Genomic DNA, 107523 nt, shown 5'->3' with positions numbered 1-107523 from the left:
AGTCTAATCATAATTTTTGTCAGTTGTGCTTTTTTAAAGAAAGTGTTCCAGCTACCATCTCCAATAATCACACAAATGCTTTTCCTTGAGACAATACTCCTCAGTATTCAGTAGAAATGCTTTATGCATACTTCCCATTTCATCACACAGAATATCTGAAAGAAATGTATTCAAATTGAGACTTAAAATTAACAACTTTTACTGCTTCACAACAGACATATTTATGTAGTTTTGTTTCCTGCCAATATGTGGCATGAAGAATGCAGTAACTATTGAAGCCACTGCTTTGATTCATGTTTAAGCACCAACCGTACTTAACCACCATTGCTTTTGAACCATCAGTGCAAATGTCAACACAGTGCAAAAGGCAGATAACATCTTAGTGTAATGAAAAGAGTTTCAAAATCACAGACCCCCTGACTAGGCCTCAGGGACCTGCAGACTACTAGTGGCCTATAATGACCCAAGGTCTGACTGACAGCTAATATTCCCTGATCCTTTGATCATTTCTCCCTTAATGTACAGTGTTGTGACTAAAGAAATACTAAATATAGATGAGAAAGATTCAGCCTCTTTCCTGATTTCTTTGGTTTACTAGGAGAGAGTTCACAAATGATTGAGAAACAAGAATTGAAACCCTGAGAAGGGGGTACTTCTTAGGAAGAATAATTATTTCCAGCAAGGGACGTGAGAAGGTTTTGTCTAGATACCAGAATGTTCTAGACAATTCTTTTTCTGAGGCTAAATAACTCCACATTAAAATAGACAGCAGGGCCTGGAGATGGATTAGCTATGTAGCAATTTGCGAAAAACACATACCAATTTAGACTCAACAAAAATACAGATACATTTCAGAAGTAAATTGAAAAATAAAGCCATAGGGGAGACAGGAGAACACAGAGTTGTACAGAATTTTACAGAATTTAGGGAGTTGGAAGGTGGAATACTTAGGGGCCCAATAATAAATGACCACAAACTGAGTGACTTTATACAACAGAAATTTATTTTCTCACAGGTCTCACAGGCTAGAAATATAAGATCAAAGAGTGAGCAGGAAACCAAACCAATCTTCTAAGGCTTCTCACCTTGGCTTGTGATGCCCATCTTCTCCTCCTGGATTCACAAGGTCTTCACTCTTTGCAAGTCTGTATCCTAATCTCTTCTGATAAGGAAACCAGTCAAATTGGATGGATCAAGGCCCATCCTAATGATCTCATTTTACAGTAATTACCTCTTTAGAGGTCCTACTTCCAAATACAGTTACATTCTGAGGTACTTGGAGTTAGGACTTCAACATATGAATTTAAGTGGGACACAATTCAGCCTATATCAGAAGGGAACTTGTCTGATCTTAACAGGAATAAAAGAAATCAAAAAGAAAAAAACAGATATTAAGAATAAAGATGAAACATTTCAATATGTGACAAAATTTTTTAAATATAAACAAAAATTTGGGATATATATGCAAACTTACTATCTTTATAAACAGTTCATACAAGTTAATAAAGAAATAGTATTATTCCAATAAGTAAACAGGTAAAAATATTAACAGACATTTCACGAAGAAAGTGGCTACTGAACAAACTTATAGAAATCTATTACCTTCATTTGTAATTGATAATATTAAAGCAAGATACCCTTTTATTTTACCTTTCAAATTAGAAAAAGATGTAAGTGGTAACACTGCATATTGTAGAGAGGGCATGTGCTCATCAACTGTGAGTGGCAATAAAACCCTTTCAAAAGCAATGTAGAAATATGCATCCGAACCTATAAATGTGGGATATTTTTAACCCATAACCCCAATTTTGGATATTTAGTTTTACAGAAACAAAGCAAAGTAACAGGTCGTCGTTGAGGAACCACTTAAAATGCAGATATAACTATCCAATAAAGAAATGGTGCCTCCACTTTATCAACTACTGTGCAGCCACTGAAAGTGGAAATAATGAAGGCTGGAAAGCAATGTGGGAAGTGTTCAGGATCATACTAAAAGCATAATATAAAATAGTATATATACTATGATTACAATTATAGGAAGGGACTTGTTATGAAATAAATCCAAAAAAATTTTTGTTGGTTATAAAGGATTATAAACTTTCCTCCTCTTGTTTTGTGTTTTCCATAAGATGTTTGCACTGTTTTTTGGTTTTTTTTTTAATTTTTTTTCAACGTTTTTTATTTATTTTTGGGACAGAGAGAGACAGAGCATGAACGGGGGAGGCGCAGAGAGAGAGGGAGACACAGAATCGGAAGCAGGCTCCAGGCTCTGAGCCATCAGCCCAGAGCCCGACGCGGGGCTAGAACTCACGGACCGCAAGATCGTGACCTGGCTGAAGTCGGACGCTTAACCGACTGCGCCACCCAGGCGCCCCTGCACTGTTTTTAATAAAATTTTTCAATTTGAAAATAAAATTGTTAAAAAATAAAATTAAAAATTAAGCAATCCTCAAAATCTGTGTTTAACTGCAGTTTCCAAGGTAGGCATTCTATTGTCCCTGTGATTGCAAGGTTCTGATAAAGGGTTATCCAAGACAGTGGGTACCAAATCTTCCCAGTCTGTTTTGTTTCCCTTCTTAAGTCCTGGCAATGCATGTTAACAACTTCAGGAAAATGGTACTGATATTTATTATTGCTACGTTTTTGCATTATAACAAAGAAATCAAAATCCTGAAAACCTGATGAATGGGCAGGAATTATCTTTTTTTTTTTTTTTCCAACGTTTATTTATTTTTGGGACAGAGAGAGACAGAGCATGAACGGGGGAGGGGCAGAGAGAGAGGGAGACACAGAATCGGAAACAGGATCCAGGCTCTGAGCCATCAGCCCAGAGCCTGACGCGGGGCTCGAACTCACGGACCGCGAGATCGGGACCTGGCTGAAGTCGGAGGCTTAACCGACTGCGCCACCCAGGCGCCCCAGGAATTATCTTTTTAAAAATTACTCTCGTAAATTTGACAAGTATTCCAGGGCTGAGCAAAATCTTAGAAACCATTAATCCAATGTTTTCTCTTTCATATCCACAAACCACTTTCATAGTAATGTATAACCTTTCAAATCCCATAGGATTTTTAATAATTATCTCATTTTTTCATTGTGAAATTTTGTAATTAATTTGGGCATCTACAAGCCAAGGTGAGAAAAGAAAATGTTTCTGTAGAAATGTAGCTTTAAAGATAAGGCATTTTATTTTAGATTGCTATATTATTTAAGGTATCATAAAATTCATCTTCTTGCAATCTTTTTTAAAAGCTGTTTTAAGTTTATGTATTTTTTGGAGAGAGAGAGTGGGAGAGGGGCAGAGAGAGAGAGAGAGAGAGAGAGAGAGAGAGAGAGAGAGAAGGAGAAACAGAGAATCCTAAGCAGGCTCTGCACTGTCAGCATGGAGCCTGATACAGGGCTCAAACTCACGAACCCATGAAATCACGACCTGAGCTGAAGCCAAGAGTCGCATGCTTAGCCAAGTGAACCACCTGGCTCTTCCTATAATCTTTATAATATTTGTAATCAAAATATATACTGGCAATGCTTATTTCCCATTTAATAAGTGATGCCCACTGTTTATTTACTTTAATTGTGTAAATGAAGAGAGTTTATTTTGAAGATCAAATTTATTTTAAAACATTAAAATGAGGCTATGATATAGCATCAAAAATACACAAAAGAGCTTTATGATACTTAGAATTCTTTCATTTTGCATCTAGAAAAGGCAAGTGATTTTTTTTAAGTACTGTGTTTTGTTTCTAAATGGCAAAATTTTCAAAGTACTAATTTTAAATACTTCTTATATAATTAGCAGGGTGGGGAGTTTTTCTTCACAAAAATGAAAAGCCAAGTTAGAGAAAACTGCCACTATAATTCATCTTTTTAAACATATTTTAAGGTACTAGAGACATCTTGGTGGATTACATTAAAAAAAATAAAATGATTATATCTTAAATGTGATAAAAATCACCTTCAGACAAATTTACAGAAGTATCATGCACTTCAGTAACTTATAAACCTTATGCTGCAGTCTCAAAGCAACCCTTATGAGTATAAATTAAACAACTTATGACTAAGAATAAGAGCAATTTAAATTGCATTATAGTTAAAACCATAACACAGCTAAAGGTGGTTGAGTGATTGACTCATGAGTATATACATTGGTCTCCACTAACATGTGGTGCCAACTGGGAAACCCTCAAACTCATATTTTAAAAAATTAATAACCTTTTAGATTGATTTTAAAAAAGAAACATGGAAAGAAAGATCATTACCTCCTTGGGTGATGATACCAATCCCCTGAAAGAACTCTGAGACACCCAAAGACTGAGAATCTGCTTGTGGCAAAGCCCTGTTTGATGGAACATGGTAGAAGACCAGGTTTGTCCCCGGGCACACAATAAACAATTAATGTGACTTCAGTTCTTTTTAGACATCATTCATAAGACACTTTACCTTCCCATTTCTAACAGCTTCTTTCATTTGGCTTAACGCATTTGAAATAAAAATATATTGGACACGATTGAGTAAGACAGTTGTCTTAAGTGGTAGTAAATTTGCTTTTAACAATCACAAAATACATGTCATTTTTAAGTTTTTAAAGTACACAGAACTCTGAAGACACCAGATACTATTTTGCTTATTTCCCTGTTTTATTTCAAGTCTATAAATCTAAGCTTCTCAAGGTATTGTGAATTCCATTAAGTCAAGGGTCTTCAGCAAATTTAATACAGAAACACTTACAGTACCAAAATTTTTAAAGAGTAAGCCTAAGAAGCAATTTGAGAGTTGCTTCCTTTCCTTTATCTGTAACTGAGGAAAAAACTAAGAATAGCAAAGAAGTTAAAAAAAAGATATAGGACTTGGATAATTTTCTAATTAATCATAATCACCTAAATGTCTTTCACTAAACAAAATTGTTTTTGGTTCTGTTAAAATGTTCCCTTCTCCAAGTTGCCCCACCTAATTCTTTGAGCATTGCTTCTAAGCCCAATGTTCCTGTTAAAACAGTGAGACAAGGTGTTGCTGGCCCAGAGCTATTATTAACCTCAAAGAAGTATTAATTTTGATAACAATCACCTAGAATAATCCTTACCTTGCCTCTATATTATCACAGTAATACCTATGTCTTAGGATGAGTTCACTAGGGACAAAGCCTAATAAGATTTGGATATGATATATTGAAGGAATGTTCTCAGCAGAAAGGGAGGAAGGGAGACAGGATAATAGAGGGAAAAGCTAAACACAGATTTGGTCTCAACTGGAGTCTGGCCAAGCCTAATCCCTTCTGCAGCTCTTGAGCATGAACTACACCAAAAAATGTGGCCCACCTTAAGACAAGGGCCCAGCCTTTTTATTTCCACCCCAGTTGGTCACTGGTATGGGGAAGGGGAGACATAACATCCAGGGCTTCCTTTCAGTTGAGGGCAATTCCCTGGGGAAGTGGATTGTTGGGAACTGCTATTCTGGGAACACTCACAGAATCTGGGAGATGCCTGCACTGGCCCATTAAAAAGGATCTGGGTAGGATATCAATAGTATCCACCACATCTTGGCATCACATCTTCTTTCTTGGCTACCACCTAGAAACTATGAAGAAGGAAAAAAATGAAATAACAGAAATGTACCAGTTTTACATAAGCATAGTAAATAAAGGAAAAACCACCTATGTTTGGAGGTTTGCAGTTGTGAAAGGCATAGACGACAAAAAAAAATGTATTTTCTTACAGGATATAGTTGCCATGAGCTTTATTTTCATTCAACACTCCAAGGGTCCTAGGAAGAATGTCCTCAGCTAAATCTGACACTTTTCCATTCAACATTTTTTCAATCCCAATTAGGAAGATTACTAAATATGCTGTCCCATAGGTACAGGAAAAACCTTTTACTCTTGGAACCCTAGACAATACTAGAAGACTGTAAGTATTTTCTATTATGGAAATTTCATATCTTTACTGTTTTAATATAAACTATAGTAACATATAACAGAAAAAAATCAATATTTTATTTAGCTCTGAGGTATAACATAAAATATATAAAGTTTGAAAAATGTTTAACACAAAATACCATTTGCAAAGCACAAAAGTTAATGAAATATTCTAAAATGGTAGCAAAAATGTATAAAGTTCTTTTCTTTTCTTTTTTAATTTTTTTAATGTTTATTTATTTTTGCGACAGAGAGAAACAAAGCATGAGCAGGGAAGGGGCAGAGAGAGAGGGAGACACACAATGTGAAGCAGGCTCCAGGCTCTGAGCTGTCAGCACAGAGCCTGACGCGGGGCTCGAACTCACGAACTGTGAGATCATGACCTGAGCCGAAGTCGGACGCTTAACCGACTAAGCCACCCAGGCGCCCCTATAAAGTTCTTTTCTTACATTAACTGTTTTAAATCCCCAAAAGTAGAAATTAAGAAATAATCTTTAAAGAGCTACCATTTAATGGTCATTTTGTTTTCATGTCTAGAAAACAAAAAATGTGTGATATTAATGAGTTTTAGCGTATAATGTATTTAATTGTTTTTTAGAACCTATGAAACTACCCTTAAGCTATGACAATTTGTATTCCTGTATGACTTGACAAAAACAGAGTGAAGAGAATCCAGATAGGCATAACTCCATGAGACAAAACCTAGCTGGTAAAAAAAAAAATACTTTGTTTTATGGTCTGTGAAGAGATGAGGGAAATTACTGGCCTGTACCCCCATTCTTATTAAGGGGATGCATGAGGTGTTGTGGATATTACCAGTATTTAACTCACTTATAAAATAAAAATCAAATACAGATTCATCACCACCTATTTTGTATAGAAAGTGTAATTGAAATGCTTTGATAAGAAAAAGGATGTCAATCATTGTAAGCAATGATGGCAAGAGATGCCTCGAAGGGAAACGAAACATACCTGGTGAGGCTTGGATATGTGTTTCCAGGTAGACAGCCATTGCTTTTTCCTGGTTCTTCCCATAGACATACCCTCTAAAACTCAGAATGAAGCTAATGGGCAAGATATAAGTCAGTCATTGATATCTTATTTAGCATTAAAGCATCAGAGGCAGAAATTAGAAGGTTATAACAAAATAGCAACCTTGCATATCCTCTAACTAAAAAACTCACCTTCCCACTAAATAAATTCACGTTATTGAAAAACAACAAATGAAAATTTAAGACAGAAAGCAAAGAGTATATACTTTAGAAAAATCTTTAATGTGTTGTTTGGAACAATTCTATGAAACTTAAATATGTAATTATATTTTCTATTAACCCATTTCATTGTTAAATTCTTCATTTGGGGCTCAAAGATTCTAGGATTATGAGTGATGCCAAAAATTCTAAGAAAATCTTACCAAGTCATAGCCAGTTATAAAATTTCATGTTTCTATTTTTTTTTAAAAATGTCTTCAGCATTTGGACAACGGAAGGAATGCTACAGTGTGATGACCTTTTAATTTTTATTTGTATTTTGTTGGCAGTTCAGTTCAGTTGGGTTCAACATTTATTGAGCACCTACTATGTACCAGGCACTGTACTAGATGCTGGAGACACAAAGATGAATAAGACATGGTCCCTGTCCCCAAGGAGCTTATGGTCTCTTGGAGGCAAACAGGTAGTGCAAAGACATAGAGTTTATTCTAAAGTGGACGAAAATGTCAGTAATGTAATAATACTGGGCCTTTAAATACAGTGGCATGTCATTGTTTATAATGTCAAGGCAGACAATCAAGATGAAGACCATTTTCATGTGATAAAACAGTAAAATCATTAAGACATAACTTTTAAAGATTCACATGATAAAGGCAGTTAAAACTAAAAATTTACACCAGTTTTTCAAGTATTTCATACTTAGAAATATTATTGCCCACATTTGTGCTATAGTCAAAGCCATTATTCCAGGTTACTGAATCATTCACATCTCAGCATGCTAGGATTCAGTTTCTCACTGAGTTTATGAATCAGAACGGCTAATTCCTCAGTTGCTTGGCTCTTGTCCTCTAAAAGTTCATAACGAAGGCTGGAGATATCTTGTTTGATTTCTTTTAATTCACCTATAGTATTTGTATTAAAAAAAAACATATCATGGGTAATTTGCTCTTTGGATTTAGAAAAGAACAAAGAATGAATTCATACAATATGAACACATTTGCTTCATAAAGTCCAAGGTACTTTTTTCAATTTTTTTTCCTTCAAGATATTTAAGAAATATTAATCTTTAAAAATATACTGATCTTTGACAAAAGCTATAAAAATAGTCCAGCTATGTTTTCAGTAGTAGAACTCAAAGTGTTGTTCTGGGGCTCAATCACCTCTTAACACAGGGTGATTTTTCTGTTAACTGGTCTGCAATCGGGGTATCTCCATCCTGTCTATAGAGGGTCCCTTTGGTTCCCTCAGACCCATAAAGGTTGAAACCTATGTGGATTATCCCCCTTTGCTAGGATGGAAGAGAACCCTAGCAAAATGCAACTTAATTAAAGCTTAGTCAATCTATTTAACAGGCAAATACTCATATGAAACAACTAAATTTTATTTCAAGTTTGTGGAGTTGGGAAGAACATAAAGTGATTATTAAGGAAGGCAGTGGTAATGAACTTGGAGCCAAGGAAGGGTTTGTAAGACACAGAGAACCAATGTATAAGGAAGTAACAAGCAACGGTGAAATTAAGTTTAGATGTGAAACCACTAGCAATGTGTACATACATAAGAAACTCCATAGGAGACTTTTGGCTATTAAAACACAACTATACCCATAATTAAGCTTGGCAGTATTTTGATCATATGTGGACTGCAATTAAAAACTGGATTCTCTTGCAAATGATTATCATGTAGATAAGCCATTGACGTAGAAAGGTGAACTTTGGGGCAGAAATTTATCTTGAATCTATAAGAAGTGATTCTTCAAATCATTGGTATTTCAACAGCTTTTTATAATAGAATCACATGTAAAACATACCTTTAATGATATTCCCTGCTACCTTTATCATGGATTAAAGTATAATTTCTATGTTCTTATATATATGAAAGTCAGAACCTCTTTATCTTAAGGAATTCTATTTTTTAGGGCTACACATAAAACATTTTCAGATTCATTTTGTTTAGACCAAAAAAAAAAGTGCTTCTTCCTTTCCCATTTGGCAATATGATCTAATTTGAAATCACAAGGCCAGTCTTTGGTGAAATAAGTAGATTTTCACTCCATTAAGTATTACATTTGGACTATAAACCCAGTGGATCCCCTTTTGCATGCCTACTGCCATATCTTCCTTCCTTGTTTTTGACTTATGGGGAAACTATACTTTTATTTTATTTTATTTTATTTTATTTTATTTTATTTTATTTTATTTTATTTTATTTTATTTTATTTTTTTGAGAGAGAGCGAGAGAGAGAGAAAGAACGAGAGACAGCAGGGGAGGGACAGAAGAAGAGGATGAGAGAGAACCTTAAGCAGATCTCATTCCCAGCACAGAGCCCAAAGCAGGGCTCAATCTCACAACTATGGGACCATGACCAGAGCCAACATCAAGAGTTGGATGCTTGGGGCGCCTGGGTGGCGCAGTCGGTTAAGTGTCCGACTTCAACCAGGTCATGATCTCGCAGTCCGTGAGTTCGAGCCCCGCGTCGGGCTCTGGGCTGATGGCTCAGAGCCTGGAGCCTGTTTCCGATTCTGTGTCTCCCTCTCTCTCTGCCCCTCCCCCGTTCATGCTCTGTCTCTCTCTGTCCCAAAAAATAAATAAAAAAACGTTGAAAAAAAAATTAAAAAAAAAAAAAAAAGAGTTGGATGCTTAACCAGCTGAGCCACTCAGGTGCCCCAGAAGACTATACATTAAGTGTTACATGTAGTCTGCCAATACAGCAAACACAAATTACTCAGCCTCTTCAGAGTTCAGTCCCTTCATTTATTAATGACGCTGTTAAACTGCATGATACTTTAATTTGAACTTTGTTCAAAACTCCAAATTCTCACCAACTCATTTTCCTCTTCGGTGCAAGGACTTGGAAGATGCTCCTTGGTTTTAATGCTTTCAGCCATCCAATTCCCCAGATCACTTTGTTTTTGTACCCCTTCCCCCCAGGGAGGTTATTGCACAAATGATCAGATTTCCACTTTCTAGACTACAACCCCTTTCCAATCCTATCTCCCTGAGACAATTTCTAGGGCATCATGATTGGATTTTTGCTGATCCTCAATCACACATTCATAGACTTCTTTTCTACATACATGTATCATTGGACTGACTCAGATTTTCAAGGGATTCCTTGTGCTCATCAAGTAATGGCTTCAAAACCCATCACCAGTTTTATTTAGTTTAGCCCTTTCTCTCTTATCAGCACAGATAGAGATCATCTGGTGGCATCTCACTGGTGTTGTAAGCTACAGTTTCCATTTTTAAGGCAACTTATTTCTCCAAGTTTGATTTTTTTTTTTTTCCAACTCTGGGCCTGTGCTTTGACCCACCTAGCCTTTGGTGAAACATTTTTATAATCCAGACAGATGCCCTGCCTAGGATATATGTGGAAAAATAGGCACCATTAAGGAAGGAGCCAAGAAGAAAAGTGAAAGGCAAAAGAGAAACACTAGATGAGAGCAAGTTTTGTGTATAACAAAGCAAAGATTTTCCTGAAGAAATGTGGATTCTATTTGAGCCAAGCAGTCAATTATTTTATTGGAAAATAAATATTATTTTATTGGAAAAAGGTTAACACTCATGTGCACTCACTGAAAACAGAACTAAAACTACTGACTACCTTATATAATAGGGATTTAAAAGCTTCCAGAAAGAAGGCAGGTTTTACATTCTAAGAATCAGGGCATTCCGAGAAGAGATAAATGGTCTCTGAATGACATTTTAAATAACCATTCCTTTAAAAAGATAATTTTAGAAATTAACATAAGATTCTCCTGTCAATCTTGGCACTATTACCTGAGATTGGATTTTTAAAGTATCCTTCAATAACAAGTTTCCCAAGTTCATCAAGTTAGTTGCAAAAGAATGTTTCTCAAGTTGGAGATGCTTACCTTCATTAACTTCATCATTTTCCTTGTCCACTTGTGCTTTCAGAACATATCGCTTTATAAGTCTTTTCATTATCTGCTGTTGATCAAAAAGAAATGATTATATCACCAATGATACATATAAGTAACCCAGATCCTATTCTCCAAAGAGTCGCACAGTACCTGTAAAGCAAACACAACTTAGGAGAGAGAGATTTTATATAACTATTTACAGAAGATTCACCCAGATTCCACAACTTAATGGTTTTTCACCTTCTACTGAGACTTACTTCATAATCCACAAACATTCTCCCATATCCCTAGGAATGGAAGATGCTATATAAAAAAAAAAGTTAAGTTGGAAGATTTCAATTCATGGTTTCTCTTTCAACTGATGATTTCTCTTTAAGATGTGCTGATACTATATTATCACCTATACTACCTTATTTTCTCACTGTCAAATATATGTTCGACAGAGAAAAATTGGAAAATACAGAAAAGAACAAAAGAAATAAACAAAAATCATCAATTGTTCTACTATCCAAAGATAATCATTGTTGTTATTTTGGTGTATGTCTCTTTAAATTCTGTATACATACTAATTACCACATGTATATTTTATATTTTCTAAATACCATATATTCTGTTATATTGTGTGCTTTCCTCTCATAGAAATATATATTTTGAGTATATTTCAATCTAAATAAATTCTCTTATAGGATAATTGTTTACCCATAATAAGAAAATAAAATTGGAGCCCTACTTCATACCATGTACACAAAAATTAATTCCAGATGCATCTTAAATGTGAAAGACAAAGCTTTTAAATCCTTTAAAATAAAGCATAAGAAAATATATTTATAAATTCAGTGTAGATCTGGGTGTTTTTAAAACAAGATTTAAAAATTCCAAGTATAATAGAAGAGACTGATAAATTCAACTTTATTAAAATTAAAACTTCATTAAAAGTTCTGTTTATAAAGATACTATAAAAAAGTAAAAAAGAAAGTCACAAGTTGAAAGAAAATATTGGCAATACCTATAACTGATAAAGAATTAAATTTGGATCTAAAATATGTGACTTTGAGTAAGAAAAACTCAAATAACCCAATAGAAAAAAGAGCAAAGACAAACAGACATTGCACAGAAATGGAAACAAGAATGGTCAGTAGGCCTATAAAACAATTTCAAATTCTTTTCTTGGGGAAATACAAATTACAATTAAAAGGAGACACAATTACACATCTGCACAGGGAAAAGATTAATACATCTCATAATGCCAAATGTTGGAAAGAATATGCATCAATGGGGACTTTTACACTTTACTGGCATGAGTATAGATAGACCATTTGGAAAAGCAATTTGGCATTATCTTTTAAAGCTGAATACTCACATACCCTTTCACCCAGAAAGTCCACTCTTTGATACAGAGCCTGGAAAAACTTTACACATGTGGACCAAGAGACATAAACAAAAATGTTTAAAGCAACCTTGTCCAAAATAGCAAATAAAAGTCTGGAAACAGTCTAAACAAACATCAACAGGAGAATAGACAAATGGTGGTATGTTACACAATGTAATGTCATTGTGTTCACTAACGAAATTAAATAATGAAATTAGCCATAGCCACACACAGCAGTATGGATGAATCTTAGAAGCATAAATGTTGAATGAAAAATTCAATTTGCAGACTTCACAAAATATGAAACTATTCTTAAAAAGCTCAAGAACAAGTATATCTATATAATGCTTGGTAGGAATATTTGCATTATGTAGCAAGTCTATATTTGAAAAGAAAACAAAAGCAAGAGGCTGAGAAACCCAAACTTCAAGTTAGCGATTACCTCTTAGGTGGAGGCAAAGGGCGGGCCAGAGAGAAGCAACGAAGTAGAGGCCATGGATAGATAATGTTATCATTCTTAGGCAGGTGGTAGTTTCCATAGGTGTACATGTAATTTTAACTTATGTGTTATACACATTCTTGTGCATATATCAAATATCACATTAAAAAATAAAGAAAAGAGGGGGAAGGCCTGAACTGAAATGAAAATATAGTAGGAATAGAAAATCTGTCTTAATTTTTAGGAAGTGGAAATTATGAACCTAAGTGACCCATTAGATGCCAAGCTCAAGAAAAGGATAAATCTAGGAATATTCACAATGTCTGTCTCAAAGAACAACAGATCAAGAGAGAACCTATGTTATTGAAAAGGAAAAATCCATTTTACCAATCACAGTAAAATATAAAACCTATTGAAATCTGTGAATGTAGACTTTAGGGCAGACTCACAGCCACGTGGATCTTGGCCTGGATTTGCTCATTCCTTCACCAAACATTTATTGAGAGCCAACTCTGTGCCAGGTACTGTACTAAATGCTAGGCATGCAATAGTGAACACAACTCCTACTAATAAAGTTTCAATGGAACAATTCACTATGATGGGTGAACATATCAGGGATCTAATTTAGTTTAGGGGACAGCAGAGTTGATTCCTATAAAAAGAAAATACAAAGAAATGTGTATCAGTTAAAAGCAGCTTGAAAGGTGGTAATACAAATCAGCAGGAAAGAAAAGACTATTCAACAAATAGTATTGATACAAGAACTATCCTTATGGGAAAATTAAAATTAGATCTCTATACCTCATACACCATAAACAAAAAAGTTTTTAAAGAGTCAAATAGACAAAAGATCTAAATGTGAAAAGCAAAATTTTGAAAAGAATAGGGAAATAGTTATTGAAAAAGCTAAAGGAAGGGCATCTGGGTGTCTCAGTTGGTTGAGTATCTGACTCTTGATTTCAGCTCAGGACATGATCTCATGGTTCATGGGTTCAAGCCCCATGTAGGGTTCTGCACTGACAGTGCAGTGCCTGCTTGGGATTCTCTCTATCCCTCTCTCTCTGCCCTTCCCCCCTTATGCTCTCTCTCTTGAAATAAGTAAATAAACTTAAAATAAAAAGGAAAAAGCTAAAAGAAAGGATGAGCTATAAGGAAAAGATTAATAAATCTGACTATATTAAGACATTTAAAAACTTTTATGCAAGAAAATACCAATGAAATGCAACCTTATGTCAAATGGTATTTTTCCGGTTGTCCTGGAATTGTTGATAAATCCAAAACTGATGAGAAGGGATACTAAGTACTCCATGGTCTAAGACCAAGCTGTCACTAGCAATTGGTACCAGCCACCTCTCATTAAGACTTACTGAGAATTGCTAGACCAGTACTTACCACCAACTTCCTTCTCACCCCACATAAGTAAGAGGACAGAGACATGGGAGGGATCATGGACTTCTGGAGAGGTTATTCTTTTTCCTGGGTGGAAGGGAGGTGGTACACCTCCACTTCCCAGAAGCTAAGGAGGGTGGAAAGCCAAGGCAATCACTCATAAAGATTAGAGTTGCCTAAACAAAAGGCCTGGTATCTTGCTTTCAATTAAATGTCTATTCTGGCAAACTTGCTGACCTGCTCCTGGCAATTAAGTCAGGGGGAAAAAAGAACTGAGATGAGAGAGGAACAGCCTTTGGGTCAACCTGTATTCTCATTATTTGGCAAAAGGATAAATTTCCACTATATTGGGTGGAAGGCAAGAAGACATCTCAGTGGGAAAGGATTCAATAAATGGGGCTGGGATGATGCGCTATCCTTTTGGAAAAGGTGAAAATTAGATGTGAACCTTAAATCAGAGTCAGATCTCTGCTTCAGGAGCTGTGCAAAAGGAAAGTAGCTTACATGGCCTTTTCAAACCCTCTAAACATGCCCCCAACCCAGTTAGAGAGAGGCAGCACATGGGTGTCTGCCACAGTCAGGATGTTAAAACTTGGTCAACATTAGAGCAGTAGTGACCAACAAGAAAGAAACTTCACCACAGTGAGCTCAAATGAAAAGATGCCTGCCCTCTGGCTTCTTCTTCCCATTCCAAATAGCAGAGGATTAGCACCTTGATGAGCTAGCAGGGGGAGATATGTACAAAGTAGACCACAGCCTTTCTCCGCTAGAGACATGGAAACGTTTATGCTAAAAAAAATAAGAAGAGCTTTAGATTTGATTTGAAGATTTATACATCAAAATAAACTTAACTGTCTCTTTAATTACAAAAATGAGACTTTCTAATAACCAAGTCACTGGAATGTTCTGGAATCTTGACCAGATGTTGTAAAGGGATCCTCCATTCAATGGAAAAGAAGAGTTCAAAATAGGACAGTTAGTGGAAAATTATTGAAAACAAAGTCATTTTATGTGGGTTAAGACTCCTTAATGAACCCATTACACAAAGTTAAAAGACAAACCAAAAAGTGAGAGAAGTTGTTGGCAAAACACATCAACAAAGAATCAGTAAGGAGAATATTACAGAATTTTGACAAGTCAGTAAGACAAATGGCAAAGTAGAATTAGGCAAAGGAATTCAAATTCACAAAAAAGGAAATCTGAATGACCAACAAACATAGGAAAAGATGTTCAATCTCACTAGCACTCAGAGAAGAGTGAATTAATAAATTCACACCTATGAGTTTAGCAAACAGTTTTTCTCTTGAAAAAAATTCAAATCTAAAGAAAAGTTGAAAGTAAAATGAATTCACATATACCCTTCACCTAGATTCACCAATGTTAGAAATTTGCTACATTGCTTAATCTCACTCTCTGTATTATTATTTTGCTAAAGCATTTGAAAATAATTCTGAGACATCGTGTCCCTTTATCCCTAAATACATCGACGAGTATTCCCAAAGAACAAGAATATTCTCTTATATAACCATGCTACAATGATCAAACTTCAAAAAAATTAACAAGGGAGCAAAAACCATTTAATACATAATCCAGACTTTGTTTCATTTTCCAGGAACAACACTGCTTTTAGATGTTACGTATCTTTAGTCTTCTTTAATCTGGAATAGTTCCTTGTCCTTTGTTTTTCATGATGCTAACATTTTTGAAGATGTACAGGGCAGCTATTTTTAGTAGGCAAAATTTTGAAAATCTGTTAATATCAAGTCGTTCTGAGAACAATGAGAAACTCTCATACCCTGTTGCTGGAAATATAAACTGATAGAACTATTCTCAGGTATATAATCCATAAAAAACACAAATGCATAAAAGGAGACATTTACTAAGATGTTCACTACAGCATTATTTATAATACTCAAAAATGGAAAATAAGCTAAATATTCATACAATGGATTATACTGTAGCAGTGAGAATAGAAAACAAGATACACACATATTAACATAGATCATTCTCAAAAGCATAAAGTGGAAAAAAAGCAGAATATGTAGTATATTATTAATTTATGTATATTTCAAAAACACATAAAACCAGTCCATAAAGGTATGAGTGTACTCACGTAAGTAATAAATATATAGAAGAAAACATGGCAAGAACTTGCATGAACTTCAGTATAGTGAAGATAGCTGGGGAGAGATAAAGGCTATTGTAATAGAGTAGGTAGGGGAATTTTGTTGTATCAAAAAATCCTTACAAAAAAGGTCCAAAAAGAATACTGTAAAATGTTAACATTTATTAAATCAAGATGGTAGTGGCATAGATGTCTAACAGGATATTTGTGGTACCATTCTGTGTTAGAAATAGTTCATAATTAAAATTCAAAATCTAATAAAATCAAAACTACTAAAGGGGATTCTGGTTGGCTCAGCTGGTTGAGCATCCTACTATTGATTTCATCTCAGGCCATGATCTCATGCTTGTGGATTGAGCACTGCGGCAGGCTCTCCATGCTGGGCATGGAGTCTGCTTGGGATTCTCTCTCTCTCTCTTTCTCTGTCCCTCCCCTGTTCTATCAAAACAAAACAAAACAAAACAAAAACAAAAACAAAACCCCAAGAAACAAAAAACCAAAAACAACCAAAAAAAAAAACAAAACAAAACCCAACAACATACAACTACTAAAATATTCTTCTGAGTAGGTTTTTTGTGTTTGTGGTTTTTTTTCTTTTAGAGAGAGAGAGGGCACAAGTGAGTGAGGGTAGAGAGAGAGTGGGAGAGAGAGAGAATCCCACAAGGGAAGACAGAGAGAGAGAGAGAGAGAGAGAGAGAGAGAGAGAGAGAGAGAAAGTAGGACTCGTGCTCACCAGAAGTGGGGCTCAAGCTAAACCGGTGGGGGACTCAAACTCATGAGCTATGAGATCATGACCTGAGCCGAAGTCAGATGTTTAACTACCTGAGCCACCCAGGCATCCCCTAAGTAGAGGTGCCTATCAAATTGATGTGCCTCACCAGCCTGGGCATTCATTCCATCTTCAGCAGCAACAGCCCTTAATTATAATAAATAAACAAATATTTTTCACTTCTACAAAGCTGTAAAAACTTTAGTTAATATAAATAGAGAATAATTCAGAGCTTATAAGGGTCTTGTTTAGAACCATTCAGGAATATGTTATTTAGAAATCTTACCTCCACAAAAAAATAAGATTGCTTAAAGGGAGACAGAATGGGTTCAGAATTTAAAAAAATCTCTTAATATGAACACATGTCTTTAATAGCTGAGTGAACTTAAGGTACTTAACAACCTCTCTAAGCTTCCAGTTACTCATATAAAATATGGGAGGGGGTAATAAAAACTTATAGGTTGTACAGATTAAACAATAAAATGCATCTGAAAGTAGAATTTCCGCTTAGAAGACGTTAGTTCTTGCTAGTATTATTTATAAAGATAAAATTTGAAGACTAAAATATTGCTACCCACATTCTCTAGTATAATAACCTATAAAATATTTAACGTTATCCAAAACTATGCTTAGAAAAAGTCTATGACTTCAGCTCAGGCCATGATCTCAAGGTTCCTGAGTTCAGGTCCTGCATTGGGCTCTGTGCTGACAGCTTGGAGCCTAGAGCCTGCTTCAGATTCTTTGTCTGCCTCCCCCACTTGTGCGCACTCTCTCTCTCTCTCTCTCTCTCTCTCAAAAACAAACATTTAAAAAAAAGAAAAGAAAAACAATCTATGAAAATTTATATTTATTTCCAGAAAGGAAGAGGAAAGTACAATATTTTAAAAATTAAAATGAGTTCAGCTTCCCTAGAAACACCGTGTACAAAGTTACTCAGATTACACTCCCCATTGAAGGGAAAATAGGTACATATATTACTAGGGAAAATTGTGGTTATAGGCTTAAATTTTTCCCCTCCAAAATCTGGTGTGTTTAAAGCTTTCCATTTATCCCACAAAAAAATTCATTTTTTAAAAATTTGCATCTTAATATTAATAGCTTAAATATATTTATATCTACCACTGTACTAAATTTGAGCTTCTCTATAAGGCAAGAAGATACCTGATGTTGGATTGAAATTAGTTTCTCCACACATGACACTACCTGGTAATAGTTCATCCTTTAGTTCATATTGGAAAGATAATTCATGAATTCCAAAATGATGTGTAGTTCAGACAAGGGACAAAGGTTAGCTATTTCCATTCTATTAGGTAGCTTGTCCAGTGAACCCAAGGCAGTACTGTGTAGCAGTTAAAAAAGTGGGTTGCAAGGGCAAATTGCCTGGATTTGAGTTGCTAACTACATTATTTACAAGCTGTGGAACCTTGGTGACTTAGTCTGCATAATGGAAATGTTAGAATCTACATGGTAAAAGAGATAATACAGGTAAATTACATAGTAGGTGCTCAATTAGTATAACTATTACGCTCTCATTATCATGTATATTTCTATAAGCAAATCTTGATTAACCAATATTAATAATGCTTAATAATACTTTGGCAAGGATCATAAAACTCATATGTGGCAAGTAAAATTACCATTGTAAATATTACCTTTAAATTTTCAACTGATTCCTTAATCAAAGCCAGTACCCAAAACAAAGTTGACCATTAACAAACTCATTATTTTTCCCTCTTGGTCAAGTTACTAACTAATGGAATAGAAGTCCACAGTCCACAAACCTCCAGGAATTATCCAAATTTCTTGGTATGATCCTGTGAATTACTCCTTAAGGTAGACATTGTGACTTTTGTAGAGTAGATCACAGATTTTCTCTATCCAGGGTGTTGAAAGCCTAGATGGTAGTTACCTTAAAAATTATCTCTTGCAAACAAACCTCAGTTCATTTTTTAAACCTTCATTAAGACTGGGAGAAGGACTGAAATGTGGGTAGTTGGATATATGGGTATGTCCCTCACTCCCAAAAGGCATCAAACCTTTTCTTTTCAGTTGCTTATTTTTCACTAATTCAAATTCAACTAACACCTGTGAAGAACTCCTTCAGGTACTTTTACATTCATTTTCTCATTTAATCCTACAGAGAAGCCAAATTTGACTGTCCATGAGTATTCCATAATATGAATATTAGAAATCTATAAAGTATGACTGTAAGGTAAGACTAATATGAACAAATACAAAGAACTCAGAAGTAGAGAGTAGAATTTGAGAGAGGAAAGGGACCTTGGAAGTCATGTGTTTTTCATATTTTCATACCACTCATTGTGAGACATCCTGATCCATCACCATTGCACAGCCTCTGAATAAACATCTGTGATTCAGAGCCTGTTACTCTTTCCAGACAGCTGGTTTAATCTATTTTTAGACAACTGTAGCAGTTAAAAAACAATTCTGTTGTATTGCATCAAATCTGCTTCCTTATACCTTCTAACCACTAGTCAAAGTTCTGTTCTTTAGAGAAATAGAGACTAGAATTGCTTCTACTTGATGGGTTTTTAAATATCCCCCTTCTATGGGTTTCCCAAGGTTCTTATACCATTTTATTTACATTTCACCTATGCCACATTTCACAGGGTTGTGTGAATGTTCATCTATTTTTCTTTCCTTCCCACCTCAATCTTGAAATTTCACTCGAGGGGAGAGATCCTTGAAGGCATGGACTGTATCTTTGTATCCTTATTACCAAGGACCATGCATAATAGTGGGAGTCTGTAATGTGCCATCAACCTCATTATGAATGAAGCTTAATGTGAATGTCTCATATTGCCTCCTTTAGAGAAAAATGCCATGTGCCTCCAGTAAAACCAAGCCACCTATGGTAGCCTTAGTGGTTCGGACTAGGGACAATCATGTGGGCCAAAGACAGTATAACACTACATTGGTGAAAGGAGTTCCCAAGCTAAAGAAGGTAGTTAAAGCAGAGCTGCTACAAGAGACACCAGAGAGAATAGGACCCAAGCACCTACAACCTTGTGTCTGTGGAGTCTTAGAAAAAATTCCCATTTCTTAAAGTCACTTTAGCATATCCATGTACCTTTAACTTGAACTTTTCATGAGCAGAATTCAATCACAGCTATCCCTCCAAGTCCTTATGTTCTCCAGAAAAAATCATCTCTAGTTTTGTAACATAACAAAAAAATATCTACACACATAACAAAAATGACCTCAGCACACTATTAATAATTAATGTTAATATAAATAACACTGTAATTGATCAAAGTATTTTTGAAACTCTTCCTCTGTTATACTTTGAGGCAAACTTGAGTCTCTCTACTTTTGAAGTAATTGTTTTGGAGAGGAAACACTCCTTTGGATGTAAAACACATAAGGTGCAGCTGGCAACAGCCATGTGTTTTTTTGAAGATGGATACGACTATTTTTGAAAAAAAAGTAGTCACGTGGCACTAAGTCTTATTAATAAGGTGAATAATTATCTGAGTTTAATAATGAAAATGAAGCAATTTTTGTATCTTATAAACTTATTATAAAAGTAATTCTTTAGTGATATTCCAAAAATGTTCTGAATTGTGGTAGCACCATTAGATTTAGAGTATCCCAAAAGGTCACCACTTTGAAGAAAATAATCCCCATTTAGCAGATTAAGATCTGGGATTTCTTTAAGTAAGTCATATATTATAATTACACTGCATGAAACAAGAATTCATTAAACTAAAACCAATTGTTATCACTCATGGAATCCATAGTAAAGAGATTTTATCTAAATATAATCAAGGCATTTATATGAAATTTGATTCATCTGTGAAGTTTGATAGCTGATTTAAATCTTTTTTCTCAGAGTTTGTTTTTATACTATCAATTTTGGAGCACCACAGAGTATCATGCTACAGACAGGGAATTCTTCTCCTTATAAAATATGAAATGTACGGCATTCTGGAGCCTCTAGGCAGCATAGCAAAGATCACCTCATATAGAAGCAGAACAGTTTTCAGACACAAGAAGATTGAATTTGACAATAAATTTGGGAATTTCCCCCACTTCTTCTAAATCATTCAAAAGCAACAAGGAGAACAAGAAACAGAAACACAAACTCCTGTGATACATCCATACTCTTCTTTAGAAATGTCATATGAAAAATCAAATGAGGGTGTGAGGAAATGCCAAAGGCAGACATTCATGGCTGAGAACTTCCCTTGACCTTTTGACACAAAATCGAGAGAAGTTTGGAATAGAAGAGTGAAGGAGAAATTATAAAGGAAATCCATATTTGCTAGATGTATTTCGTGAGGTGGAGAGGAAGAATATGCCTTGCAACTGACTAGTCTTGTATTGCTATTTTCTGTTAGGGAAACATAAAGAAAAAATGAACTCACAAATACAATCCTGTGCCCATAGGAAAATTCTATTAGCTGCGAAGGAGGATCTGGAATTCTCTAATACCACTCCAACCTCCTGAAAGCTGCTGATTCAAGAACTTACTTCATTTAAAGCTGAGTACAGATTGGGAGTTAAGACGGCAGATACTAGGAGGACTCTATGCTAGCCTCATCCCTTGAACACAGCTAGATAATATATGTCCAATTATTCGGACACCTAGGAAATCAATCTGAGGACTGAGAGAACAAACTCACAGCTAGAAGGAGAAAAGAGGCCACATCGTGGAAGGTGGGAAGTGCAGAGACATGATTGGGGTAGAAAAGAATTGCTGGTGCTGTGGAGGGGAAGGAACCTGGATCAGGGAGACAGGAGAGAAAGAGAGAAAAAGAATAGGACACAGGGCACTGCACAAGAAAAAATACTTCCCCAAAACCATTGGGGAAATGGGAACGGGGAAAATGAAAAGAGCTGATTATCGCAAGTTTTTACAAAGAGTGGAGCTCAAAGTCTGAAGTTTCAGAAATCTGCACCATAGCTGGGTGGAGCCTGGTGGGCATAGAGGGGTTCCTGTGCAGGAGAGAAGAGGACCGAGAGTGGACAGCATGGTCTGAGGATCCCCTGCATCACACTGGGAGAGACAGTTCCCTTCTTGGAATGCATTTGGGAGAGGTGGCACTGCCTCTCAGAGGACAAAAGAGCGGTCAGGCACCAGTGAGCTGCCCCGTTCACTAGCATACAAGCAAAGACTCCTGCTGAGGACAGCTAACATGGACACCAGCTTTTTGCTGCACTTTACCATAAACTCCAAGCCCCTGTGCCTTCGTGTAACAGCCCTCTGGGGACAAACTGTCGCCAGCCCCAGCGTGGCAAGACCCTCCTCGAGAGGATCAGCGGCATTTGGTCCCCAAAATTTGGAGTTTTGAAACCCAGCCAGCTGAGATAAAATACAGGAGTGGGAAGATGGCTCAGACACAGACAGGGTGAAGGCAAGGGATCTGAGGGATGCCTGGTACACACAAAAGGAAATTGTTCACTCTTCTGTGAGGGTTTCCTGAGAAGTGGCAGGCACAAACTCCCCTCTCTGGTGTCAAGAGAGCAGGTTGGTGCCATTTTTCTCCCCCACATCAGCCCAGACAGGCTACAGTGATCAGCACAGCACCCACAGTGGAGGTTTCAGCTGCTTACACCAATGCCCTCCCTCTTGCACTCTGTAGGTTCTTTTTTTTTACTAGAGCAAGTGTCCCTGAGATTCAGAGCAGTAGGGAGCCCCTCTCCCAGAAGATGAGCACAAATCTCCTGCATGCACCAAGTCTACTGACCATACAGTGCTGCAATTTCAGCCCTAGGGCAAAGAGGATCTAGCCTCTTTTAACAAGAGGAGTAAAACACACCTAGTTAAAACGCACGACACAGTAGACAAGGTCCAAACAAGTCCCCACTACAGGCAAGGACAAACTCTACAGAGGACTGACCTGAGGGAAACAGCAGCCAAAACACAACAGCAGCATGCACACAGAATATATCAGAAATACTTCCTGAAGCACCAGGCCCTAGACAGCATATGACCTCTTCTTAATATAGCCATTACTTTCAGGAGTAGGAAACATAACAGGCTTTCCTAACGCACAGAAGACAGAGACCTAGAAAAAATGCCAAGACAGAGGAGTTCATCCCAAAAGAAAGAACAAGAAGAGATCACAGCCAGGGATCTATGCCTGTACCTGAATTTAAAACAACAATCATAAAGATACTAGGTTGGTTTGAGAAAAGCATAGAAGACACCAAGGAGTCCCTTACCACAGAAATCAAAGACTTAAAACTGATCAGGCTGAAATTAAAAATGCTAACTGAAATGCAAAACTGACTAGATATGATGACCACAAGGATGGAAGAATCAGAAGAACAAATAGGCTATACAGAAGATAAAATTATGGAAAATAATGACGCTGATAAGAAGAAGGAAAAAAATATTAGGTTACAAATGTAGACTTAGGGAATTCATCAATTCCATAAAGTTTAGTAACATCCATATCATAGGAGTCCCAGAAAAAGAGAGGGAAAAAGGAGAAGGTTTATTTGTGCAAATTAAACCTGAAAACTTCCCTAATCTGGGGAAGCAAATGGGCATCCAAATCCAGGAGGCACAGAGAACTCCCATCAAAATCAACAAAAGCAGGCCAATACCAAGACATATCATAGTAAAATGTGCCAAATAGATATAAGGAAAGAATCCTGAAAGCAGAGAGGGAAAAGAAATCCCTAGCCTAGAAGGGATGACAAATAAGGTTAGCAGAAGGTCTCTTCACAAAAACTTGGTAGGCCAGAAAGGAGTGGCATGATATATTCAATGTGCTGAATGGGGAAAATATACAGCCAAGAATACTTTATCCAGCAAGGTTGTCATTCAGAATAGGGAGATCAAGAGTTTCCCAGACAAACAATAACAAAAGAAGTTAGTGACCACTAAACCAGCCCTGCAAGAAATATTAAAGGGGGACTCTTTGAGTGGGAAAGAAAGGCCAAAAGCAACAAAGACTGGAAAGGAACAAGAAAATCTCCAGAAACACCAACTTTACAGGTAATACAGTGGCACTAAATTCATATCTATCAATAATCATTCTGAATGTAAATGGACTAAATGCTCCAATCAAGAGACACAAGTTATTAGGATGATTAAAAGAAAAAAACCCAAGACCCCTCTATATGCCACCTACAAGAGACTTATTTCAGACCTAAAGATATCTGCAGATTGAAAGTGAGGGGATAGAGAAACATTTATCATGCTAATGGATGTCAAACAAAAGCTGGAATAGCCATATTTATTTCAGACAGGCTAGATTTTAGACCAAAGACTGTAACACGAAATGAAGAAGGGCCCTAGGTCTAAATAAAGGGGTCCATCCAACAAGAAGATCTAACAATTATAAATATTTATGCCCTCAACTTGAAAGCACCCAAATATATAAATACACAAACATAAAGAAACTCATTAATAACAATACAATAACAGCAGGGGACTTAACACCCCACTTACAACAATGGACAGATCATCTTAAGTAGAAAATCAACAAGGAAACAATGGCTTTGAATGACACACTGGACTGGATGGACTTAGCAGATATGTTCAGACATTTCATCCTAAAGCACAGAACACACATTCAAGTGTACATGGGACATTCTCCAGAAAAGATCACGTACTGGGTCACAAATCAGCCCTCAACAAGTGCAAAAAGACCGAGATCCTACCATGCATGATTTTCAGACACAACACTATGAAACCTGAAGTCAACCACAAGAAAAAATTGGGGAAGACCACAAATACCTGGAGGTTAAAGAACATCCTACTAAAGAATGAATGGGTTAATCAGGAAATTAAAGAAGAAATAAAGAAATACATGGAAGCAAATGAAAATGAAAACACGATAGTTCAAACCTTTGGGATGTAGCAAAGGCAGTCATAAGAGGGAAGTGCATAGTAATACAGGGCTACATCAAGAAGCAAGAAAAGTCTCAAATACACAATGAAACCTTACATCTAAAGGAACAAGATACGAAACAGCAAATAAAGCCTAAAGTCAGCAGAAGAAGGGAAATTATAAAAATGAGAACAGAAAAAAATGATATAAAAACAACAACAACAACAACAACAACACCCAGTAAAACAGGAGCTGGTTCTTTGAAAGCATTAACAAAATCAATAAACCCTTAGCCAGACCTATCAAAATGAAGAGAAAGGACCCAAATAAATAAAATCACGAATGAAAGAGGCATGATCACAACCAATACCACAAAAATACAATTATAAAAGAATATTATGAACAATTATATGCCAATAAATTGGGCAATCTGGAAGAAATGGATAAATTCCTATAAACATATAAACTACCAAAACTGAAACAGGAAGAAATATAAAGTTTGAACAAATCCATAACCAATAAAGAAATTGAGTCAGTAATCAAAAATCTTACAAAAAACAAAATACCAGGACCAGATGGTTTCCCAGGGGAATTCTACCAACCATTTAAAGAGGAATTAATATATTTTCTTCTCGAACTGTTCCAAAAAGTAGAAATGGAAGGAAAACTTCCAAACTCATTCTACGAGGTCAGCATTATCTTGATTTTAAAGCCAAAGACCCCACTAAAAGGGGAACTACAGGCCAATATCCCTGATGAATATGAATGCAAAAATTCTCAACAAGATCCTAGCAAATTAAATCCAAGAGTACATTAAAAGAATTATTTACCATGATCAAGTGGGATTTATTCCTGGGCTGCAAGGGTGGTTCAATAATCGCAAATCAATCAACATGATACACCACATTAATAAAAGAAAGGATAAGAACCATATGATCTTAATAGATGCAGAAAAAACATTAATAAAAACCCCAATAAAGTAGGGATAGAGGGAACACACCTCAACATCATAAAGGCCACCTACCAAAGACCCACAGCTAATATCATCCTCAATGGGGAAAAACTGAGAGCTTTTCCTCTAAGGTCAGGAACAAGAGAGGGATGTCCACTCTCACCATTATTATTTAACATAGTACTGGAAGTCCTAGCTTCAGCAACCAGAAAAAAAAAAAAAAGCAATAAAAATAATCCAAATTGGCAAGGAAGAAAGGCAAACTTTCACTCTTCACAGATGTCATGATATTCTATGTAGGACTCCACCAAAAAATTGCTAGAACTGATACATGAAATCAGTAACATCACAGAATATAAAATCAATGTACAGAAATCTGTTGCATTTCTATACACCAAAAATGAAGCAGCAGAAAGAGAAATCAATGAATCTGTCCCATTCACAATTGCACCAAAACCCATAAGATACCTACAAATAAATCTAACCAAAGAGGTAAAAGATCTGTACTCAGAAAAGTATAGAATACTTAGGAAAGAAATTGAAGATGATAAAAAGAAAAACATTCTAAGCTCACGGATTGAAAGAACAATGTTAAAATGTCTATACTACCCAAAGCAATCTACACACTTTATACAATTCCTATCAAAACACCACCAGCATTCTTCACAGTGCTAGAACAAACAATCCTAAAATTTGTATGGAACCACAAAAAACCCCAAAAGCTAAAGTAATCCTGGGAAAGAAAAGCAAAGCTGGTGGCATCACAATTCCAGACTTTGAGCTCTATTATAAACTTGTAGTCATCTAGACAGTATGGAACTGGCACAAAAACAGACACACAGACCAATGGAATAGAATAGAAAACCCAGAAATGGATTCATCAACTATATGGTCAACTAATCTTTAGCAAAGCAGGAATGAATACCCAATGAGCCAATCATGTCTTTAAAATAAGAGCACCAAAGGCCGAGGAAAATATTGTGAGTCAAAAAAGGAAATGATATATAAGCTTGAAAGTCTCAAAAAGAGGAAGAAGAAAATTGTCACAGAAATGAAAGGTAAATTTGAAATAGCACATATGAAGACAAAGAACAATACAGTATGAGAGAAAAGGAGCCAAAGGAGAAATGGATAAAAAATTCAACTGGAATAGAGTAAAAGTGGTTGCTACAGAGGACAGGCAAAGAAGATTCAGCAGGCATCTAATTGGATTCTTTAAAGAAGAGACCCAAATAAAGGAACAGAAAAAAATATTTCAAGATATGATATAAGGATATTATTCAGAAATAAAAGAAGACTGGAATGTATAGATTGAAGAGCCATACTTTGTGCAGGAAGATTCACCTTCAGAAAAACCATACACCATATCTGTGCACCAAAACCATATCTGTGCACATACAGATTCACCTTCAGAAAAACCAACAGCAAGTTATTGGACTTAGAAAATGAATGAAGAAAATGTGGGCATTCAAATCAAAATCTCAGGTCAATAGTATAAGAAAAACAATCCGGCCTCAAACTTTTCCACATCAGCATTTCATTCTAGGAGCAGTGGAGCAATGTTTACATTAAGAAAATAAAGTCATATCTAAGAATTTTGTAGCAAGTCAATATAAATATATAGAAAATAGAAAACAGTTTAGAATATAAAATAACTCAGAACATAGTTCCCATGAACTCTTTCTGAAGAAACTAAAGACAAACTTTAGTCCACAAAGGAAAATGATGGCAAAAAGATCCGTGGCATGTGCCAACTCTGTGGGACTAAAATGAAAACAAATGTGGGTTAAAATCCTGACCAGCACTTTGGCATAAGGATTACTCTGAAGTCGATTAAGAAGCAGAAAACACAGAAAGAGCTCACTCCCCCTCTCCTATCTGCCTAAAAGCAAGACATAAATTTCCCTTTGTGAAGGTCTTCCCTCTCCTTGTTCCAAACCAGAAGGAATTAAAACAACCATCATCACTGGAGACAAAAAGTTGGCACAGGGTCTGCACAGGAAAACCTTAATAAAGCAACCCTAATCTTTCATTGGTTTTCTTGTATACTTACCTTCCCACAATTTAGAACCCTTTAGAGCCCAAACCTGTTTCCTTTGTCTTGTCACTTCTACCCAAATTTACCCTTTGTTAAGGTGGTATGTAAGCTCCCAATTCTAACTACCCCCTTGCGTTACTCATCAGGGAGTTCTCCTGTGTGTATGCATTTTGCTTTTTATAAATACACATGTGTTTTTTTTTTCCCTCATATTAATCTGTCTTTTGTCAGTTTAATTGACAAAACCTAATGGGTAAAGTTTTTTTGCTCCATCACAGTTGTAATGATTTAACTAATAAATGTTAAGAGAAAGGGGGAAGTGATAAAAGATAAAATAAACACATTGATTCTCTCATATTTTAGAGCTGGAGGATCAAAAGATAAAACTTGAAACTTATAAATCAAGTAACAGAGACAGAAATATATGTAAAGACATAAAGATAAGCACCAAGACAAATAACATAATCATCTCAGCAGAGACTGACAATTCTCTTCCCTTTTTTTTTTTTTTTTTTTTTAGCTTGGCAAATGGCCCCTAGGAATTAAGATATTTCCCAACCTCCCCTGCAGATAAACTGTGCAACTTTAAATAAGTTCCTTATAGGAAAGAGGCATATCTTTCTTTCCTATCACCTTCTAAATGTATTTTGGAATGCACAAATAATAGCCAGATTTCCAATAACTTTCTTGGACCATGAAGCATGTTAGACTGAAAGCCAGTCATGACACAATTATATGCTATAAAAGCCTTGGTCCCTGAACATTGGTAGGTAGCATACCAGTCCTGGGATGACCACCTCTTGACTTCTTGAATAGGTGAGAGGAATACATTTCTATATATATGCTTTACATAGTGGTTGGTATTTGGTGGTTTTGTGAGGTTTGCGCCAAACTTAATATCCTAATCAATACAAACAACAGGAGGACGACTTTATAATGATACTGAATACACAAATGAAGATCTGAACAGTTGGAAAGGTATATCATGTTGTTGAAAAGGAAGCCAGACATTATACAGAACTCAATTTTACTTAACACAATCACAAAAAGAACAGAATATTTTATTGCCTACACAAGCTGACTCTAAAGTTCAAACAGAAATAGAAACAAGAAAGAATAGCCAGGATATTATGTAAAATAAGAGTCCTGAAGTAAGGACATATGTATGTGTGTGTCTGTGTCTGTATATTTTATTTAACTTTTGTTATAAACTATAATAATTAAAACAATGTGGTTCTACAACATATGGAAATCCTAGAAACAAATCTAAGTAGATAAAGAAATTTAGTAAGTGATAAAGGTGACATTTCAAGTCAATAAAAAGATATTTATTCAACACATCCAACTATATAATCATCTGGAAAACGAATAAATTTGGATCTCCACCCCACACATTGCATCAAAATATATTCTATATGGATCATATATTTTCATCTGAAAAGTAAAACCATAAAAGTACTAAAGAAAATATGTGTAAAAAATTTCTCAAGTATTCTTACGTGGGGGAAGATCTTCCTAAACAGGTCACAAAATCTAAAAGCGATAGAAAGTTTGTAGAGTTGATGATACAAAAATCATAAAGTTGGGTGAAAATATTAAAAATATATACAACAAACAGAAAAAAATTCTCAACTTGTATCACAGGCAAAGGACTAATTTGAAAAGAATTCTTAATTCTTCAAATATTTCATAAATGAATTCCTCTTTATAACAAAAAACCCATCAAGAAAAGTAAACATGTGGAATACTAAATATAAAAAGATGGTCAAGTTCATTCATTACAAAGAATGCCAAGTAAGACTACACTGTGATACCATATTCACCCATCTATTTGACAAAGATAAAAAACCTTTGGTAACACGCTGTTAGTGCATGAAGGAGGAAATGGGCTCTTTCACACATTTATCGTTAAGACTATAAATTGGTACAAGTTCCATCAAAATCAGTTTGATAATAGCTAAAATATTAAAATGCCTATATACACTTTAACCAGACAATTCTATACGGTTGTGCATGTTTCAAATGTCATATATACGAGGTTACTTACTGCAGTGTTGCTTATAATAGCTAAATATTGGTAATATCCTCTATTTCTATTGATAGAAGACTGATATATTAAATGTAAATATAACCATATAAATGGAATATAATGTAGCCATTAAAAAGTAAGACTTTTGGCACAAAAACAGACACATAGACCAATGGAATAGAATAGAAACCCCAGAACTAGACCCACAAACGTATGGCCAACTCATCTTTGACAAAGCAGGAAAGAACATCCAATGGAAAAAAGACAGCCTCTTTAACAAATGGTGCTGGGAGAACTGGACAGCAACATGCAGAAGGTTGAAACTAGACCACTTTCTCACACCATTCACAAAAATAAACTCAAAATGGATAAAGGACCTAAATGTGAGACAGGAAACCATCAAAACCTTAGAGGAGAAAGCAGGAAAAGACCTCTCTGACCTCAGCCGTAGCAATCTCTTACTCGACACATCCCCAAAGGCAAGGGAATTAAAAGCAAAAGTGAATTACTGGGACCTTCTGAAGATAAAAAGCTTCTGCACAGCCAAGGAAACAACCAACAAAACTAAAAGGCAACCAACGGAATGGGAAAAGATATTCGCAAATGACATATCGGACAAAGGGCTAGTATCCAAAATGTATAAAGAGCTCACCAAACTCCACACCCGAAAAACAAATAACCCAGTGAAGAAATGGGCAGAAAACATGAATAGACACTTCTCTAAAGAAGACATCCGGATGGCCAACAGGCACATGAAAAGATGTTCAGCGTCGCTCCTTATCAGGGAAATACAAATCAAAACCACACTCAGGTATCACCTCACGCCAGTCAGAGTGGCCAAAATGAACAAATCAGGAGACTACAGATGCTGGAGAGGATGTGGAGAAACGGGAACCCTCTTGCACTGTTGGTGGGAATGCAAATTGGTGCAGCCGCTCTGGAAAGCAGTGTGGAGGTTCCTCAGAAAATTAAAAATAGACCTACCCTATGACCCAACAATAGCACTGCTAGGAATTTATCCAAGGGATACAGGAGTACTGATGCATAGGGCCACTTGTACCCCAATGTTCATAGCAGCACTCTCAACAATAGCCAAATTATGGAAAGAGCCTAAATGTCCATCAACTGATGAATGGATAAAGAAATTGTGGTTTATATACACAATGGAATATTACGTGGCAATGAGAAAAAATGAAATATGGCCTTTTGTAGCAACGTGGATGGAACTGGAGAGTGTGATGCTAAGTGAAATAAGCCATACAGAGAAAGACAGATACCATATGGTTTCACTCTTATGTGGATCCTGAGAAACTTAACAGGAACCCATGGGGGAGGGGAAGGAAAAAAAAAAAAAAAGAGGTTAGAATGGGAGAGAGCCAAAGTATAAGAGACTGTTAAAAACTGAGAACAAACTGAGGGTTGATGGGGGGTGGGAGGGAGGAGAGGGTGGGTGATGGGTATTGAGGAGGGCACCTTTTGGGATGAGTACTGGGTGTTGTATGGAAACCAATTTGTCAATAAATTTCATAAAAAAAAAAAGTAAGACTTTGACAATCAGTGTGCCAAGCAATTTGCAGGATTTGCTGCTTCCAAGACGAGTGTACAAAGAGCAGTGTACCCATTAAGTGACATAACCATACATTATAAATTCCTGGATCTTCATTCTTGTGATCTTGTGATCTCTAGATTTCATCAGAAATCTACAGATTTGATAGTCAAAATGATCAACCAGATGGAAAAGAAAAGCTACAACCTCATCTAAGTTGGAAAATAGTGTTCAAATGTCACATCTAATGTCAAAATGCAGAAGATATTTTAAAGTAGCACTAATGGAACAGTATAGACTAAGAATACATTGGAAAAATGGATTACCTAGAGAAATGTCTCAGGTTTCCATACTGTGAAAGCATAATCTTCCTAATATACCATATCTCCCACTGCTTCTCCAGCTCAAGGTATTTGAGGATGTTCTTTGGAAGGTGTGGCAACACTTTGCTTTTAATATCACTCTTCTTCCTCAACCAAAAAAATGAAGGATGTGGAACTCTGATTTCTAAAGTCCCCTCCTACTAACATACTATTTTTTCTGTTCTGTTCTATCCTCATAGTATATCCGAAGAATATAATTCTACTCACCACACACACACACACACACACACACACACACACACACACACACACGGAATTACATACGGATAAAAAGATATGTCTACTGAATGCTTACCTGATAACGTGTTGGCTGGTTGAGAATGCTGTTAAAACTGTGTGATTCAAAAACTCTTGAGTTAGACTGAGTGAAGAGGTTTAACTAGGAAAAAATACAATTAACCTAGTAAATTAGAATACATTCATTTGTAAGTCAAAAATATAATCTACTATATTCTCATTGATAACATTTCTGGAGTCAACATTTCCAAGGAAAACTTTGTGGAAGTGGAGTTTTATCAGTGATTTAATAGATTTTCAAAGGTAAAAATGAATGCAACAACGTAACTCACATTTATCAAAATGTTTATAATGTGCACTGCAACAGAACTGCTTAACTGAAAACATTTTTAAAAGTTGGCTCATACTAAATGTAATTGCCCCTGAGGACTTGTGTGCTTAATCAAAATGTATTCACAGCATCTAGAAGGTAAGGATGCATAGAAGGAACTGTCTGCTCCTGAGCCTGTATTCCTCGCCTACACTCGGACAGGAACACACTACAAGTTCGAATGGTATCATTTGTTATTTTGTAACCCTGAAATATGAGCCAAAATAACATGTCTTTCTAGGTATCTTGGCCTTATACTGAGCAAGATTCATAACTTTCAAGATAATTGGGCTTAAAGAAAATTTTTTTCTTGCTCTCTCTTTAGAGTTTAACTTTAGAGTGGGTAGAAAGAGACAGTAAGAGAAGCACACTGTTACTAGCTACTTTTTATGTATGTCAGCAGGGCCTGCCTCTTACTTTTTGGCAAGCTGCTACCAATGCAGTATGATTCAAAGGCAGGACCACCTATGCGAAAATATGTCTTCACCCCACCACCTGACTTCCATGATCATTACTCAGGATCCTATGTGTGGGATGCTAAGAGGATGTGGCACAATCTTGCCAACAGAAAACCTTAGCTAATAAAATTAATTCTTCTATTTGCCACTAGAGGTCAGTATCTGATTGTTGACTGAGGTTAGTTTTAGGGGTTAGCGCGAAAGATTTCTTGAGGCTCCTTCCTCTCTTCTAAAAAGAGAAAAACAGAGACATATAATTTCTCCAAATTTTTACCAAATTCAGTATGCAGAGAGTATTTATTAATATTTATAATAAAAAATAATATTAAAGAGATTTAAACATCTCCATGCACAATTTAAAAAATAAAATTAAAATGGCAGTTTTTAACTAGATATGGGGAGATTGGGAAGCCATGGCTCATGGCTTCTGAGAGATCAGTGCTCAACTTTTTTTCTATTTCCAGCCACCTCTCTGAAAAAAGCTGTTCTTCCTGCCAATGGTGTAATACAGGCAGAAGAGGACACCATAAATAGAGCACTTCTGCTCCCCTCACATGCATTTGAGCAAGCTGCATTTCCTTTACAGAGGTATAGGTAGCCACAAGACAGACATCTGAATGTGCTCTTCTTTCCCTGACAGTATTTCTCCCCTTCATTATGATACTCTTAAGAATGGAGTCCGTGAAATCAGTTGCCTACAGAAAGAAAACTTTAAGGTGTGAGTGCAAGAGCTGTGAGTTCCCACGCTCTCCAGAGGCTTCCGGTTTTGAATAATAAAGCTTCAGTTAATAAATCCCCAGACAAACAAAGCACCTTCAAAACAAAGTCAATTTCAATAGTGGTGGGAGTTGCCCAGGATGGCAATTAGAGCCTGGCCCATTTAAGAGACTAGCCACCCTGTCTCTGAAGGAGCAGCCCATGGGGAGGAAATGGGCCAGTAACCAAGCCAGAGCAGTAGGTGCTGGGTATAAGGCAGCCATGTGCAGTAGAAAGAGCGAGGCACCTGATGCTGGAAAACTTGGATTTCACACCTACTCCACACAGGCCAGCTAGCTCCCCTGACCTTGTGTAAATACACTACTTTAATGGTTTCAGTTGTCTTATCTATAAAATGGGAATAATAATAATACCTACCTCACAGTGTTGCATGAGGTTCAAATGTACAGCAAAGCACTTTGTAAACTGTGAATGAGGAAGGGCACTGATATTTGTTGAGGCTGGAACTTGTACATCTCATATCATCCTTACATTAATCCTACCAAGTTTTCTCTCTTTCAGATGAGACAACTAAGGCTCAGAGTGATGAAATGACTTATCCATGTTACTTGAAAATAAGCCATAAGCACCAGAATACAAATCCTGGTCTGACATGGAGGCTCTATTCTTTACATTGTACTCCTTCTCGCTGTGTACATATGAGGTACTATTTGAAATCATAGGATGACACAGCCAAATCAATGCCTTGGAACATAATAGCCTTAAGAGCCCATGTCCAAGTCAAATTTAAAAAGGTTTAAAAGGCCACCTTCCTAAGGAATAAGATGCCAGGGTACTAAAAATCTTGGAAATACACATTTTTTTTAAAGAAAGAAATTAAATTGCAATAATCTAGTCTTTTTTCTCAACTTCAACTGACAAAACTTATCCACCTCTGCTCAGAAAGGTCTGTACTTTACGGAGTAACATTGCTATCTTGTGGGCTCCCAAGGTATGACAAGAACAGATCATTTTCACAACTTTAGGCAAAAATTAGTTACTAGTATAAGCAACTCCACACATTTATTCCTGTTATGTCTTGCTCCCTTATTATCTGAGGTCTGCTCATCTCCTCCTGTGTCCTATACCAATTCTATCTCTGCAAATTAAATTCATGATAATAAAGTATTGTCATAAAACTCATCTTTGTTAAAATCAAAGTATGACTCAAACTAAAATCAAAGTATGACTTACCCAGGAAAACTTTGGGACAAACCATTCTTGATTATTTATAAAAATGGTATTTATGAAATATCAAATGGAATATTTGAGGATGCTCTTAGGCCTGTGTTGATTTTATGATATTAAAGAAAAAGGTTACTTAGCTTGATAAAGAGTTTCTACAAATAAGAAGAATGTGGTGGTGGTAAACTATATATGCAGCCAAGAGGAAAATGTGAAATTAAAATTCTTTAACTTCAAAATAACAATTGAGAAGGATGGAACACAAAAATACAAAGTGTTTTCTAACAAGAACTTTCATGTTTACTTTTAACAAGTTAAAAAAGTGTTTTTGTTTGTTTTTAATCTGGCACTTTGCACGAAATTCTGACCAGAAGTAACGCATAGACTAAGTGACTTCTTGAAACATTGTGAAGATATTAAGTGTTAGTCTATGAAAGACTATGGAATGGATAGTAACTTTCAACATCTTCTAAGTTCATACATAAAAATTACTGAACAAACATCAAAAGACAAGGAGAAAGACAAAACATTCATTGCAATGTCTTGGTAAGTTTTTGATACGTACCCTGGACTTGGAGTTACCCATTCCCATTTCTATATCCTTCTGTAGCCGGCTCCTTCTGCATTTGGAGAAGTTAATGATCCTCATGACAAAATAAACAAATGACTTTGGACTAGGAACTAGACTGAAGGGTGGAGGTAATGTTTTTCCATCATCAAAATAAGATAACCAAAGTTTTGAACGGGCAAACTTCCATTCTACGTCACTGTCATCCTGTATCACAAAAATAGAAAAGAAACAATGTCTCATTTTAAAAACTAAATATTCTAGTAATTGATTCCAGTAGGATCATACAATGAACCTAAATTACGCTTTTGAAATAGAGAAGTCACTTATATACATTTATCTGTATATAACTTCTATTGGCCTATATAATATTCTTAGTATTGTTTTCATGATACTCATCTTTTTAATTTTTCTCTTCCATATGGCTGTAACACCTGAAATTTAACCAGAGTGTCCCACCCCCCAGCCAAAAACAAAGCAAAAATGCAAGAAAAATTCAGGGTCAAGGAAGGATGAAAACATTAACTCCTCCCTTCTTCCCCACCTCTGCCAATTCCTCATAATCAATGGTACTTCATCAGTCTTTACCCACCCTCCCTCCCTCCTCATCTAGACCCATCCAAGGCAGGCTATAGATACACCATATTATACTTTAGAGCAAAGGGAAAAGAATAGCACTCAGACGAATTGCACTTTGGATGTCGTGTCTGCCATCTGTCCTCAAATGTCACATAAGGCCCTGGGTGGACTATTCTTGTCTTGTATCTCATTTTATCTTCAGTAACGGCCCAGAGTGATGGAGAGAAAAATGAAGAGAAGGAAGTTCAAAGGTGGAAGAAGTTGGCTTGTTCATTTCACCCTGCCATTACCACACTCAAACAGTTATTCAGAGTGCCACAGTTTTCATTTCTGGGGGACCTAACTTCTGTTTTGAGAATCTATGTGTTTTCTAAAACACACACAGAGACTCGGAGGTTTAACAAATAGCAAAATACTAAAGAGATACTGAATACGAACTGGAAGGACGTAGGAAAACATACATACAATGATGAAGGAAGGCACCAAAGCAAGAGCAATCCAAAATATGAAGTAAAATGACTTCTAGAATACTAAAAATTCTGGCTGGATACAGGACATCACTGATGTTTGCCAGACATCTAGTAATTCCTCTACTAGGATCTTTCAGATGGTTGGCCAGCTAACCTAGGAAAGAATAATTTCCCTATAGTCAGTACTTCTTCTAGCCATTAACTTCAAAACTTCTGAAATATACTCTAAGAGGAGGCAGCATGATGGCAAATTCATGGGGACCCCTGCTGTGCTCCTAGAAGACACTAGAGCCTGTGAGACTATCTATCCAGGAGGGAAACACAGGGAAATGTCCAGGCTCCTTCTGCTTAGGTATAAGCCTCTTTACTGACATGAACTGGACATCTACCAAAGGGCACAAAAACAGATGGAGGATATTATTAGAGTGAGATGGCAAGAATAGATACCATGGACAGAAAGCAGGTTTACCTCAATTTCTTGATATGAGCTATTAATCATAGCAATTAACATGTTGAGTAAAACGACCACCATAGTTACATTGTATATTCCATACAGAACGTAGCCAATATTCTCTATGAATTTGTGATCGTATTTGAGCACAACAGAAGTGACTTCAGACAACCCAAATATTGACCAAAACAGTGTCTTGAAACTTTCTTCTACACTGTTGAAAGAATAAGGTACACAGTAAATAAATTAACAGTTTTCAGTATTAAAATCAAAAGAAAAACAAGTTAGGGTTTGAATACTGTAAAGATGTAAAATGCCATCATTAAATATCATCACAACAAACTCTGAGTATAATTATTTTATTATAGTATTTAACAGAAATTGTTCCTTCAGGGGTTTATGATTAGATGTTGCCAATGCCTACCTTTTCTGTAAATTATCTTCAAGTGAAAAATCCCTGAACTCAGCAGGGGAAAGGCAAAGTCATGCCACAATACCCATTCCTTTCTCCTAAAGGATGGAAATTGGGGGTTTGATTTTATAGGTCATTTAGACCTTTAAATCAAGTTTTCTGGAGTAGAACAAGGTCAGGATTAAGATGATACACTCACTTCAAAAAAAAATATGTACAAACATATTCCCTGCACTGTAGTAGTAGGGAAGAATGAAAACAACCTAAATATCTATCAGTAGGGGAGTTGGTAAATAATTCCATCTATATAATGGATTCCTATGTAGCCACTGGGAAAATGAGACACATCTATCTTCATGTGTTTATATAAAATGGTATCTAAGAAGTACTGAAAAATAAGATACAGCAAGTATGAAATAGTCTACAATTTGACTAAAAAGGAGGGGTTTACAAATACTTATATTCTTGTTTATATATAAAATATCTCTGAAAGTATCCAAAAGAAACCATTGCCTCTGTGAACTAAGGAGATATGAGAGATTGGGGCCCAAGGGTAAAGGAGGGGACATGATTTTCACTGTAGATACCACTCTATGAATTTTTTTGCCACAAGAATATATTACCTAAAAGTTACATTTAACTGGAAATGAATAGGAGGGAACAGATTGCAAGATTCCTGTTCTTTTCATTTATATAATCTACTCCCTGATTCTTCCATAACAGCATGTAACACTTAGGCCCTCACCTGACTAATCACCTACTTTTATCCTTTAAATGAATTTTGCCAACCGAATTTGGCTGCTTTTGGCATATAACCAAGTTGTATTCACTGATACGTGAACCACAAAAATAATCCTTAAACGATTACACATGTAGAATTCCATTACAAAGGAAGGTTCAAAAGTAAGTCCTTTTTCCAAAAAAAGATTTATGGAAACAGTGCTGGTTTTGATTTGTTGTAACAGATTCTAAACAACAATTCCATAGATTTATAGGTTTTAGCACTAGTTTATTTACTCATGCCATCATTCAACAAATATTGATGGAACACCTATCATGTTCTAGAAATTGTGCTACACCCTTATGAGGCTGAATAGAAAGATTCCTATTTCTCTATAGTTGGTGTCTATTACAAAACAGTTCATTGTGTGATTTTATAGCATAGATGGTAGCAGGAGACTGAGAAAACCTATAACCTCTTTGTTCCCACCATTACTTTAACAGTGTCCCCAAATTCTGACTCCTTCCTCTTGCTCTTTTTGCAAACCTTCTCTCCTCTAACTTCAAGAATATCGATTCCTGTGAATACGTATGTGTGGGAGGAGGCAGACAGTAAAACAGGAGAGGACACTGGCAGTGCCTGAGCTCTTACCTTGGGCAAGAGGCTTCAAATAAATGACCTTACATAATCCTCACAATAACCCGGTTCAAACCTTATTGTGTTTATTTTAAAAATAAGGGAACTAACGCAGAGGAGTGCTGAGTAACTTAACCAAAGGCCGCAGCTAGAAAATAGCAGAGATAATGCATCCATATCCAGGTCTGCCTGATTGCTAGCCTAGAATCCTTCCACTATATCAAGTTGCCATGTGTTCACACAAAACAGTGAAGACAATGTGTTGTAGAAGTGAGTTCTTAAAGGCTCACAGGGGTGGCACTATGTGTAGGATATCTCCATCCCTCCCCTACTGGGTTCAAACAGAATTTTTTTTTTCATTACAATAAAGTGAGTTTCCGTTCTCTTCTACCCCCAAGACTTGCTCTGTATTAACTATGTGAAAAAATCATTTCCAAACAATTTAGATGTCTGGAAGGGCTTGATGTTCTATTTTAGTCTACAGGGAACTTATTGAAGGTCTAGATTATTTCTAGCTGTGGCATTACAGGATACAAAGGGAGACAGGGAGGGCTAATGATCTCCCTACCTTGAAGGACTACAGTACAAAGGGAGGACCCACATGCAGGGTTAGGGGATCTCACAACTGGATGTCTCTCTGCTGAGGGAACTTAAAGGGACAATGACTAAGGAAGTTTAATCAAGGAAGACTTCACAGGCAAGGTGAGTCTCCGATGTAGAAACAAGTGTGACCACAGGAAGGAAGTGATACTAGTGTTATAGTGAGTTGTACAACATTTAGCTGTAATTTCTTCTTACTCAACTCCTTTGTACTGATTAATGATACATTAAAATAAAGGCCAGTGCTTTCTTTTTTGAATAGTAATGACTACAAATTACTGAAACTAAATTTAATGTCATACATAATGCAATAGATGTCCAGTATTAAAAATCTGCTGTCCAATTCTCTTAAAATAGTCAGCTTCATCTAGGATTTTTCCAAATTTTGATTCTGTTCTGTGGTCCCTTACTAAACTCAAAGAAATGAGCCTTTAGGGCAATGTAATCATGCATAAGCATTGTTTTTCAATGGATAGTTTTGCTCTTAAAAACAGCTTTATTATGATTATTGAATTTGTGGTGTGTTTGATTCATCTGGATTTGTTAGAAATTTTCCTCATCAAACCTTTTTTCGAAGATGTTTTACTTACGTGGTAAAAGCAGCATTTACTTTAGCCCCAAGGTAGTAAGAATAAAGTATGAACATGCCAATCATAAAGGCAAGAAACACCATAATAAAGAGGACCATGAACTTGAATATATCCTTCACAGTCCTTCCAAGAGAGATCTGTAAGGGGCCAAAGCTCTCATTTGCAGGGAGGATATATGCGATCCGAGAGAAACTGAGCACAACAGCAATGGCGTAGAGGCCTTCAGATATGATCTGAGGGTCAGAAGGGAGCCATTTATCTCTGGCTAGAAAGAGAGAGAGAGAGAGATATCAGAAATGGGACTTTGTTTCATTGCAATCTACAAAATAAATACCTTAAATAGGATCTATTTTGTAGGAAGGTGGTTTTTATCTCAGTTGAAACTACTCTAGATTCAATTAACTGTCTGGGCATTATTTTTATGTTTAAACCAGAAGCATATGAATTCTATACCCACATGGAGTCTTTTAATCTAATAAACATGATTATAAAGATACTAAACCTGCTCCACATTGAGTAGAAACAGAGTCAAGTGCAAAAGATAAAGAAAGAGGTTAAAACCCTTCATTAGACACAGACTGTGTCCAGAATGACAAAACAATGGACTTGACTAATCTGTCTTCTCACATATGGACCAGCTATTTTGTCACCCTATAGGCTCAGTTGGCACAAAACTTATTTTCCATATTTCATGGAGAAATTAGTTCATCTAACAGTTTATGCAAATAAAATGTTGTATTACAACAAGTGAGAATATCACTGAATCACAGTGGTGCTGTCAGTGTGATATCTGAGCAATATTACTTGTTCCTGTAAAATGTAAGATGCTATTGAGGTGCAAAAATTTTGGATATAGATTCTAAATGAAGATCCCACCACTTTCAAGGTCGTTTAGTAGGTTCACAGCAGACTGTTGGATACTCATTTCCCTGGAAGTTCAATGAAATAATATGTCGCTAATTTTGTGCAGAGTTACTCCCAGAAGAATGGATACATTGTAGATATTTCCAACAACAAAAATTAATGTTTATTGAATGTTTAATGTGTACTAGACACTGTGCTTTCCAATGACTCTACGGATTTGATGTTATCATTATCGTTTTTTTAGAGATGCAGAAACCAAGACTTAAGGCTAAATCCTTGATCAAAATCATACACATAGTAAGGAGCGAATCCTGAATTCACTAATTTCCCTCCAGATTATAGTCATTAGATACACATGAATCAACCTAAATAAAGAGGTTATTGAAATAGTCAAGATATATATTACACAAGATACAATTTAAGCTAATTCTTTGATTATAAATGGTAATCATTTGCTCATTTGATCTGGTCTCCTTGGAATTAAAAAATCTTTGCTTGTTGACAACAAGACAATGTGTTTAAATTTCACAATGTGTGAAACATCCATCTTACATTTTGGAGCAGGCGCCCAGCCTTCTTCAGTTATGTTAACATGCCACTAGTACTTATCACAATATAAGCCTTAATTACACTTATAAAAAGTGATTCTCACAATCAGAACTCACTTAAACTCTGTGCCTGAGTTTCCTTATCATTAAAATAAGCGTTAAGCAATACATTTTTAAAAATATTTATTTATTTTGGGGGAGAGCACAAGCAGGAGAGGGGCAGATAGAGGGCAACAGAGGATCTGAAGCAGGCTCTGTGCTGATAGGCTGATAGTGGCAAGCCTAATGTGGAGCTTGAACTCACAAACTGTGAGATCATGACCTGAGCTGAAGTCAGATGTTCAACTGACTGAGCGACCCAGGTGCCCCTAGGCAATACATTTCTAAGGTTCCTTTCAGATTTAATATTGTGCAACTACATGGAAATATGCTAATCACACCTTTCCAGCCTGGCCTCAATGGAGGGAAGGCTAACATTGCTTACCATCGGTTTGTGCTGGGCAAGGAAGGCATCAGTATCCTTGCACCCTGAATATCAGCTGGGAGCTCCCTGCTCTTCATGATACACAGAAGTTAGGCATGAATTCCCTTCCATATTGTGTTGAGGGGCAGGGTGTCCCCCCCAGTATTTGTCTGTTCCCCAGAGCTTACATTCTCATGCCACTTTAGCTCCTACTTCCCGCCTCTGCCAAATTTCCTTCACTCCACCTGTACAGCAGTTTAGTGCCTTTTGTTATTTTATCTCCTCCAAACCATGCACTCAGGTACTCATCTTTCACCTCGAGCAGTTTATCAATCTATTTTTTTCCCCTAACGAAGACAGTTTCATATCCTAAGAATATGTAAGAGTACTTATGTTGTTAGGCTTGAAGATAATTTTCTCTCACTTTGCAACACCTTCATTTTATAGGTTTTAAAACTGAGGCACAGAGAAGTAAGTTACCTTGAACAAAGTTATACACAGCAAGGGAGCTCTATAGCCTTGACATGAATCCAATTTTGTATAGTTCTAAAGCTCATGCTTTCTCCTCTGTTCATACACATTTAACACACATCTCACATTAAACATACTCTTATTGACATTTCCTTCCAAAATGTGGTTCCAGTACCCTTCCTGATGCATAAGAGGACCCTTCAGTTAATAACTTACCATAAGTGAAATACTGTATCTCTGGTGGAAGTGTAACTTCACTGAGGTCACTCTCTTGGACATAACTGTCCACATACTGTTGTGCTTTTGTTGCCTGAAGGAAAGCTAGAAATCTGGCTGTGAAAGCAGCAATGAAGATGGAAAGCATCCCAAAGTCCAGCACATTCCACAACTGCAAAATATATTCTCTAGGTCCTTCCAGCCAGAGCTCCTTACACTCAGACCACATCATTCCTGTCACACACGGAAGGTACAGGTTACATTTTATAGCTTAGACTAGCTTAGAGAAGCTGTTATTTTGTCCACTATCAGTTCCCACCTATAAAAAGCTCCATATATAAAGTACCATATCAGGCACCCTGAGGCCCTGGGCAAAGTTAAATGGAGGAAAAATGTTCAAGTAAATAAGAATTAGAATTCGGAGAAACATAATTCTACACGTAGCATCAGAAATGGTGCACGCGCGGCGCACACACACACACACACACACACACACACAGGAATATTACTCGGCCATAATAACGAATGAGATGTTGGATTTGTAACAACATAGACTTAGAAAGTGTACACTAAGTGAAATAAGTGAGACAGAGAAATACCATATGATTTCACTTACATGTGGAATCTAAAAATCAAATGAACAGCAACAATGAAAAGGCTCTTGAATACAGAGAACAAAGTGGTGGCTGCCAGAGGAGAAGTGAAGGGATAGAAGAAATAAAGAGCATTAAGAGGTACAAATTTTTAGTTATAAAATAAATAAGCCATGGAGATGAAAAATACAGCACAGGGGATATACTGTAATAACATTGTATGGTGACTACGTTTATTGCGATGAGCATAGAGTAATATGTAGACTTGTTAATTCACTATGTTGTACATATGAAACTAATACAACAGTGTATGCCAACTACACTTTACCAATAAAAATTTTTTAAAAAGAACTTTTGTGAGGTGAGGTAACCAGCATTCTGAAAATGGAAACTCTCCTAAAAAAGACCTCTGAAATGAAAGCCAAAAAAAATTTTTTTTTTGCAAAAAAATTTTTATTCATCAGCTAATGGCTACTAGATTATCTCACAAGTATTTCAATTAAATATTTGATCATCACAGTAGGTCAGATTTTTAAAATTTACATTTATTCAATAACTGAAGTTAAAAATGTGATATATTTATAATTGGGTTCATGTTAGTCATAAAAATTTTTATTTAGTGGTAAGAGATAACTTTTAGTATTCAAATTATTCAATTATTTTGTTCTACTGCTTATCTTACAATGAGAATGTTGTCACCACATAATGCACAATAACATTTTAAATAAAAAAGGCAATCGGGGCACCTGGGTGGCTCAGTTGGTTAAGCTCCCGACTTCAGCTCAGGTCATGATCTCATAGTTTGTGAGTTTGAGCCCCGTGTCGGGCTCTGTGCTGACAGCTCAGAGCCTGAAGCCTGCTTCAGATTCTGTGTCTCCCTGCCCCTGCCCCTCCCCTGCTTGTACTCTCTCTCTCTCAAAAATAAACAAACATTTAAAAAAAAAAAGGCAATTGTTATATAGACACAATGTTTGGTAGAAATTAAAATACTTAACACAGAAAGCTTACCAAGAACCCAGACCATAATTAGCATCTCAGTCCAAGTGAACTGGGTGGTTTTCACCCTGAAGATCTGCTTGGGATAGTCAATAACAGTGATGTTTGGCAGCGTGGTGATGCCTTCGAACCTGTCTGAGGCATTGAACACGAGCAGGCCCAGGAAGATGATGAAAGAAGCAGCATGTGCCACAAACTTCATGAAAGGGCTTCGCAGAATTTTCCCCAGCTGTAGTACAACAAACAAACAGAAAGAAGATGAAGACGAGACTTTTATTTTGGAAATGTCAGCTTCTACTTATGAAAATTATTATACAGGGTAAAAGAAAAACAGATGAAATGAGAATAACTTCAAAATTCTGCCTCTGTTTGTGAAGAGCTATACATTATGAAAATCACTCCTTTTAGGGAATGCTGCTTCCAAGAATTATTTAAGAAGTCTTTAAACTTCATTGTTTCTAAATATCCAATTTATCTTGGGGGGGTAACACTGCATTCACAGATGCATTTCTGAAAATCACAAGGCATATGCTGGTTATTCTTATTTTTCCACGAAAGACCACACAATCCATGTCTAGGTTTTGAGAGTCTAGGAAAAGAAACTCCAAATTGTAATGCATATGCTTTATTGCTTTACAATTGAAATGTTATGAATTTAGAGACTCATTCATTGTAGTTGAAACATTATGTGTTTGTAGCACATAACAAGGCCTTTGAATATTAAAAACCTTACTAGTACAGAAGTAAATTTTAGTTCTCACTTGTAAGTCTTTTGAAATCGACTTGTACTTTGCATGATATGAAAAAGGCAGATAATATTAGAATCAAGTAAATATTTTATGTACTATTACCTCAATAAGAAGGAGTTATACAATAATTAAAATCTCTAAGTAGGTTAACTTAATTAAGTCAGCCCTGAGTTTGGAAAATCATATAAATAGTACAAAAGCATGTCTGAAGTTCAGAGCATAATTATTTTAAGGTAACTCCTTTAAAGTCCCATGTGATATAATGTCCTTACAAGCCCCATGTTCTAGTAGAAATGAAAAACAATTCTGCCTGTCCCAAGGGCTTCTGTAGCCCAAGAAAAAGGTACATTTGGTTGATTTATCAAATAAGTTCTCTAGTCTACATACTCAGAACCAACTTTCAAACTCAGTCTGTGACCTTAAAAAGTACCAAGGCTCACATTTAAGAGACGGCAACTTCAAACAAATGTTTTTGCATGTCCAGAGCCTTAATTTGATGTCAACAAATAACCGAAGAATGTTAAGCATTTCTGGAGTTGAACATGAATGCAGACAGACAAATGTCATATTTTCCATATTAGACATAGACAAATAAACACCACATTTGCATATTGCTGTGCTGTTCTGCAGCTGCAAAGAGGCACATTTGGGGTAGCTCATCCATAGCACACAGTGATTTCTTGAGAGTTTCCAAATCTGTTTCTCATAAAGGCTGATCTTTTAAAACTTTAAAGAACACGAAAATAAAGCAGCATGCCTATCGTGAAACTAGGATATACGTGGGGGATTCTTGCTATGTTGTCTTCGGTGGTACGTGGCAGGTATAAATGTGGGCTCCAGAAACAACTCAATTCTGTCCTTTCCCCTCTCTGGGGGACACAGAGTTCACTATACTATTAGCTGCACTTTTGTAAGTGAAGAGAAAAAAGGAATGGACTTCCATGTTTTCACTGATTAAGCTGTCCTAAGAGGCAAACACTTAGAAACATCAACTTTCCTATTCGTTTCCCTCAGAAAGGGAAATTATTTGTGTGGGAAACGATTTTTGCTTTGATGCATGCCTTCTTATCACTTATAGATTTTAGTCTTTAGTGCTTATGTATTTGAGGAATCATAAGGTACTTTTCCATGATACAGAACAAAGGAACTTAGTCAACTCATCAAACCTGATCAAAATGACAAACTTTCTGCCTTAAATTGCATGGGCAGCTCAACAATGAAATGAGATGGATGAATACGCTCACACGTGTATGGTGCCTACAGAGCAGGACTCACTCTGCCAGGAAGACTATGCAGCCAGAGAGGTGACGGATTTCCAGGATCATTGTAAGTGGCCTTGACTCATTTTTCCTGAAACTGCCTCTGATTTAAACAAAACCAGATCTCAGAATATAAAAGCAGGATTAAAGGACCTCAAAACGGCTTATTCTCCCTGGCGGTGCCCTTTATTAACCTAATACAGATCCTGTTAGCATGACTAGTATGCCTTCCCATATCCTGTTCAGAGGATCTCTTAGGCACAATTAAACTGAGTCTATACTAGCAAGTTGAGAGAGGGATGAAGATAGTGAACAAAGTGATTCAAGCAAACTAAACATAAACAATCTAAAAAATCCAAAGACCCCAAACCCAAATTCTACTTTTTTTTTTTTTTTTTTTTTTTTTAAGAATCTTCTGAAGGAACAAAGGGCAGGGGGTTGGGGGAACCTGGCATGCACTTTCTTGAATTCTTTAAATTAACACCACTGTTCGTGACTGCTTGATACACTGAGCCTCAGATCTCTTGACAGGTTCCAATGAGTTGCCCTTCCAGTTCTCAGGTTAACTTCCTTGGCACCACTGCAACAGGACTGTTCTAAACGCAGGCCAACTCAGTTGACGCTCTTGATTTATTAAGCTGTCCACAGAATCAGCAAAAGTGCTACTTCACTCAAGCCACTTTCCCTCTTGACCACCATGCAGATTTTACCTTAAAAGCCTAAGTATTACATGCCTTCAAATGTGATCTATTCCACTAGTACCAAATCCTTTTTCATCTCTTATTTGAATTGATCCAGTCATTAAAAAGCAGGATTTGTGTCCCTGAGTCCATTAACATTCAGGGTAAAACTGATAAGAGCCTTAAGTAGGAAGCTTTTTCCTTCTTCATCCCCAAAACACACGGCACACCAACCACAGAGGAAATGGATGTAGAAAAACATGTACCCTGCTGCAAGGTGCAATCCAGTAGCCGATGGCAAGAAATGGAAGGCCCAAGGCCACCACCAGCACAACCAGACACTTGATAGCTATGGTCTGTTCCCGCAGGCCTGAGAGGTTCTCATACCAGATTGTCAAGAGCTGCTGCTGGCAGTTGGGGTGAGCCACAAACTGTTGGCAGAAAGAGATGGAGAGAAAGAGGTAGGTTACTATAATTAGGGATACCTCAACTACTGAATGCATAATCCTAAAGATATTAATGTACACTTTTCCAGAATATAGGCACTAGAAGGTTCTGGTAATATTTTCCTTTACCTTCCCTCCATTTTCCAAAACTGCTTCAGAACTAATAGTACTTAAGTGGAAACAAGAGCACAAAATTGATATCATCCTTAATCACATTTCTTTCTGATTGAAATTCTCCATTATACACAGATTCCTGTCCATAATCTGGGTGACATATGCTTTCCTTTGTGAAAATGTGTCCCATCTTGTTGTCTGCTAGCTTACTTATGTTCAGTTCAAAATGGAAAAGAATTGGCTTATATTAGACTATAGCTAAAAAAAAGAAATGTGTTAAGTTTCATAAGTAATTCCTAAAGTGCTACATGTATGAAAAATATACATACATATATGTATGTACTATCACTGCAAACTGCAAAGATCTGCAAAAAGCCAATGAATCTGCAAGAATTCTGCTTGGTTCGCACTTACACTGCCTCCAGGCACTGGCAGCAAATGTCCCTTCCTATTTCAGTAATCTGTCCTCTTTTTATTGCTGCCTCTATCACAGGTTAAAAAAAAATTATCTCCAACAGTTCTTTTGTAACTACAATTGTAACCAGGAAAACTGAGCACATTATACTTACTTCAGCCCTGCCATTTTATTCTATTTTGCCATCTCACTTTGCTAAGTCATCTGCCAGCATCTATTCTGATGGACTGGGATTTCACTAAAGTCCTGTCCTTGTTCAGGTAGCAAAATGTATTTGTAGTCAGGCTCATGTAAAAAGGTCCCTACCCTAACAGGTGCCCATTTGTGGCTGGATATGCCTGTCTTTCAATGGCCAGGTGCACTTTGCCCAAGCATGGAGATTATTCAGGGAGGGTCATTCACAAATCAACTATGAGTGCCAGCTTACATACATTTTTAAAGAGTGTTTAGCAACGCAAAAATCAAGGTATCATTATTTTCTGAAAAACAGAATAACAATGAACCTGTTAAGAAGTACTCATGAAATGTTTTTTTACAAACTCTTAGAGGCAAGGAAGGCAGCTCCAGTTCCTACTATGTGAAGGGCTCATCTTTGATCAAGTTCTAGTTAATGATCTTAATGATTCTTAGCAACTCCAGGCAATTCCTCAAGTTATTCGGCTAATTACCAATAAATACCACACCTATAAGGAAATTAATGGGTTTCCACTTACTGGTGTATTGCTTCCCATTAGCTCTTGTAATTAAAAAAAAATTAATAAAATTTAAAAAAATAAAACCTCATCCCCCAGCGTAGACAGTAGAGATGCAATTTCCCCTAACCCCCCACTTTTGTCCCTATGTGCATCGCCCTCTGGGAAGTCCACTGATGATCACTCTGGTGACTGCTGTGCCACAGGGCACAAGGGGCTCTTGACACCTGCTGGCAGAAGTGGTAAGATGAATTTACAAATATTATATTTGAAGTACTTCACTGAACTTATTTCAACAATACAAACTGGTAGGATTTGGGAGATTTAAAGTACTATAAAGAGGATGCTATCTTTTCTAGCTTAATGAGTTCAATGTGAAAAAACAGATTTTACCTTAGAAGTTTCTTTCAATTCAATTATAAAAGTCCCAGGTCCTAAAGCTCACTGGTCATTGCTGGCTGATAAGTCTGTATTAGAACTCCTTTCCAGACTCAAGATTCTGTTACTCTTTCAAAGTTCTGATTTTTGATCGATACAGTCATTATTTGAACCCATGATAAAATATGATCAAGGTTGAAAGCCCTGGAATCTTTGTGACAACTTTCTAGGATTCTTGTTGAGAACTTTGCCAAACTTCCACTTCTGCCCCTGTACTCTACTGAATCATTTCCTTCCTGCTTTACCCCTCCTTCTGTGTTAAATCCTTATCCCCTCTGAGTTCCTAAATGTACCATTCATTCATTCATTCATTCACTCTTCAAAATGTTGTAAGCTCTTCCTATGAATCAGGCACTCTGTTAGGCATTTGGTAGAAGAAGGTGAAAATGGAAGCATCAGTGCACATTAAGTGATTAGGGATTCCTGTTCTACAGCACACAGTAAGCTCTCCATAAATGTGGGGAAAAAATGGAGACAGACTTCTTATGCTTGCCAAGATAAATAATCAACATTTAAAATATTACTAATTTGAGGGGCACCTGGGTGGCTCAGTCGGTTAAGCCTCCAACTTCATCTCAGGTCATGATCTCACGGTTTGTGGGTTCGAGCCCTGCATCAGGCTCTGTGCTGAAAGCTCGGAGCCTGGAGCCTGCTTCCAATTCTGTGTCTCCTTCTCTGCTCCTACCCCACTTGTGCTCTCTGTCTCTCAAAAATAAATAAACATTAAAAAACTAAAAAAAACTAAAATAATACTAATTTGAAAGTTGGAGGGTTTACATTTGGACAGATGCAAATAAAAAGCAGTCCTATGACTCCAGCTAGGCTCAGCTTAGGATGGGGAACAGTGCATTCAGAGAAATCTACAGTGGAGATGATGTCATCAAATCATATTGTCGCTTAGGAAGTCAACATGCACTTTTTTATAGGCCAAGGCTTTCTGCAGGACAGAAAATCCCTATGAAGTTGAGAGACAGGTGGACGTGTACCCATGTAAAATTGATGGACAAATTTCCCTTTTGAGTGTCCGGGCTTTCTTAGGTTTTAATCTCTTAAGGACAAAAATATTAATGTTGCAATATGGCTTCCTCTCCTTGCTCCTCCTCCTCCAGTTAATCTTCAACTTTGAAGATGTGCTTTATGGCATGAATTACATTGTATAAGGGTTATACAGACCTTAAAGACTTGGTGGAAATCAATCATTCCCATATGGTATTATATAATGATCAATATTTGACCCATTGTGACTTGTACAATATAGTACAAAACCCTAATATATGTTAAATATTAGCCAAAACTGTGGTGTTTGCAGTTTACTTGTCACACTTTAAAATTCAGCTTAAAGGTATATTTCCTATATTATTAATTCTACTCTCTTCTTGAGATAGTAATACACCAGCCTAGGGTATCTGTTCATTCCTTTCAATTCACAAGAAAACACAAATGGATATTTTCCTCTAATAATTTAAAATCCTAATACAAGTACACAAGGAACATTTTTTAAAAATAATAAAATCAATACAACAGTAACAAGTGAGGGCAAAAGAGTTAATCCCTCTAGGAGATGAGTTTTTCTCTTTTCAATGACTTCAAAATAGGGCAGTGACCTTTATCTCTTAAAATTGTTTACCTTCTAAAAAAACCTCTTGTGCTGTCACTCCAGTCATAGCCAGTTGGATAAAATTTGTATGCTATTTCCCAACTTCAGTGGACCAGCAAATTGAAATCATTACAAAAATAATGCCTTTATTTGAGGTGTTCTGATTTAAAGGGAGAATGCTTGACACATAAGAAAATCTCAATCTTTCAATGGAACAAAACTATTGTAGCATTGAGAACAAACATTTTTTTCCCGTGCCAAATGACTAACAGATTGTAAACTGAACCAGTAATCAGGGCAGGTTAATGGAAAACCATGAGATAATTTTCAACTTAAAAAAACTTTCATGTTACATTGTCTTATTATCAAGTCAGCCTTTAAAAGAACTATCTTCATGGAAATACTGTTGTACAAAAACATGTTAGGAACACTCTGTTTTTGTTTTTAATGACATTGTTGAAGGCACAGTTCATACAATTTAAAATGCTGCTGTGAATAAAAGCTACATCAGTCAATTTCTTTTTAAAGTTTTTTGAGTTGTGAAATATAAACTGAAAACTTACAGTGTGTAAGTTTTCTGGATTTTGAACCCACTGAGTGCACAATGTTCTGTTCTTTCTCAGTGCTGGGCACAAACCTGGCCAAGAGGCTATACAGTGTGGGATTCAGGACAGGCTGGCCAGCACCTGCACCGCACCCAAGGTCTCTGCAGGATATTTAGCATTCTCATTGCATTGCTCAATGTTTGGAATTAAGGAAACCACACTTTCTTCATTCATAGTGGATAATTTTATGTGTATATGTTGCTGCAAGTCTCTCTTTTTTAATGTTTTGAGAGAGAGAGCGAGCGCACACACGCATGTGCAAGTAGGGGAGGAGCAGAGAGACAGGGGGATAGGGGATCTAAAGAGGGCTCCATGCTGACAGCAGAGTCCAACGTGGGGCTCAAATTCATGAACTGGAAGACCATGACCTGAGCCGAAGTCAGACACTCAACTGACTGAGCCACCGAGGCACCACCATGTGTCTCTTTTCTAGGTGATATTTCTATAGTTAAATCTAATCCCACCATGGGGAAAATAAGAGAGCAAAGAAGAAGTCAGGAAATTCTCTTTCTCAACAGCATGGTTTTCCAGATCGATAGTCTATCAACTTCTAGTATCCTTTATCTTTGTCAAGGACTTTCTTAGAATAGCTTAGTAAAGCTCTCATTATTTCTATTGAGGGAAGGGATTGATGTTCATCCTCAGGTTGCAGAGAAGACAGAGGTAAAGACAGAATTAAAACACAGAGCTTTTAGGGGTGGCTGGGTGGCTCAGGTCATGAACTCATGGCCCGTGGGTTCGAGCCCCACATCAGGGTCTGTGCTGACAACTCAGAGCCTGGAGCCTGCTTCAGATTCTGTACATCCCTCCCTCTTTGCCTCTCCCCCGCTCATGCTCATGCTGTTTCTCTATCTCAAAAATAAATTAGAACATAAAAAAAAAAAAAAACCTCAGAGCTTTTTGGGAAAGGTAAATAATCCATTATTCAAACGGGAAAATAACATTTTTGTCTAAAAGTTAATTTTCTTGTACTCATTTCAAAAAATTTCATCTTTTGATCTATTCCATTCTCTTTTGTAGAATAACATGGGTAGCTCTACAAACAGTAATAAAACTTACTATCTTTTCAGTTTTATTATTTACCTTAGAAACTCCTCAGAAATGATTCTTAAATGAATGATCTGTAACATCCATTCCCTGATAGAGAACAGATTATTATTTGTTCCCCACTACTCGCATAAGATTGCCCATTTCACCAACAGAATTGAGAATATGAATTTTCTATTCTTTAATAATTTGAGAGAGGGGAAATGGTATTTGTATATTAGGATGCATTTATTACTAGAGGGCTTAAAATTTTTAAATAGGCTTGCTATCCATTTAAATTTTCTGTGAATTGCCTATTCATGCCCTTTGCTTATTTTTCTATAGGGCTCTAGAAATTTTTCTTAAAAATTTGTTTGAGCTCTTTGTAGATTATCAATCCTTGATAAGTCAGAATTGAGAAATTATACCTTTCTCACTTTGCTCTTTTTTATGATCTTTCTGTGTACAGAGGTTTTAAGTTGTATGTGGTTAAATTGTTTACACTTTTGCTTTGTTATTTCTTCAACTGCTTTCATATTAGAAAGTTCTTTCTCCCATAAATATTAAATTCATGTTCAGATCTCTCCCATTCAGGTCTTCTATATTTTCATTTTCTTGACTAACTGCCATCAAGCTCTCTAAGGCCTGGGTAGACCTCATGGTGTGATTCCCAGGGAAGACTGAGCTCTGGGAACTATGAGGCCAGAAAGAAGCCAGTAACCCAGACCCAGAGCTGGGAGGGGATCTTGAACACATAGCAAAAGAGACTTTGAGTCTCTTATGGGAAACAGCTGTTACAAAAAACTAGTTTCCTTGGTGGAATTATGAGTTGATTTGAATATAAATTTATTATGTTATCAAGAGGGAAAAATTCCATAACATATATTTTGAAATCCCAATGCCTTGCATGTAGCTGTAGACTACCTCAGTGTCACAGTGGGTAGGGTTCACACATCATTGTAACCCAAGAAGTGGTTTTACTTAGGAACCAGAAATGAGATAAAGGAAAAAGGAAGCACCAGCAGGGATGGGGCATCTTTTCTCTTTGCTAAATGGAGACATGTAAATGTTGAGTGAAGAATGAAGGACATCTTGGAGAGAGAAAAAGAAAGGGGGAAGTGGGGCTTTGGGGGGCATTCTAGAATAAATTTTTATATACATTAATTGAGTGAAGCTTCTAAGTCAAAAACTTGAATCAATACTCCCTTTATATCACAAAACAAACGAACCCAGAAATAAATGCAAAGCCCTAAACATCCTTTCAGTTTCAAATGCACTTTTTGTTGTTTCCTGGCAGTAGCTGACTGATAGAAATTTATTATTAATGACACCTCATACATAATAAGCTATACATCAATTTATTTAAAATTAACATGCCAGGAAGACATTCACTGTCTCAAGACAGTTTGGTTCACAGAAGCCCATCTACAGATGAGCTGTCTCTGCTAATATGACACTTTCAAAGCAATGATAAAGAGCCAGTGACAACTGAAATCAATTTTCTCCTCTCAGCTGCTAAAGAAAAGAGATGTGTATTGTAAGATTTGTGAATAAATGTCCAGACAGTTTTCTAAAAATGGTTTAATATTAATCTTATTCAGTATTATCTTTTTTCCTTCAATATAGCAAAACCTCAACTAGCAAGAATTCTCTAGAGAAAGACAAAAGCAAATGATTTCATTCATATGTGGAGTTTAAGAGACAAAACAAACAAGCAAAGGGAAAAAAGAGAGAGAGGAAAACCAAAAAACAAACTCTTAACTATAGAGAACTGATGTTCACCAGAGGGGAGGGTGGGGGGGGGTGGTTAAAATAGGTGATGGGGATTAAAGAGGGCACTCCTCATAAGCAGTGGGTGTTGTACGTAAGTGTTGAATCCCTAAATTATACACTGAAGCTAATATAACACTGTGTGTTAACTGGAATTAAAAATAAAAACTAAAAAAAAAAAAAAAAGAAAGAAAGAAATGCTCTAGGAGGAAGGCAGTCGAGCCAATTTACTTTTCACTGATAATTCCTTGAAAAGTTATTTTACATCAGTATTAACTAAGAATCTTCACATTTCCCTGTCTTTTTAAGTTGAGGAGAGATATGTGATTAATAGCTGGCTAAAACCTTGTGAACACTAGATGTGGAAGTTCTCCACTTTGTGGAGTGTGCACACACACAAAGAGAGAAAAGGAAAGAGAGAAAGATCTCCTCATGCTCACTTACTGCTAGGGGTGCCAGTACATGCCTAGGTTCCACAGGTCAGAGGCACATGTGCAGACCTCAGTTCTGGGCCTGGTTCTGAGTAAGGCTTCTGGAAGCACAGCTTAGATAAGCTTGTTCTTCCACCTCCCCTCGTGAATCTGTGAGTCTCCTCATATCCCTTACTTTCTGCCTAAATTGGCTATAGTCTGCTACAATGGACTGGAACAAACACAGTGAACATGAAATTTGTGTTTGATGACTAAAGCTAAACTTGCTTAAGAGTCATCATCCTGAGAATGAATTTTCATAATGTAGAAATGTTACTAGCTCATACATGTTGAATAATCATCATGTACTATACCCATGCTAATTACATGCATTAGCTCTTATAATCATCAAACAACTGAAAACGTAGTTGCTATTGTGGTCCCTACTTCACTAATAAGAAGACCGAGGCTTGGCCTGGTTGGGTGACTATCCCATGGTCACACAGGGAACATGTGGTTAACTCAGGACTTGAACCCCTGCAAACTGGCTCCAGGGCCTGCCCTCTTAAGCACCATGTACGGAGGACAGAACATTCAGTGATACATGATTAACCAGTTCATAAAACCAGATCTATTCCTGTTAACAGCTTACTTTTGGTGATTTATCAGTTTCTCTTAAAATACAACATATATATGTGTGTGTGTGTGTGTGTGTGTATAATTAGTTATCTAATATATAAAAGCTGTTAGATTCTAGATAACTGAGATTTTTATTACAGTAAAACATCATAGCTACAATTTTCATGGATTATTTAAAAGCCCCATACAAGCAGAAAATACATACACTTAAGTTTATTTGAAATACCAGAGTAAAAAAGTAATCATAAATCTTATTTCTGGTATTCACAGCTGTATGACCTTAGACATAACATTTAAGTTTGGCAAACCTCAGTTTCCTTGTAGAAAAGAAATCTCATCATCTATTTTACCTATTTTATAGGTGAAATGGATAACATAGGCTTGTCACAAGGATTAGCATGACAGTGTAACAGTGCCTTACAAAAATGTATACAAATAACATTTTATTATTTTTAATTGCATTACGAGTGGTTCACAAAGTTCTTTTGCATGTCTTAATCCACTGAAATTGCATCAAAACCCTGAGACAGGTAAGAGGTATGATCCTCCTTTTATAGGAGAAAATTGAAGTTTAGAGAAGGTTTATGACTTATTCAAGGTCTTGCAGCAGACAAAAAGTGGAAAGGATCACAGAAGCTAGATATTTGACTCACAACTTTACCACATTTCACTCAATCTTTCATGAAGAAAAAAAATCTATTATCAGTAACATTTATTTTTATTGTTTAAAAAATTTTCCTGGGATTATTGCATAGTTGATATGGTGCTGGATAAAAGTAGGCCACTTACCTTTTTGACTTCATACTTAATAGCAAGTTTGACACGACTCAGTGAAGCTTTATGCCTGTGTACCTCTAGGGGCTCTGCTGATTCCAGATCTCCATTCAGAATGGCTTCTACCTCTTCTGAGTCTCGGCAAAGATCCAGCACACCCACTACAAAGTCTTTACATTGCATGGAGAGCTTCCGGTAGTCATTCTAAGAATGAGAGGTTTAAATTCAAGGAGTTTGTTTTAATTCAATGAAAGGTATTTAGAGTTTTTGTGAATTACAAAAAAAGGTCCCTTCTTCTGGGTAGAATTGCCGGTTAGATACAGGCCGGATTTGCCCCCATACACCCTCTTAGCCGATACCTTCCGCAACCCAACCATATCAGACAGCTCTGTGAATGGTATGTACGTTGGTCCCTGGCTTGTATTAAGAGATGTTGGCTAAATGCTAATGCTGACAGAGCAAAGGATCAAAAAGACTTCAGGCTCTCTTATGCAGATAAACAATAGTTTCCTTAAAGCCGAAACAAAACAATTCCTGTTATGAAAATTGGTTTAAATGGTAAATTTTCTAAGGAGGCAATCTGATATACAAGATGGACTATATGTGAAAATCATTTGTTCAGTTTATACCATCCCTTGCCTTGCTGGGGACCCAGCTTCTCAAAGCGTAATCCTCAAACCAGCGGCGGCAAGAGCACCTGGACATGTGTGAGCAATGTCAATTCTCTGACCCCATCTCAGATGTTCCTATTTAGAAACTGAAGAAAGAGCTCAGAAATCTGTGTAAACACGCTCTCCAGGTGTTTCTGATACACATTTACATCTGAGGACGACTGGTTTATAGTGACTGTAAAGAGATGGACAGGAGCCAACCTGGAGAGGAGGTATTTTTCCTTGTTTGTCTGAAGGGCACATTATCATGTCCTGCAGAACTGGAAGGAGAGAAATGTCTGATTATATGTAATTGAATTCTCAAGGGTTGCAGAATACCAATACCTGAGAGAAAATTTCCAGGCCACTGGAACTAACACCTTGCTAAAAATAATCTGTGAATCTTTAATTTCATTAGCATATTTATATAGTGCCATGGACTGGTATAAGGAAGTCACTTGGCAGCATTTCCTGTTACCTTCTGAATGGAATTCTATTTCTGGCCCCTTGGTTCCAGTCAAGGTATCAATGACCATCTCTTGGGAAAGCATCTTACTTTCAGAAACCCCAGTTCCACCTCTCTGGCTTTCACTAAGTTTTAGCCCATTAAGAAAGTTAACCAGATGATAATTTAATTCGGCACACTTGAGGAAAATAGAATTTTTTGATATGTTCTGAGATACTGTAAATGTCTAATAACTAAGTAATCTTAGGATAGCAGTGTTTCTGGGCTTCCCAAAATCCTACTGAAAAAAAAAAAGACATGAAGAATTTGAATTTTTTCCCTCAAATACACAATTGATTTCATGGGCAAAAATCACATCACCAACTAAAAGAAGAAAGACTATTTAAAGGCTACATAGACTATAATAGTTTCCATTTCAGATATCAGAAATTCAGATAAGGAACAGTTACAGTTAATCCTTTTCCCCTAATAAGAGAATAAAATGAATAAAACTTCAATCTTTGGTTTCCATTCAAGTTGGTACCATGCAACTGATAAAATTAATAAAACGTTCAGTCTCTGGTTTCTATGCAGAAAGTCAGTTAAATATCCATCTGACTTTCATTCCTGAAAGACTAATGAAATATTTTATTATAGCACCCAAAAGTATTAAATCCATGTCTGTTTCCATATAAAGCTTCCCTTTTAACACATTTTTTTTTTTTTAGATGAAATTTCCTCATGTTACTCTTCAGTTCAGACTGTTCTATAAGATTTGGAGCAACATTGGATGACCATTTCTTCACTGATCAGAAAAAAGAGAGACTATTTCAATGCTTGAAGAAACTTAATAACTGCTTCTGTAGTAATACATAAATCATAATTCATTGTTTTTAAAAATCATAATCTGGGCTGGGTGGCTCAGTCAGTTAAGTATCTGACTTTGGCTCAGGTCACGATCTCAGTTCTAATTCATACTTTCTGGGTCGGAGCCCTGCGTGTCTCTCTGTCAGCACAGAGCCCACTTGGGATCCTCTGTCTCCCGCTTTCTGTCAAAAATAAACATTAATTTTTTTGTAAATCATAATCTATAAACTGTCTCATCTTAAAGTCGTGTGGTTTGTTCACATCCACTGAAACATCAGTCAAGAAACAAAAACTGGTAATCATACAAGTTGCAAAAACAACACTTTGTCTTCCTAACAATGTCAACATTTCCTGCTCGAAGAAGTGTATTGCCCAAGTGCGGAAAATAATCACAGCTGGAGATAATGAGAATTTCTTTTATTGTGGTCATGGGATACCACTTCATCAATGTATGTGGGGATCCCAGGGAAAGATGGAGGGCTCCAGCTAAAGACAGCTTTTCTCAGTTGCAAAGGAAACTAGCAACAGTCTGCACTGCACCACAAGGTGACTATTTTAGTTCTACCACGAGGGTCTGTCTCATGTTCCTTCACAACTCAGACCATTTGTCTGACTGCATTTTCTAGTAATTTTCTCTTAGTTCTGCTTAATCATGCTCATCATGCCACTCTTCCAATACCATGGCTCTCCACAAAGTTACCAGATGGCCCTGCTACTTTCTTTACAGAGCGGGAACTCAAAACCCTGAGGACCTGCTCAAGCCAGGGGAAAAACAATGATGCTTGGTCCCTGTGGCAGCCTGTCTACAGATTTCAGCACACTTATTTTAATGTTTGTAGTTATCATCTCAATCCCTTTTTATCCTTAAAAGAACAATTGAGGGGCGCCTGGGTAGATCAGTCAGTTAAGTGTCTCACTTCAGCTCAGGTCATGATCTTGCAGTTCATGAGTTTGAGCCTCATGTCAGTCTCTGTGCTGACAGCTCAGAGTCTGCAGCCTGCTTCAGATTCTGGGTCTCCCTCTCTCTCTGCCCCTCCCCACCTCACATTCTGTCTCTGTCTCTGGAAAAAAATGGATAAACTTTAAAATTTTTTTTGAAATAAAACAAAAATTGAAATTCAACTCTAAGCAGGCTTTGTTCTATCAGATCCTTTCCCTAATAACAAAAGGAGCAGGCTAGTGTAGTGCTTAAAAGCAGAAATCTGAAGCCAGATTTACTGGGTTCAAATACTTCTTCCACCACTTATTAGCTGTAGGATCCTGTGGGATTTACTTAGCTTCTCTGATGAGAATAAGCCAACCTAATATTGCTGCTAGGAGGATTAATTGCTTAGAGCATGCTACACATGAGGTACTATAAAAATACATCCATGTTATCAGGTACAGCATGTTAGATAGAATATCTAGGTCTGGGACCCAAGGCACCTAAATCTAGGCTTAGCAGATGGGTCCTTGGCTATAGCTTTTGTTTTCTCATTTGTAAAATAAGACGTCTATACAACCAGCTGACTCCTAGAGTATCATCCTGCTTTTTGCTGTAGTGATTTTGGTTATATTTATTTACCTCTTCCTCACAGCCCTACTATGATGTAAATTAAAATTGCTTTTCTAATTTAAAGAGAAGAAAACTGAGGCATAAGGAAGGCAAATGCCCTCTTTTTAAAAAAAAAAATAAAGTGCATTATTGACTCAGAATTAAGAAATTTCACTTTGCATTCTCACAGCTTAATAAATGACTAGCTTCCTTGCCACTGACATTTGGAGGATTAGACCTAGAGTCCATTCTGTCCAATATTGTTTCTCAGAATAGCTTCAGACATCATTTACACATCCAAACTATTTCCTTAATAACCTGTCACCAAGCCGTCCTCCATTAATTTATCTAAATCTATATCCTAGAATTTTCAACCTCTTGGGGGTAATGACCTTCATATGTTTTCGGCACCATGCCTCCTGCATTCTTCAAAGAACTTTGGAAACTGCACACTGGCTAAGAACCTTCTCGGATGCACCTAAGTGATGGTGATTTGAGGGGTGAGATGCTAGATCTTACAGGCCATTGATAAGATAAAATAGATACAGGTGTCTAAAAAGGAAAAAAAATCACCTCTTTTTCACTAGGGAACATATTTTTTAATCTCAAGGCTAGTATTTGATCTCATATTTTGAACTCTTTCTCTATGGAAAGAATACAGTGAACATAGGGCAAATCAGGTTATCTGTTTGCCTCAGAAATGAGCTTCACTTCCACTGCCCTTTCCAAGCTGAGTCTCTGGGTCAGCACCGTGAAAGCACTATTTTCTCTGTCTAAAGCCCTGACTGATGGACAGGAGCGTGGGATGAGAGGGCACAGAGATGAAAGGAAGGCAGGTACTAAAGGAATAACAAGGACAGGCAGGAACAGGAAAGAAAAGCAACCTTTAGTCTGGAGGAAGACTTGTCGTCCTTAGAAACTGTAACTTCTGAGGAACCATCTATATTCAGGGTCAGAGAGGGTTATGCTACACGAGTACTTTCTGTACAGATCAGAAAAAGGAACTGTGAGATTCAGATGATCTTTGCAGATCCTTAGACACTTGGCAGCTTCATGGACGCCCTCTTTAACTCAGTAGTATTTTCTTCTGTTTTTGCCTCTGTAACATTTTCCCACATTTGAAAGGTTATCAGAGGTGACTCTTTAAGTGAGGGTAAAGGAGATTCAAAGTATCATCAATACAGACCTAGCCAGCTTCAGGAAAAAATATGAACAACAAATTTTTTAACTATCACTTCACGAAGATGACTTCTCTACACAGAATTGCAAACACTAGCCTCTTTTATAAATTATTAAAGCATAATATTAGAAAAAATTCCCTTTTGCAGAATCTCTTTTACAGATCTTCAATATATATCAAGCAAAATGAAAAAAAAAAAAAGAACAAAAACAAAAACAAAAACCCCCACAAGGTTTTGATGAGATTTGAAATAGTGGCTAATTTAGAATTACATTTTTTATTACTTTGTCAAAATAGTGATATTTACAACTATTTAACCTTGATGCTTTTCTATTTTCTCTAAACAGAATTTGAAATTTTCCATTTTCTCTGAGTCCTGTCTAAAAGAATAACTCATCTTGACTCCAAGGAAATTCATCTTTTCAAATATCACATAATGAATCTCTTCAAAGAGAGTAAATATAAGGTGATATTTATTTTTCCACATTTTCCAAAATTTTTATAATAAACGTGTAGCTTTTATATCAGAAAAATATTTAATGGAATAACAAAATTATACTTAAGGTCAGAGATCCACCAGGACAAGATGAGGGTTTATGATTAGGTAATTTGGTATGTATGGAAAAGGAAACATACAAACAAAAAAAACATGCAAAACTTTCCTACCATTTTTTAACATCTTTTTTTAAAAAAACATTTTTTTTTTAGAGCAGGTTTAGGTTCACAATAAAATTAGGAGGAAGGTACAGAGGCCTCCCACATTATCAAATCTCTCACCAAAGTGGTACATGTCTTATAATTGATAGATCTTCATGGACACATTGTAATCATACAAGTCCATAGTTCATATTAGCGTTCTGTCTTGGAATTGTACATGCTATCAGTTTGGATAAATGTATAATGACATGTATCCATCACCACGGTATCATACAGATTATTTTCACTGCCCTAAAAATCCTCTGTACTCCACTTATTTATTCCTCCTCTCCACTAACCCCTAGCAACACCGATCTTGTTACTGTCTCCACAGTTTTGCCTTTACCAGAATGTCATATAGTTGGAATCATATACTATGTAGCCTTTTCAGATTGGCTCCTTTCACTTAATGATATGCATTTAAATTTCCCCCATGTCCTTTCATGGCTTAATAGCTCATTTCTTTGTCCTAAACCATTTTCTTGCAACCCCTTAACTTGAATTATATTGCTAGTTGCATTTGTGTAAACCTCACGTAAGTATGAAAAACTGTAATAAGATCTGAAAGACAGAATAATCACTTTCTGTGATCTGAAACCACGCTACAAAGAAGATTAACTCAGCATCCAGAAAATAATTTAAGGAATTGATGTCTACAATAATCTTCTTAGGTGGACAACGGGAGACAAGAACCTGCTGAAAAACACACTGACTTTCACCAGAACCATGAAATCTCCTTGTGCCCCAGATTTAATACGTAGAACCGTCCAAAACCCATAGGAGGATGTAGTAATTGAATAAAAGATTAAAATATTCTATCATTAATTTTTTTATAAAAAATAATACCACTTAACTGGAAACAATGTTCAGAAAAAAGGCTCATTCATTAAAAAAAAAAAAAATCCGTTAATGCAAAACACTTTGCTATCCTTGTATTTCTGGGTTGACCTGAGGTCTATGGCTCACCACTCTGAATATACAGTTGTGGATTTCAGGAGAGACATTTTTGTCATATTAATAAAATTATTTTAATCATATTCCACATTAGTCTTCTTTCTACCTAAAGGCATATACAGATGTTTGGGCCAATAAACAGTACATGCAAAACCAATATCACTTCAGTGTCGTGTGGCACCATACCACTAACTATAAAAGAGGAAGGATACGGGAGGAAAAAAGTCACACCAAATTCCTCCTCTAATCAAAGGGGAGAAGTCTTGCGTTCCACTTAATGCTCACCCACACAGAGCAGCACCATAACTATAGCTCTCAGATCCAGTATATACCCATCCCCAAAGCAAATTTATCACGGCACCATGTTTAGAGGTGGAAATCATCGGTCATTTCTGAATGACATCCCAGTCCCTTGTGATTTTAAATCCACTGGGCAAAACTGATTCCAGAGCAGACTATGGAAGCCATCTGGCAGCAGCCAGGAAGGGGATGAGCATGCAGGGTCGCCAGGGTGGAGCACAGAGCTTACCTTGAACTCCTTCTCTATGTTGGCCAGCTTGGCCAACTCATTGCTGAGCTCCAAGGCGGTGAGCACTGGGTCCTCGCTAGACAAGGACAGGTACGCTGGGCTGGCCAGCCCCTTGTAGGCATTGATCCTCGAGCGTGAGTGGCTGAAAGAGTCGTGCCTCTGCTTCTCCATGCAATCTCCGCATTTGCAAAAATAGTCGTGTGGCCGCTCGATCCTGGCACCCTTCATCAGTAGCATATGCACCACCTCGTACTTCTGGCAGTGCGCCGCCAGGATGATGGGCGTGATGTCGGGAGAGAAGCGTGTGCCGTCCTCGTCGTAAGCATAGAAGTCGTCGTCCTGCAGCTCCTGCTCACAGGGGCTCAGGGTCAGGCGCTTGCTGGCTGCGAAGCCGGGGTGGTTGAGGATAGCTTCCACGATGCGCACGTAGCCCTTGCTGATGGCAAGCAGCAGGGCGTCGCCGATTCGTGCCAGGTTTTCCTTCTTGAGCAGCAGCTCTGTCACCTCCAGGTGCTCGTTGCCCACGGCCAGCTGCAGCGCGTTCTGGCCCATGTAGTCCACGCAGTTGACGTTCAATGTCTTGGACTCCTCTAGCATCTTGCGCACCACGGGGATGTTGCCGTACTCGGCAGCGTCGAGGAAGCGCTCTTCCTCAGCTGTGAGGCTGGTACCCCGGTCATTGAACATGAAAGCGGGGCCCCGGACGGCCTGGCGCCGGCCCTTCTCCCGCATCACTGTCTTGCGCCTCAGAGATGGGCTTCCCTCCATGGACCTAATCAGCAGCAATGAAAAACAACTGTAGACTATTAGGGCATAGTGCTTCCTCCTCATACCTCGCCCTTCTCAAGTACACAGCACCTACAGCAGACCTGTGACCTGCGGTCAGCTCCGTAAGTTGCTAAGCAACGTGCCTGAAATTTACACCTGTACCTAATATGGGCTGCTTGAACCCAGAGAGGAGTTGGCAGCCTATCACAACGAGGGTTCCTGTTCAGTAGAACATGGCATTCAGAAGAAACAATAATATAAACAATTTCCAGACATCTGTGCCTCCCTTGAGACCCTGGTACAGGTGTAACTCATTGGACCTTGTATAAATAACTGTACTGGTCCTAAAAGTCTTGAAAATGAAGGCCTAGCAGGTTCTTGGCACCAAAGCACTAGACTTTAAGGCTAAAGAAAGTAAATTTTTCAAGAATTAGGCCAGAAGAATCCTCTCAAGTCATTGCATATTTTTAACTAAATAAAATAATTGACAGGGGAATAAAAGCCTACTATTTAGGCCAAGGATCTTTCAGGATCTTTGTTATCTTTTTCTCTTAAGGGTATCCTGTCCCCACCCCCCCCCCCAAAAAAAAACGAGATTCATTTTTTTTCAATGACACAGGCAAGATTTAGCAATTATAAAATTAAAGCATCAATCTAAAACTTATTTTGTTGAAAACGTCTGTGACTTTGTAATAAGAGCCGTTAATTACCAATACTATATAATTGCCTGTTTGAACTAAAAGGAGATGGTATGATTTATGGTTTAAAAATAACTACTATTATTTTATGAATAAAGCAACTGGGCACTAATAGTATATCCAGAACAATGTGTACAAAATCCAAATACCAACCACATTTGTTGAGACTTAGTTGCACTATGAAAATGATCTCATTAATTGATGTGTACAGTGACTGAGTTCACATTGTGATTTCTGTGATGCTGGGTAAATTCATTTCTTCGGACTTCCTTACACATAAACAAAAATCTTTTTTAGAAGTTCCAAGTCTCTGAAAAATGATGCTAAACAATATAATTTTTAACATTGTGATTACTTTTAATGTTTCAGTGGCTATTATTCTAAGTACAAATTTACATCTTTACCCAGCTCTAACATTCTTGCTGACTGAAATTCTTATGATCGACTTCCTTTAAAATATCTGTAATTTTTGTTTTCTGTATGAGTTGCACCAAAAGTACCAGTTAAAACTCTTTCCACATTATCCACTTTTAAGGCAAATAATAATGACAAGTTAAAAGTGAATGGCTGGGGAAAAAAGGATTTCTTTCTATAATATATATTCCAGAAATACTTTCCACCATTGATAAAACAGTATTCACAGAGTCAGGGGTTGAAAACTAACTAGCGAGGACTCTATTCTCCCTGGGAGTCTGGGGGTGGACTTTAGGGAACAGGAGAACTCAGAGGCATCTACCAGCCCCTACTCAATTCTCACTTCTGCCGGCCTCAAACCAAGAGAGAAACACAGAAGGCACCAGCAGATGTTTCCCATATGGAGACCAAAGGAATGTGGCCAGGCAAACCTGGGACTACACAGGTGACATATCCAAAGAGGTCCGGAGAGGCTTGTTAACTCCAAGGGCAAGAGGGCTATGACTGGCACCCCGTTCTAACTGCTCAACTAGTGTCAGGTAATCAACTTTTAAAAATTAAATAAATATAGCATTTTTATACACACACCTTTATAAATTTACACATTTATGTACACATATGTATATACATACATATATATGTATTTGTAGCAATTTCTAGAAAGCAATACAAGAGGCTTTTAACCATAGCTATACTGGGCTCTGAGCAGTGGAACTGAGGAGCCATAGGGGAAGGGAGATTTTTGCTTTTCACTTATACCCTTCTGCACTTTTTGAATAGTTTTAACCACAGTTTGACTATTTTTACTAAAAAATAAAATTCATTTTTTGATGCTTATTTTAACCCCTTAGTTGACAAAAATTTTTAAGTAAATGTACATATTGGCAACCATTGCATTATAATCTTTCTGAAGCTAAATAAATGCCATATTAGTGGGATATGGATGTATGTTGTGTAGGGTAGCATGCAGAGTGAGGTTGTGAGTGTGTGGTGTGTGTGTAGGAGACAAGGAAGTGCAAAGCTGGGTGTGGGGGTGTTGTGTGTATATATGTGTGTGTCTGTGTGTGTTGGTATGATGATGATTTTTAGGTGGACAAGAACTGGGAAATAGCATTCACTGAACTGCATGGAAGAAAACTTTGTTTCAAGATCAAACTATGACAAGGGTTTTAAACAAATCTTGTAAAAACTGTCACTGTAGTAGTTGAGTATGTTTTATTACTATTAATGGTACTGACTTCATTGGGTTAATATTTATACTATGAAGCTACAAACTGGAACTCTTCAAATGTCTAGAATCTCCATACGGTATAAAAGATGAATTCTGCGCTTACCAACGACAATGTATTGACATTTTCTATAATACAGAATATATATGCAGAGTATATATGTTTGAAGAATTCCAATCTCTACTCAGGTTATCGTTGGGGAAATAAACACATTATTAAAGTGCTACCTCTTAATGGAAAGGTCTCTTTATTTAGTGATTGCTATCTAAAAAGAAAATCACTTATAAAAAACCCACCTTTTCTCCCCAAAGAGTTGATGTGAAAATACCAGAATATGATTCTTCAATGAATTTTTCTTTGCATTGCTTTGTACTCAAAAGTTTTTTTCTTAGAATTTCTCCCTCTTTAAGAACCAGTATCTCTATATTGTATATTTGAGCTGAAACGTGGGATTTTAGTACTATACAACACAAGTCACATGAGTCATTTTGATGTTGTCTTTAAAACATTCTAACACTGAGTTAAGTGTGAAGTCATATTTCTGAATTAGAACAAATTATACGGCTATTTCAAAATAAAAGAGCTGATCTAATGCTACTTCATGGTAAATCCACATAGCAAGTATCTTTCTTTCTTTCTTTTTTTAACTTTTCTTACAGTATTAAGACAAGCTTAATTAATCTGGAATGATAGAATGGTATGAGCCACATTGAATGCAACTCATCCACAATTCATAAACATGGCTCCAATCTCAGCTAGTTTTGACAGGGCATCTCCTCTAGCATGAGAAATAAGGAAGAAATGTGGGTGAATGGAAGAGAATGCTTCACTTTAGTAATACTAACACTAAAATCATTTTTCCAGACATTTCCTACCTTCGGATCCCCACCCAATGGCCTGACTCATTCAGCACTGCAAGGGTACATTGTGCAGGGCCTTCTTTCTTGTAAAAGCATTGGAGTACCACTGACCTAAACCAGATGCTTTACAAGTCCCTGTGCAAGCTCAGGCTGATAGGGATGGCTGGTAATATCTGACTGCTAATGGACTGAATTGTGTCCTCACACAAATCCATATGTTTAAGCTCGAACCCCAGTGTGATGTCATTTGGGGATGAGGCCTTTGGGAGGTTTGGAAGGTAATTATGATTAGATGAGATTATGAAGGCAGAGTCCTCATGATGGGATCAGTGCCCTTGTAGGAAGAAATAACAGAGAGGGTTGCCTGGATGACTCAGTTGGTTAAGGCTTTGACTTTGGTTCAGGTCATGATCTCACAGTTTCTGGGTTTGGACCCCATGTCAGGTTCTGTGCTGACAGCTCGGAGCCTGGAGCCTGCTTCGGATTCTGTGTACCTCTCTCTCTCTTTGCCTCTCTCTCTCTCTCATAAACATTAAAGAAGAAGCAGAAGCAGAAGCAGAAGAAACAGAGAGCTCTCACATTCTTTCCTTCCCTCACTCTCTCCCTACCTCAAGCCAGAAGAGAGAACTCTCACTAGAACCTGACCATACTGGCACCATGATCTTGGACTGCCAACTTCCAGAACCATAAGAAAAAAAAAAAAACACTTCTGTTGTTTAAGCCACCCAGTCTATAGTACTTTGTTGATAGCTCACGCTGAGTAAGACGGTGACGATACATCTTAAGGAAAAAAAAATTTTTTTCATCCTTTATGAAAGAAATTTTGGGTTCTTGTTACTTCTCCAAACACTTAAGCAAATAAAAAGTTTTTCTAAAAAATATTTTGGTGTATCCAAAGGCAACCCTTTGCTCCATTCCATTCAGAGGCAAAAATACAAGTAATACTCCTCAGGTTTCATAACTTTGACATCATCTGACTTCAAACAGTGTTTCTCTAAGTGAGGGCCACCCACCCCAGGATCACTTGGAGCTCCTATTAAAATGCAGATTGCTAGGCCTCATTTTAGATGAACTAAATCAGAATCTTTCAGGGGCGTGGCTCTGGAATATATATTTTAAATGAGCATTCTTTGCAATTCCTATGCACAGTAAAGGTTGGGAACCTAAAAACATAAAAACAATGACATTATCCTGGATCAACGACCCCAGACTATGAGGCCTTTTAAACATCTGTCACACTGGCCCTGCCAAAAGCAAAGCTGAAACAACACATGTGAGCAGTGGAGCCTGAGGGACAAATGGCCTTACATGCATTTAGGTTCCCTATGTTTTACTAACATGTAACATTTCAGGTCCAGGAAGCAAGTCACATGAATCACAGCAAATAAAAAGCCTGTAAAATGCCTCACCAGTGACCATTTAATGTCATGCCCTTGCCTGTTTCAAGGATTTATATTTTTAAAAGGTTACTAGGCCTTCTTCAAAACTACACTTAACAGGTTAAAGAGGTTGTCCATTATTGTATCCATTTACTATAGTCATCCTAGAATTGTGTATTAATAGGCCTCTCTCTCCAGATGAGTTTGCTTCCTCTACTCTAGTAATGTATAAACTGTATATAACCCTTGCCTTTTTTTCTTTTTTCTTTTTCTTCTTTCTTTCTTTCTTTCTTTTGCCCAGGAAATCTAGTAATTTAGTTTAGATCTAAAAGTTCTCAGTGACCATCACTATTCTACCCCAGATTTTTGGTACAGTCTTTCCCTTCCTCCTACATGATTTTTCATATTGATATAAAATGAATTATCCTATGTACCATGTGTTTTAAAGCTATTATATGGTTATATTAATTCTTTTTTAAAAAATAAAGTATTAATAAATACTCCCTCATATTGTGCACATATTCTTGGATGGTCAGGTCATGCTTTATTTCTCATTATCTAGTGACCCACAGGGAGTAAGTATTCAATAAATATCTGTTCCACTGAGTTTCCAAACCTCCTTCCAGGCTCTGTCCTCTCCTTTGACCTCATATCCCATATGTACAATTATGTATCCCCTGGTCACTCTAAAATGTCCCACCTCACCCTCTCCCTTAACCAGCACCCCCTCCTAACATTTGCATCTCAGGCTGGTTATTCAGGTTTAACAATTTTAAGGTCATCTATGACTCACCATCTTGATGTTCTCAGAGTTCTGAAGCTTTTCCTTTGATATTTATTGAGTACTTACCCCCTGTGGGTCACTAGATAATGTACTGGACCCTCCCTTCCAATTCTCATTGTCAGCACCATCTTCCAGATCTTTAACCAATCATATTTGGATTATCACAACAGCTTTCCAACAGAGATGGCATGAGGGAAGGCTACTACTAAACTTTACTGGGTACTTGGTATATATATATATATATATATATATATATATATATATATATATCATACATATATATATGTTTTTGTACGCTATCATATTTAATTCTCATAACAATGTTATGAAGCAGGTATTATTTCCCTTTCATAGATAAGAAAACTGAGATTTAGAAAAATTGCCCATGGTAATACACATAGAAAAATGCAGATCTGGGCTTCAACTTGAGGTCTGTCTGACTCCAGATTCTTTCCAGTACCACATGCTGTTCTTGATTTTCTTCCTTGTACGCCACAGCCATCCCAGCATCTTGCTCTTTTTAAACTCTGCTTTTACTCTCACACTTCTCTTAGACAAGAACAGCAAACAAAATAGAATTCTCCAGTTGACTTTCAAGGATGCTGACTAGTCAACCTTGTTTTCCTTGCTCCTCAGATTCATTCTTCACTGTCCTATAAACATATTATCGTGCTTATTTCTATACTATCAAGGGTATTTCTATACCATCAAGGGTATTTTTGGAAATATTAGCAAGGTGCTTTTCTCTTTTGTCTTTCCAAAAACAGTGTCCTCACCCTGGTTGACCTTACTGTGGGGATAGCAGGGGAGGTGGAGGGGTGTGAGTGGTTAGAGTTAGGTGCCTATGTTTAGGGAAGAAGTAGAGAGCACAAATTTTAGAGGAGTGCAAAGAGAAATATCAAGGTAATTTTCAGCTTTTTGCAGGAAAAAGAGGAGTTTTCATGCAGAATTTAGGAAAAAGAGAAATTGTCTTGAGGAAGGATTTTCTCTGTTCCTTTATTTCTCTAATCAGTTCTGAAGGAACCTGATCAGAGAATGCTCTCATCAGGCAGACAAGATAGCTCTCCCACTTTTGACAGCAAAGCTATGATACTTCCTGTCCTGACAGAAGAAAGAAATAATAGAGGGGAAGGAAAAGTTAAGATGTGGATCCAAGAAAGTGAAGAACCACTGAAGGCAGGAGATCTGGGACAGCCCAGCCTGATTAAGTAGGGAATGGTGTGGGCTTTCTCAAGCTACCCTCAGTTCCCCTGTGGTGCAACCCGGCACTGAGAACCAGAGAGCCTGCTCCCAGACTAGGACACCACTAGTGCTGTAAGCTCTATTAGAGCTCTGTAGCTCATGGGAGCTAAACTGAAACCATATACACCAAGGAGCATATCTGGGTTATAACAAAGGCAAGTTACCAAGATCAAGTTATTTTCACTGACAAGCAGCACCCGAGCAGACAATGAACATTGCCCAGAGACCAGAAGCATCAGACAACTCTTTCTTTCCTCAAGGGAACACATAAGCTCCCTTCCCCAGTGCCCAGGTGCTACAGAGGAAGCAGGAGGGTGGCTGTTTGAGATTCTGAGTTATTTTATCCAAGTGAGAGGCTATTTATTAAAAAGAAAAATCACTTTATCATATCAAACTAGGATCAATGACATTGGCTTCACAGCATCTCTACAGAATGCCCTCAACTAAGAGTGTATACATAAACCATAAAGAGACCATGCCCCCTTGTAGGGATTGGGAGGAAGAATTAGTAAGAAAATGTCCCTTAGATATAAGCTCAGGGCACAAGGAGACATTGTTAGTTGACTTAATCCCTGTGATAATGTAGAGCAAGTCTTCCCTCTTGTTAACTCACATAACTGCTTAATTGATTAATTAACTTAATTAATTTATTGATTGCTTAATTCACTTGTGGAATGAGAATAAGTATCTGTTTAGCAAGCAAAACAAAAACAAAAACAAAATTAAAAAAAACTAATTTAAACCACACATTGGACAATTGGTTCATTTTTTTTCCTCTCCTGGTCAGCAGGTAGGAGACTCAAGGGAAAGACCTGTTACAGGTAGATTATAGGAGCTGCTCATCCAAGTTGTTCTGGTTTCTTGACCCTGCTACACCTACACTTCTAAAACAAACAAAAGGCTGTTCTTTTTGTTTCTATCCTTAGGCCTACTCACATTTCTGCCCAATTGATCCAACGTCTATAGACAAAGAGATTCAGACAGAATGGTAAGTAACTTCCTCAAGGTCACTAAAGGATAAAGAAGAGAGCTCAGAGGTCCTCTCCCAGGCTTTTTATTCTCTACCATGCTGTCTCCAGGGAATAAGAAAAATATGAATAAAGGTTGCAAATCAAAATAACATTATTAAAATGTATGCTTAGCTTATGTTTGGGAACATTTGGGTTCTATAAAGAACAGCTTCAAAAATTGCTCTTTGGATTGAATCACAATCTCTTTAGCACTCATCAACAAATGAACATTATTAAAGAAGTCAAATACTTTACTGAAATAAAGAAACAGTCAACTACTCAATCCATCTAGCAAGGAAGCAAGCAGAGTAATAACACCATCAATGTGAGCCAAAGCAATGAGAATAACACCCAAGTTGTTTTGACTAAGCAGTTCACCACACTGAAGAAAGTGAATGTGCCAACCAGCCAGGATCCAGTCTGTAATTCTGTGAAGGCCAAGAAGAGCAGAAGGAGCCACAGAAGATAAGTAGCGAGAAAAGCTCAGAGAGGGAGGGAAAGTGTTAGAGAGCAACCACCATGCCACAGTGTCGGGGGTGGTGATAATTGGAAGTGATGATGAGGGCGGGAAGCAGCAGGCACTGACAAAGGACAAGAAAGCCAGAGAGGAAAAGTCAAAAAGTAGACAAACCCCATAGTCCCCCTGGCAAGCAGGCAGCTGTCAGTCAATGTCCTGCCTCCGGAGACACTCAACATCTACATAGCACGGTTTACGAGTGAGTGTGCTAGCAAGGAGGAAAGGGCGTCTCACAAACAGCCTCAAGAGTGTCACCAAAAACACGTTTTGAAAATCTCTTAATATACGTATTTGTAGATGGCAAGAACTACTGAACTACTGAACTTCAGTAGCCCCCAGGGGCACCAGTACTCAAGGCTAGAGGAAGGCAGCCCCATCTGTTCAACTGTTTGGTAGACAGGGTCCAGGGACGGGCAGTCCCAGGCCCCACACCGCCTACTGCTGAGCCCACATCTACTGACATCACAAACAGCTCAATAACATATTATCACAGTAGCAACCAAACCAACAAGATGAGGAGCTCCATTTAAGAAACAGGAAAGCACAGCTTTCACTTCTAAGGATTCTCATTGCAGGCAAAAATTAATAGGTAGCAATTCCAGCACTTACAAGTCTGGAGAGATATCTGGGTCTCCACAGTAATTAATTTCCTGACAGTTTCTGTTGTCCTGTGCTATATTCAGAATACTCTAGGTATGAGTTTAATAAATCTATTAGACAATGCTAATTTGGGTATATGCTAAGTCAGAGACAAGAAGCTGTTGTATATTTAAGGAGGGAAGCTCCAATCTCCTCTCTTTGTCACCTTCCCAGTCATCCTTCTCATGAAAGCTCTTTGCCAGACCCCTCAACAGCTAAAACCAGAAAAACAAAAAGGCCATTTAACAGTGTGTTCCTTCCTCTAGAAGTTCAGTGCAGGCAGAGGTGAAGACCCCTAATCATTGCCTGCATGATTTGATAATACTTCTAAACGCATGTGCCTTCTGGAACTTAGATGCTTCTGCTTCCAGGAACTATATTTTGTGTATAACTCTGTTAGCTGTTAAACTGACTCTTACTTTGTTTTGTGATTGTCTGCTTTCATGCCTGGCTCTTCAGTAACATCTGTAAGAGCAGAGACTGCCTTTCTTTATCTATAAAGAGTTAAATGCCTGGCTTTTAGTACATGGCTGGTGAGTATCCATCTATCGGAGCCATGACTGCACAGATGCGTGAGTGCTTAAACCCCCTGACTGAATACCCAGGGGACAAACAATCTTCTCCTCCAGGCTAAAGAAAACCTTTGGTTACACACGATAATATACAGAAATAGTGGTGGAGGAGAATTAGAATAATTTTCTTATTAAAAAAAGTAATGAATAATACAAAATAATAATCAGAAGTTAAAGTAAACAATTATTCTTTCAAAGCAGATTTCTGCTTTATCACATTTAATTCTTAGTGATACCACAAAAAGTATCTGATGAACTCCACATCTCTTGATTTTGATATTAAAATTATGTTTGTAAGGATAATATGGGGGCACACCAAGGATAAAACTTAGAATTGATAACCTCTAATAATGAAGCTTATCTATAAAAATAAACTCTTTCACAATACTCTCTAAAACTAATGTTTATTATTTCAGGAACATTAAATGACAATGAAATTAGAATTCAAATGAATTCAATGTATAATTGAACAGGAATTGAGATAAAACAAACTCAATAATAAAATCAAAAACTTCTACTGACCCAAGAGAAGTTCATATTTGGCTATTTAAATATATTAGATGCTATTATATGTATTATATTATATTTATTATTATTCTATACATAGCTTTATATATATATATAACATAAACATAAATAATATATATTATATATGTAGACCTTTAATATTACTAGAAGCAAGGGATCTGGTTTTCTATCACTATCATCTATATCCTAAGTCAAAAATCTGAGGTTTTTGGATGCTTGCTCCTGCCTCATCACCCTCAACCTACTTTTCAGCAGAGAACCCATATGCATCAGTACTATTTGACAAAACGTAATCAGAAATGCAAAACTGGTATAGAATATTAGCATTGCCATGCCCTTTCCTTAATGGGTCATATACTTGTGGACACTTAAACCTCATTTTTTAAAAAGGTCTAAGACCAAATCCGTGCTGTCAACTATTATTTGAATAGTGCAAAGAGGGAAAGTTTTATTTTTTAATAGGGGATTTTTTTTATGACTAGGTAACTGTAGACAAACATCCTTGACCTAGATGCTAAATTAAAGACAAAACACTATCATAATCCTAAATATTCTCATAAAGTCACTGCTGAGCCCCATATGCACAAGTGTGAGGTTGTCCACCCATGGTTCACAACTCCAGATCTTCTATCTGTGGCCAGACTCCTACATGCTCACCCTGCACAGACCACTAATCTGTTTCCCCTGCCAGACTTCTACTGCGCAGTGTTGATAAGGAAGACTGTTGGTCAAGAAAAGAGCCTTCCGCCTCAGAAGACTGCTAAGCAGCCATTCACCATTACCCGAGCATGCCACCCCCCCCCCCCAGGAGGCAATCTCAATCCTGAGGCAAGAAATTCAAAGTATTCCTTCCTACCAAGAGCCTAGTAGCCCAATAAAAACTGGTTTCTTCCTCCCGTTATATTTCTTGTGGTGTTTTATTTCCTACCTTCAAATGTGGTAAGGATTTATGGGATTGTAGGCAAAGGCAAAGCTCAAAGGTTAAGAATACTGAGAGAGAGAGGAGGGGTGGGGAGAGAGAGAACAGACAGACATTTGTTATCCTAGGGCAGTAATAAAAAAATCCCTAAAATTCTAACCCCACCATAAAATGATGCTCCAGTCCGAGTCTAGGATCCTCTCACCACTTTGATAATAAGAAAGAGAAAACCATAAATGATATTTGGCAGGAGGTCAATTACATCTTGAGATATTCTTTCCTCCTTTTTGTTTCCATTCTTAGTCCTCCTACTTAGCTTACAAACTTTCTCAAGTTGATCGGCCATCAGCAGTCAAATTGAAATGATGAACTAATTGGATCTCATAAATGAATTAATACTAATTAGTAGTGTCCTGTGTCATTCCTCCCAGGAGTAAATGCATTTTTAAATTTCTCTGAGGAAGAGAAAAAAGCTGAACCCAAAGGAGGCCAAGGTGTGAACAGCACAGTGCTAAGAGCCTAGAGATTTCAAATGACCTGGGGCTGCTATGAATTAGAGGTCACACTTCAGCTTCAGTTTCTCAATTTGTAAAAGAAAAGACTGGGTTAGATAAAATCCTTTGCAACTCAAAAGTTCTATTTTTTTTCCCCAAAATATTCTATATTAGTTAAATTCAGGAAGTGTGGTACTAAGATGACTTTAGGTGGGGGAGTTCAGACGACCTTCACATCACACTGTATAGGTTACCAACTATGCCATCTGCCCAATAAAATCAGACATGATTAAGAATATTCTTCCTTCTGCAATCTTGGCCTGTTAATAGCACAGTTTTCATTGGGGCTTAAAAAACACATGAGACACAATTATAGGGATATTTGGTTTCAAGATGATTGAACAAAGGCCTCTCTTCCCCTTTCTCCTCTCCAAAATTACCCCCTTAAATATCAAGGAAAACAAAGAAAAGTAACACAAATTTCATCTTCCATGGAACTGGAAGACACTCGTAGCATCTCCAACTACACAATGCATGAAGTTGGAAAGAAGATGAGTTGGAAGAAAAGGAAATGATTTAGTGGGGATAAGGAAGGTCCAACCAGAGTGCCTATAACAAGAAGCAAGCTAATCCACTCTGCTTGATGCCAGAAAAGCCCAGAAATGGAAGACAAAAGAAATACCAGCAAGTAGAGATGAGGCAGGAGCCCAAAATAGGGGGATTTGGCTGAAAGTCTATATACAGAGTAGGTGGAAACTCTTTCCCCAGATTTCTACCCCCTTACAGATATGATCAAGTGACAACCCTTACCCCTGTAATAAAGATAGGATGTGAAATCTCCAGAAATAGAAATAGAGAGCTCTAAATGTGGGGATACCAGGCCCAAGGGAGGGCAGGCACCAAGAACAGGGGATCCCTTCCCAGTTCCAGCATGAAGTATTATATAAACACAAATTGCTGCTTTTGTTGGGACACACTTTTGGCAGCACTTTCTCTGAAGAAAAACTAAACAGAATCTTCTTTTCCAGAAGTCTTTCTTTTTTTAAAGATAACACCACTGAGAACTCTAATGATTTTGTGCACATGTTAATTTCAACAAGAATTGATTTGTCTTTCTTTTATTAAACATTTTTAAGGGGCGCCTGGGTGGCGCAGTCGGTTAAGCGTCTGACTTCAGCCAGGTCACGATCTCGCGGTCCGTGAGTTCGAGCCCCGCGTCAGGCTCTGGGCTGATGGCTCGGAGCCTGGAGCCTGCTTCCGATTCTGTGTCTCCCTCTCTCTCTGCCCCTCCCCCGTTCATGCTCTGTCTCTCTCTGTCCCAAAAATAAATAAATGTTGAAAAAAAAAATTTAAAATTTGTATTTATTTTTGAGAGAGAGAGAGACAGAGGATGAGCAAGGGAGGGGCAAAGAAAGGGGGAGACACAGAATCTGAAGCAGGCTCCAGGCTCTGAGCTGTCAGCACAGAGCCCCACGCGGGGCTCGAACTCACGGACCACAAGATCATGACCTGAGCTGAAGTCAGACGCTCAACCGACTGAGCCACCAGGCGCCCTGAGAAAATCCTTTTTAAACTTCATTGTATTTTTAAGAATAATTAAGTATTTTGATGTCGAACTTTCTATTTAATTAATGATAACCATATTTTTAAAATATATTTTTAATGTTTATTTATTTGGGGGGGAGGGGCAGAGAGAGAAGGAGACACAGAATCCGAAGCAGGCTCCAGGCTCTGAGCTGTCCACACAGAGCCCGACACAGGTCTTGAACCCATGAACCATGATCATGACCTGAGACAAAGTTGGACACTTAGCCAACTAAGCCACCCTGGTGCCCTGATTCTTCTTTCTTAAAGTAGACTCATCAGGTGCCTAGGTGGCTCAGTCGGTTAAGTGTCTGTTGATTTCAGCTCAGGTCATGATTTTACGGTTTGTGGGATCCAGCCCTGCATCGGGCACTGCACTGCCAGCAAGGAGCCTGCTTGGGATTCTCTGTCTCTCTCTCCCAATTTCTCTCTCTCTCTCTCTCTCTCTCTGCCCCTCCCCCACTCGTGCTCTTTCTCTCAAAATAAATAAACTTAAAAAAAATAAAAGGAGACTCATAAATTTCTCTCTTGATTTATCAAGTACTTTCCAACTGTGAATCAATTCTTCCCTTTTCTTGAAACTTCTTTCTAAGCAGCCTTGCCTTATTACCCACCTTATCCTTCATCTTCTTCTGTGTCCTCTATTTGCTACTCTTTCTCTCCACTCTCTAAATAACAACAAAAATTCCCTCAGAATAGGGAGTCAAGAGCTCTCTTTGTTTCTCTCTCCACACTTTCTTTGGGTAATATATACTCCCATCAGCCAGTAGATTCTCAAATTCTCTCAAGCTTTAAACTTGTATTTCCATCTTCCTGCTTGACACCTCTATCAGAATTATCTGAAAAATCAGGCCCTCCTCTTTGTTCTTTTCTTTTCAACAATGACATCAATGATCTTAGTTATCTAGGTCAAAATCACCAAGTCATCTCTGACCCTGCCTTCTCTTTAAACCCTTGTGGGCAGTTAGTTGCTTATTTCCATAGATGCTCTGTGTATTCTCTCTTCCAACCTCTCCCCCTTTCCATCCCCTAGTACTACACTATTACAGATCCTAATCTCAGCCCCTAATTTATTTATTCACATTCTGTCAACTGCCACTACAATCCATTCTGCTCTCAGACTGGCTTTAATCAAATTGCTGCTGCTTTGTAATCATTAGTGGCTCCCTTTTGCCTCCTCCTGGCAAGATCCTTATATTAATGCCCAAACCAATGCATCCAGCTAAATCTCACTGCTCACCTACACATCCTATATGTTCTTTAAAAAAATTTTTTTTAAGTGTTTATTCATTTTTGAAAGACAGAATGTGAGCAGGGGAGGGACAGAGAAAGGCAGCGGGAGACACAGAATCTGAAGCAGACTCCAGGCTCTGAGCCATCAACACAGAGCCAGACGTGGGGCTTGAACTCACGAATCATGAGATCCTGACCTGAGCCGAAGTCAGACGCTTAACCAACTGAGCCACCCAGGAGCCCCGACATATTCTATGTTCTAACCAAATTCAATTAATATTCCTCAGACATGCCTAGCATTTTGAGGGGAGAGCTTCAATTAATTTATCATTCTGTCTCTGTCTCCTATCTTTCAAGGCCCATAAAGGTTTCCTTGATTTCTGACTTTACATAGTGGGTCTCTCCTTTACACTTGATCCTTCATAGTTCCACCCTTGTGTGTATGTTTTTATGGTGCTTATTTTACTCTAATTCATAATAGCTCATGCCCAGTTTCATTTCCATCTCTCCTTCGTGAAATTTTAAACTCTTTGAATGCAGAAAAATTGTCATACTCATCTTTGGGGCTTGCCGTACCTAACCTGCAGTTTGCACATGCAAATGCTTAAGAAATGTTTTTGAATCTGGGGTGCCTGGATGGTTCAGTCGGCTAAGTGTCCGACTCTTGGTTTTGGCTCAGATCTTGATCTCACAGTTTGTGAGTTTGAGCCCCACATCAAGCTCATGCATCAAACCACATGGGATTCTCTCCCTCTCCTTCTCTCTCTGCCCCTCCCTGCTCATGCGTTCTCTCTCTCTCGCTGAAATAAATAAATAAGCTTTAAAAAAAAGAAATGATTTTGAATCGAAACTCATGAGAAGTACCTTCATATACCTTTTTGGAGTTTCATCAGATATTTAATAGCTAAGACTGAAAATGAGGTAATCTTGCCAATGACATACTACTTGCTCCTAGGTTTGCAAACAACTGGGATAAAGAAAGTCTTGGTTTGAATGAATAGTTGAATCAAGAGTTCTATCAAAGGACTTTTAAAATTTCTTGTTAGTAATGTAACAGATGACATTCTTTCTCCTAAGTCAGTCTGTTTAAAACTCCCAGATGGAACACTGGAGCATGGAGCAGTGAAATGAGCAACAGGATTACCCTGAGGAATTTTTTTGGTCAAAGTGAGACTCTATCCTGAGCATCCTGGCTGAATTTTAAATTCAGCTGCTCTATTCTGCCTACTGAAAATGACCCTGGGGCTTTGAGAGACTGGTTGTCCTGCTCCAGTGCCAACATAGGGTTGCTGTGTTTGCTTTCTGAGCTGTTACATTCTTGCCATATTCTACTTGAAGGTGGAATAAAGAGCTGATTTCTGCTACAGATATCAAACTAGTGCCTGATGTTACAAAATGACAGGACTCAGACATGGAGAGCTTGCTGCCCTACCTCTCAAAGAAACATTTATTGTGTCCTTAAAATGACTGGGTCTTCTCAACTGCTTTACAAAGTAAACACACTACCACGTTTACTTGTTGAATTATGTAAAGTCAGAAAATGGGGGGAAAATGTTCTAATAGAAAAAAAAAAGTCTACAGTGGAACTTGCTTCAGTGCTTTGTGTAATTGGCCTCAAATTTCAAAAGGCAAAGTGAGTAATCTCTGCTCCACCCTACTTTCTCAGATTAGAGTTCTGTGGTGTCCATTTAGTGTGGATTTAAGGTAAAAGAAAAATAAATAATCAAGAAATTGGTAAAAGGAAAAACAGACAATGTCTTAAAATCTTAGGGAGGCTGGGAAGCGAGCTGGCAGGGCTTTAATCCCTCACGATATACCTTCCTTCCATTTCCTGGACCATTTCCTCTCCAGGCTAATCTTCAGCAGTAATTGAACCACATCAGGATGCGTCGCTCATTTTAAATCAGAACCCTTTCCTAGGCGATCTACTCCTAGCCACTGACTCTGGGTTTATAGGCAAATCCTGCAGGGCCAGGAGCAGGCTCTGAGCGAGCAGAGCAATGCGAGATTAGGTCGGTCTGGAGGTCGCCACGGAGGCCTGGGACCAGGGATGTGGCAGCTCGAGGGCGGCAGGGGGCACTGCATAACCTCGGTCCCCTCACGTAGCCCGTTACCCGTTTTACCCCACCCAGACGGTTAGGGCTGCCCGCCACGTCTGACCTCAAGTTCTCTACCTAGGTCTGTGCGTTTTTCCTAAAAAAGACAGTAAGCCCTGTGGCACGCCCAACGTGTGGGACACGAGAAATGCCATGGAGCCTATAAAACTAAGCACTCTCTTTTGCATCCTCTCTGCGTCTCGTAGCTGCTAAGGATGTCTCCAAGATCTGGAAATTAAGAAAAGTTGCTCTTTCTCACACACTACAGTGCCGGCATTTATCTTCCTTTAAAAAGAAAACAACTACTGACCCCGGGCCGCCTGGGAACTACAGCCAAAGTTGTCATTAAACGGTTCCTGCGGCTGCCCTGCGCCCACTCTCCCGTGGGGATTTGGCTTCAGTATGCCCCCAACTGTGAATGGACCGTCGAGAAACGGGGCGACCCGGCAAACCTACACTCACACTGCGTAGAGCACACCTTCCTTCCCTTCCCTTCCCTTCTCCCCGCTGCCCTGCCCGGGCCTCAGACGGCGGAGAGCTTCATGGGGGACACGGGTTCCCAGGGTGGTTCCACGCTGAGAAGCTGGGGGGGAGGGGGTCGGAGTTCGAGGGCGCGCCTGGCTTTGTGCAGACCTTCCCATTCTCCGACTTCCTAGGGTAAGCTCGGGGTGCATCTGCTGAGGGGTCCTAGCCTATGGGACAGTAGTGCTTGTGTAGGAGAGGACGTGTCTGTTTACTGGAAATTGAGTCTGGCGTCCGTGCTGTCCGTCCACGGGGCCGTTCCGTGCGCTTGAGCCGGGACAGAGCTCCAGCCACGCCTTCAGCGGCCCCCAAGTCCCTCCACAAAGCAGAACCAAGGGGACGAGCCCCGGACCGAGGTCCGCACCCCTACATCGCCCCGAACAGAACTGCCGTGCCGTGCCGCGCCGGGAGGCGTTTTGGGGTCCCAGGCACTTCGCAGGTTGGCCGGGAGCGCGCCTTCCCGCCCCCCCACCCCCTGCCGCCCCGCCGGGCACTGCCCTCCCCAGGCGCGGGCCGCGGGCGGGCCGGGTACTCACATGTCCAGCCCGGGGGAGAAGCGCTGCGGGCAGTAGCTGTGCGCTTCCCGCTGTGAGGGCGCCGAGCGCGGCTCCAGCCCCCCGTTGACGCCCCTCCAGCCCCGCCGGCGGCGCTGCGGCTCCGAGCCTTCGTCCTCACCCTCCTCCTCCCCCTCCTCTTCCTCCTCCTCCGGCGCGGGGAAGGTCACCCTCGCTTGCTCCTTGCACTTCCTGACCTTGGTGGACATCGCGCCCGCCGCGGTCGGAGCGCGGGGATGCCGGCTGCCCGCCGCCGCCGCCGCCGCGCGGTCTGGCCGCGGCACCCCTTCCCCGCCGCCGGCCCCTCCGGCAGCCCCCGGCAGCCCCGGGCGGGAAATCTGCAGGAGAGAACGGCGCGGGAGGACGCCGAGCAGTCAGAGGCGGGAGCCAAAACCCAGTCGCCGCCGCCGCCGCCCACCATGAAACCGTGGGAGCGGGCGCCGCGGCTGTGGCTGCGAGGAGGAAGCCCGGGGCCGAGTGGGGCGCTGGTGCTGGAGAAGGCTCTCCCGCCCGGCGGCCGCGGCGGCGGTGCCTCCCCCGAGCCCGGCTCCCGTCTCCGACAGCATCACTTGCTAGGACACTAACGTTACTCTGGGTGAAGGACAGAGAGGGAGGGAGGGGGAGAGGGAGGGAGAGCAGGAGGAGAATCAGTTCCTAACCGGACAGAGAGAGCTGGAGAGGAAACCAGACCAGCAGGTAGGGAGCGAGGAAATCAGAGAAACTTCCCTCCCTATTCCCCCATTTCTCTGCCAGGGGATTCAGAGCCCCTTTCCGTTTACAGAAGCAAGTTTCCTAAGGGAGAGAAAAGGGACTCATCTGGCTTGCTGTTAATTTTTCTGCAGTCGTATTTACCCAGTTCAACTCCAAATATTTTTCAGCAAACATCCCTTGTTCATTGCGTTACTCTAAGCCTTAGTTGAACCTGCAGAGGTTTGAGTACATTTCCTTGAGTGCCTTTGTACCCCAAGAACGGTAATGTTTAAATGTGCACGGTGCTTCAGGTTTGTTTGTGTGTGTGTTTTTAATGAATCTCAAAACCATCTGACAAGATTTATTTACTTTCCAAGAAATATTCAGCAAAATTTAAAGTCTTCTTTTGAAAAGTTAAAAAACAGTACTAAATAAAACAAAAAATTTTCATTTTAAAAGTCAAAAGCAGTATTTTTTTTTCTCTGGGAAAAAAGACTCATGGAATTTTAGTCAAAAGGAGACTTAAGGATCAAAGAATTTATCCCTTGTTTTAGAAATAAGAAAACTGAGGCCTAGAAAGACTGAGTAAACTAGTCACGGTAGGTAGTTTAGTGAGAAAACTCAGATTAGACTGAGTGTATTTCCAAGGCTCTCTATTGCCTTAAATATGCAGATTTCAATCAGGTCCAACTTGGAAGAATCACAAAAATACCAGACATGCTATGATGAGATAAAATAAGATATTCATTTTTAACTATATTCAATTATATTGTGTTTTTTCCAGGAGCAATTCTTCCCCCAAATTAACTAAAAACACAAATAAGGAAGTGTAGCTCTTTTGAATTTAATTCTTAAAAGTAAATATAATATTGTATGTTTTATTAAGTTGATAATAAATCTATGTTTAAGGAAACAATTATATTTATTTGTACATCTGAGACAGAAAATACAAGTATGTATTGTCTAATGCTTTACAATTGGAAGCACCTTTCCCACATGAGCACATGTAGAAGTGGGAGTATGCAAATCTTCACAATGTAAATCCCATCTCTGAAATATCCCAGAAGCAGGACTGCTCTCTGCACCCCAGTACCACTGCCTCAGTTCAGGCTCCCATCTACCTCCCTGCTATCCGTATGCAACCTTCCTCTCTTCATACCATTTCATTCTCCAAGCTATTACACAGACCATGCTCACAGCAAGTCTGATCGTGACTTGTCTCTGTAAAAGTCTCTGGTGGCTTCCCACTGCTTTCAGGTTAAAATCCAAATTTGGCATGCCCAGCCCTCCGTGGTCTGACCCTATTTCTTCACTCTCCTGGAACCCTCCCTCATACACATCCTAACTCCAATTACCCAGGACATCTCACTTACCATCCACATTCTAGACACTTCTCATTCCCCTGCCTTTGTCTGTGGTACTCCTGTCACTGAAATGTCTCTGTTGCCTTGTTCACCTGGCATACTTCTTTTTCCTAAAGACTTAAGTTAGATGTGGCCTCCAATCTGATGCCCTTTCTACATCCCAGGGAACTTCTCACAGCCCTTCTGCATACCACAATCTTACTACTAGTCACTTTATATTGAAATTAACTCTTTCTGTGCTTGTCTCCTCTTTAGATTGAATTCCTTGAGGATTTTTAGGGTTTTATTTACTTTGAGCCACTTGGAAGCTTATCTTTTTGTCTTTGCCATTTAGCTGGACAAGTTCCACCAATGTTTGTTGAATTAACTCATGAAGTCTACAGGATCTTTATAATTATATACACAAGTTCATGAACTGCTCTTCTAAGGCTCTGGAGAGAAGCATTTCAGGAATGCTGGAGTCACCAGGGTTTACTCTTACATACTATATCAGTTTGCTAGGGCCGCCATAACAAAGTATCAACAGACTGGGTGAAAAGTTATTTTCTGACAATTCTGGAGGCCATAAGTCGAGATCAAGATGTCGCGAGGGTTGTTTTCCTCTGACAGATCGCAGATGATCATCTTAACCCGTGTTCTTCCTCCTGTGCCTGTGTCCTAGTCTCTTATGAGGATACCAGTCATTTGAGCTAGGGCCCACCCTAATGACCTCATTTTTAACTTAATTACCTTTTTAAAGGCTCTGTCTTCAAATAGACATCCAGAGGTATTGGGGACTAGGACTTCAACATATAAATTTGTGTGGGGGGAGGGAGGGCGGCAAATTTCAGCTCATAACATAAACTAACTCTCCTGGTCTGAGGGAACTGCTCTTTCCAGAGTGCTAACGTTTTTATTTCTAAGGAGTATGTCCTTGGAATTGATGAAAACCCAGAGGAGAGGAAATCCGAAGAAAGTAGTTTCTTGAAGAGAGAGGAAATATGGACCTCCCTGGCATAAGCCAGCTTTATCTGTCTTATTTCCTTCTTTTGTAAAAGAGGGTCTATTACTGCATATATGTTATTAGCTATCTGTGTATTCATGAAATGAGTGTTTGCCTTACATACATTCAGAATCCATTACTCCTTTGGTGTGTGTGTGGGGGGGGGGGGATCGTTATTCAATGTTCAGAAAATCCAACTGTTGAGGCAGATTATTTTCAAGAAGAGGTGGCCACTGAGGCATAAGTAAAGCATAATTTTCATGATAAGTCCAGATAAATTAAAAGTGACTGTTAACCTTATAGCAGAAGTTGGTCTCTAAATTTCCTCTTAAATATCTATGAAACTGCTGTATCTTCTTTGAAATCTGTTCACACACTGTGTGAATCTTCACACACTGTGGAAGGCTCCTGTTCTCTTTCACTGTCTCTTTCTTTCCCTTTCCCTCTCTCTCCCTTTTTGTGCAACACACCTAATAAGAAGACACTATTGAGCAGTAATTCTTGCACCCCGGGATAAAGGTTAGCAATTTTCTCAAGGGAGCAGAGCATGGGAACAGGTATAATGTTCCAAACAGTGCACAATTTTTCCTCCTTAAGAATAGAAGTTCTCTTATAAAGGGATTTTGCCTTGATTTTTTTAAAAAAATAGATTTTATTTTTTTAGAGCAGTTTTACTTTCACAGAACAATTGACTAGAAGGTACAGAGATTTCCCATATACCCTCTGCTCCATATATGCATAGTCTCCCCCATTATCAATCAGCTTTTCTCACCAAAGTGGCACATTTGTTAAAATTGATGAAGCTACATTAAAATATTATTATCACCCAGAGTCAGTTTTTATTACAGTTCATTTTTCGTGTTGTACATTCTGTGGGTTTGGACAAATTTAAAATGACATTTATCCATCATACAGAGTAGTTTCACTGCCCTAAAAATCTTCTGTGCTCTGCCTATTCACCTCTCCTCCCTCCTAACCCCTGCCAACCACTGATCTTTTTATTATCTCTATAGTTTTGCTTTTTCCAGAGTATCATATAGTTGGAATCATAGAGCATGTAGCCTTTTCATTGCTTTCTTTCACTTAGCAACATGCATGTCAGTTTCCTCCATGTCCTTTAATAGCTTGAGAGTTCATTTCCTTTTAGCACTGAGTAATATTCCACTGTCTGGATGTGCAACAGTTTCTTTATCTACATACCTACTGAAGGGCCTCTTGGTTGCTTCCGAGTTTTGGCAATTATGAATAAAGCTGTTAGAAACATCCATATCCATGTCCATTTTTGTGTGGACATACATTTTCAACTCCTTTCATAGATACCAAGGAGCATGTTGCTGGATCATAGGGTAAAAGTATGTTTAGTTTTATAAGAAACCTCCAAAGTTACTTCCAAAATGGCTGTATTACTTTGCATTCCCACCAGCATGAATGAGAATTCCTGCTTCTCTACATGCTCACCAGCACTTAGTGTTGTCAGGGTGCTGGATTTGGGCCATTCCAAAAGGTAGGTAGTGGTATCTCACTGTTTCGATTTGCATTTCCCTAATGACTACGGTGTTGAGCACCTTTTCATATGCTTATTTGCCATGCGGATTATCTTCTTTGGTGAGGTGTCTGTTAAGATCTTTCGCCCATTTTTAATCTGGTTGCTTGTTTTCTTATTGTTGGGTTTTAAGATTCTGTGCATTTTGAATAATACTCCTAATTAGTTGTGTCTTTTGTACATATTTTCTCAGTCTGTGGCTTGTCTTCTCATTCTGATTCTTTGCTTTTTAAAATTTATTTTATTTTATTTTAATTTTTTTGATTCTTTGCGTTTTAAAGTAAACTTAAGGCATTAATTTTCTTAGCAGCATAAGCTAGTGAGGTGGGAACCACTGCCTATAAGAACAATTGAACCTAAAAGGAGGATCCCTGAACTTAAAGTGTAGCAATTAATATTCTAATGTATTTTGCACAGAATTTATAGTGTCCTATTAACCGTAGGTCACTAATGTTCCCAGGCCTCTTCTAGTCCCAGGAGGTCTCAAGTACTTTCCTAACTTAAAACACTTGTTTGAAAAATTTCTTCATGACTCTCAAGTTTGGAAGTCAGAATTTATTTTATTGTAGAAGTAAGTTGTAAGTGATGGTTATATTTCCCGGGCAGCTCACAAATGCCTAGTTAGTTTAAACTTGTTTCAGTGTCAGTATACCCCAAAGGCCTGGAATCAAACCCCATCTTGGCTGCTTACCGTTCCATGACATTGGGGTATATAGATACGTAATCTATAAGATATAATCATAGTGCCTATTTCATAGGGCCGTTATAAAAACTCTCATTGTCAATTGCACTGAAAACTTTGCCTGGCATGTAAGAGGTTACTGTATAAGCATTAGCTACTATTAATTCACTGTTGTAAACTATAGAACCAACTATAGACGTGTGAAGTCTGGGTCCTAAAGAAAGGACCTATCCTGTCTGATTGAGATGCATTTACTAAACTGTATAACTGTTAACTTACTTGTCTGTCTGTCACATAGGACTGTCATGTCTTATCTAACCTTGTCACACCCGTGTAATCATAAAACTGGAAGCCAAGCAAGTGTTCAATAAATGGTAACAGTAATAGTACAGGGGCAGTTGCAACAACAGACACTCAGTATTTATGGGATGAAGATCCATAGAAGTGAGGAGAAGGAGGAAGGGAATGTTCTTCCTCTGCTGTGGGCACAATGCCAACCTCAAGTAAAATCAGAATGGGTGTGATTTCTCTTGGGCATCTCCCTAGTCTTTCTCTCTCTACTCTTTCTCTCACATCCTTTCCTACCTTATAGTGCCCAGCTTCCTTCAGTATGGACTCAGTGACTTCATATTGTTTTAATTCTCCCGCAATGGTCTCTCTCTGGCCTGCTATACCCCAAAAGTGCTCCAAACTCCACAATTACCCTTTTTTATCCCCTACTAGTTAAAATTGCTATTCCTTCAGAGCAGCCAATCTCAGCTAGCTTTTAAAGGACGAGTATCTTACACAAATTCACACTAATATGTGTGAAAACCTAAGAATCCTTAATGCTTCAAGAGATTTACATTTTTCAAAACTGCAATGATTATCCATTCGGTGGAATTATTAGTTGTGTATTAAAGTGAAATGAAAGAGAGATGCTTTGGAGGAGGATGGGGAGGGTTAGAGAGTTGCCAAGTAGCAAGCCTGCTTTGGAGTATCTTTCCTACAGAGTTTCTGACTTTCATCTTGCCACTACTAAAGTTACAGCACCCAAATGATTTAAATTTGCCCCCAGCCCTCTCCCCATCAGCATCTGCTCCTAGTATTATCAAGAAAGACTCCCAGTTTGAAAAAAGAGTGGAAAATGGGCTAAGGGGCAGAGCTAGAGACTTTATGTATAGTATCAATCTTGAGAAAATAAGGACAGAAATTATTATTTATTTTTGGAAGACCATTCTCCACGAGTGCCTCACATTTCCATACATCTTGCAAGCAGAGGCAATGGCTGCTCTCGTGCTGGAATATCTTTTCAAGGGTGTTTGTGTTGAAAACAGCCTTGGAAGACAGAGATAGAGTCCCTCTCTGGGGCAAAGAGCAGTAAACAATGCTCCCTCTGGGGCAAAGTTTACATGGGCTTACTGATCATTATAAAAGATTCAGTTCCCTAAGCTCAGGTTCCTCTCTTGTAATGCAACCCACTACATGTGCAGGTATCATTTAGCCCTCTTCATGTCACTCTGTGGGAACTAGGACTCAGAGAACTGGCACAAATGCTGATTCTTTGGCTACTGTTATTACTGTGAGTAATAAACCATCCTTTGTCCCTGGTCCCGGAGTTTTGTGCCTTCTGCCAGCATCCATGAAACTGTGACTAACATGATGCATGTTAGCTTGCAAACAGTGTAAAATTTCAGATGCTTTATAGTTCTTGACAATTGTTACATTTACAGATGAAAAAATTCACAGCTGTCCCCAGGGCAGAAATCTGTTCTTTTTTTTTTTTTTTCCTATCAAAATACAGTTGACACACACAGTGTTACATTAGTTTCAGGTGCACAACATAGGATTCAACAAGTCTACATGTTTTGCTATGCTCACCACAATTCAAGAATAAATTAGGTTCTTAAAGGGATTGTAATAACTTTCCCATGGGACCAAATGCATTATTAATTTTTATGTGCCCACTCTTTTACATATTTGCTAATATTATTGTTTATGTGAAATGAGTACCAGAGGAAATCAATCCTGTCTACTTAATAAGACACAGAGTTGATGAGTGCTTATAGTTTTGTATTGACAATCTGAGGAGTGGCTTGATGCCCGCACTGCCCCTTGAGGCTCTGAGTGCTGTTGTGTTTAGAGACCAGAGGAAAATGAAGGTGCATGTCTAGCTTTCATTTCCTCGACCTCTGTCTGTGTGTACATACAGAAATCAAATCTGTGCAGGCTCTATTTTTGGCAAGGATAAGAACGCCTCTGCTGCATCCTAATCCCTATGATCCCTGCCCACCTCCTTCTGAAACCTATTTAAAGACATGTTCCTCAAAGTTATATTTGTCCTTCATTGAGGGAGGAAAGAAGTACTGATTACTTACAAATGGGAAACTGGCAGAAGTGTGTCCCATAAGTCACCTGTCAGAAAGGGAGTTTGAAAAATAGAGAAGTTCTACCTTTCTAGTCATAGTATTTTCAATCTACAGTGAAATTAGCTAATTCATTTCTTATTTATATTATTCCTATGCAAGGTGAATTCTTAGGACAAATTTAAAATGGTCATATAAACTAAAGTGTAATTTTCTTTACGTTTGCCACTCCTATAGCCCTCCTATGTCAAATTTGTTCTGTGATACACACACATCTCTTAGAGGTTGCAAATGCAATCCCATTCTGAAGTCTGCATTGTTCAGTAATAGACTTAGGGTAAAGCTGTTAGTATCTGCATACCAGTTTACTGTCCTTCGTTTAAAAGCACAAGATGTACTCACCACCAGTGGATGAGAGGAGACTTGACTTACTGACACTCCAAGTCTGAGCAGGTATGGAGTCAGGGAGGGGGAAGTGAGCCCTGCTTAGACACTCTGAATATATAAAAGACAGTGTTTCCCCATTGCTTTAAGCCATGCCCTCCTCAGCCCCCAACTTCCTATCCGTAATCTTGAAATGTAATTCCTCTATCCTGTAACTCTTAACTTTAGGCCAAAGTGTTAAGAGAAAGTAAAGGAAAGAGAAATAGGAGAGAAGACGAAGTTTTCTGCTTCTCCATATATATTCACCTGGAATAAATTATCTTTTTTTTTTTATTAAAAATGTGTAATGTTTATTTATTTTTGAGAGAGAGAGAGAGAGAGAGAGAGGAGTGCACATGCAAGCAGGGGAGTGACAGAGAGAGAGAGGGAGACACAGAGTCAGAAGCAGGCTCCAGGCTCTGAGCTGTTAGCACAGAGCCTGACAAGGGGCTCGAACTCACGAACTGTGATATCATAACCTGAGCCAAAGTCAGATGCTCAACTGATTGAGTCACCCAAGTGCCCCTGGAATAAATTATTTTGAAAATATATAGGGATTTTCAATGGTCTCATTGTAATGCAAGTTTTTATTTAAAATTAGAATTATAAGGTATTCACACAATAACATAAAACTCCATTACTAATACTTTTGATATGACATTATATAATTATAATGTTTTTAAGGATTTTAGGGATAAAGGAAAGGAAGGGGATTACATTGTCTAGAAAATCATAAACTATGTGGATTTGAAACATATCTTAAAGGACATTTGGTATGATCACCTTATAATGCTTGAATCCCTCTGCACTGTCCTGGCTAAATGATCATTCACATACATTGATATCTTTATCATGTATTAGTTGTTTTTTTTTTTTTTTAATGTGATTCACTTCCCTCTACAGATTTTTTTTTTTTTAGTGCAATAAATCCTTTCTTTGAAGAGATTTTAGATGCAGGAGAAAAAAAAAATAATGATGTGGCTTACACCTTAATCAATGAGTTGAGTCTGTGAGTAACTGCCCTTACAAAGGACATCGTTTTAACTCTTAGCAGTGGAATATGTTCAAAGGGGGACATTAAGTGATATCTCTGAGGGTTCCTGGGAGGAACTGATGTCCAATGCCACTTATATTTACAAGGACTGGAAAAGTCCAACTGTATATGTACAAATCAAATTCAATAAAAATTGAATCCTCATTGAAAGTTTGCACTTTTTAAATTCAAGCCTTGGATATCACCCAGTCAGAACTTCTGTTATAATTGTGAGTCGGAGATAGGAATGGAGAGCATTTAATAAGGATTTGTGTTCTTGTCAACCAAAAACAAAACAAGTTATAGATTTTGCACACAATAGATTTAGGCTTCACTGAAAAACAGAATTGTCTAAAATATAATTTGCAAGTGGAAGAAGCTTTACATCTTGGCTTCAATGTGATTTACGCTAGAAAGGGAGCTTTGTCCCAGGGACATTGTTGGCGTGCTGTGAGGTGATACTTGCTGCAAAACCCAGGCACAGTAATGGAAAGGTTGGCATCCTCATCACACAAGCAATTCCTGCACGCAGAAGTATTTCTCATTAAAGTTTTGCATCAGTCTTGCTACTGAACAACCAAAGAGTCATTTCTTTCGAATGTTTTATTTTGTGAGAATCTTTTTCCCCTACTCAACTGTTTAGCTAGCAGCTTAACTTGCCGAAATCCCAAAGGGAGAAAGGGGCTTCTCACACATCAGAAAGGCATGGCAGACTCCCAAGCCATAAATGGCTTCCATTTTCATGTAAAATCAGCTTAGAGAATCGCAGGTGGATTTTTACCAAAAATGCATTGAGGGGCCTCTGCCACCAATAATACTTACTTAAAAATATTCAGCTTATCCACGGCCAGAAATATTATGTGTACTGTAGCCAAATACATTAAAACATCAACAAAGACCCCTTTATAGATAATTTGGCAAAAGCCCAACATCCACAAATGAATTAATTTCAGGAGGAATAATAAAATGAGCACAAGAGGGCATTAAGGATGTATGTCTATCAGAACTGTTAAGGGAGAAAAACTAGATAGTTTAATTAGAATGACTTTCTGTGAGAACATAGAAGAAGATCTTACTCATGTGTTATATCTGTTTCAGAAGGTACTCTGCTCAAAAGTAACTGCAGTTAAGAGTTGGGGGCATACTGTTGCAGGATTTTTTCTATATACTTAGATCCTTGGTAGGCGGTTTAATGCATTTAAAAGCACAGACCCTGGAGCCAGGGTGTTTGGGGCAAAATACTATTTTCAGGGGTTTGGAGAAAATTTCTTATTTTTGCTGGGTCTCAGTTTCCTTATCCATAAAATAGCAATTATAGTAATGGTATGTAACTGATTGAGTAAAGCACCTAGAACAGTGCCCTGCACATTGTAAATTCTTTTGAAGTAGTTGCTGTATAAGCTACACATAGGCTTTTTGTTGTTTTCTAAAATATATAGGTGAAACTATAGTATGGCTACTGTTCTGCAACTTTTAGTTTTTGCTTAACCATCTACCTTATTTTGCAATATTGATATACTGTTTAACCATTCATCATTTTTTTAAATGTTTATTTTTGAGAGAGAGAGAAACAGAGTGAGAGTGGGTGAGGGGCACAGAAAGAGGGAGACACAGAATCCAAGCAGGCTCCTGCCTCTGAGGAGTCAGCACAGAGCTCATCACGGGTTCTGAACTCACAACCTCCAGATGATAACCCAAGCCGCATTTGGATGCTTAACTGACTGAGCCACCCAGGTCCCATCCCATTCATCGTTTAATTTGCTTCTGAATTGTCACCACATGAGAGTATTTTGAGGAAAATTCCTAAAATTTTTCCGTCAGTATATATATACACTTTATGTTTATTTAAATACTGAGAAACTGCCCTGTAAGGAGAATGCAGTTGCTTAAATTCCCGTTGTTAGTCCTGAGCAGCAGGGGTCAAGAGTGAATCTAGTACACTTTGAATAAGATGCATCTCTCCGGTTCACACCCTCATTCACAGGTGTCAAGACCTCTGAGACAGCACTTCTCCGCCTCCTTATCTGTAACTGCTGAGGGCCTGAAGGAGCCCTGTGGCAGCTACAGCCTCCCCAGGGCTACACTGTCTGCCTTGAGTCGGCCAGGACTGTCTCCACCGTGCCTTTTATCTACATGTTTACATGACTCACCATGAGGAACTCTGGACTGCAGGCCACCCTCCTTTCCCATCAGTCCTGCCCATTTCTAATTCTAACCCATGGTTCACACATCGTTCACCAAACTCCTGAATTTCTTCCACTGTGCCTTCTGGAACTCACGATCCATCCTCAGCTAAAATCTACCACATCTTCAACCTCTTCTGTGAATGTTTCCTTCACCTTCTCGCTCTACAGAGAACCTGACTATCCTCTGAGGATGCTTCTTCCCTTGCAGTCTTCTCAAGTTGGGGCTGTTTCTTCTACCACACTCTTTGTATTTTAGACCTGGAATCTGGATACATGAACTCAGGGTAACTGTCTTTACTTTTTTTTTTTCTTGAAACTTCCTCCCTCTTCCCTCAGCTTGAATCTAATGTCATAAAATGATACGATATTACCGACTAACCCTCATTATTGGGATCATGTACCTATACCAGTGCCACTTACAATGTTTCTATGATTTTAGCTCCGAGCTCACTGTCAGGCTCTCCAGTACTTATCCCATATTAATTTTTGAAAATTCAATATATATGTAGATATTTCCAACACTCTGGCCTCTCAGCTTCTTGAGCTCCTTTCCTCTGTCTTGTCCTGCACTCTACCTCAGTGGTGACTCTATGATCATAGCCTAGAATTTGTCATAACCAGTCCCTAAAATGTCTCTGGCATCTCAGCTTCAGAACCTCTCACCCTCTGCACTTACCACCCCCTATAGGGGCAGTTCACTTCCTCTAGGAGCACAATTCCAGCGATGCTTCCATCTTTCCAGAATCTCCAATTCATCAATCCTATCCTTTTCTCTCTTCTACACGCCCTCTTACCCAACTTAGATTTTAGGACCATCATTATTACCATCCATGATGTAATGCCCTCAACTCCCTCATGTTCCCCTTCCCCATGTTCACTTGGCAGAACTAACTCTGCTGCGTCATGCCTCTGCTGGTACAACTGGATGCATCCGTAGGAAAACATGCAGTCCTCCTGCCTGACCTCACATTAAATCAAGACTGAGACTATCAAGAGAGCTGTTAATACTCTCTGACCATCACAACACAGATGGCGGTGGGAGATGGAGGCAAGCAGAAATATGTGAAGAGTCATGTTTTATTTAGAGAAAGGATAACACTATAGATTAACTCTATAAAGTGACAAAAATATACATGTAAGAATGTGTTATTTCTGAGCAACCACTATTCTTACAAAGAGTTTTCCCTTCAGGATGTTACTCGAGGATGAGGACCATGTTTATTCATTCTTGAGTTCTAGCAACCTTGTGTTTAATAAATGCTTGGGGAATTTGATTTTGATCAGAACATTTTTTGTTATAGTTAATGATGGAAACCTATGAATACCATGGTGGGGGTAGGGGTGATGGTGATGATGTGGACCTAGGCACTTCTTAAATGTATCTAAACATCATCCTCCCTAAACTTTGATAGTCTCTATGTTCTTTTTACGCAATAACTACATGCATTTACAGGGATTGATTAAAATTTTAAATTCTGAAAATACTGTGAGTTCTTTAGAGCAGAAGTTCTGGCTTCTTTGTGAACCTCTCTTTCCCATGCATTAAATCCATTTTGTTTCTTTTTCTCTGAAAACTTTATTACTCTTTTATTTGTCGGTCCATATTTAAGGTATAAAGCTACTTTGGGTCAAATTTTAGAAAAGATTGATAACCTTAGGAATAATCTTTTCCCCCAAAGCCTTTCTTTATTAACAGTCCGATGTTTTACCTCTTAAATAAGTTTTTGGATTAGGAAAAAAAAAAAAAGTCACCAGCTACCAGGATGGTTAGAAAATAAGTAGAAATAAATAGTCCATGAACTAATTGCTCTAGATGACATCTTCTGAGATACTTCTTGATTTTTTTCCATCAACTATGTTGGCGATGGAATTATTAAAAAAAAAATGTTGGCCTGTGACAGATGCTCTCATTCTCATACTTTACAATTAAGTATTTACTCAGAATCTAGAATTTTAGAGGTTTTTAGAAATCATATAGATTTTTTCATGTGACACAAGTCAAGATTGAATTGATCAATGATCATGTATCAATGTATTGAGCATTTATATAATTTATCTGGAATGCACTTGTCTTCGAACTTTACTGAATTAGCAAGAATTTTTTCCCATATTCGTTTTTGGTCACTCACTGAGGTAAAGTAAATGGTGTAGAAAATAAATGCTAAGTCTTTTGTCTGCTTCATTGTTAAATGATTTAAGACTTTGATTATCTATAATCATTTTATACCCTAAAAGAAGAAATTAGTCACTTTATCAAGGTATATTTTTTATTTAAAATCTTAGTATTTCTTCAGAACTCAAGAGATTACTAGTTTTTCTATGTGAAAATTAAAATACGCAGTATATGATTGTGTAAACTCACTTAATTTCATTCTTTGTCTCTTTTTCATCAAATATCCTCCCTTATCAAAGCTCAATTATTTGATTAGTTATTAATTGTTATGTGTATTTGATATAATATGAACATGAATATTCACAATATTCCACAATTTATAATGAAAAAAATAGAAACAATAGGATTTTGGAAAAGTAATTATGGTGCTTCCATGCAATAGAATACTATACCGGCACAAAGGTCATGTGGTGGAAGAATATTTATTGACATGGGAAAAAGTTCATGATATATATGAATTAAAAATTGAACTCTTTGTATAGCTTTATACCATTTTTTTTCCCCTACAAACCGACTTAACAAAAAGACCATAAGTACTTTCACCTATTTCTGGGGGCAAAAGGCAAGTGGGGAAAGTGTTTAGGATTTGTGATGACTTTTGAATTTTCCTTTAGCTTTTCTGTGTTTTTTATATTTTCAGCACTGACAATGTGTTACCTTTGTGAGTAGAAAAAAAGTTTAAGACAAAATTGCTAAAATTATATTTGATTTTTCTTAATTTTATTATCCAAATCAACCAATATTTATTGAATAGCAACCTAGTGCAAGACACTGTAGGAAGATATTTTAAAAAGACCATTTTTCCTTCAGTCAAGGAGCTTCCAATCATGTTTTAGAAGAATTGGATGTAAAAGTATAAAATGTTTTAAAAATCAGGAGTGCCTGGGTGGCTCCATTGATTGAGTGTTTGACTCTTGATTTTGGCTCAGGTCATGATCTCCCAGTTTGTGGGACAGAGCCCCACACTGGGCTCTGCGCTGACAGTGCAGAGCCTGCTTGGGCTCCTCTCTCTCTCTCTCTCTGCCCCTCCCCTGCTTGCACGCTGTCTCTGTGTCTCTCTCTGTCTGTGTCTCTCTCTTTCTCTCAAATAAATAAATATTTTAAAAACTCAATAGGGTTTTGGGGTGTCTGGGTGGCTTAGTCAGTTAAGAGTCTGACTTGATTTCAGCTCAGGTAATGATTTAATGGTTCGTGGGAGAATCACTTCTCTGCTTAACATTCCCGTGTTTAATCTGATACACTATGAATCTAACCAAGGTACACTTTTTTCTTTCCTAGTACATAAAGCTAGCTGTTTGCACTGATGACCTCATCATTTGTGTATAATCCTATTCCTACATTCAATTCTAGTGGCATTCAGCAAAGCACAGTTCTGAAACCTTCTAGCTCCTTGACTGCAAGCCATTTCATAACACGTAAGAACTTGGGGCACCTGGGTGGTGGCTCAGTCGGTTAAGCGACCGACTTCAACTCAGGTGATGATCTCACAGTCTGTGAGTTCGAGCCCCACGTCGGGCTCTGGGCTGATGGCTCATAGCCTGGAGCCTGCTTCGGATTCTGTGTCTCCCTCTCTCTCTGACCCTCCCCTGTTCATGCTCTGTCTCTCTCTGTCTCAAAAATAAATAAACGTTAAAAAAAAAAACACATAAGAACTTTACAGTAAACAGTACAGTCCCTATCCCTTGTCTGAGATTTTTATTTATTTATTTATTTATTTATTTATTTATTTTAATGTTTACTTCTTTTGAAGGAGAGAGAGAGACAGAGTGTGAATAGAGGAAGGTCAGAGTGAGAGGGAGATAAAGAATCCAAAGCAGGCTCCAGGCTGGGAGCTGTCATCACAGAGCCCGATGCTGGGCTTGAACCTACCAATCGTGAGATCATGACCTGAGCAGAAGTTGGACGCTTAACTGACTGAGCCACCCAGGTGCCCCTGAGATTTCAATTTAGATATAGCATATAAAACTTTCTTTCTTTCCTGTTTCTTGAAGTGGATTAAAATATGGGGAAGAAAAAAACAGTCATATATTTTTATTCTTGGAGCTTTTGACATATTTTCTCAGCTACAGAAAGGAGAGTACAGTAGGATAATCAGTCATTTAATCAATGTTTTTTTTCTTGAGAGGTATTTAGAAGTGTGCTAGTAGCAAGGCACAAGCTGCATGCCAGTCAGTGAAGTGGCAAAATAAAGAGAGTTGAACTGAGTACCTAAATGTATTTCAAGTAAGGACCATAACCTTGGTTGTTTTTTTCCCTCAGTGTTTATCCATGTTTGTTAATTCCTCCCATGGGAAAGACTAGGAATGTCATTTAGAGAAGATAATTCCACTGTAAAGAAATATATTACTTAGCACCAAAACAAGATTAGTATTCTTACTTATAATAATGGAAATGATGGTTCAGATTTCCCTGAATGTTATCTATGGGGTAGCTAAGACAAATAATTATTGAATTACATTCTTCTCTTACACTACATAGATTTTCACAGATTTCCTTCCAGAATAATTTTCAAAACCCTGTATGACGATGTTTATTTCCCCCCAGAGGAAACTTAAGCATAGGATAAATTTAAAAAGTGGTACAATAAAAGTGATAACAGTGTTTTAATAACATTTTTTTCATGTCTGCTGAGAAAGATGCAAGGATAAATATTTCCCCATTGCACTTGTGACTTATATTTATCTAATGAAAATTTTAATTTTTTATTGATTTCTCCTCCTTCCCTCCCTTCCTTCCTATTTGCTTCCAATAAATTACATACACATTTGAAATTAGATTTCTATAGCGACTGCCAAAGAATATGTCTTTTTTCATTGATTTTACAGATATGGAAGCCTATAAATCCTGTTCTCTGGGGTCAAAGCAAATATGATAACCCAAAGAAAAACAATAGTAGCCTCCTTATTGAAACAGAACTTTTCAACTGCTCCTTTAAAAGCTAAAAATAATTTATTTGAAATAAAATATGCATAACCAAATGAATGCTTTATTCAAGTAATGTATTTTGTGTCAGTGTTTTCCCATAATACTAGGAAGTTGTTTCTCTGAAATAGAAGTCTTTATTAAAGGATGACTTCCTAACATTGCACTCACTGTTACATAATTATAAGCCTATTAAAACACATAAATTGCTCATTTGAATAAATACATCATAATTTTCATAAAATGATATTTATTGAGTATATTATATTAATGCCTATTTATTTCATAAAATAGTATTTTCTATACCTGAAGCTAAAAAATCTGCTAATAGAATTATGGAAGAAATAAGGATAAACCTCCTGAGTGACTTTTTTTTTTTCACCCAGGAGTTACTGCTTACAGTATTCACTTCATGTGAGGTAAATTTAGGATTTTTAAAAATGAAATGGCAGTGGCTTTTTCTTTGCCACTTTTGGCCAGTAGAATATTCTTTTTCTTTTTGAAGTTTTTTTTTTTTTAAGTTTATTTATTTACTTGGAGAAAGAGAGAGAGAGTGCATGAAGTGAGGTAGAGGCAAAGAGAGAGGTGAGACAGAGAGTCTTAAACAGGCTTCAGCTTGTCAGTGCAGAGCCCAATGTGGGCTAGAACTCACAAATGGTGAGATCGTGAGTGGTTTCCTGAGTGGAAACCAAGAGTTGGATACCTAACTGACTGAGTCACCCAGGCACCCCATCTGAATATTCTTAATGTCATATTTTTACCTGAAAATTAAAAAGTCCTGAATAATTTCTTAGGCTGTAAATTTCTAGAGACAACAAGAACAGAAAAATGAAAGTTATGACCCTTCCAAGGGTCCTGCCTGCTCACAGAGATTTGAGAAGTCAATGCAGTAGTGCGTATTGAGGGGCTTGGGAGGAAAAGCACTCTGCTGGGAGACGTTTAGAATACTAGTGCTGGGATCTTAGAGATCTCCTTGCCCAACACCCTCATTTCACACGTGAGGAGAATGTGAATGGCTTCTCTGAGATTACTCGGCCGGCCAGTTTCCTTACACACCTGCACTTCTTTTTCTCCTTCATCATCCTCCCAGGCACTTGAAAAAAGTTGCCCTTAGCCTACTTCTCCCGATTTCTCGTGAGCTGAACAATTCTTTAAAAAGGTATGCTATTTAAAATTTTTTGAGGCATTGGGGGGCACCTGGGTGGCTCAGTTGGTTAAGTGTCTGACTTTAGCTTAGGTCATTATCTCACAGTTCATGAGTTTGAGCCCTGCATTGGGCTCTGTGCTGACATTGTGGAGCCTGCTTGTGATTCTCTCTCTCTCTCTCTCTCTCTCTCTCTCCCTCTCTCTCTCTTTCCCTCTCTCTCTGCCCCTTCCCCACACTCACTCACATTCTCTCTCTCTCTCTCAACAAATAAACTTTAATAAACGTATTTTAAAAAGTTAAAGAAATAGAATTTGTCATGGAATTGGCAGTATGATCATAGAGAGCCATTAGGAGCTGCCAGTCTGCCATCCTGCCATGATTGAACTCAGCCTAAGTCACCTGTGCAGTTCCTATCCTGCTGCTTCTTACTCATTCAGCAGCCTTTGCTCACCACCCTCCCACTTCCCAGACTCGTTACTTTGCAGGAGTACACCTAGTATAGGTGTCTAGATGCCTTTGTTTGTGCTGTGGCCATCATGCTCATCCTCCTATATTTCCAAGAAATGAACTCACCTACTATCTTTTCTGCCTGGAGAAATTCTCTCTGTCCTTTAAGCCCAGTATAGTCACCTGCTCTGAAAACCTCCCTAATCACCAGGCCTCGCCTCTCCCAGGGTAGAATTAATTATTCCTTCCCTTGTACACTAATAACATTACTGCCGTTGTACCTCTGGGGTTCCTTAGGCAGACAACAGCCTTCCAATTTGGTATGAAAAGACTGTATCTTATTCAGTTATGTGCTTCTAATGAATGATGTGGCCACTCAAGAAATCTTTTGAGAATTACACCTAACTGTGGGAGTCAGGATTTCAGTCTTGGTTGCCCAAGTCCCATTTCACCCCTCTTAGGGATTCACTGCTCTTGAACATTGCTATTATTACCCAGAAATTTTCTTGGCTTTAGACGTGAAGCTTTGTTAATATCATTACCCTTCACACTTACAGAGAATATTCTGATAGAATTGTTTCTTTGTCACACCCTTTCTGTCAATAGTATTAAACGCTTTTAAAAAATAGGGTTCTCAACATAAAACACTACTATTTGTAAGAATGGTGGTAAAACGTGTATTTTTATTTAATTATAAGATTCCATTAGATATGGTCATTAGTGGGTTGCACAGTTGTTCAGGATGACTTAATTCTTAAGAATTTGAAAGGTAAGTAAGTGGTATTTGTTATTTTTTTTAATTGTACATGTACTTGAGATTTTTCTTTCTTCTTGATGTATGCCTGTATTGCTATAAGCTTCCTTCTTAGAACCACTTTTGCTGGTGAAATGAGTGAAGGGGAATAAAGAATATGTTTATTAAAATATTTCATTCATGAAAAATAAAATAATAAAAAATAAGTTAAAGTTAAAAATTAAAAGTATACATGTAATATATGAAAAGATTTTCAGAATATGTTCATGAATATGTTTATTAAAATATTTCATTCATGAAAAATAAAATAATAAAAAATAAATTAAAATTAAAAAATTAAAAGTATATATGTAATACATGAAAAGATCTTAACTGTAAAAAAGTTAGTCTAACAATATCAAAGTATAATGAGGAAAATTGATACCTCCTTTCCATGCTCCTTTCCCACAGTATGATTTTCTCCCTATGGGCATCACTATTAACAATTAACTGTGTATCAAATGTATATATATATATAGATAGATAGATAGATTAGATAGATAGATGTTGATATAGATAGAGCCATTGGGTCACAATATTAATTCCTTTACTAAAGAGAAAAAGGTCAGGTTATGTGGAACCTCTTTGTTCTTCCTTTACAGAGTATTCAGTCGATGTCAGCAATGGCAAAAGAAAAAAAAACATCTAAATGATTTCAATGGGTTAAGTGGCCTGATACCAAATACATTGGATGCTAATATATTAGATAATACTAGCAATGGCATTTTTATTTTGCATTAGGAGAGATCATGATGGAATGAATTTGTGAAGTTCACAGAAATTAGAAAAGAATGAGTAATTAATAGGGACTTAATGACAAAAAAAATTAGTGGTATACCATGCTTAAGTATTTAGAAAAAGTCATTGTTCTGTCAAGTGGAGGTGATCTTTTTCTACTGATATTTTACAGAAATTATACTATTGCTTTTTCCTTTTCTTCTTCTTCTTCTTCTTTTTTGAGAAAGAGAAAGCGGGAGACGGGCGGGGTGGGGAGAGAGAGAGACTCTTAAGCAGGCTCCATGCTAAGTGCGGAGCCCAACATAGGGTTTGATTTCACAACCCTGAGATCATGACCTGATCCAAAGTCAAGAGTCAGATGCTCAACTGACTGAGCCACCCAGGCTCCCCTATAATATTACTTTTTAACATATAGAGGCCTGACTTTAAAAAACCTCCAGATTTCTTTTTTTTTTCTTTTTTTTACATTTATTTATTTTTGAGAGACAGAGACAGAGCACAAGTGGGGTAGGGGCAGAGAGAGAGGGAGACACAGAATCTGAAGTAGGCTCCAGGCTCTAAGCTGTCAGCACAGAGCCCGACGCGGGGCTGGAACTCACAAACCGTGAGAGCATGACCTGAGTCAAAGTTGCACACTTAACTGACTGAGCCACACAGGCACCCCGCCTCCAGATTTCTAATAACTATTTTTGTTAATTTTTTTAATGTTTATTTACTTTTGAGAGAGAGACAGACAGTGTAAGGGGAAGAAGAGCAGAGAGAGAGAGGAGACACAGAATCCAAAGCAGGCTCCAGGCTCTGAGCTGTCAGCACAGAGCCCTATATGATAGCACAGAGCCTGATCCTCCAACTCACAAACTGTGAGATCATGACCTGAGCCGAAGTCAGAGGCTTAACCAACCGAGCCACCCAGGCACCCCAGGTTTTGAATTACTATTAAAGTAATATTTTATTTTTCTTGTAAAATTTAGCATTTCAGATAAAGAAATATCTGAAAGCCTATCTTCCTTTTATTTATTAAAAGCATGATAAAAATATGACCAAGAATTTTCAAATGAAATGTATTAAAATACTTCTGGGCACCTGGGTGGCTTGGTCAGGTAAGCCTCAGATTTCAGCTGATCTCATGGCTCATGAGTTCAAGCCCCTTGTCGGGGTCGGTGCTGACAGCTCAGAGCCTGGAGCCTGCTTTGGTTTCTGTGTCTCCCTCTCTCTCTGCCCTTCCCCTGCTCATAATGTCTCTCTCAAAAATAAATAAACATTGAAAAAAAACTTTTAACAAAGATTTAAAAAAATTTAAAAAAATGTGCTTTTCAATTTAATCTCTGGGTGAAGGATTTGCATCCTAATTATAGCATAGCATCTTGGAAGGAACTAGAAAGGACCTTGGAAATAAACAAAGGCAAATCCTTCACCTTACAGATGAGCGAAATAAGGCCCCAGAGAGATGGGACTTCTGTCTCTTGGCATACTGAAAGAACAGCTGTGCCAGGGCCCCAGAAGTCCTGGGTTTGAATCTCACCTTGGCCACTTGTGCCCCTCTGAGGCTCAATTTCATCTTCTATAAAATGCGGCTAAGAACAGAATGGCATGGGGATATATTAAATGATATTATTAAAAAAGATAAAATAGATGTGCTTACCCTAGTGCCTATGCAGTGGAATTATTCAGTAGTGTACTTTCCCTACACTGTTCCACCTTGTCTGAAGATATACCAGATCAAGGTTGTAGGAAAAGTGGGAGTAAGAATCTAGATTATCTGACTTGCAGGCCAGTTTGCTTCCCAGTAATTCCTTTCAGCCAAGCCCTGATGCCTATCAACTCTTCAAGGATGTTATTTTCAATCTCTTAGATACTAGTACAAGTCCTTTCACTACAAACGCTAGGTGTGTTCTTGGCGGATGATGGATCATGGTCGTCTTCTGTGACTTTCCTTTGCCCTCAGGTCCATCTCTTTCACATAACTTAAAAGGCCTCTGTTAACCTCTCTGGCCTCAATGTGTGGCTTTCTCCTTAAGTACTCAGATCCAACCATAGGAACCTACTCTCAGGCAGTCTGTTATCTTTGTGCACTCAAAGCAACCCCTTCAGCCCTCACCGGGCAAATTCATACCCATACATTGTGTTTGCTCCAACTTACATGTCATACTTTTTTGGGAAGACTTCCCCAGCCTTGGGTTGGGTCCCCCATATTATAGAAAATATCCTAACACTATGTACTAATGGATTACTGACCTATGTGAATCCTCTGCTCTGCTATAAAGTCCCTGAATCTTGAATAGACTTTGTTTATCTTGGTATCTGTAACACCTTGCATGACACTTTACATTGTAATTTTATTTTTTACTTTTAACTTCTTAATCGAAGTAGAACATACATTACAAAAACTATATAAATCATATGTGTACAGTTGGATGAATTTCACAAATTAAACGCATGCTGTAACTAGCATAAATCAAGAAATAGAACGCCCCCTCATGCCCTTTCCAGTCATTACCCCTCTTATTTATAACACAATAGAGTGTTGTCTCTGTTTGAACTTTTATATAAATGGAATCATAAAGTACATATTTTCTTTTGTGTCTGTCTTCTTTCACTCAATATTATATTTGCAAGATTCTAAAAGGTTTTTTAAAAAAATACTGAGTAATATAGCAGTATCTAAGATTTTAATCAATGCATATGAGATGTTTTCCATATCACCAGTCAGAAAGAAGGCAGCTATTATAAGGCATGTGTGAAATTCCCCTCTAGTGGATGTCTACTCAGCATTCTTTCCTGTCGTTCTCAATGAACCACTTTTTTTAGATTCCCACTCCCACCCATGCAACCCATGTAATTCGTGATGGGGTGAGCCTGATTGATCATCTTATTCCTCCTTGCCAGTGGTTGGCTGAGGAATGGGAGTCTCCATTTTGACCAGTGAGACCTGAAGAGAGATTTTCTGGGGCTCCTGGGAAGTTTTTTACCTATTACTCCAGGAATACTTGCAGAATCAAGCCTCTAACTTTTCTTCTGGATCTTGTCATTTTTGGATGTAAGGCTCAGACCTCTAAGGCTATCACATCACCAGCCTTGAGGATGAAGTCAATACTAGGAGGAAGATGGGGCCAAGAATCACAAGGAAAAAGGGCTGTTTACTGGATTAAGTCAACTTTGAGCCTATCCTACTTCTAAGTTTCCAGTTGTGTCACTCAGCAAATCCCATTATTGTTTAATCCAGTTTGAGATTTTTCCTGTCTGTTCATGTTTGTCTGTTTTTTGTTTGTTTGTTTGTTTTATTACTTAAGGAATTTAACTAACATATCTCCTAAGGACTCGGATGATTACCTGGAAGGCTTATTTAACTGAATGGACAGCCATGGGAAGCCTCAGTCTTCAGAATAAGTTGCAAGTCAGGCAGCAAAGGATGGAGTGGCATGGGGCTGAGATACAAATGTCTCAAGAAAGAGCTATTCTGGCACTACCCACATTCTGCCCATTGTTGTAGACTTAAGGAAAGATGGAACCTCAGAACAGTAATGTTAAGTGGTGGGAGATGAAGGCAGCTGCTTGTGCCTGTAGGTAGAGAGACTTTTCCTTTTCCCCTTGCTGTGGAGATGACAGTCAGAGCAACAACAGTTGTGTAATCTTAGATGAACCAAGGAATTTCTTCGGAAGACAGGGATTGTGCCAGCTGTCAAGCTGCCAGACTTGGTGGTAGTACCGTCCAAGATGACAAAGATTCTCAAGTAATGGACATGAAGCATGGTGTAAGGATAGGCCCCTGGGCTGATGGAATAGGTTTTCTGGTTCCTGCCCTTCCCACCCTGTGAGATAGGAAAATTAATATCGACCACCGAGACTGAGAAAGCACATCTGGGGATATTGGAGTTACTATGGAAGGAGGACGCTCCAACAGAGAGGATATTCTGTGAGGTAGCACTTCAGAGCTATTTGAACCAAAAATAAAGGGAAAATGAATGTTTCTTCTACCAGAGCTGGGGGAGGGGGATACATCAGCTACATTTATATGGGGATTATTAGGGAGATTTTGTGAAAAAGGAAGCATCTGATTTGATCTGTGAAGGAAAGATAATATATATACTTGAAGTGACAGGAAGGACATTTCAGTTAAAGGGAACTGAGGCATAAGGGCAGTAATGAGAAAAGTGGACATAGGAACAAGTGAGTAAATCAGTTGGGCTCTGCCATAGGGTGTGTAAAGAAGGGAAGGGCTGATAAAGTTGGAGACAGAAGTTGGGGTGAGACAGTGTTGTTAATACCTCCACAGAGCTTCGAATCCTATCCTGTGGGTCATGGAGAACAAGGAAAGAATTTTAAACATGTCAGTGATAAGACTGAAGTTGACCTCAAGATGATTAAAATTAGAATGGACTGGAATCAGGAAAGACAGAAAATAGGAAGATCAAATTAAAACCCAAAGTCATAGAACAGAGGAAAGGAAGTAAATTAGGGTCATGGTGACAGACTGTAGAGAAATAAAAGAACTTAGGAAGGAGAGTTTGACAGGAATCTGATTGGGTGTGAGTACGGCATGATTAAGAGAAATAGGATCATTATCACAAAACCTGGTCCCAGGGGTTCATAATTTTTTCACACCATGTTACATTTTCTGCATAACCATCTTGCTAGTGAAATGATTCCCAATTTGCAGGCTATTTTAGGAGTATATTTGTAGCAAAATGAAACAAACAAAAACCAAAGTGATGAAGTGGTGCGTGTGAAAAGGATTTGCCTGAAACAGACTCCTTTATCTCATGGGGTTAACAGTAGCACCGCTTTTAACCAAGCCAAATTGTGTGTTCTGATGATCGTAATGGGAAGAGAAGTGTGTTTGGAGCTCTTTGCACCTCCTCTGTCCTCCCAATTCACTATCAGAACCTACCAGAACTGAGTCAAAGCCAAGCATTTGAAAATGTATTTTTTACAGTTTTTCAGAATTTAATTTATTGGCCAGAGTGCATTCATTTCTAAGCAGGAAAACCGAGCTTGGAAATTGACTACAAAACATAATTGTCTTTATTAGTAAAGAGGAGGAACTGTGGATGTGCTCCTTAAGGCACAGGTGCCAAAAAGCTTTCTTGATAATAGAGGTAACAATACCTTTCAAAGGAGTGTTCTTAAAAGAACAACTTCAATATCTTCTCTTCCTGAAGGAAAACCATGAACTTTTTTATCTCTCTATTGTCATGATCATATTAGTTGCTCCATAAGTATCTATAAAATAAATATCAAGAAGAGATTGTAGCAAACAGAGAAAAACTAAGATAGGAGAAATCCTAAGCAGTGATACAATTTTAAAACTATTGTGTCAGGGGAGCTGTCTTACACTCAGGTAATTAGAAAATCAATAGACCCTCAGAGATAAAAATAAAGAGAGAAAAGTTTTACCCTTGAAGACTATTTGGTTCCCTCATTTAAGATTAGACTCAAGAGTTGGGACTATGTTTCTGTATTTATTATTCATTTATTATTTTGTATTTTTTAAATTTGGACAAGTTTAGAGGGAAATCTCCATTCTGGAGATTTTAAACAAATTTGAAATTACTTATGCCCTTCAGTTATGTTGGATTCAAGAACATCGTGGGGACTTATGGAAGGATCCTCAAGGCCCATCACTTCATCCTCAGGAAGAGACTAGAGCTGACATTGGTATTTAATCATGACCCTGGTTGTTTAACAGACTATTCTCCCAGAATTACATTGGTTTGTGTTATGTAAACTAGAGGTCCTATTTTTATTAATAGTTAGAATGACTAGCTAATCTGTAAAGGAAAATCTTGAGTATCTGAGTTACATTGTACTTTAGAGCAAATTCTGCATAACACCAGGAAAGGAAAAGCTGGATTTAATGCAGAGCAATTAGTATTATGCAATAAAAATGAAAAGAATTAAGAAGTAATGAGATAGTGTGCCCCAAATCATCCTTCCAATGCCATCATTTGCTGGAAATTTTCCAAAAGGAGACAGAAATGTAAGGATTCCATTTTAATTGCACAAAAAAGGGAGAAAAATGCTCAACTGCCATAAGAACATGTGGGAGGTAGATGAATTTTGAACCAAAAGATGAAGGTAATATTATGACTCTGGAAATTTAATGTCTCCACTGTGACTTAAAGTGTTGTAGCTTATAGTAAGCATCTTGGCAAAAGCAAAAAATGAATATAAAGCTGGAGTAATTATCATGAATCTAAATTTCAAGATATGAGTAAGGCAAAAAGGTGAATGCTAGCTAAAATTCTTTCAAGCCACTTATTCTTTAAATGCATCAGGGCTTTCTTAGAAATAACTTCATTAGGATAAGAGTAGCAAAGTATCAGCATCCTGAGTCGCATCTAAAAATCAATAATTAAAGCTCTTATCTATATAGAATAATCACTTCATGACTTGTTTCCTTTGTCATCATTCAGAAATTTACAGTGAATTGGATATAACCTGAACTCCCTTCTTCTCCCTTCTTCCCTTCTTCGTTTCCATTCTTTTTAAAAAAAAATTTTTTTTAACGTTGATTCCATTTTTGAGAGACAGAGAGACAGAGTGTGAGTGGGGGAGGGGCAGAGAGAGAGGAAGACAGAATCTGAAGCAGGCTCCAGGCTCTGAACTGACAGCACAGAGCCCCATGTGGCTCGAACTCACAAACTGTGAGGTCGTGACCTGAGCTAAAGTCGGATGCTTAACTGACTGAGCCACCCAGGTGCCCCTGTTTCCATTCTTTTGAGGGGAAGGGATGAAGTTATCATTTCCCAAACAAAGGACATTAGTTGAGGATTTTTATGGACTTGCTAACTGTATCAATAGCTATTGTTGCATAAGAAATGACCTTGAAATTAAATGGTTTCAAACAACCACTTATTTAGTTCATGATACTGCACATCAAGTAGGCAATTTAGGGTGGTACCATCTGGGCTCCCCCACATGTCTGCATGTACCCATGTGATGACGGGTAGCTCTGCCTCCTGGACTTGGCTGGCACCTTTTGGCTCTCCTCCATGTGATTTCTCATCCTCCAGCAGGCTAGCCAGAGTGTGTGTTCAGGTTGGAGGCAAAGGTCCAAGAGAGAAAGTGGAAGCATGCAAGGGTTCTAGAGGCCTAGGCTTAAACCTGGCACATGTTTACTTCTGTGGCATTCATTTAGCCTAAGCAAGTCACAAGGCCAGCTTGATTCAAGATGTGAGAAGCAGACTACCTCTTGATGGGAGGAGATGCAAATTCACATTAAAAAGACATAGATACAGGGAGGCTATTAATTTGGAGCATCAAGTGATCAATCTGCCATACTAGCTACTGTCCTTCTAGCACTTTAAGCTATTTATTAAAGAAACATCTTTTTATTCCTATTTTACTAGGTCTTTTAACTTAGGAGTGAATGTTGAATTTTATCAAATGTCTTTTTTTTTTTTTTTTTTTTTGCATGTGTAGAGATGATCATGGATTGGAGGTTTTCTCCCTTGGATTCGGATAATATGGTGGATTATCTTAACTGATTTCCTAATACTAAACCTTCATT

At 38.0% G+C, this 107523-nt stretch overlaps 1 protein-coding gene across 4 annotated transcripts; it reads right to left on the bottom strand.

Annotated features, from left to right (window-relative positions):
* Positions 1-7076: 7076 nt before the first annotated feature.
* Positions 7077-80754, bottom strand: TRPC3 (transient receptor potential cation channel subfamily C member 3). Of its 4 annotated transcripts, none has more exons than XM_047856205.1 (13): positions 80528-80754; positions 62504-63275; positions 55664-55852; positions 46989-47153; positions 44047-44263; positions 42446-42679; positions 39884-40148; positions 36943-37138; positions 35422-35631; positions 34050-34097; positions 32146-32229; positions 10995-11070; positions 7077-8024 (listed from the first exon to the last, which is right to left on the bottom strand). In XM_047856205.1, the coding sequence occupies exons 1-13, from the start codon at positions 80752-80754 to the stop codon at positions 7882-7884; spliced, it is 2826 nt and encodes a 941-aa protein (XP_047712161.1). In that variant the 3' UTR covers positions 7077-7881. The 4 variants fall into 4 exon arrangements, with proteins under 4 accessions (XP_047712161.1, XP_047712162.1, XP_047712163.1 ...); XM_047856206.1 differs by having other exon boundaries at positions 10995-11067; XM_047856208.1 differs by lacking the exon at positions 7077-8024 and adding an exon at positions 16314-16380 and having other exon boundaries at positions 11017-11070.
* Positions 80755-107523: the final 26769 nt, after the last annotated feature.

Source organism: Prionailurus viverrinus, chromosome B1, assembly GCF_022837055.1.
Source record: "Prionailurus viverrinus isolate Anna chromosome B1, UM_Priviv_1.0, whole genome shotgun sequence".
Lineage (NCBI taxonomy): Eukaryota > Metazoa > Chordata > Mammalia > Carnivora > Felidae > Prionailurus > Prionailurus viverrinus.
This window is presented reverse-complemented; position numbering and strand designations above follow the sequence as displayed.

Excerpts from the sequence above, each read along its gene's own strand:
- TRPC3 (XM_047856205.1), bottom strand. The coding sequence starts at position 80,754 with ATGTCCACCAAGGTCAGGAAGTGCAAGGAGCAAGCGAGGGTGACCTTC. Across the intron at positions 34,098-35,421 it reads TGGGTAACTCCAAGTCCAGG|TTTACAAAGTGCTTTGCTGT; the intron begins GTACGTATCAAA and ends CCTCATTCACAG. Across the intron at positions 32,230-34,049 it reads ACCTCATGCAACACTGTGAG|TTAAACCTCTTCACTCAGTC; the intron begins GTAGGTATTATT and ends ATTTTTTCCTAG.